A 144,179-nucleotide genomic window follows, 5' to 3' on the forward strand; every position below is an offset into this window, starting at 1 on the left:
CACTCCTATCTGTAGGTCCGTCCCACTGTGATTTATGCCCCCCACCCACCGCGCAGGGGTGGGGGCCGAGGGGGGGAGGACAGTAGGGCCCCCATTGTGATTTATGGCCCCCACCCACCGCGCAGTGTGTATCATGGGCTTTGAGGACAGGTGTCAATCCATACCTGCCAAGTGACCCTATGTAGGGGGAACAGTCCCTATTCTGCTCTGTGTCAGTGTGTATCAGGGGTTTTGAGGATAGGTGTCGATCCATATCTGCCAAGTGACCCTATGTAGGGGTAACAGTCTCTATTCTGCTCTGTGTCAGTGTGTATCATGGTCTCTGAGGACAGGTGTCAATCCATATCTGCCAAGTGACCCTATGTAGGGGTAACAGTCTCTATTCTGCTCTGTGTCAGTGTGTATCATGGTCTCTGTGGACGGTGAACAGTCTCTATTCTGCTCTGTGTCAGTGTGTTTCATGGTCTCTGTGGACGGGGAACAGTCTCTATTCTGCTCTGTGTCAGTGTGTATCATGGTCTCTGTGGACAGGGAACAGTCTCTATTCTGCTCTGTGTCAGTGTGTATCATGGGCTTTGAGGACAGGTGTCAATCCATACCTGCCAAGTGACCCTATGTAGGGAGAACAGTCCCTATTCTGCTCTGTGTCAGTGTGTATCATGGTCTCTGTGGACGGGGAACAGTCTCTATTCTGCTCTGTGTCAGTGTGTATCATGGTCTCTGTGGACGGTGAACAGTCTCTATTCTGCTCTGTGTCAGTGTATATCAGGGACTTTGAGGACAGGTGTCAATCCATACCTGCCAAGTGACCCTATGTAGGGAGAACAGTCCCTATTCTGCTCTGTGTCAGTGTGTATCATGGTCTCTGTGGACGGGGAACAGTCTCTATTCTGCTCTGTGTCAGTGTGTATCATGGTCTCTGTGGACGGTGCACAGTCTCTATTCTGCTCTGTGTCAGTGTGTATCATGGTCTCTGTGGACAGGGAACAGTCTCTATTCTGCTCTGTGTCAGTGTGTATCATGGGCTTTGAGGACAGGTGTCAATCCATACCTGCCAAGTGACCCTATGTAGGGAGAACAGTCCCTATTCTGCTCTGTGTCAGTGTGTATCATGGTCTCTGTGGACGGGGAACAGTCTCTATTCTGCTCTGTGTCAGTGTGTATCATGGTCTCTGTGGACGGTGAACAGTCTCTATTCTGCTCTGTGTCAGTGTGTATCATGGTCTCTGTGGACAGGGAACAGTCTCTATTCTGCTCTGTGTCAGTGTGTATCAGGGGCTTTGAGGACAGGTGTCAATCCATACCTGCCAAGTGACCCTATGTAGGGGGGACAGTCTCTATTCTGCTCTGTGTCAGTGTGTATCATGGTCTCTGTGGACGGGGAACAGTCTCTATTCTGCTCTGTGTCAGTGTGTATCATGGTCTCTGTGGACGGTGAACAGTCTCTATTCTGCTCTGTGTCAGTGTGTATCATGGTCTCTGTGGACTGGGAACAGTCTCTATTCTGCTCTGTGTCAGTGTGTATCAGGGGCTTTTAGGACAGGTGTCAATGCATACCTGCCAAGTGACCCTATGTAGGGGGGACAGTCTCTATTCTGCTCTGTGTCAGTGTGTATCATGGTCTCTGTGGACGGGGAAAAGTCTCTATTCTGCTCTGTGTCAGTGTGTATCATGGTCTCTGAGGACAGGTGTCAATCCATATCTGCCAAGTGACCCTATGTAGGGGGAACAGTCCTTATTCTGCTCTGTGTCAGTGTGTATCAGGGGTTTTGAGGACAGGTGTCAATCCATATCTGCCAAGTGACCCTATGTAGGGGGAACAGTCTCTATTCCGCTCTGTGTCAGTGTGTATCAGGGATTTGACTATCTTTATTCAGATTCAAAAATTACAATTCCAGGAAAAATTTAACAAACATTTACAAGAACATGTTATGCACATCATAGAAACAACGTGAACCTCTTTAAAGCCACAAACTTAAGACAAAAAGTATGTACACACAATGTGTAAGGGTTTGAAAGAATATTCTGAATCCTTACATGTTTACTTTATCGTTTGTTTGATTTTTGTGAACCATATATGAACTACAAGCAGCGTGAAAACTATAAAAACTCAAGTGGCCATGCTGATCAAATTAAATAGTATGCTTTACACAGCGTATAAGGGTGATGTCACAGCACAACGGGAATCTAACAGGGGAAGAGGTGAAAGTCATCCTCCCCCTCCCATGACCCCGCCATATCTGCCAAGTAACCCTATGTAGGGGTAACAGTCTCTATTCTGCTCTGTGTCAGTGTGTATCATGGTCTCTGAGGACGGGGAACAGTCTCTATTCTGCTCTGTGTCAGTGTGTATCAGGGGCTTTGAGGACAGGTGTCAATGTTAGGTGATTTCTGCCCTTTATGGATTAAAAGCAGACTCTGCATCAACTGTGTAATTTTCCATGGGAGTTTTGCCGTGGATCCCCCTCCGGCATGCCACAGTCCAGGTGTTAGTCCCCTTGAAACAACTTTTCCATCACTTTTGTGGCCAGAAAGAGTCCCTGTTGGTTTTAAAATTCGCCTGCCCATTGAAGTCAATGGCGGTTCGCGCGGTTCGCCGGTTCGCGAACATTTGAGGAAGTTCGCGTTCGCCGTTCGCGAACCGAAAATTTCGGGTTCGCGACAACACTAATCATGGAATTAATGGAGTGCTAAGCTCCACCGTAGCAGCCATCCGTTATCCCCGGCCACCTGATAATGGTGAGGACGGTAAATTCTCTACCGTAGAGATAGGGTGGGCGCCTTTTAAGCGCCTCCCCAAAGCAAGGCACACCTTTTTAACCCCTTAAGGACCAAACTTCTGGAATAAAAGGGAATCATGACATGTCACACATGTCATGTGTCATTAAGGGGTTAATGGCTGCACATCCTACTTCCCGGTCTATCAATTTTCGACTCTGGTAGACTCCCGGGTGCTGCTCTCCGTCCTCATTCACCTGGCTCAACACTGCTCGGAGTCCATACATGGAAGTGTCTGTATGGACTAAAAAACGCTTGTTAAAGTTTAGAGCAGCTAGAACAGTAGCTTTCCCCAGAGAAGCTTTCAGGGTGGAAAAAGCGAGCTGGCACTCGGGGGACCACAGGGCCATCAGGGTAGGGATTTCTTGTTCAGATCCATCACGGGCTTGGCAGTCTCACTATAGTGGGAAACGGATTTACTATCTGTTCCCAAAAAGGCTAATACCTGTTACTTAGTTTGGGGTACGGGCCAGCTGAGAATGGCCTCGATATCTTTGCTGACTCTGATCGCTGTTAACTACTCCCCACCCTGTGTCCTAACTATTGTACTTGGGCCATTCCTGTTTGGCATTTGTTGGGGCTTATTGTCATCCCTGCCTGTCAGATTCTACTCTGGATCATACTCAGGTGTTACAAGTGTTGTCCCCAAGAGCTGAAGATGACTATATCATCAAGGTAGGCACGTGCAAAATCCTGTAGTCATTCAAGTTGTTGGTCTACCAGTCTCGGGAAGGTAGCGGGGGCATTCTTCATCCTGTATGGCATGACCTTAAATTGGTACAAGCTGAATGGCTCAGGTTAAAGGAAGAGACCCAAGCATGCTAGAGAGTCAGTCGAGGAGCTCATCTACTCTGGGCATGGGGTAGGCATCGGTAGTGGTCTTCTCATTGAGCTGCCAGTAATCGACACAGAACCGGGTGCTTCCATCTTTTTTGGGTACTAACACTACGGGGGATGCCCAGGGGCTGTGGGAAAGATGTATAATGCTGGGGGCTTGCATTTCTTTGAGCTCTTGGTGGAAATGCCCTCTGACAGCCTCTGTCACCCTATGTCAGGGTACCTGAAGTCTCTACCTCCGAGAGAGGCAGAGACTTAGACGTCTATCCGTCCGGACGCCATGTTTCCTCTGTTCCTCGCGGTCCACCCGGTCACGTAAACGCCGGCCACGAGGGAGTTACTGTCTTTTGTAGCATGGTGTCCGGAAACCGACGTCATGACGCCAACCCGGAACGGCCTGTCACTCAGTCTGTTAGTGACAAATCAGGACTCGTCGGAGGCGTGTCTATCCCTCTTAGCCAGGGTATTTAAACGTGCCTCGTCCATTTGCTCATTGCCCTGTCGTGGTTCTAGCCTGTCTACTCACACAGTGCTCTGGTGTTTTCTGTTATTCCTTTGGTTCCGACCCGGCTTGTTTGACTTACTCTGTTTACCTCTGTTATCCTTGACCCGGCTTGTTCCTCGCTTACCTGTCCTCTCGTTCCCTCGACCTCGGCTTGTCTCTGACCATACTCTTTACTCTCTGTACGTTAGTCCGGCCATTCTAAGGTCCGGTATACGTACCCTCTACCTGTTTGTACTTTGCGTGTTGGATCCCTGTCCCGATCCTGACATTACGACAGGGCCAATGGATCCTGCAAGTACAAACAGTCAGGTTGCTTCCTCTGATTCCCGGTTTGACGCCATGGAACACAGAATGGATCAGATGGCTCTAGCACTACAGGCGTTATTATCTCGTGCTAATAACCCACCAGAGGAGACGCGTACTACTTCTATTTCCCCTGTAAGTTCAGGCCTAGAGGTAGCTACTGTAGGTGCTTCTTCCCGTATTACCCCACCAGTTCGTTATGGTGGTTCACCTGAGAAGTGTCGTGGTTTTTTAAACCAGATTAGTATCCACTTCGAACTACAACCCCGCTCCTATCCTACAGATAGGGCGAAAGTTGTATTTATTATTACCTTACTCATTGAGAAAGCTCTGAGATGGGCCAACCCACTATGGGAAAACAATAACCCGTTGGTATATAATTATAATGTTACTTGCGCTTTTTCCTTAATCCCTATGTATATTTAGACAAATGGAGGTCATTTAGTTGCTCCAATGGCCATTGGAGGGATGCCCGCCTGCCAACGTCAAGGCAGACCCCCCTAAGCGGGTCCTAACACTGACCCTTCAGCCTGCTTCCTTGAGCTTCTGGCAAAGATATCTCTAATGAGACAGAAAGGGGTATTTTTTATATACACCCCTTTACTTATTAACCCTTAATAGGGAACACATGGGATGGGTAGCAGCATTGTAACCAGGCTGTGTGATACAAAGTAAATACAAATACAAAAAGAGAAGTCCTGCGCTAAAGCAGCAAGGACTACAACACACATCAGCCCCAATATGTAGTAAAAACCAAAGAAAAGAAAATGTTACTTGCGCTTTTTCCTTAATCCCTATGTATATTTAGACAAATGGAGGTCATTTAGTTGCTCCAATGGCCATTGGAGGGATGCCCGCCTGCCAACGTCAAGGCAGACCCCCCTAAGCGGGTCCTAACACTGACCCTTCAGCCTGCTTCCTTGAGCTTCTGGCAAAGATATCTCTAATGAGACAGAAAGGGGTATTTTTTATATACACCCCTTTACTTATTAACCCTTAATAGGGAACACATGGGATGGGTAGCAGCATTGTAACCAGGCTGTGTGATACAAAGTAAATACAAATACAAAAAGAGAAGTCCTGCGCTAAAGCAGCAAGGACTACAACACACATCAGCCCCAATATGTAGTAAAAACCAAAGAAAAGAAAATGTTACTTGCGCTTTTTCCTTAATCCCTATGTATATTTAGACAAATGGAGGTCATTTAGTTGCTCCAATGGCCATTGGAGGGATGCCCGCCTGCCAACGTCAAGGCAGACCCCCCTACGCGGGTCCTAACACTGACCCTTCAGCCTGCTTCCTTGAGCTTCTGGCAAAGATATCTCTAATGTGACAGAAAGGGGTATTTTTTATATACACCCCTTTACTTATTAACCCTTAATAGGGAACACATGGGATGGGTAGCAGCATTGTAACCAGGCTGTGTGATACAAAGTAAATACAAATACAAAAAGAGAAGTCCTGCGCTAAAGCAGCAAGGACTACAACACACATCAGCCCCAATATGTAGTAAAAACCTAAGAAAAGAAAATGTTACTTGCGCTTTTTCCTTAATCCCTATGTATATTTAGACAAATGGAGGTCATTTAGTTGCTCCAATGGCCATTGGAGGGATGCCCGCCTGCCAACGTCAAGGCAGACCCCCCTAAGCGGGTCCTAACACTGACCCTTCAGCCTGCTTCCTTGAGCTTCTGGCAAAGATATCTCTAATGAGACAGAAAGGGGTATTTTTTATATACACCCCTTTACTTATTAACCCTTAATAGGGAACACATGGGATGGGTAGCAGCATTGTAACCAGGCTGTGTGATACAAAGTAAATACAAATACAAAAAGAGAAGTCCTGCGCTAAAGCAGCAAGGACTACAACACACATCAGCCCCAATATGTAGTAAAAACCAAAGAAAAGAAAATGTTACTTACCCATCCCATGTGTTCCCTATTAAGGGTTAATAAGTAATGGGGTGTATATAAAAAATACCCCTTTCTGTCTCATTAGAGATATCTTTGCCAGAAGCTCAAGGAAGCAGGCTGAAGGGTCAGTGTTAGGACCCGCTTAGGGGGGTCTGCCTTGACGTTGGCAGGCGGGCATCCCTCCAATGGCCATTGGAGCAACTAAATGACCTCCATTTGTCTAAATATACATAGGGATTAAGGAAAAAGCGCAAGTAACATTTTCTTTTCTTTGGTTTTTACTACATATTGGGGCTGATGTGTGTTGTAGTCCTTGCTGCTTTAGCGCAGGACTTCTCTTTTTGTATTTGTATTTACTTTGTATCACACAGCCTGGTTACAATGCTGCTACCCATCCCATGTGTTCCCTATTAAGGGTTAATAAGTAAAGGGGTGTATATAAAAAATACCCCTTTCTGTCTCATTAGAGATATCTTTGCCAGAAGCTCAAGGAAGCAGGCTGAAGGGTCAGTGTTAGGACCCGCTTAGGGGGGTCTGCCTTGACGTTGGCAGGCGGGCATCCCTCCAATGGCCATTGGAGCAACTAAATGACCTCCATTTGTCTAAATATACATAGGGATTAAGGAAAAAGCGCAAGTAACATTTTCTTTTCTTTGGTTTTTACTACATATTGGGGCTGATGTGTGTTGTAGTCCTTGCTGCTTTAGCGCAGGACTTCTCTTTTTGTATTTGTATTTACTTTGTATCACACAGCCTGGTTACAATGCTGCTACCCATCCCATGTGTTCCCTATTAAGGGTTAATAAGTAAAGGGGTGTATATAAAAAATACCCCTTTCTGTCTCATTAGAGATATCTTTGCCAGAAGCTCAAGGAAGCAGGCTGAAGGGTCAGTGTTAGGACCCGCTTAGGGGGGTCTGCCTTGACGTTGGCAGGCGGGCATCCCTCCAATGGCCATTGGAGCAACTAAATGACCTCCATTTGTCTAAATATACATAGGGATTAAGGAAAAAGCGCAAGTAACATTTTCTTTTCTTTGGTTTTTACTACATATTGGGGCTGATGTGTGTTGTAGTCCTTGCTGCTTTAGCGCAGGACTTCTCTTTTTGTATTTGTATTTACTTTTTATCACACAGCCTGGTTACAATGCTGCTACCCATCCCATGTGTTCCCTATTAAGGGTTAATAAGTAAAGGGGTGTATATAAAAAATACCCCTTTCTGTCTCATTAGAGATATCTTTGCCAGAAGCTCAAGGAAGCAGGCTGAAGGGTCAGTGTTAGGACCCGCTTAGGGGGGTCTGCCTTGACGTTGGCAGGCGGGCATCCCTCCAATGGCCATTGGAGCAACTAAATGACCTCCATTTGTCTAAATATACATAGGGATTAAGGAAAAAGCGCAAGTAACATTTTCTTTTCTTTGGTTTTTACTACATATTGGGGCTGATGTGTGTTGTAGTCCTTGCTGCTTTAGCGCAGGACTTCTCTTTTTGTATTTGTATTTACTTTGTATCACACAGCCTGGTTACAATGCTGCTACCCATCCCATGTGTTCCCTATTAAGGGTTAATAAGTAAAGGGGTGTATATAAAAAATACCCCTTTCTGTCTCATTAGAGATATCTTTGCCAGAAGCTCAAGGAAGCAGGCTGAAGGGTCAGTGTTAGGACCCGCTTAGGGGGGTCTGCCTTGACGTTGGCAGGCGGGCATCCCTCCAATGGCCATTGGAGCAACTAAATGACCTCCATTTGTCTAAATATACATAGGGATTAAGGAAAAAGCGCAAGTAACATTTTCTTTTCTTTGGTTTTTACTACATATTGGGGCTGATGTGTGTTGTAGTCCTTGCTGCTTTAGCGCAGGACTTCTCTTTTTGTATTTGTATTTACTTTGTATCACACAGCCTGGTTACAATGCTGCTACCCATCCCATGTGTTCCCTATTAAGGGTTAATAAGTAAAGGGGTGTATATAAAAAATACCCCTTTCTGTCTCATTAGAGATATCTTTGCCAGAAGCTCAAGGAAGCAGGCTGAAGGGTCAGTGTTAGGACCCGCTTAGGGGGGTCTGCCTTGACGTTGGCAGGCGGGCATCCCTCCAATGGCCATTGGAGCAACTAAATGACCTCCATTTGTCTAAATATACATAGGGATTAAGGAAAAAGCGCAAGTAACATTTTCTTTTCTTTGGTTTTTACTACATATTGGGGCTGATGTGTGTTGTAGTCCTTGCTGCTTTAGCGCAGGACTTCTCTTTTTGTATTTGTATTTACTTTTTATCACACAGCCTGGTTACAATGCTGCTACCCATCCCATGTGTTCCCTATTAAGGGTTAATAAGTAAAGGGGTGTATATAAAAAATACCCCTTTCTGTCTCATTAGAGATATCTTTGCCAGAAGCTCAAGGAAGCAGGCTGAAGGGTCAGTGTTAGGACCCGCTTAGGGGGGTCTGCCTTGACGTTGGCAGGCGGGCATCCCTCCAATGGCCATTGGAGCAACTAAATGACCTCCATTTGTCTAAATATACATAGGGATTAAGGAAAAAGCGCAAGTAACATTTTCTTTTCTTTGGTTTTTACTACATATTGGGGCTGATGTGTGTTGTAGTCCTTGCTGCTTTAGCGCAGGACTTCTCTTTTTGTATTTGTATTTACTTTGTATCACACAGCCTGGTTACAATGCTGCTACCCATCCCATGTGTTCCCTATTAAGGGTTAATAAGTAAAGGGGTGTATATAAAAAATACCCCTTTCTGTCTCATTAGAGATATCTTTGCCAGAAGCTCAAGGAAGCAGGCTGAAGGGTCAGTGTTAGGACCCGCTTAGGGGGGTCTGCCTTGACGTTGGCCATTGGAGCAACTAAATGACCTCCATTTGTCTAAATATACATAGGGATTAAGGAAAAAGCGCAAGTAACATTTTCTTTTCTTTGGTTTTTACTACATATTGGGGCTGATGTGTGTTGTAGTCCTTGCTGCTTTAGCGCAGGACTTCTCTTTTTGTATATAATTATAATGCCTTTGTAGCTGCCTTTAGAAGAACTTTTGACCCTCCTGGTAGGAAGGTCAATGCAGCCAGATTACTGTTGTGCCTGAGACAGGAGAACCGAACACTTGTGGATTATGCACTAGATTTCAGGTCTCTGGCGGCAGAAGTCAAATGGAATGAGCAGGCTTATATAGATGTATTTTTGAACGGACTATCAGATGTTATCCTTGATGAGGTTGCTACTAGAGAGCTCCCTGAGAATTTAGAGGATTTAATTTCGTTCATTTCTCGTATTGATGAGCGTTTAAGAGAGAGACAGAACACTCGAGAGAGGAACCCTAGATCTGCCTTTAAATTAGCCCCCGCATTTCAAAGCCCTGATTCCAATACCTCACTGTTTCCTGAACCTATGCAGATAGGCAATACTCGCCTCTCAGAAGAGGAGAGACAGTACAGGAGAAGGGAGGGATTATGTATGTATTGTGGAGTCAGGGGTCACTTGCGCCTGAATTGTCCTAATCGCTCGGGAAACGCTCGCACCTAAGTTTCTCTAGAGGACAGGCCTTGGGTGTTTCTATTTTGTCCTCTACTCATAATTATAAAGATCACAGGCTTCTGTTACCAGTTTTTTTAACGTGGGAGAAGGGAGTACTAAAGACCATGGCCTTGATAGACTCCGGTGCTGCTGAGAATTTTATCGACCAAGCCTTTGCTACTAAACACACTATCCCATCCCAGTTAAGGGATACACCCTTGGCCGTTGAGGCCATAGATGGTAGACCTTTACTTGAGCCTGTTATCTCTCGTGAGACTATACCTGTTAACTTAACTGTTGGTATCTTACACGAGGAAAATGTATCACTTATGCTCATTTCGTCTCCTTCTGTTCCCATAGTCCTGGGGTACCCATGGTTAAAGAGACATAACCCTATTATCGATTGGGAGTTAGGGGAGATACTCTCATGGGGCCAGGGTTGTCAGGAGAGGTGTTTACGCAGGGTATCCCCATTGGCTGTAATTAACACACCAGGTAGTTCTACCCAGTCTACGGGGATACAGATACCTTCTCTGTACCTGGACTTGAAAGCAGTGTTCGACAAGAAGAACGCTGATACCCTACCCCCACACAGGACTTTTGATTGTAAAATTAATCTATTGCCTGGCACCATGCCTCCCAGGGGCAATGTTTATCCTCTATCCACTAAAGAGAATTCTGTTTTAGAGGAATATATTCGGGAGAATTTAGACAAGGGATTCATTAGGAGATCTTCTTCCCCTGCCGGGGCTGGTTTTTTTTTTTGTTAAAAAGAAGGATGGTTCACTCAGACCTTGTATTGATTACCGAGGTTTGAATAAAATAACCATCAGAAATGCATATCCGATCCCCTTGATTACCGAGCTCTTTGATCGGCTAAAGGGTTCTAAGATTTTCACCAAATTAGACCTCAGAGGGGCATATAACTTGGTGAGAATTCAGCAAGGTCACGAGTGGAAGACAGCGTTTAATACACGTTATGGGCATTATGAATACACGGTCATGCCTTTTGGTCTTTGTAACGCACCGGCAGTATTCCAGGATTTGATTAATGAAGTTCTTAGGGAATTTCAGCATGATTGTGTTATTGTGTACCTGGATGACATACTCATACTCTCTAGAGAGATTGAGACTCACCATAGACAAGTCAGAAAGGTATTACACAAACTTCTGCAACATGGTTTATACTGTAAATTGGAGAAATGCAGTTTTGACCAGACCCAGATAGACTTTCTTGGATACGTGATTTCTGGGGAAGGCTTTAAGATGGATCCTGACAAACTCCAGTCTATTTTAGATTGGCCATTGCCTAAGGGACTCAAGGCTATTCAGAGGTTTATTGGTTTCTCCAATTATTATAGGCGCTTCATTTAGGGTTACTCTTCTATTATTGCGCCCATTACCAATATGACCAAACAGGGGGCTGATACTAAGACTTGGTCTACTGATGCTCTCGTTGCTTTCAAGAATCTCAAAGAACTTTTTGCTTCTGCTCCAATATTAGTCCATCCTGATACGACTCTGCCGTTCCTACTCGAGGTCGATGCCTCTGAGACAGGAGTAGGTGCTGTTCTGTCGCAAAGGTTAGGGGTGGATAAACCGTTACACCCTTGTGGTTTTTTTTCCAAGAAACTTTCTGGGCCTGAGAGCAGATATGACATCGGAGACAGGGAACTGTTAGCGGTCATTAAAGCCTTAAAAGAGTGGAGACATTTATTGGAGGGGACCTTACATCCGGTTACTATTTTGACGGACCACAAAAACTTGTCCTATATTGGAGAGGCTAAGCGTTTGTCCTCCAGGCAAGCTCGTTGGTCCTTATTCCTGACTCACTTCAATTATGTGCTTACTTACAGACTTGGTTCTAAGAACTCTAAAGCCGATGCTTTGTCTCGCCAATATGAACCTTCTACTATATCTGAACCGGTTCTTTCTTCTATAGTTCCGAAATGCAATATTGTTGCTAATACGTATCTCAGGACTCACTCCCCGTTACTGGCCGAGATCATTAAGCTGCAACATCTAGCACCTAAACAGACTCCTGGGGGCCGACATTTCGTTCCTCCTGCTCTTCAACTGGAGCTATTACAATGTTTCCACAACAGCAAGATGGCGGGACATCCTGGTATTCGCAAGACTTATGCCTTGATCTCTAAAGACTTCTGGTGGCCTGCTTTACGTAGGGATACTAAAGAGTTCATCGCTGCATGTGAGGTTTGTACCAAGACCAAACAACCTCATTGTCAGGGTACCTGTGGTCTCTACCTCCGAAAGAGGTAGAGACTTAGCTGTTCCTCCATGCAGACGGTCTGATGGCTCCCTTCCCCGCGGTCTATCCGGTCATGCTAGGCCGGCCGCGAGGGAGTGACTGCCTTTTACAGCATCTAGGCAGGAAGTAGTCATCAGGACACTCCCCCGGAACGACCTGTCAGTCAATTGCTGCAGGACCAATCAGGACGCCTCGGAGGCGTGGTTACTGCTCTGAACAGGGTATTTAACAGAGCTTCTTTCATTAGCTCATTGCCCTGTCGTGGTTCTAGCTTGTTCTAGTCACTCAGTGCTTGTGTATTCTATTATCCCTTTTGGTTTTGACCCGGCTTGTTTACCTTACTCTGCTTATCTCTGTTACCCTTGATTCGGCTTGTCTCTCGCTTACCTGTCTTCTGTTACCCTCGACCTCGGCTTGTCTTTGACCATTCTATACTGTACTACTTACGTTAGTCCGGCCATTCTAAGGTCCGGTATACGTATCTGGCTACTGTTTGTACTCTGCGTGTTGGATCCCTGTCCCGATCCTGACACTCATACGCTCCCATGTGGATTCCTGCATCCCTTAGAGGTTCCAGAGAAACCATGGTCCTGTTTGGCCATGGACTTTATTGTCAATCTACCTATCTCTAAGAAACAGACCGTTATCCTCACCGTGGTTGACAGATTCACCAAGATGGCTCATTTCGTTCCTCTGCCTAAACTTCCATCCTCCCCCGAATTGGCAGAGATATTCGCAAGGGAAATTTTTCGTCTACATGGGATACCCTCCCAAATTGTGTCTGACAGAGGCTCCCAATTTATTTCCCGTTTTTGGAGGTCCTTCTGCTCGCAACTAGGTATCAAATTGAACTTTTCTTCTGCCTATCATCCTCAGTCTAACGGAGCTGCTGAACGTACCAACCAAAAGATTGAACAGTATTTACGCTGCTTTGTTTCCGAACACCAGGACGATTGGATCGGTTTGATTCCTTGGGCGGAGTTTGCACACAACAATCTCGTTTGCGATTCTACTCATTCAAGCCCCTTCTTCATGAATTATGGTTTTCATCCATCCATTATTCCCTCGGTTTCCTCTTCCCAGGGAGTACCATCGGTTGATGTTCATGTTGCCAACTTGAGGAAGTTGTGGGATCAAACTCGACAAATTCTTATGCACAATTCTATGCTGGTTAAGAAACACGCTGATAAACGTAGAAGGGCGGCTCCGCTGTTTGTCCCAGGGGATAGAGTATGGTTGAGCACAAGAAACATCCGTTTAAAAGTACCTTCCATGAAGTTCGCTCCTCGTTATATTGGACCTTACAGGGTGCTGACTCGAATCAATCCAGTTGCGTATCGTCTAGCTCTTCCAACTGCCTTACGCATCCCTAACTCATTTCATGTTTCATTGCTGAAACCACTAGTATGTAACAGATTCTCCTCCACAACAGCCTCTCCTCGCTCTGTTCAGGTGGAGGGTCAGGAGGAGTATGAGGTCAACTCTATTATCGATTCTCGAATCTCCCGGGGGAGAGTACAATATCTGGTCGATTGGAAGGGATATGGTCCTGAGGAGAGGAGTTGGGTACCTCAAGAGGATGTTCATGCTCCTCGGCTCCGCAGGGCGTTTCACTCCCGCTTCCCATCTCGTCCCGGTTCCTTCCGCCCGGTGGGCGTATCTGAGAGGGGGGGTACTGTCAGACGTCTATCCGTCCGGACGCCATGTTTCCTCTGTTCCTCGCGGTCCACCCGGTCACGTAAACGCCGGTTTGCGAGGGAGTTACTGTCTTTTGTAGCATGGTGTCCGGAAACCGACGTCATGACGCCAACCCGGAACGACCTGTCACTCAGTCTGTTAGTGACAAATCAGGACTCGTCGGAGGCGTGTCTATCCCTCTTAGCCAGGGTATTTAAACGTGCCTCGTCCATTTGCTCATTGCCCTGTCGTGGTTCTAGCCTGTCTACTCACACAGTGCTCTGGTGTTTTCTGTTATTCCTTTGGTTCCGACCCGGCTTGTTTGACTTACTCTGTTTACCTCTGTTATCCTTGACCCGGCTTGTTCCTCGCTTACCTGTCCTCTCGTTCCCTCGACCTCGGCTTGTCTCTGACCATTCTCTTTACTCTCTGTACGTTAGTCCGGCCATTCTAAGGTCCGGTATACGTACCCTCTACCTGTTTGTACTTTGCGTGTTGGATCCCTGTCCCGATCCTGACACCCTATAGGCAGGTTGGCAGTGGGTTGCTTGACCAGGGGTCAAGCACCGGGCTGAGTGGAGAACAAGCTTGGTTGTTGCTGCATGACCACTCGGATTTGGGACTGCTCTTTGGGGCTAAGCTGAGCTCCTATTTGGACTTGCGTGAGTTCATTCCTATTCTGGGTTTTGGCTAGGAGGTCTGGGATTGCTCGGTCCCCTGTCTCTGTGCAAATCATAGCTACATCTGCCGTATTCTAAGTGCACCCTAAGCATGTTTATGTGGCATTTGCAATGGGTCTGCACCTGTGCTCCCTTACCTATCACATATGTGGTCTCCCACCTCTTGGGGTCCTTCCCAGGCAGCCTGTAACTTGTTCTGCCTAGTGGGTTGTAGCTAGAGTACCCACTGCCCTACCATGAAATTCCTGGGGCTTGGTGCATTGATCATAGTGGTTTATTTGTCGTGTTTCAGCTGCTCGGAGATTCACGTGGACTAGTCCCATTAATTGTTAAAGTTTTTCCCGGAGCTGCACTACATAAGTTATGGCGGGAGTCTCTTTGAGGTTGCATTTCCTTTCCCAGTACCCTCATAGGATATTAAGGGGTCCACAGACTCTGCATCCATACAGCAGTTCAAAGTGATTCTTGGGGTACTTCTCTTTAGGCGAATAGAAAGTGGTGCAGGTATTGTTCCCAGTCCATATGTTGAATGGTAAATTTTCAGAGCATTTGTTTGATTGTTTCATTTGTTTGAGGGTTCACAAGCCTGTTAGTCTGTGGGTAGGAATTTGACTCCGGAGAGGATCCAGACCTGGTTCACTAGCTCCGTGGTGATCGGTTAGAATTTCCTGGGGGAAGCTGTGACAAAAGTAACTTCGCCACTAGTTTTTGGAGGGGCCTAATTGCCAGCCACCTACCCTGTGACTATTGCCCCTGTGTTAAATCCTATTTGAAAACACCAATTGTGCCTCTTGGACTTATAACAGGCTCTGTTCATGCAATTGGGACTATATGGATCGTTTACCGAACAGCCGGATGAACCGGAGACCACCCTGGAGCTTGTTAAGCTTAATTGATACATGGTTGCAATTTCCACCACTGTGGTCTAAGTGTTCATCTGGGTGGCCGCAATTCCTATGGTCGACCACAAGGTGGCGGCCATCTTGTTCGCGAGGACGAAAACCGCAAATAGACTTCAGGGGGACTTAGTTGCGAATGCCCTGAAACTATTTTCGGCATGAAAAACTCACGGTTCCTGGTCGGCCCTTCAGCGGCACTTAACCGAGTATAAGAAACTATTTTCGACTATGGGACCATGCCTGCGGTCGGTAAAAACTCTGACTTCCATAAAATTTCTGAACCCCTGAACTGATCTGGGTGATTTGGGATATGCTGGTCACCCAGATCAGGGCTATCAGGGGGTGTTACATGTGTGGGGTATGTATTTTTAGGTACTTTTGGGGTGTTTTAAAAAAGTATGTTTTTTCTGTGCTTGGAGATAATTGGATTAAAATTAGTACAGTTACTAATCCAATTATCCCCCAAGCATGGAGGAGGGATTGTATGTTTGTGATGGGAATGTCGGGCATTTAATCACTGTTCTTATTGGTCTGTGTCTTTGTGTTGGAGTCCCCAACAAGGTCCCCAACAAGGTCCATGTGGGTGTACCCCTTGCATGGGGATTGTCAAAAAATGGCCAGCTGTGGCTTCCATTAAACAGAATGCTTTACCCTTTCTTGGCTCATTTTTGGGGGTTTGGAGAACAACATACACTCTGTGGATTGCTATATCACAATACTCCCCTGAGTTTAATCACTAGCTCTTCTAAGAGCTGTTCCTGCTATGTTCTCTGGACTAGGAGAGGCCTACCCACTGGAAGCTGGATCCTGGTTTTGGGTCCAGGGTGGGGGGAGAATGTCGAGTGGTTTGTGGGGTTTACGGTGGTTATGGTGTCCAGTGCGGTGCTTATGGTACTCAAGGATTACTAGGAAGCAGTGATTGACGGAGGTACATAGTCGGGGTGCAAGGCGGTCCGTCACAGAAGCCTACTTGGATAAATATCTTGAGTAAGGCATCTGATATAGTTTCTGCAGTGATATTAGACAGAACTACTGCCCTAGATTAGTTGGTTGCAAAATCCACTACCATTAGGATGTAGCATTTTCTTGTTCGGCTTGGCGAGGGGACCTACTAGGTCCATAGCGATCCACCTAAATGGCTCGTCCACAAAGGGTATGGGTTGTAGGGGAAAGTTCATGACATCTCAGCCATTGCCCATTCACTGACACACGTTGCGGGTGTGGCAAACCTAGCCACTTCTGGACTATAGTTACTAAAGGTTGTCCGTAGGCTGAATGTGTACTGTATATCTTAAACTGTGTATGTGATGTATTATGGCCGTTCGCATGCTGGCAGCCGTACGCTACCAGCATGCAAACCTTTCGTTCGACGAAACACGGCTATCCGGGCCGTTCGCCAGACGAATGCGGGCTCCCCAGGTAGACCACCCACTCACAAGTCGTGTGGCACCAATTAACCAATTGCAACAATGTTGCAATCGGTAATTAAAGGCTCTCCTAGGTGGCCGTCGTTCGGCTACCGACCATGCGGCGGTCGGCCATCTTGGATCCTTTGTCTCTGCAGCGGTGTTCGGTCGTCGAGAGCCTGGAACTGAAAACGGCTACTCAATGATCCGAACACCGCTGGACTTCCAGAGCGTTCGGGAGTTCCGCGTTCGGCACATTCTGTTCCCCATCGATGTTCGGTAGTTTCAAACCGAACTCGATGGTTTAATGTATTTTGTGCGGCGTTCGGTTAGTTTAGCTGGGATCTGAGCGGTATTCTCACTAAATGTGCCCGCCGACCCCAGCTATCTACCGAACGGTCATTCGTCTAAAAGCGAGTAAAATTGTATGAAATATGGATTTCTGTGTAAATTGCCAGTTTTGCTGCAATCCCCTGTAACATCTGTAAGGAAACCCCTTGCAAGGGGAACTGCATAAATATGGAAGTCTGTGAATAAAGCAAGTTAGTTGACTCCCAAACTGTGTTTCGTCCGGTTATTGGGAGGATTGGGGATATTGCCGTGCTTTCTAACTCTAAATGTGGATTACCTAAGATACCAACGGAGATCGTGGACTAATATACTGCATTCCGTTACAGCGGGTTTTTGATGTCTTTAGATAGGCTGGGCCAGAAGAAGGTGTCCAGCTAAGGGAACTTTGTGAGCAAGCTTAAGCAGGGCCTGGCAGTGTAGGCCTGGAACTACCAACTGTAGGATGGGAACAGCGGTTGTGCCTCAAGTATTTCCTGGGGTGGATGATGGAGTGGAGCTTGTTCCTTCACAGTATTTGATCGAGTTGGGACCTATCTCACCAAAGGCGGCTCGGTCTCTGTATTGGCTCAGGGTCGGGTCATTAAAGGTCAGGTACTAAAATTACTTGGGGAGGACCAGTCAATAGTTTTCATCAATGGGAGTGGGTCAGGGATAGCACTTACCTAGTTCCCGGATTTGAGTGCCCGCTTGGCTTTTGCTCAGGTGACGGCCTTATAAGTGGGTGGTGACTTTCTAAGTGTCCCAAATCGTTCCTGTCAGGATCGGGACAGGGATCCAACACGCAGGGTACAAACAGGAGCTAGGTACGTATACCGGACCTTAGAATGGCGGGACTAACGTAAGGAGTAAGCAAAGAATGGTCTAGAGACAAGCCGAGGTCGAGGGAACGAGAGAGCAGGTAAGCGAGAGACAAGCCGAGTCAAAAGGGTAATAGAGGTAAGCAGGGTAGAACAAAACAAGCCGGGTCAGAACCAAAGAGACAAATAGATAACAAGAGCACTGAGTGACTAGACAAGCTAGAACCACGACAGGGCAATGAACCAATGCACAAAACCCTACTTTATACCCTGGTTCTAGATAGGTAATCACGCCCCCGGCGAGTCCTGATTCGTGCTCGGGACTTGATTGACAGGTCGGAACGGATTGTGGTCATGACGTCGGCTACTGCGCGCCGCATCATAAAAGGAAGCGGATCCCTCGCGGCCGGCGTGTAAACGGCCGAGAGAACTGCGAGGAACGAGTGAGTCAACCCCTCTGGGAGGATGGACGTCTAAGTGTCTCACCTCCTCTGAGGTAGAGACAACAGGTACCCTGACAGTACCCCCCCTCTCAGAAACGCCCACCGGGCGGAAGGAACCGGGGCGAGATGGAAAACAAGAGTGAAAAGCCCTGTGGAGGCGAGGAGCATGCACATCCTCCTGAGGCACCCAAGACCTCTCCTCAGGACCATATCCTTTCCAGTCAACAAGATATTGTAACCTCCCCCGAGAGATTCGAGAATCGAGGATGATCTCATACTCCTCCTGACCCTCAACCTGAACAGAGCGAGGAGAGGATACAGTGGAGGAAAACTTGTTACAAACTAGAGGCTTCAACAAGGAAACATGAAAGGAGTTAGGAATGCGTAAGGCAGATGGAAGGGCAAGGCGATACGCAACTGGGTTAATTCGAGTCAGAACCTTGTAAGGACCAATGTAACGAGGGGCAAATTTCATAGAAGGAACCTTCAAGCGAATGTTTCTGGTACTCAACCATACCCTATCACCTGGAACAAAAACCGGAGCCGCCCTTCTACGCTTGTCAGCGTGTTGTTTGAACAACGTGGAATTATGCAGGAGAATTTGTCGAGTTTGATCCCACAACTTCCTCAAATTGGCAACATGAACATCAACCGACGGTACCCCTTGGGAAGGAATAACCGAGGGAAGAATGGAAGGATGAAAGCCATAATTCATGAAAAAGGGGCTAGAACGAGTAGAATCACAAACGAGATTGTTGTGTGCAAACTCCGCCCAAGGAATCAGACCGACCCAATCGTCCTGGTGTTCGGAAACAAAACAACGCAAATATTGTTCAATCTTTTGGTTGGTGCGTTCAGCAGCTCCGTTAGACTGGGGATGATAGGCAGAAGAGAAATTCAATTTGATGCCCAGTTGAGAACAGAAGGATTTCCAAAAACGGGAAACAAATTGAGAACCTCTATCAGAAACAATTTCGGAGGGTATACCATGTAAACGAAAAATCTCTCTCGCGAATATCTCAGCCAATTCGGGAGAAGATGGAAGTTTAGGTAAGGGCACGAAATGAGCCATCTTAGTAAACCTGTCAACCACCGTGAGAATAACAGTCTGTTTTTTAGAAACAGGCAAATCGACAATGAAGTCCATAGCCAAACAAGACCACGGTCTCTCGGGAATTTCCAAGGGGTGCAAAAACCCACATGGAAGCGTATGCGGTTGCTTAGTCTTCATACAGGTCTCACATGCTCCAACGAAATCCCTAATATCCTTACGTAATGAAGGCCACCAGAAATCTTTAGAAATCAAGGAACACGTCTTGCGAATGCCAGGGTGCCCAGCCACCTTACTGTTGTGAAAGCACTGCAACAGTTCCAGTTGGAGTACAGGAGGAACGAAATACCGTGCCCCAGGAACCTGTCTGGGAGCCAGATGCTGTACCTTCATGATCTCGGCAAGCAACGGAGAGTGTATCCTGAGACTCGTGTTGGCGATAATATTGCACTTGGGAACTATAGAAGACAAAACCGCATCAGATATAGTAGAAGGTTCATGTTGGCGAGACAAAGCATCGGCTTTAGAGTTCTTAGAACCAGGTCTATAAGTGAGCACGTAATTGAAATGAGTGAGGAACAAGGACCAACGAGCTTGCCTGGCGGACAAGCGCTTAGCCTCCCCAATATAGGACAAGTTCTTGTGATCTGTCAAAATAGTAACAGGATGCAAGGTCCCTTCCAATAAATGTCTCCACTCCTTTAGAGCCATAATAACCGCTAGTAGTTCCCTGTCACCAATGTCATATCTGCTTTCAGGCCCAGAAAATTTCTTGGAAAAAAAACCACATGGATGTAACGGTTTATCCACACCTAACCTTTGAGACAAGATAGCGCCTATACCTGTCTCCGAGGCGTCTACCTCGAGTAGAAAAGGCAGAGACGTATCAGGATGAACTAAAATCGGTGCAGATGCAAAAAGTTCCTTGAGCTTTTTGAAAGCAACGAGAGCTTCCGTAGACCAAGTCTTACTGTCAGCCCCCTGTCTAGTCATATTGGTAATAGGAGCAATAATAGAAGAGTATCCTTTAATGAAGCGCATATAATAATTGGAGAATCCAATAAACCTCTGAATGGCCTTGAGTCCCCTGGGTAGTGGCCAATCTAAAATAGACTGGAGTTTAACCGGGTCCATCTTAAACCCGTCTCCAGAAATAACGTAACCAAGAAAGTTTATCTGAGATTGGTCAAAACGACATTTCTCCAATTTGCAGTACAATCCATGTTGTAGAAGTTTGCGCAATACCCTTCTGACTTGTCTGTGGTGAGTCTCAATCTCTCTAGAGTGTATTAGTATATCATCCAGATATACAATAACGCAATCATGTTGAAATTCCCTAAGAACTTCATTGATCAAATCCTGAAATACTGCAGGTGCATTACAGAGCCCAAAAGGCATTACCGTGTACTCATAGTGCCCATAACGGGTATTGAAAGCTGTTTTCCACTCGTCTCCCTGTTGAATTCTTACCAAGTTATACGCCCCTCTGAGATCTAACTTGGTAAAAATCTTGGAGCCTTTAAGACGATCAAAGAGCTCAGTAATCAGAGGAATCGGGTAGGCATTTCTAATAGTTATTTTATTCAAGCCCCGATAATCAATGCAAGGCCTTAACGTACCATCTTTTTTGTTCACAAAAAAAAAACCGGCCCCGGCAGGGGAGGAGGATCTCCTAATGAATCCCTTGTCTAGGTTCTCACGAATATACTCCTCTAAGACTAAGTTCTCCTTAGTGGATAAAGGGTATACCGTACCCCTCGGAGGCATGGTACCAGGCAGGAGTCTGATCTTGCAGTCAAAGGGCCTGTGTGAAGGTAAAGTGTCAGCATTCTTTTTGTCAAAGACTGCCTTTAAATCCAGGTACAGGGGCGGTATCTGTAAGTCTGTAGACTGAGTAGAATTAACCGGTGCGTCAACTACGCAAACCGGTGAGACTTTCTGTAAACACCTGCTCTGACAATCCTGACCCCAAGAGACTATCTCCCCTAGTTCCCAATCGATAATAGGGTTATGTTTCTTTAACCACGGATACCCCAAGACTATTGGAACAGAAGGAGACGAAATAAGCATAAGAGATATACCTTCCTCATGTAAGATACCAACAGTTAAGTTAACAGGTATGGTCTCACGAAAAATAACAGGTTCAGATAATGGTCTACCATCTATGGCCTCAACGGCCAGGGGTGTATCCCTTAGCTGGGATGGGATAGAGTGGTTAGTAACAAAAACTTGGTCAATAAAACTCTCAGCAGCTCCGGAATCTATCAACGCCATAGTCTTTAGTACTCCCTTCTCCCAAGCTAAAGAAACAGGTAGCAGAAGCCTGTGATCTTTATAATTATGTATAGAGGACAAAATAGAAACACCCAAGGCCTGTCCTCTAGAGAAACTTAGGTGCGAGCGTTTCCCGGGCGATTAGGACAGTTTAGGCGTAGGTGACCTCTTACTCCACAATACATACACAACCCCTCCCTTCTCCTGTACTGTCTCTCCTCTTCTGAGAGGCGAGTATTGCTTATCTGCATAGGTTCTGGAAAAGCTGAGGTTGTAGATTCAGGACTTTGAAATGAGGGAGCTAGTCTAAAGGAAGGTCTACGGGTTCTATCTCGAGTGTTCTGCCTCTGTCTTAAACGTTCATCAATACGAGAAATAAAAGAAATTAAATCCTCCAAATTTTCAGGAAGCTCTCTTGTGGCAACCTCGTCTAGAATTTCGTCTGATAGTCTGTTTAGAAATACGTCCATATAAGCCTGTTCATTCCACTTAACTTCTGCCGCCAAGGACCTGAACTTTAGTGCATAATCCACAAGGGTTCGGTTATATTGGCCAAGGCGTAACAGTAATCTAGCTGCATTGACCTTTCTACCTGGAGGGTCAAAAGTTCTTCTAAAAGCAGCGACAAAGGCATTATAATTATAGACTAACGGGTTATCATTCTCCCACAAAGGATTGGCCCATCTCAGAGCTTTATCAATGAGTAGTGTGATAATGAATCCAACCTTCGCCCTATCTGTAGGGTAGGAGCGGGGTTGTAATTCGAAATGAATACCTATCTGGTTTAAAAAACCACGACACATATCCGGAGAGCCACCATAACGTACAGGGAGAGTAATATGGGAAGAAGCACCTACTGTGGCTACCTCTAGACCTGAACTTACAGGGGAGATGGACGCAGTATGCATCTCTTCTGATTGATTACTAGAACGAGATAATAAAGCTTGCAGCGCTAGAGCCATCTGGTCCATTCTATGATCCATGGCCTCAAATCTAGAGTCGGAAGAGCCAACCTGAGTGTTTGTACCTGCAGGATCCATTGGCCCTGTCGTAATGTCAGGATCGGGAAAGGGATCCAACACGCAGGGTACAAACAGGAGCTAGGTACGTATACCGGACCTTAGAATGGCCGGACTAACGTAAGGAGTAAGCAAAGAATGGTCTAGAGACAAGCCGAGGTCGAGGGAACGAGAGAGCAGGTAAGCGAGAGACAAGCCGAGTCAAAAGGGTAATAGAGGTAAGCAGGGTAGAACAAAACAAGCCGGGTCAGAACCAAAGAGACAAATAGATAACAAGAGCACTGAGTGGCTAGACAAGCTAGAACCACGACAGGGCAATGAACCAATGCACAAAACCCTACTTTATACCCTGGTTCTAGATAGGTAATCACGCCCCCGGCGAGTCCTGATTCGTGCTCGGGACTTGATTGACAGGTCGGAACGGATTGTCGTCATGACGTCGGCTACTGAGCGCCGCGTCATAAAAGGAAGCGGATCCCTCGCGGCCGGCGTGTAAACGGCCGAGAGAACTGCGAGGAACGAGTGAGTCAACCCCTCTGGGAGGATGGACGTCTAAGTGTCTCACCTCCTCTGAGGTAGAGACAACAGGTACCCTGACAGTTCCCTAGTAGAACATCAGTGGAAAGTCCCAGCATGACTCACACTTCTCTGCAACCTTCTCCGTTGCCCCAGTCTAGGTGTATTCATGCTAAGGGTAGCTTGTGGAACTGTCCTTCGGCTACCCTGACTTCAATTTGGCAATTAAGAGGTGGGGTGGATGCAAGGACTCTGGGTTGCACTAGTGTAAGGTTGGCAACAGAGTCACTAAGTCCTTGGGTTAATCGACTATGGTAGTGATGTTCTCTGTTATCCATTGCTGGTTGTTGAACTAAGGACACATCATTGTAGTGTCCATTGTCGACAGTTTTGTTCAGGGCGAGGTAATTCTGGGGCTGTTCGCCATAGCCAATGGTGTGAGGTTCTGTGGGAGTGTGGGAATTGTCATGGGGGTAGCTCACACAATGGTCCTGCCATGGAACATAGGGTAATAGAATACCGGGTTCCGGTTGTCATAGGTCAGGACAGGAGCATTGTAAAGTTCCACTCAAAATGTCCAGGTTGATTACACTGAAAGCATCAGCTTTGGGTAAAGTTATTCCGTAGCTGTGCTTGAGCTGGCCACTGTGGTTGTGGGACCAATGGGATGGTCCAGCAGGATGGTCCAGGGAGAATAGGCTGGGGATGCACAAATTGGTTTGCAAGTTGGGCAGCAGCTTCATGAACTCTTACCCAATCCAGTTCAACCTGGGCAGTATTCGCAAAAACATTGTTCTGATAATATTTGCTGTAGCCTGTCTTCCAGTGTAATTGCTTTGCATCCCTGGAGCCAATTTCATGCAACTCGGCTTATTCGGTGAGCCCATTCAGTAGGAGTGTCTCTCTGCCCCAACCTGGCTTCTCAGAACTTTCAGCGGTACGCATTGTGGTGGAATCTCGGTAAAAATAAATTTAGTAGGCCGAGATTACCACGTGGCATGTGTACGTGCACATACTGGTGTATCGGTCGGTTGGTTGCACGTAGCCAAGATACGATCAGTAGTGTACGGAGCATGTGCGAGAATACCGGATGTAGTATTCCCCTCCTCCATTGTGCTGGGCAAGCCATGCGGTCAAACAGGAAGTTAGTTCTTGTTCGATTGATTGGGTAAGAGTATGTGTGGGTGGAGCTTATTATGGGAGGAGTTACATGCCTATATAAGGAACCTACACTATTGTCCGGGGCTTAGATCTTGTTGTATTTTGGTGACATTAGTCCCTCTGAGTCCCGTTCGGTGAATCGAATAAAGAATCTCTTCCCTCCTGAAGAAACCTGTGTCCATCTCTCTGTGCTTGGCTTCCGTCAGTTTCTCCGGTATCAGTATCAGTGTACCGTGCCAGAAGTTGCTTCTTTACCTCCAGGTAATTTAGCCTTCATTCTTCAGGAATTGCCCGGTATGTCTCTGCCACTCTGCCGGTTAGTTTCCCTACTTGATCATCAAAGGTTTTAAAAGTCTGGTGGGTAACCTTGATGCTGCTGTTGGAACCTGAACTTCGGTGGGATCGCATATCTTCGAGTATACTGGCCGTAGATTTGACTCTGCTAATGGCCAGTTCCTCGCCACTTCCATGATTCAGTTCACCAACTTGTGAGGTGGGTTTGGGCTGTAGAAAGCAAATCATTCTCTTACCGTTCTGGAGAGCTCATTCAATGTCATCTGTAGTGTCGGGGAACTGGGTGGGTCGTTGCCTGGACTGGGTGATTCTTACTGATCCAAGTTTACCAGAGTCGCAATTTGCTTGGGTTTATTCAGCCCTGCTGGGTCTTGTCCCCTCTCCACCATTAGTTCCTGTAGGGCTGCTACAGTTAGTTGTCTGTAGTTTTCTGCCATCTTTGTCGCCATTTTCTTCTCACTGAACTGGACCCGCTTCAAACACCAGTGGCACAGGCTATTGTTGCAGTTCCATCAATCCTCCACTAGTCCAAGCTCTCTCGATCAGTGTAGAGTTTTCCCCAATATAATGGAAGCAACCAGTCAACATTACAACATAAAACACCCCAAAATACATATTAGACAGATCGGTATTATATCCCCGGATAGCAATCAGATCCATGTAATATAGCTGAATCGTCACCAGGATAAAGTTTTGACTGACCACACACAAAAATAGCTCCATAAGAAAAAAGGGTAGTGGCCGGTCAACTTTCGGGATTCCTAGACGAATGTAATCAAAGGCTCCCCCTGGCTCGTAGGGAGTGAATGGTCTCCCCATTCGGGAGGGTCTTTTCCCTGAAAAGCGCTCCCCAGGCTTGTCTGGGGATGAAGCAGGCAACGGTACGATTTTCCCGGGGTTCGCGAGGCAAGGTGTCAGAAGTATAGTTCCACACATTTGAAGATCAAGTACAGCTGCCTGCGTTCTGGAAACAAAATAGCCACAATTTCCTAGAGCACGTGTGTTCGGTTACATGAATGGCGGCCACCCAGAGAGAGCACTTAGGTAAGTGGTTTCTTTGAAGTTAATGAGCCAGGGGGGTGGTCTGTGTATAGTAGTACTGAACCAAAGGGGAAACAGGTGGGGTTCGGTAATTTAAGTAAATAGGGGAACATATAACAAGTCATGGCTTCCATGTTTAGAGTTAATTGAGTTATGGGGATATGTGGCATTTCAGGGTGTTTTCCAGACTTTGTAAAAATGTATGTTTTTCTGCTTAGAGTTCATTAAGTTAGCCCATTGTCTTATGTAAAGGATCTTATTAGCTCTGTAGTACCGATCCTTGCAGCTTCTCCCGAATTCCAGCAGAGTAGTAACGAAACAGTGATTATAACTCCCAATTCCTGCAAACATGAGTCGAGACTTCATGGAGGGGTAAACGATCTGCCTTATTGATGGCCAAACTCAGCCGTTTTATGATGGTCTCTCAGCAAGGGAACTCCCAAATGGGACCTTGTGGAAGACTGTGACAAAATATACAGAACCAATCAGTTTACAGTACAATTATTAAACACACCCACAGTAACAGTGCAACCCCTCCTCTCTATCCTGGAGATAATTAGCTTAAGTGGTTCAAGAGAACCTAATTATCTCCAGGTAAAGAAAAACATGTCCTTTTTATATTTTACAAAACTGTATTAAAATCCATAACTTGTATTTTGCCGAACGTATTCTCTATGTTCCACATACCCCCAGATAGCTTGGATCTGAGCACATAATAAAGACGAATAGCGCTCAGATCCCACGAACACAGTTCTCAATATCGTCGAGTAAAGTTTTTAATTCACCGGTGGTTCGGGAAATTGAATCCGAAAAGAGTTCCATAACTGCAGCTACCTGGGGTCGGTCTATCTTGTAGAGTAAGAAAGTCCCGAACGGTAAAGTGTTTAACGTGCTCGGGAGTTCTTAGCCGAATGAACGGGAACTTGGTACGCGTCAGCGGTGTGCGGCTGAATAAGTGTCCGAAAATAGTTCCCGGGGATCGACGCCCATCTACTGCTGAGCGTTCAACGACTTAAAATGGCGACAGCCACATGTTCGGCAAACAAACGCGGACCACCAAGACTTTCATCAACTACCTTGCGGTCAACTACCTTGCGGGAGGTCGGGTGATTTGGTAGTTTGTTCGGTTCTTTGAAACTGCACGAAATAGCCATACATACGAATAATTTGACAAAATGCTGTTTCTCTGAGGGATTTCGTTACATTTTTGTTAATTGTATCACAGGCAGAGGGGAGGGTTTGTGTACACTGTATGGAATGTCAACCTCTGTTTTTATTGGTTTGTATGTTTTGTATTCGGTGCCCAACTAGGTCCACCTGGGCAACACCTTTGCTGTAAAAACTGTATAAAAACTCAAGCTGTTCAATAAACCTTCAGACCCTCTTAGCCTCAACTCACAGCCTCCACTCATGTTGTAGGGTACTGCTATATCACTACCAGTGATTGCTATACTTGTTATACTCCCTTGGATAATCAATAGCTTTTGTAAGAGCTCTACAGATGACCCTGCTATAATCTCTGAAGGAATAGAGGTTTACCCACTGCAGCCTGGAGCCTTGTCGTAGGTCCATGGTGGGTAGGAGATGGCGAGACCCCAACCAAGCTGCGGCGGTTTGTGGGGTCTGAAGTGCTTATGGTGTCTGGTGAGATGCTGATGGTCCTTGGTAAGCACTAGGAGCATTGATTGATGGAGGGTCTGTCACATATATCTAACAAAAAATGCACTTATCTGTTTTAGGAATTAAAAAAAATATATTACATAAAACGTCTTTATTTTAATGAGGCATCAACTGCATAAGAGTCAACGTAACGGCACCCCCAGGCATAAAAGGGGTCAAACGCCATTTAGAGGATATTCCCCTTTCAGATACACAGGCAGCTACCAAAGACACCAATCTGCCGAACATGAAACCATATGAATGCCGTAAACAGCCTTACCAGAACCATATGAATGCTGTAAACATCCGAACAGGAAAAACCATACAAATAGGTTTACACTCCTAGCAGTCGAACTAGAACAGCACACAGTAAATCCCCCCAAGAGAAATACAATTTTTCCACATTATTCATAACTTTAAAAGTATACATCACATTCACATAAAACTTACATTTTCAGCATACTGCAAATACAAACATATGTCACAATCATCCAAATCGGTCTAATGGTTCAAAAGATAGATCAAAGTCCTTTGTGACCAAATGAAGCATGGCTTTTCTGCCCAAAACCAGTTCCACTGAGTCTTCTATCCTGGAGATAATTGGGAAGTAATCCAATTATCTCCAAGGACAGAGGCAAAACTCCATTGAACACATGGTAGCAAAAGACAATAAAATACATAAAAATGTATAACTGTGCAGCTATTGCATAAAACAGGTACATTCAACATATCCCCAGATAGCTTAGATCTGAGCGCACATTATTACTGAATGGTGCTCAGATCTCATACATACAGTTCAATTGCCATGGAGCCAAAGTCTTTCACATAGTCTTTCGTTATACGAATGGGCTCCATGGCATAGCTATCTGGGGTATCACTATTCAAATAGGGCAAGTACCGAATGCTCGGGCTTTCATGTCTTTGCAGGGGAAAACCAAGCGTTTCAACATGGGGCCATAGTCTAAAGGCAGCAGGCGGGCAACCAGGCTCCTCCAATGCACAGTGGCAAGATTGGTCTCGTCACAGTCAACATTTCATTCCCATTACCAGACAAGGCAAGGTAAGGAGGCTAAAACATTAATTGTTGTTCATATATTTTTAAAATAAAGCAATTACTTTGTTTATTTTGACTTCCCGTGGATACTCTTGTCAATGCCGAGCATTCTCAATTGTTTTTTTTAGCAGGATTTTATATATTGAAAAGAAAGAAGGTAGTGCCAAATATCTAGACAGTACTGGTATTACTAAGGAATACAGTTGTATGCAAGTAGTAGTAACTGTAATTTATAATCACAAAGAATGTCCTCATAAATCAATAAGAAAGACCTTGATAATCGTGGTAGTTGTAATAGGTAGTTCAATGTATTTTACCGATTAAGATTGGTTTCAAGATATGAAACAACAATAAATAACATAGAGAACGAACAATAGTGTGATATTGTTTGTAACCAGTGCAGAAGCAATAATGTTTAGAAACAAACACTCACCAACAAGGAGCCATCTGCTTCTGACAATATAATACTTGTCACAGGATATTAGGTGAAGAGTCACAACAAGGTAAATGTATTACTTTTTGACATGCGTTTTTCGGAATTATTTTTTTTGTTTGTTATTCTGTCTCTCACTGTTAAAATACACCTACCATTAAAACAAAATACTTCTCATTTCTTTGTCAGTGGACAAACGTTCAAAATCAGCACAGGATCAAATATTATTTTTCTCACTGTACTTATTGGGAGCATTGTGTTCAAATGCAGACTTTATTTTTACATTTTGTTGCCGTTTTATTTTGTAATACTTGTAATGCAATCAGTGTCCTTTATCTCTTTGTCACATTTAATATATATAAGAAACATTTTTACTTCCATACAAATATTTTCAGACCAACATTAGGTATACTATATACTGTTTAACACTTTTTATGCCCCCAATATTTCTACAAGGAATGAATGAATGAATGAAAAAATGAATTAAAACTAATTTTATTTTTTTAGTTTGTTTGTCTGAACAGAAATCTATAAATAAAACTACTGTTTTGTAATATGTTAATGTGCTAATTATTCACCCCATGTTTCAAATAATATAATATTTTGCAAACACAATGTGCTTGGTAGTGACGAAGCTTAAGCTGAATTTTATAGTTTCATGATTTGATCTTTTCCCAACATATGTATTTTAGTATTCATCTCAGGTTTTATCAGTAATATATAACTTTTTGGAAAAAATATACAGCCTAACAAGCCACCACTAGAAGTTAATATGGCAAAGATCTCTACAGACACCATGTCTTTCCCTTTTGTGCTCAGATAAGCCGGGATCATTGCAATCCACACACTACAGAACACCAGCATGCTGAAGGTGATATACTTGGCCTCATTAAAACTGTCTGGTAATGTCCTGGCAAAATAAGCAATAATAAAACTAACAGCTGCCAGAACCCCCATATAACCCAGAACAGAGTAAAAGGCAATAACTGAGCCTTCATTACACTGAATGATGATCCTTCCAGGGTAAGAGTGCATGTCCAGTTCTTGAAAAGGAGGGAAAATGCACAACCAAAGAACATTAATCAGAACCTGAACAGATGAGCAGATCAGAACTATAACATTAGACACTTTGACCCCAACCCACATTCTCCATGAGCTTCCTGGTTTAGTAGCCTTGAAAGCGATGTAAACCATGATAGTTTTGCCCAGTATAGAAGATACAGCTACTGAGAAGATGATCCCAAAAGAGGTTTGACGCAGCATGCAGGTTATATCCACAGGACGACCGAGGAACAGAAACACACAGAGGAAGCTCAGCATGAGAGAGACCAGGAGGAGGAAGCTGAGATTCCGGTTATTTGCTCTGACAATGGGAGTGTCCCAGAATAAAACAAATATTATCAAAATAAATACAGTTATAAGTGAAAATAAAACAGATATGGAAGAAAAAACTGTAGTCATAATATTGTTTTCATATGAAAGAAAGTCATAGGTTTTAGGAATACACTTTGTTTTTCTCTCATCTGGCCATTCATTGTCAGGACATTTCTGGCAGTTATCACTGTCTGTAATAGAAGAAAGAAATATAAAAATGATAAATCAGTATTATCAGTGTTGTTGTACTGCCAGACAAATTGATACTAACTCAGCTTAGTCATATGAGAAACATATGACTAGACAGCTTACTTTGAGAAGGATATGATCATGTGAAAATATACATAATATTGGAAACCAACGGAACATTCCAAGCACCCTACTGCTCACTAAAGTGAAAATATTTTCCAGGAGTACCATGATGACATAAGGTATCTGTAAAGTTTTGAGTATAATGAATGAATATTCAGAGCTTACTTAAAGGGCCACTCCAGGAAGCTAAACAAGTTAATCTTAAATTATAGCTAATAAACTCAAATGCCTATGGTAAGTTTTTATTTTCTTTCAATTCTGTGTAGTTTTCCTGCAGTGCTGTAAAGTGTGTTGCTGTTTTCAGCAATGTAAACCAGCCTCCTTAGCCACACCCTCACAAAATTGAAGACATTTTCAGGCTCATCAATTATGTGTCGATTTTCACGAATTCCTCATAATTCAGATGACAAATGATGCATGAAAAAGATAAAAAAAACAATATAGTACAGTGCTGCTATAAAATGAAAATCATCAGCTTTAATGGTTGCACTTACAGTGTAAAAGAGGTAAAAGAGCCCATCAATACAATTCTGTGTATCCAATCAGCATGGAGTAGAAAATTCTTCAAAGAGGTAGTAGGCAGAAGAATCAAATATATAAAACAACAAAAGTTAAAAAACAAACTCTACGCGTTTCGTCTGGTATATCTGACTTCATCAGGAGTAAAAAAATCAAATTGCATTCATATAAAGTGCTTCAATTCTTGTGAGGAGCGCAGCTATATTTAAAAGTCCCTACCGCCAGAATTCTGATCCGTTCTGCCAATCCGCTGCTTTCAATTAAATTCCCTGAAATTGCTTGTTCTCTTTATTCCTTTTATGGAGTTCAGGCAAACGTCCGTGGAACGAACGTGCATTCCACCAATCCGGGAGTGTTCTGGAGAAAAATGTAAGATCCAGAGAGGGGTCACCTGCTCCTCCACTAATGAGAAGGTGTCCCTTCTCATGTGTGGATATGGCCCACAGTATATGGGGAGGACAGGGCGAAAAGCAAAAATACGTTTTTTGGAGCATTTAAACAACATTAGAAAAGAGATCCAGAGATCCAGAGACATTGATCCAGAGTCAATGTCCAATATTTAGAAAACATAATCTGTCTTGGATAATTATTGAACAGGTTAACTTGGATGTAAGAGGGGGTGATGTCACCATGAAACTTAGACAAAGGGAGGGATTCTGGATACACAGAATAAAAACACTTCAATCATTAGGGTTGAATGTGGATTTTGATTTAATTTGTTTTTTATAATTTTTATTAATTCTTTAGATAATTTGTTTTTATTCTTTAGCATATAATTTTTATATAATTTTTATTTACATTCCTCTTTTTAAATTTTCCCTGTTTTTTATATTATTGTGCTTAACAGTCTGGTGTCTTCAAAATCCCTCCTTTACTTTTATTTCACTTTACTATCTTCCCTCCGCCAGCTTTATATCATACCACCATTCTTGCTATTTTAGATGACTATGAGAGTGATGCATGCTTTTTATTTTTCATTTTTTATATGTCTTCTGTGATTGTAACATAATACTTATAATACATAAGTGATTACACACATATATGGACGTTACAATAATAATGTTCTTAACTACCATATTCATTAAATCACTAACACACTGTAATATAATTTTGTTTCATGACCTCGGACTTTTTAATCGAAATGAGGACTTATCCCAACTACTGTGTAAAGACAAAGTGAAACACATATGCTTTCCAGCCGCACATCACTTCCGCACAGTCCGCCTGAACAAGAAGGGAGAACACTTCCGGATCAGTGGAACGCACGTTCGTTCCACGGACGATTGCAAGAAGAGAGAACATTTCCGGATCGGTGCACCACACGTGCGTTCCACAGACGTTTGCCAGAACTCCATAAAAGGAATAAGGAGAACGAGCAATTGAAAGGGAATTTAATTGAAAGCAGCAGATTGGCTAAACAGATCCGAATGCCGGCGGGAAGGAATAAATACAGGTCTTCACAAGAATTGAAGCACTTTATATGAATGCAATTTGATTTTTTCACTCCTGACAAATCACATAGAGTTTGTTTTTTTACTTTTGTTGTTTTATATATTTGATTCTTCTGCCTACTACCTCTTTGAAGAATATTCTACTCCATGCTGATTGGATACACAGAATTGTATTGATGGGCTCGTTTACCTCATTTACACTGTAAGTGCAACCAATAAAGATGATTATTTTTTAATTTATAGCAGCACTGTACTATGTTTTTTTTTATCTTTTTCATGCATCATTTGTCATCTGAATTATGAGGAATTTGTGGAAATCGACACATAATTGATGAGCCTGAAAATGTCTTCAATTTTGTGAGTGTGACATTGAAATAAGGGGCTATATGTGAATTAACGTTATCCCCCACATGATATTTTTTCTTTCTTTGTTTGTATGTTTAGGTATATCCTATTTTTCCATTTGTATTGAGGATTGAGAGGAATCCTTTGTTATACAAAATTAAAAAGGAAGTAATTATCTTTTTTATTCATCGTATATTTACTGCACCTGGATGGTCTAAGTTTGTATTTTTGTATTGCATATATTGTTTCCTCATGTAATAGACCACAAACATAACATGTTCTTTGAGCTTAAACAAAGTAGAGTGGATAAGTCCCAATCCCTCTTTTCAGAAACTTATGATAATCCTCAAAATACCAACCAAAGAATTCAAGTTTTTTTTTTTTAAAAACTAGAGAGATTATCTATAAAAGAGACCAAAAAGTGGTGGTAGATTTCTTTCTTAGAGGGTTATATTAAAGAAGGCCTCATCCCAAGAGGTTTAACCCCTTAAGGACCAAACTTCTGGAATAAAATGGAATCATGACATGTCAGATATGTCATGTGTCCTTAAGGGGTTAAGACCGTCTAAAAATCCCGCTAATGGATTAGAAACCTCCCGCCATGCCGATAGATGAAACAAAGCCTTAGAGACGTGTGCAATAGTACTGATGGAAATCATAGTGGATTATGTAAAGGAAAATCTATGTAATGTAACACAGGAGCTGGAAAACTTAGAAAAAAATAACACCTTTGATTAAAAAAAGTCCCGAATATATACAAAAAGAGAAAATTGTATATGATAGAGTCCAGAAAATGGACGAAACAATTGCAGAAACAAAGAATAGCAAATATAGAAGGGACAAAAAAGATAAAGAAGTCCAACTTTTTTCCATAAAAAACAAAAAGGACAGGCACAGTACTCAATCTTTTCACTTTGACTATAACAAGAGAAAGCTTGACAATAATCATAGAAATAGTTCCTTTCCTTCAAGAAGAGTAAATGAGAGTCGAAGGCCCCACTCCCCAAATGTAGGAGGGCAATATGTTTCTACATTTAACCAACCACAAAAATGGAGGTTGACCACACATAATACCACCAGAAGTGAAACCAGACATAATAAGGTTGATATCCATCCAGATAGAGATACCTTTCAAAACAGAGATTTTTTAGAGAGGGGGCAAGACCAAAAGGTAAAGAAATACAATATTTTGCTCCGAAATCACACAGGATAGATCTAACCAATCAGTTTGCCCTGTTAACAGATCGGACACCCTAATGAAGAGGAGGAGAATAAGCCCACAGAGGGAAGCAGAGATATCGAGCAACGTAGCAAAGAGGAATCTATGGGGATATTCAATATCTCCAAGGTACCTCTAACTGAACAAGAATGCCTAATATTGAAGAAAAGCCTTAAATACAACCCAGACTCATTCCAAGTCTATATAGACATGCAGAAATTTATTAGAAAACTCAGCATCGAAAGATTTTTTTATTAAGAAAGAGTTAGAAGACCCTTTGGGTCAGGAATCCACACTGAAGTATGAACCAAATTCCCATCAAAAATGTAAACCACAATCTACCTTTTGCCCTTATGATAAAGGAAGCCAAATTGAAGTCTTTAATATGATGGTAATGAAAGATCTAGAAAAAATAACTAGTAAAAAAGAATATTGCAACATTATGACCAAAAAAGAGATGCAAACCCTTAACCAACTAAAAAAAAAGAAGATATCGTTATCAAGAATTCAGACAAAGGGGGTGGCATAGTGGTCATGTCTGTAGACTTCTACTTGGGAGAGGCGCATAGATTACTGGGGGGTAACACTACATATATTAAACTCACTAATAATCCTAATGTACCCTTTAAGAGTGAACTGAAGGTTTTATTAAAGAAAGCTCTGGAAAACAATATAATTGATCCCAATATCTATCAGTTTCTTTTTCAAGAGCAACCCAGAATTCCGACCTTTTACTTTCTCCCGAAAGTACATCAATTCAAAGGGAACCCACCTGTAAGACCAATAATAAGTGGAATTGATTCCCTTACATCTAAACTGTCCCAATTTATATAATATAGTGAAATGATATATCACAGTATCCCAGTGAGTAATACCAATAGTAATAAATACTCTAACACCTTAGTGAGATTTCCCTTAAAACCTCACAGCAAACAACAATATACATACAATTTAAGGTGGAGTATTTTTCTTGTTTGTTTAAAAGTTTGAATGGTTCCTGGACCAATATGTTCTAGGAATAAAATATAAACAGACAGATAATAGTGCAATAGTAGTGCAAAATAGTGCACACCTCGGCCTGTGTTTTCTTGCAAAGGTGAGCATATATCTCTGCCTGCCGGACTCCCATCCCAGGTAAGCCCTGACATCAATTATGTGTAACATTGCGCGCATCCGCCCCTACTTAACGCCAGATGCGACTAAGGTGTTGGTCCATTCCACTGTACTTTCTCGCCTTGACTACTGTAATCCGCTTCTCAGTGGTCTTACGTGCTCCCAACTTGCGCCGTTACAGTCCATAATGAATGCGGCGGCGAGGCTCATCTTCTTGTCCACCCGCACCTCCCATGCCTCACCCTTCTGTCAGTCCCTACATTGGCTTCCTATAAAATATAGAGCTCAATTTAAAATTCTGGTTCTTGCTTTCAAATGTCTACATAATGCTGCTCCCACCTATCTATCTTCCCTTATACACAAGTATGTCCTGTCTAGGCCCTTACGATCTGCTGAAGACTTACATCTATCTTCTGTCCGTACTCCCACCTCTGATGCTCGCCTTCAAGACTTCTCGAGGGCTGCACCGTTCCTGTGGAACTCGCTTCCCTCCTCCGTTAGATGCTCACCCAGTCTCCACTCCTTCAAAAAATCATTAAAAACCCACTTCTTCATAAAAGCATATCAATTGAACTCTTAATAGCTCCCAACTGATTCCTCTTCTGCAACTGTCACTAGTCTAATACTATCCTTATCTTTTGTGTCATTTTACCCCACTCCCTCTAGCATGTAATCTCATTGAGCAGGGCCCTCAACCCCTCTGTTCCTGTGTGTCCAACTTGTCTGGTTACAACTACATGTCTGTTCGTCCACCCACTGTAAAGCGCTGCGGAATTTGACGGCGCTCTATAAATAATATAATATAATAATAATAATGTGTACATTTTCACAAATTCCTCATAATTCAGATGACAAATGATGCATGAAAAAGATAAAAAACAACATAGTACAGTGCTACAGTATTCCTTAGCTACACCCTCTTAAATTTCAATATGTTCCTGATTCCCAGTCTTTGAAATAAATGTACCTTTTGCAGCCAATGAGAATAGAGGCATGTCTTCTGTGTGTAATGAATGCTCACAGTACAGACTGTGCCACATAGACAAGACTAGAACCCATCTGTGCTCCTCTCCCTTCCTTCCTTTAATGCAAGTTATACATTCTTCTCCCGCCCCTATCAGCCAACCTCCCTACCCACTGCTAACCCATCAGTCCCATCAGGCAACCTCACTACCTACTGTTAACGCTTTACTGCCAGCCAATCTCACTATCCACTGTTAACCCCTTCCCTGTCACCCATTCTTGCTGCCCACTGTAAACCCTTTATTTGCCAGTTCCTGCCAGCCAACCCCACTACCCAATGTTAACCCCTTCCCTGCCAGTCTCATCATGCAACCTCATTACCCACTGTAAATCCATTTACTGCCAGCCAATCACACTACCCTCTGTAAACCCCCTGCTATCTAACCTAACCTAACCTAACCTAACTTAACAGTTAACCCACTGTTAACCCATTATTTGTCAGTCCCTGTCAGCCAACCTCACTACCCACTATTAACTCTTTCCCTGCTATCCAATCTCACTACCCACTGTTAACCCCTCCATTTCCATTCCCTGTCAGCCAACCTCTCTACCCACTGTTGACCTCTTTTTCCTCCAGTACCTGTTAATCAACCTCCCTACATATAGATATAGATATATATATATATAGATAGATAGATAGATAGATAGATAGATAGATAGATTTACAGACTGATATGTGTGTGTGTTGTTGTGTTTAGGTTCCAGTGTCTGACTGCTGTGTTTGTAGTGTAACTTAGGTTGAGTACTTCTTGGGCAGGCATTGTGAGCGTGTCATTACTATTTCTCATAGAGAATCACTGAAGCATTGCCATTGGTGAACAGTCTGGCTGAAATACAAAAAGCAGGAAGAAAGCAAAGGGGGTAATTACATGCAATCGCACGAGGGGCAGAAAATCAGAACAAAGTAAAGATTAAAACAGGTACTTCTAAAGCTAATTTTTACACTATTTGGGTTAAAAATGCATTTAGTGACAGTAGGTTTACTGTTGCAGGGTAAAAAAAAAGGATATGCAGTTTTTTTTTTTTTTTACCAATATAGTTCCTTTAATAATATTATATATTATTTAAACAAAAAATGCCATACAATTTAATGACATGCTGCATGTTATGAATCATGGCTTATGAATACACTCTGACAGTTAAAGAAACAACAGCAAACAATCAAATCCTTCCAACTGTCCACTGGTGTGTAGTGCCCACATATGTTCAAATACGAGTCACATAAAAAATGGATGATGCAAACGTGCAGTTCCATTCTTTTGACATTATGTATATGTGACAATTGCTTCAATGCCTTCATCGTGATGTCCCCTGGGTTTTTATCTGAGGCAATGAAAATAATGTTTATTTCTCCTTTCTCAAACATTTCCTTTACAATATATGTGATATTGATGTGTTTAGTTTTATTTTTCTCTATCCTGTTCTCAGAGTAATCTATAGCAGCTCCGTTTTCACAGTACATTTCGATACTCTGTGAAATTAAAATTTCAGATAAGTTTAATTCTTCTAATATCATGGATATATCATGGATAGATCATATTGACTTCTTTGCACCCTGAGCCAATGGATAGTGTTGTCGCGAACCCGGAATTTTCGGTTCGCGAACGGCGAACGCGAACTTCCGCAAATGTTCGCGAACCGGCGAACCGCGCGAACCGCCATTGACTTCAATGGGCAGGCGAATTTTAAAAACAACAGGGACTCTTTCTGGCCACAATAGTGATGGAAAAGTTGTTTCAAGGGGACTAACACCTGGACTGTGGCATGCCAGAGGGGGATCCATGGCAAAACGCCCATGGAAAATTGCACAGTTGATGCAGAGTCTGCTTTTAATCCATAAAGGGCAGAAATCACCTAACATTGACACCTGTCCTCAAAGCCCAGCCCTGATACACACTGACACAGAGCAGAATAGAGACTGTTCCCCCTACATAGGGTCACTTGGCAGATATGGATTGACACCTGTCCTCAAAACTCCTGATACACACTGACACAGAGCAGAATAGGGACTGTTCCCCCTACATAGGGTCACTTGGCAGATATGGATTCACACCTGTCCTCAAAACCCCTGATACACACTGACACAGAGCAGAATAGAGACTGTTCCCTGTCCACAGAGACCATGATACACACTGACACAGAGCAGAATAGAGACTGTTCACCGTCCACAGAGACCATGATACACACTGACACAGAGCAGAATAGAGACTGTTCCCCCTACATAGGGTCACTTGGCAGGTATGGATTGACACCTGTCCTCAAAGCCCCTGATACACACTGACACAGAGCAGAATAGAGACTGTTCCCTGTCCACAGAGACCATGATAAACACTGACACAGAGCAGAATAGAGACTGTTCCCCGTCCACAGAGACCATGATACACACTGACACAGAGCAGAATAGAGACTGTTCCCCCTACATAGGGTCACTTGGCAGATATGGATTGACACCTGTCCTCAAAACCCCTGATACACACTGACACAGAGCAGAATAGGGACTGTTCCCCCTACATAGGGTCACTTGGCAGATATGGATTGACACCTATCCTAATGATCCCTGATACACAGTGACACAGAGCAGAATAGGGACTGTTCCTCCTACATAGGGTCACTTGGCAGATATGGATTGACACCTATCCTAATGATCCCTGATACACACTGACACAGAGCAGAATAGAGACTGTTCCCCCTACATAGGGTCACTTGGCAGATATGGATTGACACCTGTCCTCAAAACCCCTGATACACACTGACACAGAGCAGAATAGGGACTGTTCCCCCTACATAGGGTCACTTGGCAGATATGGATTGACACCTATCCTAATGATCCCTGATACACAGTGACACAGAGCAGAATAGGGACTGTTCCTCCTACATAGGGTCACTTGGCAGATATGGATTGACACCTATCCTAATGATCCCTGATACACACTGACACAGAGCAGAATAGAGACTGTTCCCCCTACATAGGGTCACTTGGCAGATATGGATTGACAAATGACTGACAAACAGCTACCACATGCAAGGAAGGCAGCAGGGGCGCAAATGACCCACTCCCGACGCGGGAAGGTAGTGACGACAAATAACAATACAGGACTCTTTAGAGGTCCTGTAATTGTAATCAGTCCACTTGAAATCCTTTAACTTTGATCAATTGGAGGGAAGTCTGGTGCAGAGCCACTGACCCATGCGCAGGGCCAGCCTTAGGCCTTTGGGCGCCCTGTGCAAGAAATCTTCCCGAAGCGGGAAGGTAGTGACGACAAATAACAATACAGGACTCTTTAGAGGCCCTGTAATTGTAATCAGTCCACTTGAAATCCTTTGACTTTGATCAATTGGAGGGAAGTCTGGTGCAGAGCCACTGACCCATGCGCAGGGCCAGCCTTAGGCCTTTGGGCGCCCTGTGCAAGAAATCTTCACCCTGTCACACCCATGTGCAAGAAATCTTCACCCTGTCATAGGGTCACTTGGCAGATATGGATTGACAAATCCCTGACAAACAGCTACCACATGCAAGGAAGGCAGCAGGGGCGCAAATTACCCACTCCCGACGCGGGAAGGTAGTGACGACAAATAACAATACAGGACTCTTTAGAGGCCCTGTAATTGTAATCAGTCCACTTGAAATCCTTTAACTTTGATCAATTGGAGGGAAGTCTGGTGCAGAGCCACTGACCCATGCGCAGGGCCAGCCTTAGGCCTTTGGGCGCCCTGTGCAAGAAATCTTCCCGACGCGGGAAGGTAGTGATGACAAATAACAATACAGGACTCTTTAGAGGCCCTGTAATTGTAATCAGTCCACTTGAAATCCTTTAACTTTGATCAATTGGAGGGAAGTCTGGTGCAGAGCCACTGACCCATGCGCAGGGCCAGCCTTAGGCCTTTGGGCGCCCTGTGCAAGAAATCTTCCCGACGCGGGAAGGTAGTGACGACAAATAACAATACAGGACTCTTTAGAGGCCCTGTAATTGTAATCAGTCCACTTGAAATCCTTTAACTTTGATCAATTGGAGGGAAGTCTGGTGCAGAGCCACTGACCCATGCGCAGGGCCAGCCTTAGGCCTTTGGGCGCCCTGTGCAAGAAATTTTCACCCTGTCACACCCATGTGCAAGAAATCTTCACCCTGTCACACACACACACACAGGCAGACAGCCATACACACGCACACACACAACTGCGACTGACTAGGTTTGTCAACTCCTCAAAAGGACGCATGAGCCTACAGGCATTGCGCATGAGCATCCAGTAACGTGGCAAAAAAATTCCCAGCTCCCCAGAGGCTGTCCTAGCACCCCGGTCATACAAATATTCATTATCATTAACAGCTTTTTCTTGTTGGAGCAGGCGGTCGAACATTAGGAGTGTTGAATTCCAACGTGTAGGGCTGTCGCAAATCAAGCGCCTCACTGGCATGTTGTTTCGCCGCTGGATATCGGCAAAGTGAGCCATGGCCGTGTAGGAACGCCTGAAATGGCCACACACCTTCCTGGCCTGCTTCAGGACGTCCTGTAAGCCTGTGTACTTATACACAAAGCGTTGTACGATCAGATTACACACATGTGCCATGCACGGCACATGTGTCAACTTGCCCAACTTCAATGCCGCTATCAAATTTTTTCCGTTGTCACACACCACTTTGCCGATATCCAGTTGCTGCGGAGTCAGCCACTTTTCCACCTGTGCGTTCAGGGCGGACAGGAGTGCTTGTCCGGTGTGACTCTCTGCTTTCAAGCAAGTCAAACCCAAGACGGCGTGACACTGCCGTATCCGGGATGTGGAAAAGTACCTGGGGAGCTGGGGGGGTGACGTTGATGTGGAGCAAGAAGCAGCGGCACAAGAGGACTCAGCCGAGGAGGTTATGGAAGAGGATGGAGTAGGAGGAGTAGAGGAGGTGGCAGCAGGACTGCCTGCAATTCGTGGTGGTGTCACCAACTCCTCTGCAATGCCACGCATTTCTTGCTTGTCAGCCGTCAGCAGGTTTACCCAATGCGCAGTGTAGGTGATATACCTGCCCTGACCATGCTTTGCAGACCAGGTATCAGTGGTCAGATGGACCCTTGCTCCAACACTGTGTGCCAGACATGCCATGACTTCCTTTTGCACAATCGAGTACAAGTTGGGGATTGCCTTTTGTGAAAAGAAATTCCGTCCGGGTACCTTCCACTGCGGTGTCCCAATAGCTACAAATTTTTTGAACGCCTCAGACTCAACCAGATTGTATGGTAAAAGCTGGCAGGCTAATAGTTCGGACAAGCCAGCTGTCAGACGCTGGACAAGGGGGTGACTTGGTGACATTGGCTTCTTACGCTCAAACATGTCCTTGACAGAAACACATGACTGTGGGCAGATGAGCGGGAACTGCTCAAGGCGGGAGACGGAGTGGCGGATGGTTGAGAGGGGGCAAGAAGGACAGCAGTGGTTGACGTGGCTGAAGATGCTGGACCAGGAGGAGGATGGCGGCTTAGAGTAGGCATGCTGCTTGTACTCATGTGTTGATCCCATAGGCGTTTGTGATGTGAGATCATGTGCCTACGCAAAGCAGTTGTACCTAGGTGGGTGTTGGACCTCCCACGACTCAGTTTCCTTTGGCACAGGTTGCAAATGGCATCGCTGTTGTCAGAGGCAGACACACAAAAAAAATGCCACACTGCTGAGCTCTGCAATGACGGCATTCTGGTGGTGGACACAGCATGCGTTGATTGGCGTGCTGTCGGGCTGACCCCGGGTGCCGATGCATGCTGTCTGACTGTGCCACTAGCTCCTTGCGACGACCCCCCCCTGCTTCCAACTGGTCTCCTCCTCCTCCTCTCTGTCTCCCCATCTGAACTTTCGCCCTGTTCTTCTTCTCTTCTAGCGGGCACCCACGTGACATCCATGGACGCATCGTCATCATCAACCTCTTCGCTTGTATCTGACAACTCAGAAAAGGAAGCAGCAGCGGGTACAACATCATCATCATCACACCGTACCTGCATGTGTTTAATGCTGCCTGCCTGAGACATATCCCTGTTATCTACATCCTCTAGCAATAATGGTTGCGCATCACTCATTTTTTCAAACGGGTGTGTGAATAACTCCTCTGACATACCAAGTAAAGCGGCTGTGGTGCTAGTTTTGGTGGTGGCGGCAGGCGGGTGAGTGCTATCTTGAGAGGTGCCTGAAGCTAAGCTGGAGGAGGATGGTGCGTCAAGGTTCCGAGCGGAGGCTGTACAAGATTGGGTGTCCTGTGTTAGCCAGTCAACTAAGTCCTCAGAACTTTTCAAGTTCAGGGTACGTGGCTTCTGAAAACTGGGCATTATTCTAGGGCAAAAGGGAATCACAGCACCACGACCACGACGGCCCCTGCGGGGTGGCCTGCCTCTGCCTGTCATTTTTTGGGGGATTTGTGGTACTATGCGTGCAAGCTACTGTGAGACCAGATATGATTGGCAATGTGCACTGGAACAGTTCTGCAGAGCACACACTGTAGGCCTGAGACACCCGCTTGAAGACAAGTAACTGCTATTCAATCTATAACAGTGAAAAACAAATTTTGTTTTTAAAAGCACACTATAGAGACACCAGATATGATTGGCAATGTGCACTGGAACAGTTCTGCAGAGCACACACTGTAGGCCTGAGACACCCGCTTGAAGACAAGTAACTGCTATTCAATCTATAACAGTGAAAAACAAATTTTGGTTGTAAAAGCACGCTAAAGAGACACCAGATATGATTGGCAACTGTCAAAGCACGCTGGCACAGGTCTGCAGAGCACACGCTGAAGTAGGCCTGAAACACAGACGCTTGCAGACAACTAACTGCTCTTCTATTACAGTGAAAAAAAAATATTTATTTTAAATGTAAAGCTTAACCTATTGTTAAAACAGATATGAGTGGTGGCACTGGGCAAATAGGCACAGTATCCAATGTGAACCTCACACAGAAGCTGGCAGGCAGGCAACTGCTCTTCTATTACAGTGGAAACAAAATTTTGGTTGTAAAAGCACGCTAAAGAGACACCAGATATGATTGGCAACTGTCAAAGCACGCTGGCACAGGTCTGCAGAGCACACGCTGAAGTAGGCCTGAAACACAGACACTTGCAGACAACTAACTGCTCTTCTATTACAGTGAAAAAAAAATATTTATTTGAAATGTAAAGCTTAACCTATTGTTAAAACAGATATGAGTGGTGGCACTGGGCAAATAGGCACAGTATTAAAATGTGAACCTCACACAGAAGCTGGCAGGCAGGCAACTGCTCTTCTATTACAGTGGAAACAAAATTTTGGTTGTAAAAGCACGCTATAGAGACACCAGATATGATTGGCAACTGTCAAAGCACGCTGGCACAGGTCTGCAGAGCACACGCTGAAGTAGGCCTGAAGCACAGACGCTTGCAGACAACTAACTGCTCTTCTATTACAGTGAAAAAAAAATATTTATTTTAAATGTAAAGCTTAACCTATTGTTAAAACAGATATGAGTGGTGGCACTGGGCAAATAGGCACAGTATCCAATGTGAACCTCACACAGAAGCTGGCAGGCAGGCAACTGCTCTTCTATTACAGTGAAACAAAATTTTGGTTGTAAAAGCACGCTATAGAGACACCAGATATGATTGGCAACTGTCAAAGCACGCTGGCACAGGTCTGCAGAGCACACGCTGAAGTAGGCCTGAAACACAGACGCTTGCAGACAACTAACTGCTCTTCTATTACAGTGAAAAAAAATATTTATTTGAAATGTAAAGCTTAACCTATTGTTAAAACAGATATGAGTGGTGGCACTGGGCAAATAGGCACAGTATCCAATGTGAACCTCACACAGAAGCTGGCAGGCAGGCAACTGCTCTTCTATTACAGTGGAAACAAAATTTTGGTTGTAAAAGCACGCTATAGAGACACCAGATATGATTGGCAACTGTCAAAGCACGCTGGCACAGGTCTGCAGAGCACACGCTGAAGTAGGCCTGAAACACAGACGCTTGCAGACAACTAACTGCTCTTCTATTACAGTGAAAAAAAATATTTATTTTAAATGTAAAGCTTAACCTATTGTTAAAACAGATATGAGTGGTGGCACTGGGCAAATAGGCACAGTATCCAATGTGAACCTCACACAGAAGCTGGCAGGCAGGCAACTGCTCTTCTATTACAGTGGAAACAAAATTTTGGTTGTAAAAGCACGCTAAAGAGACACCAGATATGATTGGCAACTGTCAAAGCACGCTGGCACAGGTCTGCAGAGCACACGCTGAAGTAGGCCTGAAACACAGACGCTTGCAGACAACTAACTGCTCTTCTATTACAGTGAAAAAAAAATATTTATTTTAAATGTAAAGCTTAACCTATTGTTAAAACAGATATGAGTGGTGGCACTGGGCAAATAGGCACAGTATCCAATGTGAACCTCACACAGAAGCTGGCAGGCAGGCAACTGCTCTTCTATTACAGTGGAAACAAAATTTTGGTTGTAAAAGCACGCTATAGAGACACCAGATATGATTGGCAACTGTCAAAGCACGCTGGCACAGGTCTGCAGAGCACACGCTGAAGTAGGCCTGAAACACAGACGCTTGCAGACAACTAACTGCTCTTCTATTACAGTGAAAAAAAATATTTATTTTAAATGTAAAGCTTAACCTATTGTTAAAACAGATATGAGTGGTGGCACTGGGCAAATAGGCACAGTATCCAATGTGAACCTCACACAGAAGCTGGCAGGCAGGCAACTGCTCTTCTATTACAGTGGAAACAAAATTTTGGTTGTAAAAGCACGCTAAAGAGACACCAGATATGATTGGCAACTGTCAAAGCACGCTGGCACAGGTCTGCAGAGCACACGCTGAAGTAGGCCTGAAACACAGACGCTTGCAGACAACTAACTGCTCTTCTATTACAGTGAAAAAAAAATATTTATTTTAAATGTAAAGCTTAACCTGTTGTTAAAACAGATATGAGTGGTGGCACTGGGCAAATAGGCACAGTATCCAATGTGAACCTCACACAGAAGCTGGCAGGCAGGCAACTGCTCTTCTATTACAGTGGAAACAAAATTTTGGTTGTAAAAGCACGCTAAAGAGACACCAGATATGATTGGCAACTGTCAAAGCACGCTGGCACAGGTCTGCAGAGCACACACTGAAGTAGGCCTGAAACACAGACGCTTGCAGACAACTAACTGCTCTTCTATTACAGTGAAAAAAAAAATATTTCTTTTAAATCGAAAGCTTAACCAATTGTTAAAACAGATATGAGTGGTGGCACTGGGCAAATAGGCACAGTATCCAATGTGAACCTCACACAGAAGCTGGCAGGCAGGCAACTGCTCTTCTATTACAGTGGAAACAAAATTTTGGTTGTAAAAGCACGCTATAGAGACACCAGATATGATTGGCAACTGTCAAAGCACGCTGGCACAGGTCTGCAGAGCACACGCTGAAGTAGGCCTGAAACACAGACGCTTGCAGACAACTAACTGCTCTTCTATTACAGTGAAAAAAAAATATTTCTTTTAAATCTAAAGCTTAACCAATTGTTAAAACAGATATGAGTGGTGGCACTGGGCAAATAGGCACAGTATCCAATGTGAACCTCACACAGAAGCTGGCAGGCAGGCAACTGCTCTTCTATTACAGTGGAAACAAAATTTTGGTTGTAAAAGCACGCTAAAGAGACACCAGATATGATTGGCAACTGTCAAAGCACGCTGGCACAGGTCTGCAGAGCACACGCTGAAGTAGGCCTGAAACACAGACGCTTGCAGACAACTAACTGCTCTTCTATTACAGTGAAAAAAAATTATTTCTTTTAAATCGAAAGCTTAACCAATTGTTAAAACAGATATGAGTGGTGGCACTGGGCAAATAGGCACAGTATCCAATGTGAACCTCACACAGAAGCTGGCAGGCAGGCAACTGCTCTTCTATTACAGTGGAAACAAAATTTTGGTTGTAAAAGCACGCTAAAGAGACCCCAGATATGATTGGCAACTGTCAAAGCACGCTGGCACAGGTCTGAAGAGCAAACGCTGAAGTAGGCCTGAAACACAGACGCTTGCAGACAACTAACTGCTCTTCTATTACAGTGAAAAAAAAAATATTTATTTTAAATGTAAAGCTTAACCTATTGTTAAAACAGATATGAGTGGTGGCACTGGGCAAATAGGCACAGTATCCAATGTGAACCTCACACAGAAGCTGGCAGGCAGGCAACTGCTCCTCTATTACAGTGAAAAAAAATATTTATTTTAAATGTAAAGCTTAACCTATTGTTAAAACAGATATGAGTGGTGGCACTGGGCAAATAGGCACAGTATCCAATGTGAACCTCACACAGAAGCTGGCAGGCAGGCAACTGCTCTTCTATTACAGTGAAAAAAAAATATTTATTTTAAATGTAAAGCTTAACCTATTGTTAAAACAGATATGAGTGGTGGCACTGGGCAAATAGGCACAGTATCCAATGTGAACCTCACACAGAAGCTGGCAGGCAGGCAACTGCTCTTCTATTACAGTGAAAAAAATATATTTATTTTAAATGTAAAGCTTAACCTATTGTTAAAACAGATATGAGTGGTGGCACTGGGCAAATAGGCACAGTATCCAATGTGAACCTCACACAGAAGCTGGCAGGCAGGCACCTGCAATTACATTACACAGGAAAAAAAAAAAAAAAAAGCAGCCTGATGTTATAGCCCTAAAAAGGGCTTTTTGGGGTGCTGTCCTTACAGCAGAGATCAGATGAGTCCTTCAGGATTGTAGTGGACACTGAATACCCTAGCCTAGCTATTAATTTCCCTATGTAATCAGCAGCAGCTAAACTTTCCCTCCTCTCACTAAGCATGCATCTTCCGAATGAATCGAAAATGGATGCTGGGAGGGAGGTTGGAGGGTGTGGAAGGGAGGGAGTGCTGCTGATTGGCTGTAATGTGTCTGCTGACCGAGAGGCACAGGGTCAAAGTTTGCCCAATGATGACGAATAGGGGGCGGATCGAACTGCGCATGTGTCCGCCCGCCGCGGCGAACGCGAACACGCTAATTTCGCCGGGAACTGTTCGCCGGTGGACAGTTCGGTACATCACTACCAATGGAACATATTCCTCTTCCATTGTGAAGGTTGTATGTACAATTTTGCTTTGATAAAGGCCATTGCACAGTATTCTTCTGTACTTTTTTGATAATTCCTGAGTTGGAATGCCTGTCATCTGTATTGGCTGCCCAATATGTGTTGCAATATATTTTTAGTTCAGTTTTTTTATGTTTTTGTACGTTCAGGTAATGTAATACGTTTTGCTTCACTACAATATGCCACTTATGGGGTTGTATTGTACTGTGATAGTTTTGTTACTGCATATATTATGTCTGGTCTAGTTTGTATGCCACATACATTCATGCTCCTATTAGTTTCCTATAAGGTACTCTAGACATGTTTTCTTTCTTTTTCCTGTGATTTAGGACTATCTTATTCACGGTTCCAACTAAGTTGCAAATCCATGTCATTTGGTCATGGTCATTTTCTATGTATGCCTAATAAGTAAGAGCAATTTATATCTATGTGTTTTATATGTTAACAGAAATTTACCATTATTGCTAATATCAGTCTGATTATAAAGAAACTGACTACTGGTGAATAGTGATGTCGCAAACATAACATTTTCGGTTCGCGAACGGTGGACGCAAACTTCCTCAAATGTTCGCGAACTGGGCGAACCGCCATAGACTTCAATGGGCAGGCGAATTTTAAAACCCACAGGGACTCTGTCTGGCCACAATAATGATGGAAAAGTTGTTTCAAGGGGACTAACACCTGGACTGTGGCATGCCGGAAGGGGATCCATGGCAAAACTCCCATGGAAAATTACACAGTTGATGCAGAGTCTGGTTTTAATCTATAAAGGACATAAATCAAATAACATTCCTAAATCACAATGGATATGGATTGACACATGACATATGACATATTGACACCTTGACATATGGATTGACACCTGTCCTCAGAGACCCTGATCCACACTGACACAGAGCAGAATAGGGACTGTTCCCCCTACATAGGGTCACTTGGCAGATATGGATTGACACCTGTCCTCAGGGACCCTGATACACACTGACACAGATCAGACTAGGGACTGTTCCCCCTACATAGGGTCACTTGGCAGATATGTATTGACACCTGTCCTCAGAGACCCTGATACACACTGACACAGAGCAGAATAGGGACTGTTCCCCCTACATGGGGTCACTTGGCAGATATGGATTGACACCTGTCCTCAGGGACCCTGATACACACTGACACAGAGCAGAATAGGGACTGTTCCCCCTACATAGGGTCACTTGGCAGATATGGATTGACACCTGTCCTCAGGGACCCTGATACACACTGACACAGAACAGAATAGGGACTGTTCCTCCTACATAGGGACACTTGGCAGATTTTGATTGACACCTGTCCTCAGAGACCCTGATACACACTGACACAGAGTAGAATATGGAATATTCACTAAATGCCAAACATTGTTATACAGGGGAATATTCAGTAAATAAGGATAATGGGGGGGGGGCCTAATGTCCTCCCCCCCCCGGCCCCCACCCCTGCGCGGTGAGTGGGGGCCATAAATCACAATGGGGGGACCTACTGTCCTCCCCTCACCCCCTCCCGTGAGCAGTGGGTGGGGGCCATAAAAATAATGAGGGGGGGACCTACTGTATGATGTTGTATCGATCAGGTAGTGTAAGGGTTACGCCCGCTTCACAGTGACAGACCAAACTCCCCGTTTAACGCACCGCAAACAACCGCAAACAGTCCATTTTCACAACCGCAAACTCCCCATTTGCACAAGGTTGGATACCAAGCTAGCCATGTCCCGTTCCTTGTCCTCACTGATGTCATTGAAGGTCTCTTCCTCCACCCAGCCATGTACAACACCAAGGTTCCCCGAAAGGTGACAACAAGCCCCCTGGGACGCCTGCTGTGTTTGGTCTTCCACCTCCTCAAAGCCACCTTCCTCCTCTGACTCCTCTTCTTCAGTCTCCTCTCTCTGCATTGCCTCTCTCTGCGTTATTATAAGGTGTCTTAAGTAGTACTATTCTTATCAGTTTAATCCCTGTTACGAGTAGAGGACTATTTCCTTGTTTCGCCAAACACCTTCAAAGATGGAAAAAGCGGTATGAGTGGAAGAAACAAGGAAATGTGGTCAGGTGGTGGTGCCAGCCCCACCGAGGGTTTTTACCCAGGTATGCTAATAAACTGAAAAAAGAAAAAAATCTCCCAAGAAGGAGATCTAAAACTTGCATAGGAAAAGGTTAGACAACTATAATAAAGTGATACCTACAAATCCTAGTGAGCATAGGTGTATAATAGAGGGAGAAAGGGAAAGCAGAGTAATGCTTCCTAATACTGTGGTTTGCTATTTGCTATTTGTAACTGGCCCTTTAAATGAGAAATTGCCCTGCTTCCCTGGATTGTGGAGAAGCCTGTTTGCCAGCCTCCTTCCTCATGACTATGGCCCTGGGATATTGGGCCCTTTAAAAACAGTATTCGGCCCTAAAAGAGTGCATGTCACTCATTCTGGCCCTTTAAATACAGTGGGGTCATTCGGTACTTGCCCTGTGTGAGCGGTGATACCCCAGATAGCTATGCCATGGAGCCTATTCATATAATGAAAGACTATGGGAAAGACTTTAGCTCCATGGCAATTGAACTGTGTGAAAAGGATCTGCGCGCTATTCAGTAGTTTTGTGCGCTCAGAAATGTCTGTGTGTTATGTGTAAAAGGTGACTTTATGTATTTTAAAGTGTTTTACTGTCTTTGTGTCCCCATGTGCATAATGGAGTATTGTCTGTGTCCTGGGAGGTAATTGGATTACTTCTCCATTGTCTCCAGGAGAGAGGGCTCTGTAAAACCGGTCTGAGCTGGAAAGCCATGCTGGCAGGGGTTTCTAAAAGATACTTTACTAACTTTTGAACCCCTGGTCTGATTCATGCCATTTTTTAATATGTTGTTCCCTTGAATAGATTGATTGTGGATATGTATTTTTATGTGAACGTGATGTATGGTTTTAGAGTTATGAAAGTTGGGTAGAAAGTATGTTTTAACTGTATGTGTAATTGAGTTTCCTCTCAGGATAAGGGGAGGGAATATTTGGGATGTAACTGTGATGTGATTGGTTGTTTTATACCTCCCTGTGGGCGGACCTGTATTTGCAAAAGCTGTAATAAAAACTAGGCTGGGTGTGCCAGCACCTCAGATTCTGCTTGACCCTCAAAACGAAGTGTTGTCTCGTTATTGGGGGAATTGGATTGTATGCTGACTGCCAGGAGTGTAAGCAGATTGTATGCTTTTCCTGTTCAGCTATTCCAGGGTTCGTGTGTTTCCAGTTCGGGAGTTGGAAGATTCGTACAGTTTGCAGTTCGGGAGATTGGTGCTTGCAGTAGCTGCTTGTCTATCTGGAAGGGGATTATCGCCTAAACGGTTTTTATCCTCTTGTGGGCGAAACGGTCCGTTACACCTTTGTTAAAGTAAATTGAGTAATGGACAAAAGTCTTTATTGTATCATTTATAAATAACAAAGGGATACTATACTCATTCCCCTGTAGTGGCTAATTGTGTAATAATGGTAATACTATTACCTATTATATAATATTGCCAGGGGCCAGGAAATTCCCTCTAAATAGATGTGTATATGCCGAGAGTATGGAGTGATGCTGTCATAAAAAGTGTCAATGAGGTGATATAAAGTTAAATGTATCACAGACACACGGCCACCCTTTCTCTTAGCTAGTTTCCAGAAATGCTGGATAGGTAGAAGGGCTATAAAGACTCAGAGAGGTCTAAGAAGAATCCTCTAAACTAGCCCTAATCTCCTTAAACACCTTCAAGGGTGTTCTAAGCTAAAGCTCAATCTAAACGTTTAGATGACTGCCTGATTTCCCATCACAGATGCTGGCTAGGAATAACACTGTGCAAGACAAAGAGTGGGTCTAAGTGCCCATAGTGCAGTAAAGTGTCCCTAGTGAAGTGAAAAAGAGAATAAAGAGCTGGCACCCAAGAGAATAACGAGCTGGCGCCCTATCAGGGGACGTGTATATGGCATCGATTTTAGGAACCGAGAGATGGAAAAAGATTGGTCGGTCCTCCTACTTGAAATTTGGGGCACTGCACGTGCAATCTAATGTGCCACCAGATAGGAGTGGTATGTTAAGTAGTACTATTCCTATCAGTTTAATCCCTGTTATGTGCCTTTTTTTGGTTTGGTTTTTGAAGCCACAGTTCAGCACCAGAGGACCGAAAAATTAGGCATGTACACATGCCTGAAAAATTAGGTATTGTAGCAGCGGCCATAAAAATTGATGTTTGTTTCCCAGGCAGAAAGTGCCCTAAAACATTGCGGCTTGAACCCTAGTTGGTGGCGGCTAAGTCACGCAAGTCAACCGGCATTCAGAGCTAAAATACAGCAGCGTGTGGACCATTTTTAGCCCAAGGCAGCTCATCTCATCAGGCCTTTTTTAGTCGAATGTATCGCCCACTGTCAGTCCCTTCGGGATCCATCCCTCATTCATCTTAATAAAGGTGAGGTAATCTAGACTTTTTTGACCTAGGCGACTTCTCTTCTCAGTGACAATACCTCCTGCTGCACTGAAGGTCCTTTCTGACAGGACACTTGAAGCGGGGCAGGCCAGAAGTTCTATCGCAAATTGGGATAGCTCAGGCCACAGGTCAAGCCTGCACACCCAGTAGTGAAGGGGTTCATCGCTCCTCAGAGTGTTGATATCTGCAGTTAAGTGGAGGTAGTCTGCTACCTGTCGGTCGAGTCATTCTCTGAGGGTGGATCCCAAAGGGCTGTGGTGATGCGTAGGACTTAAAATGCTCCGCATGTCCTCCATGAACAACAAGTCTGTAAAGCATCCTGTCCTTGCCGGTGTGATCGTGGGAGGAGGAGGATTACTTTCACCTCTTCCCCTGTTAGATTCCCGTTGTGCTGTGACATCACCCTTATACACTGTGTAAAGCATACTTTTTAATTTATTTTGCAAAAGCTGCATCCTTTCTGACTTGTTGTAATTTGGTAATATTTCAGCAACTTTCTGCTTATACCGGGGGTCTAGTAGCGTGGACACCCAGTACCGTTCTCCTTCAGCCTTTTTATATGAGGGTACCTCAACAGGCACGACAGCATGAAAGACCCCATTTGCACAAGGTTGGATGCCGAGCTACTCATTTCCCGTTCCGCCTCCTCAGTGATCTCAATGAAGGTATGTTCTTCCCCCCAGCCACGTACAACACCACGGGTACCAGATAGGAGACAACGAGCACCCTGGGATGCCTGTTGTAGTTGGTCTTCCTCCTCCTCCTCTGACTCCTCTTCCTCACAATCCTCTTCCAGCGTTGCCGCAGGTCCAGCAAACAATGCTGATAAGGCTGTTTCTGGTGGTGATGGTGACCACAACTCTTCCTCTTCACGCTCATCTACGGCCTGATCCAGCACTCTTCGCAGGGCACGCTCCAGGAAGAAAGAAAATGGTATGATGTCGCTGATGGCTTTTTCTTGTTGGAGCAGGCGGTCGAACATTAGGAGTGTTGAATCCCAACGTGTCGGGCTCTCGCAAATCAAGCGCCTCACTGGCATGTTGTTTTGCCGCTGGATATCGGCAAAGTGCGCCATGGCCGTGTAGGAACACCTGAAATGGCCACACACCTTCCTGGTCTGCTTCAGGATGTCCTGTAAGCCTGTGTACTTATGCACAAAGCATTGTACGATCAGATTACACACATGTGCCATGCACGGCACATGTGTCAACTTTCCCAACTTCAATGCCGCCAACAAATTTGTTCCGTTGTCACAAACCACTTTGCCGATATCCAGTTGCTGCGGAGTCAGCCACTTTTCCACCTGTGCATTCAGGGCGGACAGGAGTGCTTGTCCGGTGTGACTTTCTGCTTTCAAGCAAATCAAACCCAAGACGGCGTGACACTGCCATATCCGGGATGTGGAATAGTACCTGGGGAGCTGGGGGGTGCAGCAGGCCTTCCTGCAAGTCGTGGCGGTTTCACCAACTCCTCTGCAGAGCCACGCATTCCATGCTTGGCAGCTGTCAGCAGGTTTACCCAACAGGTTATACCTGCACTAACCATGCTTTGCAGACCAGGCATCAGTGGTCAGATGGACCCTTCCCCAACACTGTGTGCCAGACATGCTATTACTTCCTTTTGCACAATCAAGTACAGGTTGGGGATTGCCTTTTGTAAAAGAAATTTCGTCCGGGTACCTTCCACTGCGGTGTCCCAATAGCTACAAATTTTTTGAACGCCTCAGACTCCACCAGCTTGTATGGTAAAAGCTGGCGGGCTAATAGTTCAGACAAGCCAGCTGTCAGACGCCGGGCAAGGGGGTGATTTTCTGACATTGGCTTCTTACGCTCAAACATGTCCTTGACAGACACCTGACTGTGGGCAGATGAGCGGGAACTGCTCAAGGCAAGAGACGGAGTGGCGGATGGTTGAGAGGGGGCAAGGAGGACAGCAGTGGTTGACGTGGCTGAAGATGCTGGACCAGGAGGAGGATGGCGGCTTTGACTTTGTGTGCTGCTTGTACTCATGTGTTGATCCCATAGGCGTTTGTGATGTGCGATCATGTGCCTACGCAAAGTAGTTGTACCTAGGTGGGTGTTGGACTTCCCACGACTCAGTTTCTTTTGGCACAGGTTGCAAATGGCATCGCTGTTGTCAGATGCAGACACACAAAAAAAATCCACACTGCTGAGCTCTGCAATGACGGCATTCTGGTGGTGGCATTAGCATGCGTTGATTGTCGTGCTGTCGGGCTGACCCCGGGTGCCGATGCATGCTGTCTATCTGTGCCACTAGCTCCTTGCGACGACCTCCCCCTGCTTCCAACTCGTCTCCTCCTCCTCTCTGTCTCCCCATCTGAACTTTCGCGCTGTTCTTCTTCTCGCCCAGCGGGCACCCACGTGACATCCATGGACGCATCGTCATCATCAACCGCTTCACTTGTATCTGACAACTCAGCAAAGGAAGCAGCAGCGGGTACAACATCATCATCATCACACCGTACGTCCATGTGTGTAATGCTGCCCGACTGAGACATATCCCTCTTATCTACATCCTCTGGCAATAATGGCTGCGCATCACTCATTTCTTCAAACGGATGTGTAAATAAATCCTCTGACAGATAAAGTGAAGCGGCTGTGGTGCTAGTGTTGGTGGTGGCGGCAGGCGGGTGAGTGGTAACTTGAGAGGTGCCCGAAGCTAAGCTGGAGGAGGATGGTGCGTCAAGGTTCCGAGCGGAAGCTGTAGAAGATCGGGTGTCCTGTGTTAGCCAGTCAACTATGTCCTCAGAAATTTTCAAGTTCAGGGTACGTGTGTAACGAAAATATACCCCAACTCGCAGGATTCAACTCAACAAAAGACAACACAGAGGAGAGATACGTCTACTGGACCGTAGAATGGCCGGACTCGACGTATATGAGAGGAGTACAGAGTCAGGAACGATCCGAGGTCAAGGGCACAAAGAGACAGCGTAAACTAGGACTAGCCGGGGTCTGGTACACAGAAAACAGTAAACCGGCAAACAGAACAGATAAGGATAAAGCCAAGATCAATACGAAGGAACACAACTGAACACAACAGGCGCTAAAGGGAACTGTAACAGAAACCACGAGGGCAAGGAAATAAGGGAAGAAGGTGAGTATATATACCTATGCATCTATTTTGATTGGCCCCTGTCATATCCACGCCCCCAAAAGGTAAGTGTATGGGGAGTGTGGCATGACAGGGGCCAATGGGAGACCTTTGCCAATTTAGGCTCCCACTGTCCCTTTAAGAGCGCGCCCCAGACCCGCGGCGCGCTCTTAGAGTCAGGAGGGACACGTGACCAATTCTCGCGGTCACTGCCTGCCTTCCTGATACAGTCGTCGGATGAGCAGCGCGCGGCTCGTGCAGCAGCAGGACCACGCGCGGCTCGAACAGAGGACCCCGACCGGCCCCTGGAAAGGGAAAGTACCGCTACAACATCACACTTGGCTGCTGGAGATGGAGGACGACACTCTCCTTTCCTTGGGTTGCACGCTGTTGAGAGGGACCGACTGTCCCTACTCCTAACATATCCATCTGTGGCTGATGATCTGGGCCGGTTGCCCAGTATCCTTATAGGGCCGGTTGAGAGATCTTGGTCTCCCTCCACCTGCCAGCTGAGGGTCTTCCAAGGACCAGTCGATAAGGTCTCTCATTTCTGGGGCTGGTTGGGGAGCAGGGGGTACAGAATCCAGGTCTCCTGTTGGCGGGCTTAGTTGCTGGGGAGGAGGGACGAAACTCAACACTCGCAATGGTGCACAGTCCATAAGGCCCATCATATCAGAGACCTGTGGTGTCACTGGATCAAATAGCGGAGCATAATCCTTTTCGAACTCCCACTGCTCTGGCGGTGCCTGCAGGGTATAGGGTGACTGACTGGAGCTGATCAGGTGCTGGTAATCCTGCTCCAGTTCCCATTCCTGGACGGCCAATTCAATCAGGTCTGGCCTTAGGTCTTCAGCCATATGGAGATCCAGCATGGCCTCTCTATAGTCAAGTATGTCCCAAAGCCGTGACTCTGCCGCACTCTCAAAATCCAGTTCCGCAAAGTCCCCCCATAATAAGCAAGGGCCATTGTAATCCTGCCCTCTGGTTTGTCAAACTTAGCCATTCCGGGAACACGCTGAACCGCGTACCAACGTTGTGCTTGGTACGCATCATTGAGACCCAGTTCCCTCCATGCCAGTGAATCAAGCTCTCAGCATAGGCATCCGTAGGGCCATTCGAGCTTGTAGTCACTGCTCCTTGCTGGGAAGACGCTCACCTCGCCAACGCTGGACACCCTCCAGAGTTTCTTCCCACATCTCTTGTCGGGCGTCCTCTCTGCATGCCAACCTGGTTGCCTCTGCTATCGGCTTATCCAGTGGGGCCAAGATGCTCTGTAACCTGGTTAAACTCATCTTCCATCTCAAGCGCTGTGCAGGGACTCGCTGGCTCTATACAACCCCATAATAACTCCGGTGGTTCCAGGGTGCTGTTCCTCTCCAACAGCATAGCAAGCACAATCAGCAATACAATCCAATAATATCCCATCACCTTTCCCAATAACTGGACGACACACAGTATCAGGAGCAGAACTGAACTGCGGTTTATTTTCACATTCCCTGATTTTATGCAATGCTAGTACATTCACCAATCGGATACATGTTACCTCCCACACATCTCCTCCCCTCTGCCTGTGATACAATTATACAATTATCTCAAGACAATAGACTAACTTAATTATCACAGGCAGAGAAATGTATATATTAATAACTTCCAAAATATACATGCCACAAACATATTCAAACTCAGCACACTTTAACTATAAACATAGTCAAAATTCAGCCAATTCTATCCAGGGGTTAAAAAGTTAGCTGGAGGTCCCTTTTTCACCGACCGCAAGCACATTTTCATGCCCAAAACAGTTCCATAGATTTGGGCTGTGCAGTCAGTCTATTTCAGGCTGAAAAAATGACTAAGTCCCATCGCCGAACGGGACTTAGTGTCTGGGGCTGCAAAATCATTGTGGGAGAAGGTAAGGGTCAGTGGTGCTCGCGGAACTGTGTAGCCGATTTCAGTTCCATGAATTTGGCTACATGCACCGCTGACCGCATTGAATGAAAAAAGATGGCCGCTGCCACGTGTTGATTTGCATGAACTGCGGCCACCCAGCGTTCGGCAACTTACCTACAGCAGGCTCCCAGCCTGGGAGGTAAATTGCCTGCACACTTCCAGTTCTGGGTGTGCAGTGAGTGGCTCAGTAAGCCCCAATTACCGAACCATAAGGGAAAAGGCCATTTAAAAGTTATTTCCAAAGTCTGGGGACACTGGGGACACTGTCTTAAAGGGGCAGTGTTCCAAACAAGTCTGGGGACACTGGGGACACAGTCTTGAAGGGGCCTTGTCCCAAATAGGTCTGGGGACACGGATTTAAAGGGGCATTGTCCCAAATTTTCACCATGCCCCAAAATGGTTCTTAAAGAGCTAGCAGCACCATCCAAATCCAATATGCCCAAATATTGAACTTAAAGGGCCACATCTTCCCGGGACCATAATCACTGGGTAGGAGGCGGGCCAGCAGCCCCCTCCAAGAATACATGGCAAACTCCGTTAAAGGGGCGAGTTTGCTACACTTTTATCCTACCTATTCCAAAAGTAGGAAAGGATTCTACAAAACTATCTAATTATAGACCTATATCATTGATTGATATAGATATGAAAATATACTCTGCCATCTTAGTGGCACGTCCAACAAATATTTGCCCAATACTAATAAAACAGGAACAGGCTGGATTTGTTAGAGAGAGACAGTCACATGATAATACCAGGAAAATCATTAGTCTAATAGAATGTATGCTTTAATAAAATACCATCTATATTTATCTTCTTAGATGCTGAAAAGGTCTTTGACCTAGTAAAATTTTGGATTTGGAGAGGTCTTTACTGGCTTTGTCAGGGCCCTATATAATAACCCAACTGCGAGAGTTATTGGGCAGGATTTGAGATCAGAATGGTTTAGTATACATAATGGAACCCGGCAGGGTTGTCCCCTTGCTCCAATGCTCTATATTCTAACATTAGAACCTTTTGCTGCAAGGATAAGACATAATCTACATATTAAAAGAATTAAGATAGGGGACATGGAAAGCAAACTTAGTATGTATGCTGATGATATCTTGCTATCTCTTTATGATCCTAAAATATCTATGACTTCATTGATATGTGAAATCAAAGAATATGGCCTAGTTTCCAATTATAAAATAAATATGAATGAATCTCAATTATTGGACTTCTTAATGTCAAATCTGGATAGAAACAGAATGAAGGCAAAATGTGATTTTCAGTGGGGAATTGATGAGATCACCTATTTGGGGATTAAGATTTCAAGAAATATACAAACAATAGTTGAAGTTAATTATTCAGCATTATTTGATGAAACTAATAAACACTTGTGTGAGTGGAAAGGACTGTTCATTTCATGGATGGGAAGGACAGACGTGATCAGATCATTTATAATTCCAAAATGGCTGTATTTAAATAATGAATTATCCCATTGAAGTTGCCTCTCTGGATTAAGACATTTCAGATTAAGGATAATGGATTTGTATGGGATGATAAGAAACCTAGAATGTAAAAAAAAAAAATATTTGCTCCAGTCGTAGAAAAGGGGGTCTAAATATGCCAAGATTAGAACGGTATGCAGAGGCGAGCATGCTATGTCATATATCTAAGCTTCAATGTAAACAAAATAAAGATACAAATTGGTATTATATAGAACAAGAACTTGCAGGAATGGCTAATTTAGAATGTGTATTATGGCTCCATCTTAAAAAATGTAATGCTTTAAATAAAAGTCAATGGTCAATGGTGTCAGGATTACAAGTTGATCCAGCACGCAGTACTGTGTCACACCTAGGACTAAAGAAAACAAATAAGCGGATCTTAGAATGGCCGGACTTAACGTCTCCAAGAATAGTCAAAATACAAGCCGAGGTCAGGGACACAGAATCAGACACAAAAATAAGAGAAGGCCAAAAGTCAAGGATATCAGAGAATTTAAAACAAAGCCAAAATCAAATACCAGAAAATCAAGATCAGGAACGCACTCTTGGATAACCATATGCATGAAACCACGACAGGGCAATGAGCAAGAGGAGAGCTGGGTTTAAATACCCCTCCTGTGGATCCGATTTCCTGTAACTGGCCTTTGACCCCAAAGGCAATTACCAAGTTTACATGTGCTTGATTGCTGCTCAGCACAAAACCCTCCTGTGGATTTGATTGGCCATGACCGGCCTTTGACCCCAAAAGTAATTACCAGGTTTCCATGAGCATGATTGCTGCTCGGCACAACTTTTCCTGTCAAGACCGTATTGTTGCTTGGCACAACTTTTCCTGTCAGGATAGTCAATGCCATTAACCACATTTTTATGTGCGGATGAATACTTGACAAATGGTGACTAAGAATTGTATTGAATTTTGGATAGTATTTAAAAAATCGGATAGGCATGAAAGATAAAGTATTGCCATCTGCCCCTTTGGAAATTTTTAAGAACAATATTACTCATCTAAAACTGGGCAAATGGGTGAGCCTTACACCCTATAAAATAAGAAATTGTATGTCCAAGGACAGTATTAAAACCCCAATACAGATCCTTAATGAATATGCACTTAAAGAGTCAGAATATTTTAACTCACTCAGATTGTGGCATTATTTAAGGTGTCATATATATAATAGCAATAGAAATAAAATGGCCCATAACATTCTAAATATTTTGAATAATGCGTTTGTGAAAAAAGAGATGGCAAGATGGTGTAGAATATTAGAAGATATGGATAAAACTTTAAATTTAAAACCTTATGAAGTTGGCAAAGGGAACTGGAATACCATTTAAATCTAGAAGAAGAGATCAATATCTTAGTCGAAGTTAATAAAATTACTCATTGTTTAAATATGGCTGAATTACATTATAAGATTATGATGCTATGGTACCTGGTTCCGGCAAGAATGGCTAAATTTAGTGCTGATGTGAATAAAATATGTTGGCGGATGTTTCAATGAGGTAGTAGGTACCTACCAAAATATATGGTGGAGTTGCAGTAAGGTTAAACAGGTATGGATTGATATTTTTGGTATTCTTTCTAGCGTAATCAATATCATAATTACACCTACGATTCAAAGGGCCCTATTGCATATGGAATTAGAAATTGTGGCGAAAATAACCTGGCCACTGGGGTTTTTTCAGTGGCCTGTTTGCCAGCCTTTTGCCCCAGGATTATGGGCCCTGCAAAAAGACAATGACTTCCATGGGAAAATGTGCCTTCCCCTCCCCCTTTTTCCTGTCCTATTGTTCTCCAGCAGGGCGTTGTCCCAGGGACACTGCCAGACCAGTTGAAACTGGCTGCTTTGTCCCTCCTCAATCTCCCATCAGCCCTTGCTATTGTTTAACCCCATGGAGATCCAACTGGATTTGTGAGATCTGAGCGCTTTTCGGACATATTGAGCGCTCAGATCCAAGATATCTGGGGATATGTTGGATATATAGGTTAAACATTGTATTATAAGACTTCCTGTTTTACCCTCAACATGGAGCCTCGTCTCATGTGTGGGGGAAAAGGCTGCATCCACATTGGGGATTGCTATACGCTGTATACTCCCCTGGCTATAATCACCAAGCTATTTTAAGAGCTTGTTCCTGCTTCGCTCTCTGAAGGAAGAGAGGTTCACCCACTGGAGCCTGGTCGTAGGTCCAGGGTGGGTAGGAGATGCCAAGACCCCAACCAAGCTGCGGCGGTTCGTGGGATTTGCAGTGCTTTTGGTTTTTCGAGTGGAGTGCTTGGAGCCCTCTAGGAGCATCCATCAATGGAGGTACCCAGTCTCGGTGCCAGGTGATCGGTTACAGAAATGTTATCAAGAAATGATAAGACTTTTTTTTACAGGGACTTTTAGCAGGAAAGATTGTCATAGCTATATATTGGTCTGAAAATTACATAATAAAGATTGATAATGTAATTAATCAAATTAAACACCTAGCCCAAATGGTAAGGGGATTTAACTCTGCACAACTTAATTATGGAAACTATTCCAAATGTGGAAAAGGTGGATTTTAAAATATCCAATATGACATCCTCTACCGTCTCTTTCTTTCTTTAAATATAAGAAGTAAATATCAAAGATAGTCCGCTAATTATGTTACGCATGCACGATTATGTTTGTTAGTGCACACTCTGTGCACATTGTATATTTGTTGTTAGTATGTGTAGTAGTTTATGCATTGATATTTATATTTTATGATGTGAAGGAACACCGTGGTAATACTGTTGAGTATACACAGATAAGAAAGTTCTAGGCTATGTTTGTGATACAATAGACATGTAAGTGTAATAGTTTGATTCAATGTATATGTTTGATTTATGTCTCTTTTTTATTAGAAATCTAAATAAAGAAATATCTTTCAGTTTTTAGCTGTTCGGTTGGTCATTCTCATAAATTCATGGTTCGCATGTTTGTTTAATTCAACTGTTCGGTTTAGCATTTGTTAATTGTCACTTAATTCTTGCAGGCATGTCTGTTCAGTTTTCCCTGCATGTATTAAGGGATTTAGTTCCTTAGACCTAGCTGGCTCTTCACGAATTTCCCCTCACTATCTCATCTGCACGTTTTAAATATTTGTTCACTTATTAGCACTTTTGATCATTTTAAATCCAATGCACGGTTTAATTCACAGATGCATTCATATGGTTTTACATGCACCATTTAAATGTAGTCTATTAAAACTTTTTTCCAGTTTGTCTGGGATACTGTTCACCAGATACTATTACTAAGTGTGATGAGACTAATCTCGCCACTGTGCATTGGAGCCTGGTTGCCCGCCTGCTGCCTTTAGACTATGGCCCCATGTTGAAACACTTGATTTTCCCCTGCAAAGACATGAAAGCCGGATCATTCGGTCTATTTGAACAGTGATACCCCAGATAGCTATGCCATGGAGCCCATTCGTATAATGAAAGACTATGTGAAAGACTTTGGCTCCATGGCAATTGAACTGTATGTTTGTAATCTGAGCGCCATTCAGTAATAATGTGCGCTCAGATCTAAGCTATCTGGGGATATGTTGAATGTACCTGTTTTATGCAATAGCTGCACAGTTACATATTTTATTGTATTTTATTGTCGTTTGCTACCATACTTCCCAATTATCTCCAGGATAGAAGACTCTGTGGAACTGGTTTTGGGCAGAAAAGCCATGCTTCATTTGGTCACAAAGGACTTCTATCTATCTTTTGAACCACTGGACCAATTTGGATGATTTTGAAATATGTTTGTATTTGGAGTATGCTGATTCTGAAAATGTAAGTATCACAGGCAGAGGGGAGGGTTTTGAGTGGGAGTGTCTGAGTGTATTGTACGTGTTTATTGGTTGTTTTACAAAACCCTGCAGGTGGTACTAATGTGTAAGAATGTGTATATAAGAACAATAAACCCACAGCTCTGTCTGTTCCTGCTTGACCCTCCCGAAATCCAAGCTGAAAAGAGTGAAGTAGTGATTATAGCTCCCAATTCCCCAAACATGAGTCGAGACTTCATGAAGGGGTAAAACGAATGTGTTTATTGATGGCCAAAATCAGCCCTTTTATGATGGTCTCCCAGCAAGGGAACTCCCACATGGGACCATGTGGAAGACTGTAACAAAATATACAGAACCAATCAGTATACAGTACAATTCTTATAAACACCCACAGGAAGAGTGTAACCCCTCCTCTGTATCCTGGAGATAATTAACGTACCCCTCCTCTCTATCCTGGAGATAATTAACTTAAGTGGTTGCAGAGAACCTAATTATCTCTGGGCAGAGAGAAACATGTGCTTTTTACCTTTTAACAAAACTGTATTAAAATCAATAACTCATGTTTCGCTGAACGAAGTCCCCATGTTCCACACACCCCCAGATAGCTTGGATCTGAGCGCATATTATCGGCGAATAGCGCTCAGATCCCACGAACACAGTTCTCAATAACGTCGAGTAAAGTTTAAGTTCACCAACTGTAATGGAAGTTAAACTGCAAGAACCCACATACAAGTGTAACAGGGGAAATGCACAATCCAAGCAAGTAAGGCGAACGATGTGATCCAGAGACAGAGGGCTCTGTCCCAATCGCCTTAAGACCCCATGACTTAACGGGCCAGCATCCCAGGGTAAGAGGCTAGCAATCCGGCTCCTCCAAGAGATAGGGGGGCAGGGCAGTTTGTCACATGCAGACCCAGTGACAAAAGCCATTTTGTCACACTAAGCTATAATCCAGTACTTCACTTGTCATAGGTTGTAACGGATCACCTGGCTTCCTGAGGACTCCAAGCACTCTGGCAGACACCACAATCACCGAATCTGAGAAGCATATGAATGCTCTCAAGCCTCTGAATGCTGTAGACAGTTGAATAGGAACCATACGAATAGGCTTGCACTCCTAGCAGTCAACTGGAACAGCATGCAATAAATCCTTCCCCCAATAATGAGACGACACTTCACTTTGAGGGTAAAACAGGAACTCTGGACTGGCTCATCCAGCCTGGCTTTTATTTCCATCTCACACATACAGGCCACACCCAGAGTGAGGCATAAAATAACCAATCCGAGATATGGTACAACCCACACATCCCCTCCCCTTAGCCTGAGAGATAATCCACTTTTTATACAGTTTAAAACATAACTTTTACACAATATCTGTAACTTCAAAACCATACATCACATTCACATAAAAATACATATCCACAATCAATCCATTCAGGGGAACAACATATAAAAAATGGCATGGATCAGACCAGGGGTTCAAAAGTTAGTAAAGTATCTTTTAAAACCCCTAGCTTTCCAGGTTTACAGGGCCTTCTCTGTGCTGGAGAAGTAATTAAATTATCTCCCAGCACAGAGACAGACTCCATTAAGCACATGGGGACACAAAGACAGTCAAACACTTTAAAATACATAAATTCACCTTTTACACATAACACACAGACATTTCACCTATCCCCAGATAGCTGGGATCTGCGCGCACAAAACTACCGAATAGCGCGCAGATCCTACTCACACAGTACAATTGCCATGGAGCTAAAGTCTTTCCCATAGTCTTTCATTATATGAATAGGCTAGTACAATATGCCCCAAATAACCCAGGGGCCATAGTCAGCAGGTAGGAGGCTAGCAAACAGGCTTCTCCAAGGCCCAGTGGCGAGGTTGGTTTCGCCACATAGGTTAATTGAAAAAGCTCCGTATTGAGGGTCAGCAGGAATCTGGTTTATTATGGGCTACCTGCCCGGTATTTAAGCAGGTATTCCACCAGGTGGACACTCCCCTAGTGGACCTGGTGGAAGACTGTGACAATGTGTGTACATTAGCCAATCACAAGGTTGAAGACATAAAACTTCTCTTTTGTTATATAGGAAGTAACCCAATTATCTCTGAAGACAGAGGCTTATCCCCATTTTATACAGAGTAACAAATATACATACAAATGCGTAATACAAAGACTACCGAACACAATAGATACGTTCAACACATCCCCAGATAGCTTAGATCTGAGTGCACATTATTACCGAATGGTACTCAGATTCTATACACATAGTTCAATTGCCATGGAGCCAAAGTCTTTCACATAGTCTTTCGTTATATGAATGGGCTCCATGGCACAGCTATCTGGGATAAGTCTTATTCGTGAAAAGAAACTACCGAACGGACTGGCGTTCGTATGCTGGAAAAATAGAAGAAGGAAGGTAGACGGCTTTCAGCTGTGTTCATGAGAAAGTGTCAGTTTTTAGTTCCATGACATCATCGACGAAAACCGCTGAGCATTCGTATGTCCAAGATGACCGCTGCCTCGTGGTCGGCATACGAACGACGACCACCCAGTTGGCATTTGACAATTAGGAAGTGTCTGCGGTTAACCACAACGTTCTAATGAGGCCAAGAGGTTAACCAGCAGCACACTTCCATGCTGGGTGGCCGGCCGTTCTCTGAATTGTTCGGTATAAAAGAAACAAGCGTGGGGGCCGTACGGACAGGAAAATAGCCGAACAAACAGACGAATGAGGGTACAATAAAAGTATTTCACAGGCAGTTGGTTCTATCACAGACTCCTTCTATATACAGAAACAAGGCACAGCCATGGGAACTAGGTTTGCCCCAATTATGCTAATCTTTTTATGGATGACTGGGAGTCCTTTGCTATCTGGGGAGGCAAATGTAGTTACCTATTTTTAGATATATAGGTGACCTTTTTTTTTATCTGGAATGGTTCTGAACATGCACTAAAATTATTTTTAAATCACCTTAATCTTAATAACAATGGCTTTATTTTAACCTCAGAATACAGTAAGGAAAATATTAACTTTTTAGACATCCACATTTTTACGAAAAATGGAACTGTAATTACCAAAACATTTTTTTTAAAAAGTATGTACCAATACAGTTATTGACAAATCTAGCTGCCACCATCAGCCATGGCTTGATGGAATCCCCAAAAGTAAATTTTTATGTCTCAGCAGGAAATGCTCACTTATGACAGACTTTGACGATCAATCCAATACCCTTTTATTTTAATGCAGTCATCTTAATGCAGTCGAACGCGGTCAGCGGTGACCTGTACTTTCCCCTACCCTTCGACACCACGGCTGGAGACTAAGTCCCGTTCGAACATTCGAACACCCCTTCGAATGGGACATGTCATCTTTTCTTGTGAAATAGACTGCCACTCGACTAATGACCACCGCGGAAGTTTAACCTCGTTTTACTTCGACACTTTGTCAGAAGTCGAAGTGCGTTCGACTATTCGAACGCCGCCTTCGGATGTGTCTTTGCCGATTTTCAAGGCAGAAATAGACCAACCACACAGCCTGAATCTGTGGAACTGTCTTGGGCATGCAAACAGGCGTGTGGTCGGTCCGAAGAGACTTTTCCAATATCTCTGGAACTACTGAACCGATTCATACAAATTTTTAATATGTTTGTCTCCAAGTTGGGTGGTTCATAAAAATATAAGTTTTATTGCTGTGTGATAAAAAATCATTAAGTTATAAAAATGTATAAAAATTTATAAGTTTTAGCTGGGGGATAATTGAGTAGATACAGTAAGAAATTCAATTATCTCCCATGCAGAGGGGAGGGAAACTGTGGGTTGTACTGTTATTTGATTGGTTACTTTATACCTCCCTGTGGGTGTGTTCTGTATGTGCAAGACTGTAATAAAAGCCAGGCTGGGTGTGCCAGCACTCTCAGTTCTGTTACACCGTTCATGAAGTCTAGGCTCATGTTTGGGGGATACTTTATTTGCTGGGGAGAATCGTCTTGGAAACTGCATTCATCTATTTCATTCCTATACTCCCTGCTGCAGCTATAATCACTTATGCTCAGCTATTGGGGAAAGGATAGAAGACCGCAGCACCCTAACCACTGCAGGTCTTAACAGTACTGTTTTCTATATATAACAGGAAATAAAATAATACATAGTATAGCCTGTATGGATATTTATAACTGGTCTATAAAAGGTCAGCACACTCACAATTTCACAAGGTCTAAAGTGAAGAAAAAAAAGTTTTTTTTATTCTGTACACACAGTACATAAAATAAATAAAATGCTTTTTTTTAAAAAATAACATTAAAACACAATGCGTTTCAACCCACAGCTGGGTCTTCCTCAGGTGCAAGTATATTTTAAAGTGCATTCAAAATCATTTATATAGCATATACAATTAATTTCAATATAAAACACATGAATACATAATTAGAGAGAGGATACTCTGGAAGTAAGATTAATTATTTGTAATAATGTAATTTTCTTTAATAATCTTAATCTTTTTTCATAATAATTGTACCATATGTCTGTCATTTTATATTGCCTATGTTTTTATCTTGAGATTCTACCTTTATATTTATTTAAATTTGTTATGCCTCTTACTATTTACTTATGTTATTGCATTTAATTGTTTTCGGCATTGTTTTCTTGTTTTCTTTGAATATAGGGTGTAAAAAAACATCACTAGGCCACGCCCCCGTATCCCATGGTAATTCATAATCTTAGTTCTCACTATTACAACATGCCCTCCCATCTAAGATTATTCTCATGCACCCTAGATGGGTTATGCCATTAAGTAATGCCTAATACACCCCCCTTGCCACTATGAAGAGAGCCATACTACAACCCACATAATGCCCGGCTAATATGGCCTTCGATCACGTGACCAGTTCTACCTCTACCTATCACCCTATCACTCACTCCCTACCTCTTATGACGCCCCATCTAAGCGTCCACTCCCACCTATTTCATCATAATGACTGGCCAAGCTGGTCATACTACAACCCCCAGTATGTCGCTGGCCATACTACAAACCCCACTTTATATTTTATTTTCTGCTTTGCTGATTTTAAATAGAGAACACTATTGCTGTTCCGTTTTATTTGATATGACCTTCCCTCAGACAAGACATCACCTCACGTATCCTATAAGTAGGAATTTTGCCACTGTACACACTTCATACTAGAGCTATTCCATTAGCTCTATAAAACGTGAGTAGGATCAAATGAGACTTTTACCAGAATAACACCTGATTGTTGAATATATACTGCACCATTAGTTGTCTCTTTTATTTCCACATACGGAGTGTAAGAACATCTACTACCTATCTACTACCTATCTACTACCCTCTACTTATTCACTAAACAAGTTCAAACGTACATAAACGGTCAAGTAAAAAGTGGCGCTACGATTCTATTAAAATAAAATATTAACCCTTTGAGAACCACTGATGGTTCAGGACCGTCATCTATGTTTCCCCTTGAGGACTGATGACGGTCCTGAACCATTATAATGGTAATAGTTACTCACCCGATCGCTGTTGTTCCCCCGCCGGCGATCAGCGTTGCTCCTGGTCTGGGGGGACTGCCTGACAGACCAAGCAGTCCCCTCTCAGCAAATTAGGCCCTTGCGGCCATGTGATCGCTCTGACCGAATGGCCACATGGCCGCAATAGGCGTCTGTGTATCTGCCTGCAGTGGGACTGCCTGAACTCACAGGCAGGCTCCCTGCTGCTGTAAAATAAAAATAAAAATTGTTAATTAAATCAAAATATAATTATATATGTGTGTGTGTATATTTGTGTTAGGTGCTCATAATAGTAGAGAGTAAATATCATAATGAACGTGGGATGGTATAAAAGAGCAAGTCGGTTGTGGTGTGCCGGAACAGACGATGAGGTAGGCCTGAGAAAGAAGAGGGCTTACCAAGGGAAAAGAAATGAAAAGGAAAATAATTATTATGATGTGGTGTGGTGGGAGGGTCATTCAACGCTGACTTCGAACAGTAAGGAGCAAGGTAAGGGGTGTTCCTTAAGTAGGCCAAGAGTGAATAACAAGCACCTCCCACAATTACAGGCCAAATTGCCTTAATACTTGTGTTAGGTGCTCATGATAGTACAGAGTAAAATATCATAATGAACTTAGCAGGTATAAAAGAGCAAGTCGGTTGTGGTGTGCCGGAACCGACGATGAGGTAGGCCTGAGAAAGAAAAGGGCAAAATTAAGTAATCAAATTTATTACAGACAACCAATACAAAATACAGATATCAACCAGACATGTTTCTGAATGCATTCCTTAATTCTTGTACTGGGTTTGTTATGTATCGTGAGTAAGCGGATGATTTCCAGCGCCCCAGTGTTTTTATAACATGAACTGGAATGTTAACACTGGAGGCTGTGGATGTTGTCCCTATGCGGAAGGAGTGCCCCGAGTAGTTAGCTGAGTTGAGGCTCAGCTGAGTGAGTAAAGACCTGACGTAGGTCATGAAGGTTGTAGTGGTGAGTACCGAACTTTGTAAAATGAATAATGGTTGTGATGGTAGTGAGTTATGATGATGTATGTATGTATGCATCAAGAATCTTGACGGGGCACCACCTGTTGTGCATAGGATAGTACGCTATTTTTACTTGTGCATGCTGACTGGTTTTGGAGTGAGGCAGAGTCAGGATGTAATGATCCATGTGTTTTGTTAAGTGGGAGTAGAGGAGAATAGGAGTAGATTGTGTGGTGTTGGTCGTGGTGAATTCTCTAGGTCTTAGGAATCCATAGAAAGCTATGTAGATTGCTGCTTTGATGACAGAATTTGTGTTGGTGTCAAAAGGTTTTAAATCAAGCAGGTTAGACAATGCTTTGAAAATATGGTTGTCTATGGGTAGCCTCTGTGATGAATGTGTGGGTTCAGATCTCTAAATGCCCCTGAGGATAGTCTTAATCTGGTGAGAGGCCATGAAACTTGTGTTGTTTGGTTGTAAGGTTAGCACATGGTGTTGAATGCCTGTTAGATAAAGTTTGATGGTGTTGTATGACATCTTAAGTTTAAGGTGGCAAAAAGAAGCGAACCCCAACAAAGACGTCATGACAAATGGTTGCATGATGTTATGTTCCAAAAGGAATCTTTTGAATAATGTAAAGGCCCTGTCGTATGTTTTGTGCATATTGTGTGACAGTGCCAATTGGGACAGTGCCCTGCTATGATGCATAATGGTGTCTAGTCCAGTACTAGTTGCTGAAATGTTGGAGTAGTTGTGGCTGTGAGCGCGGCTGACGGGAGTGCTTGATGAAATGCCTGAAATTTAAAACGAGACAAACTGTCAGCAGCTGGGTTACATACACCTAGAACATGGAAACAATACAGGAAGAAATTATGACAAGCAGCCAACCAAGTGAGTTTCCTCAGAAATCTCATGATTGTAAGGGATTTGGAACGACCTTTGTTGATGATGTGACATTTTGCCTTGTTATCTGAGTAGCAACGTACTGACAAGTTTTCCCATAAATGACCCCATGCTATGGCAGCCGCCATGATGGGATAGATCTCAAAGAGAGCTGAGGTAGCGGAAAAACCCTCCAAATCCTGAACTTCTGTAGGCCAGCTGCCCCAAAGCCATTCGTTCCCAAAATTGCTTCAAAACCTGTGGTAGATGCCGCATCTGACCAAATGGTAGGTGATGAGTCAGTCAATTGAGGGAGGAACATACTTTTATCATTCCAAGTGGTTAAAAATTTCTTCCACATACGTAAGTCTGCCGTAGCTTGAGTATCTAAGGACAACCTGTGTGTGTCATGTAGGAAGAGTGGAAATAGATACAAGAGTCGTGATATGAAGGAGCGGCCTTGATGTATTATACGCATGGCAAAATTTAGAGAACCCAACAGGGACAGTAGCTCTTTGCGGTTACAAGTACTGAGCTGAAGGTAGTGGTTGATGTAGGTAAGAATGTTTCCTATCTTGTCGTGTGGCAGGCTTGCTTGCATCGTGGTTGAGTCTAATTGAATACCCAGGAATGTGATAATCGTGTCTGGCCTCTCGGTTTTCTTTGGGGAGATTGGGACACCTAGCTGCTCGAATAGATTGATGGTAGCTTTGAGGCTACTGGGAGGGGAAGTGTTCTCTTCGACCAGTAAGAAATCATCCAGGTAATGTAATACAGTAGGGCATCTGGCTATGTTCAATAGTAACCAGCACAATGCTTCGGCAATTGTGTCGAAAATAGCTGGGCTACTTTTGGACCCGAAAGTTAAGCGGGAGAAAAAATAGTGGTTCCCGGACCACTTGATGCCATGCAGGTGCTACAGTGTAAGGTGAATTGGCAACAATTTAAAGGCGTGAGTAATATCGGTCTTACTAAGCCATGCTCCGACCCCTGCCTGTATGATAGCTGTAATGGCGTGATCTATGGTAGTGTATTGCATTGAGAATTCTTTGGAGGGTATGAGGGAATTGAGACTGGGGTTAGCCGATGAGTGTGGTGCAGACAGGTCAATAATGAGTTTTTTTTTTTGCAATTAGAATTTTATTTAATTTTTTTTTTTATATTCAAAAAAAAGGGTACAGAAAAAAAAGGGAAACAAAAGGGGTTGAATTAATATACATTCACTTTTTTAACATATTATGTAAATCATTTCTATATAGTGTTCAAATTAGAATAATGTCTTATGGATATTTATCTTAAGGTTTAACTTATCTTATATTCAATATATTTATATTTTTGAGCTAGTATCTAGTTCTAATATTGAATATATTTAAATCATAAATCCCTTTGGGTCCCAAGTAGGGAAAGGGGAAAATAAATAAATAGATACAGAGAGGGGAGAAGCAAGGAAAAGGGGAGGAATGAAGTAGGGGTAAGGGAAAGTAAAATCTCTGTGCCGATATACATTTGTTTTGTTAATTATTGGTTAGTTTGATTTTGATTCTGATCCAGTATCTTTTCACTTTTCACATTTAGTAATTAATAAGGAGGTTATTGAAAATAAGTCTGCCACTTATCAGCTACTTTAGGGGTTAGTTTTCCTATTTTTGTCTGATTCCACATGATAAGTTCATAGTCCACTGTAGTGGTCATTAATTTTTTTATTTCTTGTAAAGATGGCATGTTTGCAGATTTCCAATTTCTGGCTATTAGTGTTGTTGTTGTTGATAAGAGAAGAAATATCTATATTTCCTGGAAGGGCTTTAAGAAGTATCATCTTCGGTGTGTGTTCAATCTTATAAGATGTAACTTCCTGAGCTACTAATTCTATATCTTTCCAGAGAGTATTTACTTTCTCACATGACCACCACATGTGCAGCATGGTACCTTTATGTAAATGGCACCTCCAGCATATGTCTTCTATTTCGGGTTGGTACCATATACCATCTGTATAGTATCTTTCGGGATGTTTCAAAATGTGCAGCGCATGAAGAGAGTCCTTCATGTGCTATAAAAATTTTCCTCCATTCTTCATGCGATATTGTTTCTTGAATATACGTTTGCCAGTCTATCATAAATTTCCATGTAGTAATTTCTTGTAAATTATTAAGGTTATCATAACAAGTCGATAATATTTTCTTTGGTGGGGATATTGCTGCACACATTTGTTCGAATTTTGTAATAGAGGAGCATAAAGTTTGTTGTATTGTACTTGTCTTATTATTAATCATAAGTGCTTTTATTTGAAGGTATGAAAAAATAAACTGTGAAGGAAGTTTGAATTCCGCCTGAAGATCAGGGAAAAGCTTTAAGGCTTCTGTTTTGTATAGATAGAAGATATGTGTAATTCCTCTTCTGCTCCATTGTGCGTAAGGAAATGTGTTGTTGCAGTCATATAACATTTTGATAGGAGTCTCCAATGACCATGGGTGTGCCGAGCATAATTTTCCTCTATTTGTATCCCAGATACTGAGTAGAAGTCTGGTAGTGGGTAAGATATCCGGGGATATTTTTCGTCTTTGCTGAGGCATCCATATTAAAGAAGGTAGGTCAAAGGTTCCACTGTAGCTATTCTCTATAGCTACCCATTGAGGGGTGTTGTTGCTTGAAAATGCACTAACTATGTTAGATAAAATTGCTGAATTATAGTATAATTTCAGGTTTGGGAAACCCATCTTTTACTTGTCTAAGAATTAATTCTTTTGGAACTCGGGAATGTTTCCCGCCCCAGCTGAAGCGTACCAATATCGCCTGCAACGTTGATATATACACTTGTGGTATTTTAATTTGTAATTATCTAAATAAATATAAAATTTTTGGTATAATAGACATTTTGATTGCTGCTATTTTTTCTACCCAAGAGAGGAACATGTTTCCCCACGATTTCAATTGTTTTTCAATATCTTTAAGTAGTTTTGTGTAGTTTGAGAAAAATAATTCTTTCTTATTTTTAGTAAATCTGATTCCAAGGTACACCAAGTGGTCTTCTCTCCAATCAAACCTAAATTCAGATTTAAGTTTTTCTTCTGTTGGTTTAGGTAAATTAAAGCACATTGCTTGGGTTTTAATGATATTGAGCTTATAATAAGAGAGCTGACTATACTTATGTATTTCTTTATTGAGGCTTGGTATTGTAGTGTGTGGTTGTGTGAGTGTTAACAGGATATCGTCAGCGAAGATATTGAGTTTGTATTCCTCTGTCCCAATTTGAACTCCACGAATATCTTTGTTATGACGAATAGCTGTAGCTAGAGGTTCCAATGCCAGAACATACAGCAGAGGGGACAAAGGGCATCCCTGTCGTGTCCAGTTTGTAATATGAAAAGGTTTAGAACATAGGCCCATATTCATCACTGTAGCTATGGGATTGCTATATAAAGCTCTGACCACTGAAAGGATTTGAGATGGAAATCTATAGGCACTTAGAATTTCGTATAGGAACTGCCAATTCAGGCGGTCAAAAACCTTTTCGGCATCTAGAGATAGCATTATGCTTTCTTGTTTGGACAGATTCAAGATGTTGTAGATATTTAAAACCTTTCTTGTGTTGTCTGGCCCCTGTCTACCCATCACAAATCCAACTTGATCTGTATGGATAAGAGTAGGAAGAAGGGATTTAAGTCTTTCCGCATATATTTTTGCATACAGCTTAGCATCTATATTTAGTAATGAAATGGGCCTAAAGTTTTGGCACATAGTTGTTTTTTTTCCTGGTTTAGGGATGGTAATAATATTTGCTGATAAAAATTCGCTCGGAAATGTTTCTATTTTAGTTGCTTCATTGAAAAACTGAGTAAGAGCTTTGGCCAAGAGATGTTTAAAGGTGGTATAGTACAAGTTGGTAAATCCATCAGGGCCCGGGGCTTTTCCTTTAGGCATTCCCTCTATATGTTTTATTATTTCTTCTGTAGTAATAGGTGTTATGAGTTGCGTTATCTGATTTTCTTGTATGGTAGGCAGGTTTAATTTATTTAAGTATTGACGAATGGTGGTCAGAGCAGGTTGTGATATATGTTGTTGATCTCTCAAGTTATATAGTGTGCTATAAAATCTTGCGAATTCCTCACAGATCTGTTCAGGATGAATAATCTTTTGTCCGGATTGTGAGATCAAATATGGTATTCTTGATTGCGATTGATTTTTTCTTAATTTCTGTGCTAATATTTTCGTAGCTTTATTACTTAAAGAATATGATGTAGCTTTAAGTTTCTTCAACGCAAAGGTAGCTTGTCGTAAGTGAATTTTATTAATATCATTTTGTGTTTGTAGTATAGTGTTTTGCAGTAGTATGGATGACTTTATCTGATTTTGTTTGTGGAGATCATACATTTTTTTAAGCAAGTTGAGAAAAGTTACTTGGGTGGTTCTCTTAAGATATGATGCCCTACAAAAGTCCTCGGATTACGGGTTTATGTGCTAGCCATAGTGTTGTTGGGCTTATATCTCCAGTATTGTTCAGATCAAAATATTGCTGTAGTTCTCGTCGGATTTCTTCTGTAAATTCTAAGTTATTTAATAATTCTTCATTTAATCTCCACGGTCTTTTATTAGTGTAATTATATTTATCGCTTATAGTAAGTATTACAGGGTTATGGTCAGATTGCGTGGATGAAGTGATCTCACAAGTCTTGATCTGAGGTAGGTGTGAACTGTACGTTAAAAATCCATCTATACGAGAATATGTATTGTGGACTTGAGAGTAGTGTGTATATTCTCTAGTATTGGGATGAAAGGTCCTCCAAATATCATATAAGCCATAAGATGTTAGTATCTTGTTAAAAGTATTACACGCCTTGTGTAGGGAGGTTTTCCTTTTACGTGAATGAAGGGCAGTGGAATCTAAATTGGGATCCAAGATATGGTTAAAATCTCCACGAATGATAGTAATACCGGGTTGAAGCTTCAATACTTCGTTCATTAGAGTATGTATGTATTTTGTTTGGTTTTCATTAGGGAAATATGCGTTTACTCTAGTATACGTTACATTGTTCAGTATGCAAATTAAGATAAGGAATCCATCTACCTTGTGGATCTATATGTGCTGTTATTTGTTCAAAGACAAGGCGGTGACTTATTAAAATTGATACTCCTTTTGTTTTATTAGCGGATGTTGTATGGTATTGATGTGGAAAGTCTTTGAAATTAAGAGTCGGGTTAGAATTATGCTTAAAGTGAGTCTCTTGGAGACAAATAATATCTGCTCTAGAGATCCTTAGGTCTTTTAAAAGCGTATATCTCTTCTGTGGTACATTTAATCCTCTAATATTATGTGTATATATTTTCATGTTTGGTCTGTATGTTTAAATTAAAGTTAATAACTTCTTTAATCAAATCTATATCGAATCTAGGATACTATTAAATTGCGTATCACGGTACAGGGAAAAAAAAGAGGAGGGGGAGAGAGAAAAAAAAAAGAGAAGTTAAATGAGAAACAAAATTATAAGAATTGAATAACAAGTGCCAAGACTGGCACTTCTCGGTGGGGGCTAAAGTGGGCGGTTCGGGCCCTGGTGACAGCAACTTTGGCTCTGTTTTGGTTGGCTGTCCCTTCTTAACATAAATTCCTTTTATTTTAAAGACTTAATACATACCAGCCTCAAATAATTTAAATATATTAGTCTCTCTTATTATTTAGACTTTGGAGTTTTTTTTTTTTTTTTTTTTTTCTACTAACGTTTCTATTATTTACTTTACATCACTGGGACATTTTCCAAATCATTTGACACTTTATAATACATTTGTTCTATTACATCTATAGAATAATACATCGCATTATTATAATACTATTATTCTATTACATCTATAATCTATAATCTATAGCACCACTTAGCATCTTATTTATTAATTATTAAATCCCTTAAAGCTCCAAAAATTATTTAAGGAAGTTAAGTGTAAAAGCACATAAATATTTGAAATGTCGCTTCTCTATTTTAATTACAAAAAGGTTCAGGTTACCTTGTAGAATACTGAGAAATCTTGCCTATACTCAGCTATTTGCTGATACTTCCTAGTCACAATTTAATTAAAATCAAACAGGGTGTGTGGTCGGAAGCCGACCTTGATGGCTGCACACTAGGTGAGCTCCGGCAGCTCCAGGCTCTGAAGCACGGCTAAAACTGTTTTCTGAGAGCTTACCCTTGCACTATTAACTGGGAAAATAATTGGACAGTTAATCGATAAATGATTTGATTTGACTACTACCACTCTACAATAAGCAATAAGCAATAAGCCTATTTGTCTACAGCAAGACTATAAGCCTATAATGTCTGGACAGCGAGGAAAGAAGCTTGATAAATCTACCTTTTTTATGGCCAGAACAACTCAAATGAGACAAGCGGATTTTCAACCCCAAGATGGCGCCGATAAGTCAGATAACGCTGACAATACCGACAACGCTGACTTAAGCTCAGCTACAGATCAGCTTAAAGAAATTGGAAGAAATATTGAGGCAGATGCCCCTCTCACACAACGAGTCCTAGCATCCATGCTTCAAACTATGCTGGATACGGCAGTCTCTAGAATGCAGGCTACAGTTACAACTGCGGTAGCCGAAGTAAAAAAAGATATCCGGGAACTGGGTATTAGAACCATGGAAATGGAAAAAGAAGCAGAAAACCTACGTACTAAAGTAGAAGATTTGAGTGAACGAGTATGCAAGTTAGAGGAGCTGCTATCCTCACAAGATACCAAAATCATGGATATGGAGGACAGATTTCGACGTAATAATATTTGTTTGAGAGGGGTAACCGAAGAGGTGAGTGGAGCTTATATTACAGAATCATTCCAGGCACTACTTCCAGATACCCCTGCAGATAGATTTTTACTGGATCGAACACACAGAATCCCAAAACCTCAACACTTACCTGCCTCCTCACCAAGGGATATCCTTATGAGAGTACATTTCTTTCATGTTAAAGAGCTGATCCTGCGAGCCCATAGAAATAACAAAGAATTACCGAAGAAATTTGAAGGAGTTTTAATGTTTACAGACTTGTCGGCAGAAACATTAAGGCGCAGACGTCTTTATAAGAACATCACAGAACATCTGAGACAAAATAGTATCCCATATCGCTGGGGCTACCCAGCTAAGCTACTTATTACAAAAGAAGGAAAACTATCTACAGCAAAAACACCAGCAGAAGGAATGAAGTTGTTACAACAATGGAATACCCCTTTAAATCTCATACAGAATATACAGGAAATACAAGAAACTTTAATCAACAAGAAGACCCAGGAAGAGGGACGACTTCTTAGATCAAAAAAATCTCTCCCGAAAGAAATTTAACAAGACGTATATAAGAACGCAAGTTATTACCCTGATACATTTAATGTTTAATTTTAAGACTATATAGAGAATATGTTATATTGAAGTATTATTCAAGAGAGAATATAAAATAGAATAATTTAGAAGGTAAAAGAAATACAAAAGCAATGTATAATCCTTACGCAAACGGCTCAGATATAAATAGCAACATTAAGAGCACTAGGTTTAAAAACTTAGCTTTAAAGGCTCTGATACTGTTAAAGGAAAAGATGACAGCTCTAGAACTGGCTCTGAGATAATATCAGCCATGCATAACTTTATATAAACCGATGGTAGCTCATGACGCTTAGATATATTGACTATTCATTTCCTATTGAAAAGGAGTAGAACCACTCGAAAGCACATATATCAGATGCAGTTATTGCATAGCACACCTTTTATTCACCCTGTCTTTTCCTTTTTCTTTTCTATGATTGTAATTTAGAGAGAGGAAAGGAAAAGAGAAAATGGAAAGGATAGGCTGTTTGAGACAGGGTGGGTTATATGCTCACTTCTCCCCACCCACTACCCAGAGGTTTATAATGCCACATTCTGTTCCATCGTAGGCTGGAGTTTTACTGCAGCTGGGCTTCTGAGATGTACTCTGAATTTGAGGTATATGTTCTCCAGCAGATATTCAGCAAACATTCAGCAGATATTCAGCAGCCAGACAATCAGGAGTTATAGCTGTATCAGCATGTTCTAGTGAGTGACAGCATGTATAATCAGGCTATTTAGCCATTGGACACAATGTTACACTACTCACATGTGATACAGACTATTAATTTACTTGCTACTTTACCAATGTTACGATGAGCAGAGACACAATTACCTTTTTAGTATCCCTTTGAATGTATTCAGAGTGCATTATTGAATAGATACATTGCAGGAAGCAAGGCTACTAAACGATAATTCTATGTAGCAGACTGGGATTTGGTGAACGTTTAGAAGCCCCTGTAGCCTGATCTGAGTTGTTTCAGAGCTACTCTTTAGAGGTATAAGAACCATAGTATGACTCAGTGTCCTTTTTCTTTTTCCTTTTATGTTATATCTCGAGCTATAGATTTTTTTTATACAGCAGAAGCCCTTGCAATCTTTGGCAGATTTTGGAGAAAACTAGTTGGGCATACCTTAAATTCATTAGATTGGTCCTTTGTGCCTCTCCAGCTTGTCTTACCGTATTATTATTTATAAAAATGAAAAATACTTTTTTTTTCTCTTCCTTTTTCCCTCTTTAAATGGTGTATTTGTCTTCTATAAGCTTCATATTTTTGTCTTTTTAATGAATTAATAAACATTATATCTTAGCATTTATTATATCAGGACCTTCAGCTTTCAGGTTTTTTTTTATTTTTTTTGCTTTGCTTATCGCACACAAGTAAGGGTTATTCCCTTTAGGGTCACCCTAGACATACAAGCTACTAGTTCCCTTATGTGTTACTAGTTTATAAAATAAATTAAAACTAATTATGTTCAAACCACATGATGCTATTACTACAGTATATTAAGCTTAATTTAAGAGATAATCATCCAGACATAGAATGGATTAAAGTAATGAGTCTCTGTTTAAGGGAAGATTTCCCTGTGACAATACCAATGGGGTTAGTGCGCCATTCTTTGAACCGAGGAGACTGGAAAGGCCCCAATAAGAAACCCTCAGCAACTTCCTGGGCTATGAGAGTGTCAACAGCTGTGGGGTTGTGCTGTGCGGATTGTAGATTAGGGCATTCCAGAATCCCAGATGGTACGTGTAGAATACCCGTGTGGAAGCCTTCTGTTAAACCAGAGATAAGAAAATCTACCAAGTGTCTAGACGGGTGATGTGACAGAAATGCTGTAAATACCGAAATGTTAAACACCAGAGGAACTAGCTCCTTGCGTGGAAGCATGTTCGTCCGCCGAGTTGGGACAGAAATTTGTTGTATGCACCGTAGAGGAGCAGTATGCACAAGCCGGTGTTCTTAGACCTGCAAAGTGTCTGCAAAAATTACGGTATCAATCCTACCCCAGTTGGATCTTGTTCCATACTGGGAGAAGGCCCCAGACACTTTTCCAGAAAAAGACCTGTAGTAGTCACAGAAGGCTGATAACTTTTTTTTTGTTTTGTTTTTTCTGTGTAATGTAATTGCAGTTGCCTGCCTGCCAGCTTCTGTGTCAGGCTCACAGCGGATACTGTGCCCACTTGCCCAGTGCCCCGACTCATATCTGGTGTCACAATAGCTTAAGCTTGACATTTAAAAATAACATTTTTGTATTCACTGTAAGAGATTGAATAGCAGTTAGTTGTCTGCCAGCTTCTGACTCAGGCTCACAGTGGATACTGTGCCCACTTGCCCAGTGCCACGACTCATATCTGGTATCACAATAGGTTAAGCTTGACATTTAAAAAGAAAACATTTTTTTTCACTGTAATAAATTGAATAGCAGTTAGTTGTCTGCAAGCGTCTGGGTGTCAGGCCTTCAGCGTTTAATCTGCCAACCTCTGCCAGTGTACTTTGCCACTAATATCTGCTGTCTCTATAGCGTGCCTTTACAAAGAAAAAACTTTTTTCACTGTTATAGATTGAATAGCAGTTAGTTGTCTTCAAGCGGGTGTGGCAGGCCTACAGCGTGTACTCTGCAGACCTCTGCCATTGCACATTGCCACTCATATCTGGTGTCACAATAGCTTGCATTTAAAACCAAAATCTTTTTTCACTGTTATTGATTGAATAGCAGTTAGTTGTCTTCAAGCGGGTGTGTCAGGCCTACAGCGTGTACTCTGCAGACCTCTGCCAGTGCAAATTGCCACTCATATCTGGTGTCACAATAGCGTGCATTTAAAACCCAAAAACTTTTTTCACTGTTATAGATTGAATAGCAGTTAGATGTCTTCAAGCGGGTGTGTCAGGCCTACAGCGTGAACTCTGTAGACATCTGCCATTGCACATTGCCACTCATATCTGGTGTCACAATAGCTTGCATTTAAAACCAAAAACGTTTGTTCACTGTTATCGATTGAATAGCAGTTAGTTGTCTTCAAGCGGGTGTGTCAGGCCTACAGCGTGTACTCTGCAGACCTCTGCCATTGCACATTGCCACTCATATCTGGTGTCACAATAGTGTGCATTTAAAACCCAAAAACTTTTTTCACTGTTATCGATTGAGTAGCAGTTAGTTGTCTTCAAGCGGGTGTGTCAGGCCTACAGCATGTACTCTGCAGACCTCTGCCAGTGCACATTGCCACTCATATCTGGTTTCACAATAGCGTGCATTTAAAACCAAAAAACTTTTTTAACTGTTATAGATTAAATAGCAGTTAGTTGTCTTCAAGCGGGTGTGTCAGGCCTACAGCGTGTACTCTGCAGACCTCTGCCATTGCACATTGCCACTCATATCTGGTGTCACAATAGCGTGCATTTAAAACCAAAAAACTTTATTCACTGTTATAGATTGAATTGCAGTTAGTTGTCTTCAAGCGGGTGTGTCAGGCCTACAGCATGTACTCTGCAGACCTCTGCCATTGCACATTGCCACTCATATCTGGTTTCACAATAGCGTGCATTTAAAACCAAAAAACTTTTTTCACTGTTATAGATTGAATAGCAGTTAGTTGTCTTCAAGCGGGTGTGTCAGGACTACAGCGTGTACTCTGCAGACCTCTGCCATTGCACGTTGCCACTCATATCTGGTGTAACAATAGCGTGCATTTAAAACCCAAAAACTTTTTTCACTGTTATAGATTGAATAGCAGTAAGTTGTCTTCAAGCGGGTGTGTCAGACCTACAGCGTGTACTCTGCAGAACTCTGCCATTGCACATTGCCACTCATATCTGGTGTCACAATAGCGTGCATTTAAAACCAAAAAACATTTTTCACTGTTATAGATTGAATAGCAGTTAGTTGTCTTCAAGCGGGTGTGTCAGGCCTACAGCGTGTACTCTGCAGACGTCTGCCAGTGCACATTGCCACGCATATCTGGTGTCACAATAGCGTGCATTTAAAACCAAAAAACTTTTTTCACTGTTATCGATTGAGTAGCAGTTAGTTGTCTTCAAGCGGGTGTGTCAGGCCTACAGCGTGTACTCTGCAGACCTCTGCCAGTGCACATTGCCACTCATATCTGGTGTCACAATAGCGTGCATTTAAAACCCCAAAACTTTTTTCACTGTTATAGATTGAATAGCAGTTAGTTGTCTTCAAGCGGGTGTGTCAGGCCTACAGCGTGTACTCTGCAGACCTCTGCCATTGCACATTGCCACTCATATCTGGTGTCACAATAGCGTGCATTTAAAACCAAAAAACTTTTTTCACTGTTATAGATTGAATAGCAGTTAGTTGTCTTCAAGCGGGTGTGTCAGGCCTACAGCGCTTACACTGCAGACCTCTGCCATTGCACATTGCCACTCATATCTGGTGTCACAATAGCGCGCATTTAAAACCAAAAAACTTTTTTCACTGTTATAGATTGAATAGCAGTTAGTTGTCTTCAAGCGGGTGTGTCAGGCCTACAGCGTGTACTCTGCAGACCTCTGCCAGTGCACATTGCCACTCATATCTGGTGTCACAATAGCGTGCATTTAAAACCCAAAAACTTTTTTCACTGTTATAGATTGAATAGCAGTTAGTTGTCTTCAAGCGGGTGTGTCAGGCCTACAGCGTGTACTCTGCAGACCTCTGCCAGTGCACATTGCCACGCATATCTGGTGTCACAATAGCGTGCATTTAAAACCAAAAAACTTTTGTTCACTGTTATCGATTACATAGCAGTTAGTTGTCTTCAAGCGGGTTTGTCAGGCCTACAGCGTGTACTCTGCAGACCTCTGCCAGTGCACATTGCCACTCATATCTGGTGTCACAATAGCGTGCATTTAAAACCCAAAAACTTTTTTCACTGTTATAGATTGAATAGCAGTTAGTTGTCTTCAAGCGGGTGTGTCAGGCCTACAGCGTGTACTCTGCAGACCTCTGCCATTGCACGTTGCCACTCATATCTGGTGTCACAATAGCGTGCATTTAAAACCCCAAAAACTTTTTTCACTGTTATAGATTGAATAGCAGTTAGTTGTCTTCAAGCGGGTGTGTCAGACCTACAGCGTGTACTCTGCAGACCTCTGCCATTGCACATTGCCACTCATATCTGGTGTCACAATAGCGTGCATTTAAAACCAAAAAACTTTTATTCACTGTTATCGATTACATAGCAGTTAGTTGTCTTCAAGCGGGTTTGTCAGGCCTACAGCGTGTACTCTGCAGACCTCTGCCATTGCACATTGCCACTCATATCTGGTGTCACAATAGCGTGCATTTAAAACCAAAAAACTGTTTTCACTGTTATAGATTAAATAGCAGTTAGTTGTCTTCAAGCGGGTGTGTCAGGCCTACAGCGTGTACTCTGCAGACCTCTGCCATTGCACATTGCCACTCATATCTGGTGTCACAATAGCGTGCATTTAAAACCAAAAAACTTTATTCACTGTTATAGATTGAATTGCAGTTAGTTGTCTTCAAGCGGGTGTGTCAGGCCTACAGCATGTACTCTGCAGACCTCTGCCATTGCACATTGCCACTCATATCTGGTTTCACAATAGCGTGCATTTAAAACCCAAAAACTTTTTTCACTGTTATAGATTGAATAGCAGTTAGTTGTCTTCAAGCGGGTGTGTCAGGACTACAGCGTGTACTCTGCAGACCTCTGCCATTGCACGTTGCCACTCATATCTGGTGTAACAATAGCGTGCATTTAAAACCCAAAAACTTTTATTCACTGTTATCGATTACATAGCAGTTAGTTGTCTTCAAGCGGGTTTGTCAGGCCTACAGCGTGTACTCTGCAGACCTCTGCCATTGCACATTGCCACTCATATCTGGTGTCACAATAGCGTGCATTTAAAACCAAAAAACTGTTTTCACTGTTATAGATTAAATAGCAGTTAGTTGTCTTCAAGCGGGTGTGTCAGGCCTACAGCGTGTACTCTGCAGACCTCTGCCATTGCACATTGCCACTCATATCTGGTGTCACAATAGCGTGCATTTAAAACCAAAAAACTTTATTCACTGTTATAGATTGAATTGCAGTTAGTTGTCTTCAAGCGGGTGTGTCAGGCCTACAGCATGTACTCTGCAGACCTCTGCCATTGCACATTGCCACTCATATCTGGTTTCACAATAGCGTGCATTTAAAACCAAAAAACTTTTTTCACTGTTATAGATTGAATAGCAGTTAGTTGTCTTCAAGCGGGTGTGTCAGGACTACAGCGTGTACTCTGCAGACCTCTGCCATTGCACGTTGCCACTCATATCTGGTGTAACAATAGCGTGCATTTAAAACCCAAAAACTTTTTTCACTGTTATAGATTGAATAGCAGTAAGTTGTCTTCAAGCGGGTGTGTCAGACCTACAGCGTGTACTCTGCAGAACTCTGCCATTGCACATTGCCACTCATATCTGGTGTCACAATAGCGTGCATTTAAAACCAAAAAACTGTTTTCACTGTTATAGATTGAATAGCAGTTAGTTGTCTTCAAGCGGGTGTGTCAGGCCTACAGCGTGTACTCTGTAGACCTCTGCCAGTGCACATTGCCACTCATATCTGGTGTCACAATAGCATGCATTTAAAACCAAAAAACATTTTTCACTGTTATAGATTGAATAGCAGTTAGTTGTCTTCAAGCGGGTGTGTCAGGCCTACAGCGTGTACTCTGCAGACCTCTGCCAGTGCACATTGCCACGCATATCTGGTGTCACAATAGCGTGCATTTAAAACCAAAAAACTTTTTTCACTGTTATCGATTGAGTAGCAGTTAGTTGTCTTCAAGCGGGTGTGTCAGGCCTACAGCGTGTACTCTGCAGACCTCTGCCAGTGCACATTGCCACTCATATCTGGTGTCACAATAGCGTGCATTTAAAACCCAAAAACTTTTTTCACTGTTATAGATTGAATAGCAGTTAGTTGTCTTCAAGCGGGTGTGTCAGGCCTACAGCGTGTACTCTGCAGACCTCTGCCAGTGCACATTGCCACGCATATCTGGTGTCACAATAGCGTGCATTTAAAACCAAAAAACTTTTTTCACTGTTATAGATTGAATAGCAGTTAGTTGTCTTCAAGCGGGTGTGTAAGGCCAACAGCGTGTACTCTGCCAACCTCTGCCACTGCACAGTGCCACTCATATCTGGTCTATGTCTCAGGCAGGCAGCATTACACACATGGACGATCGGTGTGATGATGAAGATGTTGTACCCGCTGCTGCTTCCTTTGCTGCGTTGTCAGATACAAGTGAAGCGGTTGATGATGACGATGCGTCCATGGATGTCACGTGGGTGCCCGCTAGAAGAGAAGAAGAACAGCGCGAACGTTCAGATGGGTAGACAGAGAGGAGGAGGAGACGAGTTGGAAGCAGGGGGAGGTCGTCGGAAGGAGCTAGTGGCATAGTCAGACAGCATGCATCGGCACCAGGGGTGAGCCCGACAGCACGCCAATCAAGGCATGCTGTGTCCACCACCAGAATGCCGTCATTGCAGAGCTCAGCAGTGTGGCATTTTTTTTGTGTGTCTGCCTGTTACAACAGCGATGCCATTTGCAACCTGTGCCAAAAGAATGTGAGTCATGGGAAGTCCAACACCCACCTAGGTACAACTGCTTTGCGTACGCACATGATCGCACATCACAAACGCCTATGGGATCAACACATGAGTACAAGCAGCACGCAAACTCAAAGCCGCCATCCTCCTCCTGGTCCAGCATCTTCAGCCACGTCAACCACCGCTGTCCTCCTTGCCCCCTCTCAACCATTCGCCACTCCGTCTCTCGCCTTGAGCAGTTCCAGCTCATCTGCCCACAGTCAGGTGTCTGTCATGGACATGTTTGAGCTTAAGAAGCCAATGTCACAAAGTCTGACAGTTGGCTTGTCCGAACTATTAGCCCGCCAGCATTTTTCACTGATATGCATTTTTATTTCTTCTTAGATAACAAAAAATTCTGAGACGACATTGGCAGGGCTATTCACTTGTGTGATCTGTCATGAATTGTAATTTGAATGTTAAGTTGGTCTGTGGGGCACAAGAACTTGAATAGAAAACATCTTTAAGCCAACTATGTTTTCACTAAGCTTTGTGAATAACTAACATTAACGAGTCGGATTAAACGCACTCTGCACTCGAGGTATGATCTGTTTAAATAACCCCACTCTGGGCCCTAAATGGTAAAACGTTTGACATGGGCATACGAAAGGTACACATGGCAATTAAAATCAGAAAATATGTATAATTTTTAGATATACTGGAAATTAGTACACCAATACGATACTGTTCTGTGTCATACTTAATTTTGGTGCAGGAGTTTGCTTGAATTCCTTGAGGTTACACACTGCTTTCATCTTTTAGTTTAGTTCTGAGTAGACCTGAAATGATAACTGCTTGTAAAATGGAATGCTTTTGCCACTAACCTTATAAGCAACTTGCATCTCAACTATGTAAAACTAAAGGCTAGTGAATATACTACTGATAGATATGCAAGTCTATAATGATCACAAATAATTTTACAGCACATAGTTTTTCCCATCTTATAGAGTTGCACTGTTTATTTATTCAGTTAAAGTCTTAAATAACAGTCAGACCTGACCAGACGGCAATCACCTCTCATATTAATGTGATCTTGGTCAATCAGAAGCATTGTCTAATTTGCTGTGGCAGTGTGCAGCCTTGTATGTAATGGGGTGTTTAGTCTACAGCTGTTGGCCATTGGGTGCCCCCACTTGTTTTGTTTGCTCTTCCTCTAACAATACAGTTTGCTAAGCGAGTTAAAATGACTAGATATGTACGAACTCTCATTCTCTCACTGCATAGGCAAAAAGCGAGATTTCACACTAATAACTCATTTGTTAAAATGCTCTTGTATGTACGTTCTCTGCACGAGCCATGTTTTTCCTCTTTTGTCCCTCTCCTACCTATTCCTGCATGGCATGTGCATTATGCTAACATCCTGAAACTAAGCGTCAACCTAAACTATCGTAATACTATAATAACCATAAAATGTGCATGTATAACGTATGCCATGACTTGTACTACTTATGTTTACCTATTTTACTGGATGTCGCTGTTGTGGCGCTTACCGGCTTCCTGTTTATTCTATGCACACCCAAAATAAAGAATTAAAAAAAAAAAAAAAAAGAAATAAGCTATCTACCAAATGTGAAAACTATTATTTAGCTTTTCTGGCAACTAAAAGTAACATACTACAGAGTTTACTATATTCAGTGCAATATCTAAAGGAAGTACTGGCTAAAAAATCAATGAAAAACTAGCAAAGTTGTAAAAAACTGTATTAAGTCAGTTGTTTTCTTTTTATCTGGTGAATAAAATGTTTCTACATTATATCACACAGCTATTTGTCGTCTTCAAAAAATTCTTCTTGTGGTTTTGTCTTTCTGTACTTTCAGGATTCATGTTTGCACGTTTTTTTTCCGAATTTGCCAGGAATCTATTTTTGAAGTTGTTCCCCTCCTCTTGACACGATCAGTGACCTGAGAGTCTCCGTAAGCAGGGTTGACCTGTTAGTCCCGTTTTCCATTCAAGTTGCACATTATGTACCGGCTAGGTTTCTAGGGACAAATGTTGAAGCCTCGGAGTTGCCCCAATATGGAGGGAGCGTGGAGTTTGTTGGAGGCTTCGATGTGAGTAGCGAGTCCGGGGGTGACCCAGTTGCCCCAGGATTCCCTCTGCCTCCTGCATGTTGCGTACGGTATGCCTGGCGTACGCATGGCGACTTCTCGCTTCAGTAGTTAGGACACGCCCCCCTAGCCTGCCAGCTTTTACCATACAAGCTTGTGGAGTCTGAGGCGTTCAAAAAATTTGTAGCTATTGGGACACCGCAGTGGAAGGTACCCGGACAAAATTTCTTTTCACAAAAGGCAACCCCCAACCGGTACTCGATTGTGCAAAAGGAAGTAATGGCATGTCTGGCACACAGTGTTGGGGCAAGGGTCCATCTGACCACTGATACCTGGTCTGCAAAGCATGGTCAGGGCAGGTATATCACCTACACTGCGCATTGGGTAAACCTGCTGAAGGCTGCCAAGCATGGAATGTGTGGCTCTGCAGAGGAGTTGGTGACACTGCCACGACTTGCAGGCAGGCCTGCTGACACCTCCTCTACTCCTCCTACTCCATCCTCTTCCATGACCTCCTCGGCTGAGTCCACTTCTGCTGATGGGTCTTGCTCCACATCAACGGCACCCCCCCCCAGCTCCCCAAGAACTATTCCACATCCCTATTCTGCTCTGTGTCAGTGTGTATCAGGGGCTCTGAGGACAGGTGTCAATCCATATCTGCCAAGTGACCCTATGTAGGGGGAACAGTCTCTATTCTGCTCTGTGTCAGTGTGTATCATGGTCTCTGAGGACACGTGTCAATCCATACCTGCCAAGTGACCCTATGTAGGGGGAACAGTCTCTATTCTGCTCTTTGTCAGTGTGTATCAGGGGCTTTGAGGACAGGTGTCAATCCATATCTGCCAAGTGTCCCTATGTAGGGGGAACAGTCTCTATTCTGCTCTGTGTCAGTGTGTATCAGGGATCCTTAGGATAGGTGTCAATCCATATCTGCCAAGTGACCCTATGTATGGGGAACAGTCCCTATTCTGCTCTGTGTCAGTGTGTATCAGGGATCCTTAGGATAGGTGTCAATCCATATCTGCCAAGTGACCCTATGTAGGAGGAACAGTCCCTATTCTGCTCTGTGTCAGTGTGTATCAGGGTCCCTGAGGACAGGTGTCAATCCATATCTGCTAAGTGTCCCTATGTAGGGGGAACAGTCTCTATTCTGCTCTTTGTCAGTGTGTATCAGAGGCTTTGAGGACAGGTGTCAATCCATATCTGCCAAGTGACCCTATGTAGGGGTAACAGTCTCTATTCTGCTCTGTGTCAGTGTGTATCATGGTCTCTGAGGACAGGTGTCAATCCATACCTGCCAAGTGACCCTATGTAGGGGGAACAGTCTCTATTCTGCTCTGTGTCAGTGTGTATCAGGGACTTTAAGGACAGGTGTCAATCCATATCTGCCAAGTGATCCTATGTAGGGGGAACAGTCTATATTCTGCTCTGTGTCACTGTGTATCAGGGATCCTTAGGATAGGTGTCAATCCATATCTGCCAAGTGACCCTATGTAGGAGGAACAGTCCCTATTCTGCTCTGTGTCACTGTGTATCAGGGATCCTTAGGATAGGTGTCAATCCATATCTGCCAAGTGACCCTATGTAGGGGGAACAGTCCCTATTCTGCTCTGTGTGAGGAGGAGGAATGGGAAATGAGTAGCTCGGCATCCAACCTTGTGCATATGGGGTCTTTCATGCAGTCGTGCCTGTTGAGTGACCCTAGTATAAAAAGGCTGAAGGAGAACGACCTGTACTGGGTGTCCACACTACTAGACCCCGGTATAAGCAGACAATGGCGGAAATGTTACCGAATTGTAAGTCGGAAAGGATGCAGCATTTGCAAAATAAATTAAAAAGTATGCTTTACACAGCGTATAAGGGTGATGTCACAGCACAACGTGAATCTAACAGGGAAAGAGGTGAAAGTCATCCTCCTCCTCCCACGACCATGCCATATCTGCCACGTGACCCTATGTAGGGGGAACAGTCTCTATTTTGCTCTGTGTAAGTGTGTATCATGGTCTCTGAGGACATGTGTCAATCCATACTTTCCAAGTGACCCTATGTAGGGGGAACAGTCTCTATTCTGCTCTTTGTCAGTGTGTATCAGGGGCTTTCAAGGACAGGTGTCAATCCATATCTGCCAAGTGTCCCTATGTAGGGGGAACAGTCTCTATTCTGCTCTGTGTCAGTGTGTATCAGGGATCCTTAGGATAGGTGTCAATCCATATCTGCCAAGTGACCCTATGTATGGGGAACAGTCCCTATTCTGCTCTGTGTCAGTGTGTATCAGGGATCCTTAGGATAGGTGTCAATCCATATCTGCCAAGTGACCCTATGTAGGAGGAACAGTCCCTATTCTGCTCTGTGTCAGTGTGTATCAGGGATCCTTAGGATAGGTGTCAATCCATATCTGCCAAGTGACCCTATGTATGGGGAACAGTCCCTATTCTGCTCTGTGTCAGTGTGTATCAGGGATCCTTAGGATAGGTGTCAATCCATATCTGCCAAGTAACCCTATGTAGGGGTAACAGTCTCTATTCTGCTCTGTGTCAGTGTGTATCATGGTCTCTGAGGACAGGTGTCAATCCATACCTGCCAAGTGACCCTATGTAGGGGGAACAGTCTCTATTCTGCTCTTTGTCAGTGTGTATCAGGGGCTTTGAGGACAGGTGTCAATCCATATCTGCCAAGTGACCCTATGTAGGGGGAACAGTCTATATTCTGCTCTGTGTCAGTGTGTATCAGGGATCCTTAGGATAGGTGTCAATCCATATCTGCCAAGTGACCCTATGTAGGGGGTACAGTCCCTATTGTGCTCTGTGTGAGGAGGAGGAACGGGAAATGAGTAGCTCGGCATCCAACCTTGTGCAAATGGGGTCTTTCATGCTGTCGTGCCTGTTGAGGGACCCTCACATAAAAAGGCTGAAGGAGAACGACCTGTGCTGGATGACCACGCTACTAGACCCCCGGTATAAGCAGAGAGTGGCGGAAATGTTACAAGTCGGAAGGGATGCAGCATTTGCAAAATAAATTAAAAAGTATGCTTTACACAGCGTATAAGGGTGATGTCACAGCACAACGGGAATCTAACAGGGGAAGAGGTGAAAGTCATCCTCCTCCTCCCACGACCACGCCATATCTGCCAAGTGACCCTATGTAGGGGGAACAGTCTCTATTCTGCTCTGTGTCAGTGTGTATCATGGACTCTGAGGACAGGTGTCAATCCATATCTGCCAAGTGAGCCTTTGTAGGGGGAACAGTCCCTATTCTGCTCTGTGTCAGTGTGTATCACGGTCCCTGAGGACAGGTGTCAATCCATATCTGCCAAATGACCCTATGTAGGGGGAACAGTCTCTATTTTGTTCTTTGTCAGTGTGTATCAGGGGCTTTGAGGACAAGTGTCAATCCATATCTGCCAAGTGACCCTATGTAGGGTTAACAGTCTCTATTCTGCTCTGTGTCAGTGTGTGTTATGGTCTCTGAGGACAGGTGTCAATCCATACCTGCCAAGTGTCCCTATGTAGGGGGAACAGTCTCTATTCTGTTCTTTGTCAGTGTGTATCATGGTCTCTGAGGACAGGTGTCAATCCATACCTGCCAAGTGACCCTATGTAGGGGGAACAGTCTCTATTCTATTCTTTGTCAGTGTGTATCAGGGGCTTTGAGGACAGGTGTCAATCCATATCTGCCAAGTGACCCTATGTAGGGTTAACAGTCTCTATTCTGCTCTGTGTCAGTGTGTATTATGGTCTCTGAGGACAGGTGTCAATCCATACCTGCCAAGTGACCCTATGTAGGGGGAACAGTCTCTACTCTGCACTTTGTCAGTGTGTATCATGGTCTCTGAGGACAGGTGTCAATCCATACCTGCCAAGTGACCCTATGTAGGGGGAACAGTCTCTATTCTGCTCTTTGTCAGTGTGTATCAGGGGCTTTGAGGACAGGTGTCAATCCATATCTGCCAAGTGACCCTATGTAGGGGGAAAAGTCCCTATTCTGCTCTGTGTGAGGAGGAGGGACGGGAAATGAGTAGCTCGGCATCCAACCTTGTGCAAATGGGGTCTTTCATGCTGTCGTGCCTGTTGAGGGACCCTCGTATAAAAAGGCTGAAGGAGAACGACCTGTGCTGGGTGTCCACACTACTAGACCCCCGGGATAAGCAGACAGTGGCGGAAATGTTACCGAATTACAAGTCGGAAAGGATGCAGCATTTGCAAAATAAATTAAAAAGTATGCTTTACACAGCGTATAAGGGTGATGTCACAGCATCAACAACAACGGGAATCTAACAGGGGAAGAGGTGAAAGTCATCCTCCTCCTCCCACGACCACGCCATATCTGCCAAGTGACCCTATGTAGGGGGAACAGTCCCTATTCTGCTCTGTGTCAGTGTGTATCAGGGTCTCTGATGACACGTGTCAATCCATATGTCAAGGTGTCAATCCATATGTCAAGGTGTCAATATGTCATATGTCAGGTGTCAATCCATATCCATTGTGATTTAGGAATGTTAGGTGATTTCTGCCCTTTATGTATTAAAACCAGACTCTGCATTAACTGTGTAATTTTCCATGGGAGTTTTGCCATGGATCCCCCTCCGGCATGCCACAGTCCAGGTGTTAGTCCCCTTGAAACAACTTTTCCATCACTTTTGTGGCCAGAAACAGTCCCTGTGGGTTTTAAAATTCGCCTGCCCATTGAAGACAATGGCGGTTCGCCCGGTTCCCCGATTCGCGAACGTTTGTGGAAGTTCCCGTTCGCGAACCGAAAATTTCGTTTTCGCGACATCACTATCTATATCCAGTAAGCAAAAACAAATCGTTTAACCGAATGGTAGAGGCATGACATGATGTATGTAATCCACGAAAAGGATTTATGCAAATACATTAGCAAGAAAATTACCGAAATCCTATGGTAAGGGAAAACAGAACTGAAACAAACAGTTTACACGTATGAAAACCTATGCGAACAGGCAAGCGTGCTTAAGCATATCATGAACAAGTGCCGAAAGGCGAAATAACCGAAAGGATAGCTTATTTCGCCGAAAACACGGAACAGATTTAGGTGAAATGACAACCCTTAACTAACACAATGAAATAGCCAAAAATTGCATGAAATGATTCCGAGAACAGATTGTCCAATTTGCAACATGACAGGGAAAACCGTAAAGTGAGGACCCGTGCTGTACCGGACGCCGTGGGAACCGATCCTGGCATGACAGGTAGGTCTAACATACGGTTGAGTCCATGGGACGCGATCTACAACGATGACTGGGGTCAGGAGAGGCTGGACGGACGGAATGCCGTGCAACGGAATTCTTGGCACAGCTTGCCGCAAAAAAAAACTCGTGGATACTGAAAAACCAAGATGGCGTCTGAGAGAACCCGGAAGTGGATCCTCATTCAACGCTGACCTCAAACGGTAAGGAGCAAGGTAAGGGGTGTTCCTTAAGTAGGCCAGGAGTGAATAACAAGCACCTCCCACAAGTACAGGCCAAATTGCCTTAATACATATCAGATATATAGACATATTATATCTATATAATCAGGACAATGATGTCCTGATGAAAGTTTGCTGATGTAAACTGAAACGTTGAAGTTCTATGGATTAAAACCCTTTTCGTTTTTTTCCAAGTCCTTGAGTGCTGGCTTCATTTGGCAGATTATATATATATATATATATATATATATATATATATATATATATATATATATAATATATATAAGTATAAGTAGAAAGGTAGCACTCACGGTCTTCAGGTTAAAAATCTTCTTTTATTATACAAGTTTAAAACATGATGCCAGGATATATATATATATATATTTGTGGTCGGTTAATATCGAAACCGTGAAATACCTTGTGATTGGAATTAAGTCGGTGTGGTGTGCCGGAACCGACGTAGGGGTAGGTCTGAAAAAGAGGGCAAAAAGGAAATGCAAGTAAACACACTTATTGCAATCCATAAGATTCATTTGCCTTACCTTATAGCTGATTCCAGTGAACTTAAATTTATTATGTCTACCGGCGTACTGTTTCTGGATACGGTATTTCAATTGAATGGATGTCCTAATAGGGGTCTGGATCCCAACCTAACCTAATACCAGGAGTATGAATGTAGAACCGCATTTGGAAGCAATTAGGGGATTATTTAGTAGAGCAAATGTCTTAATTGTCTGGTTTGAATGTTGGTGTGACATGAGGTAGTACCTTCTTAAATCTTCCTTGAGGAGACGTGATTTGCTGGTCTGATTAGCTGTGATCACGAAGTTGTAAGGCTCCGGAACCCTTGGAAGGCTGAGGCACAGAGATTTAAGACCGGGTTTGTGTGTATGGATGCTGTCAAGGGAGTCTGATACTGTCCGGAATTCCCATTCATGTATGTATGTCATGGTGGAGTGATGAACCAATTAGTTGTACCTTGATATCCTAAGGAAAGCATTTAATGAGACGGTGTATTGTTTGAAAAGCTTGTTAGAACGTGTTGTTGTATGTTTGATTGGTATAGTGTGATGGTGTTGTATGAAGGTTTGAATGAAAAGGTGGCAAAAAGTGGCATAATGGACTACAGTTTGAATGGAATGCTTGTGGATGTTGTGTTCCACTGAGTCCTGGAAGAATGCCACGTCTCTGGTGTATGTATTCTTAGTGAAAGCGAATAAGGCTATAGGTGATAACTTGTCGAGTCCCAATTGCCGGGTGGCCGGATGAGGACGTTGAAATGGGGATTATGCTCGGGTGTTTGTCACTTGGGTGAGGTATGAGACTGGGTGCCTCTTGGTCAGTAATCCCTAATAGTTATGTAAAAGCTGTAACCCAGGATAGTGGTTTCATCTGCACAAAAGGTTGGGAGTTGATCGGAACCATGCGGGATGAACACAGAAACCCAATGTAGCGGAGAGCCGATCTTGCACAGCTATTCTCCACTAGAGATCCCAGTGATGATCAGTCCACAGGCAAGGTTTCCAGCAGGTAGAGTAATACAGCAATATCCCCATCACATTCCCAATAACTGGACGACACACAGTTTCAGGAGTAGAACTACCAAGCTTTATTTCACAGTTCCTTATAAAGCCCTCTCCCATGCAAGGGAGGAGGTTCTATTACTTAAGACATTATCCAATCTACAAGCAGTAACCTCCCACAGATCTCCTCCCCTCCTCTAGCATCATAATCCCCTTAGCATGTACATAGTTTCCCCCGAGTTTTGGATGTACCCTAAATACTTGGGGTACATCCACAAATCTAATATCCCCAGATAGCTCTATTCTGGGGGACCAACATACTTTAAAATCAGCCCATTCGGATAAAGCGTTCGGGAGTTATGGGACTTTGAAGTTTGGACCGACCGCAGAGGTAAAGTATCCGAAAACAGTTCCATGCATTTTGGCCCTGCGGTCGGTCACAAACAGGCGAATACAAATGGGTGAAATAGTACTGTTAAGTGGCCTGATGGGGAGTCGGATGAATCCCCTAGTTCGTGGGGTTCTTCCTACCGAACGGCGGGCCGTTCGGTAGTTTCCCCACGAAGTATTAGGAGTCTGGAGGTCTCAGCGGTGGTTGCCTAGTCAAGTGTCCGATTTCGGTTCCAGACACTCGACGGCAAAACACCGCTGTTCGGCAGTTTAAGATGGCCGCCGCCACGTGTTCGTATCCCGAATGGCGGCCACCCAGAGGACAAAGACCACACTGCACGAATAGGTAATTACCCGTTTGCAACATTGTTGCAAACGGTAATTGAAGGCACACTTTACACAGGGTGGTCTGGTTGTTCGGTAGTTTCATTCCCTGGTTTTATATGAATGATTCTACCGAACAACTAGAGGAATACAGTTCTTTACATACATTCAACTGTCCATATAACCGGATACCATGGTTTTCTATACCTGTTCACACACATTAAACCAGCAATATGACCAAATACAATTATTCTCATACATGTCGTGGTACAGCCCGGTACCAATCCGCTACACTGCTCCCCCTTGCCCACAAGCCGGCATACACAGTCTGATCCAACACGGATCGGCTTGGGGATGTCCGGGGGCTCACGGATCATTTCTCTAAGTCAGTTTGTCTTGACAACCCGTCAGCATTTCCATTCTGCTTACCCGGCCGGTACTGGATATTAAAGTCAAAAGGCTGTAGCGCCAAACTCCAGCGCAGCAGCCTGGCGTTGTCCCCAGCCACCCGGTTCAGCCAGACTAACGGGTTGTGATCCGTGAGCAAGGAAAAGGGCTGTCCATATAAATAGGGCTGCAGTTTCTTTAGGGCCCACACCACAGCCAGGCACTCCTTTTCGATGGCGGCGTAGCTTACTTCTCGAGGTAACAGTTTGCGACTGATGTAAGCCACGGGATGTTCTCCGCCATCGGCCCCGACTTGACTCAGTACTGCCCCCAATCCAAACATAGAAGCGTCTGTGTGAACAAGAAAACGTTTAGTTGGATTGGGAGCTGCCAAGACAGGGGCATTTATCAGTGCATTTTTCAATTGTTGGAATGCCTGTTCACACTCCGGGGTCCAGTTTACTTGGCGGGGAAGGTTCTTACGGGTCAGGTCAGTGAGGGGTTTGGCCAGGGCGCTATAATTGGGAACAAACTTCCTGTAATACCCCGCTGTCCCTAGAAACGCTAAAACTTGGGTCTTAGTCCTAGGGGTGGGCCACTGGGCTACAGCCTCTACTTTAGCGGGCTCGGGTTTCTGTTTACCGCACCCTACTCTATGTCCCAGGTACTGTACCTCAGCCATTCCGATACTACACTTGGCCGGCTTCAAGGTCAAACCTGCTTCCCTTATCCTATCTAGCACAGCTCCTATGTGAGCTAAATGTTCCTGCCACGTATTGCTAAAAATGGCAATATCGTCCAGGTATGCACAGGTATAGTCCTGCAATCCATCCAGGAGTCGATCCACCATCCTTTGGAAGGTGGCTGGGGCGTTTTTCATCCCAAATGGCATGACTTTAAACTGGTACAAGCCAAATGGGGTGACAAAGGCCACCTTCGGGATGGCGTCTGGGGCCAGGGGGATTTGCCAATAACCTTTACACAAGTCAATAGTGGTGAGGTATTGGCCCCTGGCCATTCTGTCCAGTAACTCGTCTATCCGGGGCATCGGATACGCGTCGGATACAGTCTTCTCGTTCAATCTCCTATAGTCCACGCAGAAGCGGGTCGTACCGTCTCGCTTTGGTACGAGGACTACAGGAGATGCCCAAGGACTGTCTGAGGGTTCAATCACCCCCAGTTGGAGCATCTCGTCGATCTCCTTACGCATGTTTGCCCGTACCGCTTCTGGGATGCGGTAGGGCGTCTGGCGCATGGGTAGTTGCCCTGGGGTCTCGACCCGGTGAGTTGCCAGAGGCGTGTATCCAGGTACATTAGAGAACGTGTCGCGTTTCTCTTCTAATAGTTGCTGTACCTCGATCCGCTCCTGTGGGCTCAGCCGATCTCCCAGCGTGACCTCCCCTAAATCTCCGGACAACTGCCCATCCCCCAGCAAATCGGGAAGGGGTAAGCTGTCAAACTCTTCCGTGTTAGGGGCACAGATGGCGGTTACCTCCTCAGTACGCTCGTGGTAGGGCTTCAGCATGTTCACATGGAGCATGCGTCGCCCCCCAGTCCCTGTGCAGGGGCCGATAATATAGGTGGTATCACATCTTTGCTCCACCACCTTATATGGGCCCTGCCAGGCGGCCTGTAACTTATCATGTCGGACAGGTTTTAAAATTAGTACTTTCTGCCCGACCTGAAAGCTACGGTCCCTGGCTCCCCGATCATACCATGTGCGCTGGCGTGTCTGGGCCTCCTGAAGGTTTTCCCTCACCGTCTTGGTCAGTGCTTCTAGGCGGTCCCGAAAGGCCAACACATATGGTATGATGGGAGTGCCATCTGTGCTCCGGTCTCCCTCCCAGTGCTCTCTAATAAGATCTAATGGGCCTCGGACCCTCCTCCCAAACAATAATTCAAACGGGGAGAACCCTGTGGATTCCTGCGGCACCTCCCGGTATGCGAATAGGAGGTGCGGCAGGAATCGTTCCCAGTCCTTGTGGGTCTCTGCGAAGGTTCGGAGCATCTGCTTCAAGGTACCATTGAATCGTTCGCAGAGCCCGTTCGTCTGGGGGTGGTAAGGGGCACTGATAATAGGCTTAATGCCACAGATCCTCCAGAGGTGTTGGGTGAATTCTGCGGTAAACTGGGTACCCTGATCCGAGATAATTTCCCTGGGTAATCCCATCCGGGAGAATATCCGCATGAGGGCATCCGCGACCGTTTCAGCGTGGATGTTGGTCAGAGCCACTGCCTCTGGATACCTGGTGGCATAATCTACTACCGTTAAAATATACCGTTTTCCTGACGGGCTAGCTTTATTGAGGGGGCCTATCAGATCCACCGCTATTCGGCTAAAAGGTTCCTCTATTATGGGTAAGGGGTGAAGTTTAGCCTTCCTGCGATCCCCCCTTTTTCCCACTCTCTGGCAGGTATCGCAAGTCGTGCAATATCTGCGTACTTCCTGGCTAATCCCTGGCCAGAAGAAACTCTGGGTTAGTCTGTACCTGGTGCGACTAACCCCTAGATGTCCGGATAGCGGAATATCATGCGCTATCCGGAGTAATTCAGCCCGGTACCGCTGTGGTACCACTAATTGTCTCCTCGCTATCGGGTCTAACCCCGTAATCTGTTTGCTTGTTTCCCTGTACAAAAGTTGTTTATCCCAGATAAACCTCTCTCCCTCCGCCCCGGGGGAACCCGTGACAACCTTGTCCCTATACACCTGAAGCGTGGGGTCTGTTGCGACTTCAGCTACAAATTCATTAGGTGGAGCCCAGGGGACACATTCTAGAGGGGGGGTAGGGTTGCTTACCTGGACCTCCGGCAGTGTGTTGTGGTCCTGGGTGCGGGCCTGTTGTCGGGTGACTACAGGGTTGACCTCCCCTGTGGTGGGCGACTGGGGCTCAAAAGCAGAAGTGAGCCTCCCCAGATCGCTCCCCAATAAAACCTCCGCCGGTAAATGCGGCATCAATCCCACCTCCACTTCCCCTGCCCCCGCTCCCCAATGTAAATGTACCCTGGCTGTAGGTAGCCGGTACACTGCTCCCCCAGCTACCCGGACGGCAACAGTTTTGTTCAGTTTTGCCTGATCTGAAATCAGGTGGCTCTGTACCAAAGTGATGGTGGCTCCCGAATCTCGTAATCCCCGGACTGCTGTACCATTCAGATATACCGTCTGTCGATGGTGCCGTATGTAACGGAATGCAGTGTAACAGCATACGATATCCGTTGGTCCATCTAGGAAATCCACAGTCAGAGTAGAAAGCAAGGCAATGTTCCCAATCCCCCCAATAACCGGACGAAACACAGTTTGGGAGTCAACTAACTCGGTTTATTCACAGGCAGCATATTTATACAGTTCCCCATGCAAGGGGTTTCCAGACAGTAATTCCAGGGGATTTCTCCCAACATGCGCTGTGACTTTCCCAACAGGCCTTGCTGCACGAGAAAGATACTCCCACTAAAATGGACGCTTAAGTGGATTATCTCCTCGTGCAGCAAAACCGACAATTGACATTAAAATACACAATTCACACAATATTCGGTACTTTATAATAATTGAACATTCGGTAGATAGCTGGGGTCGGAGCGCACACTTTGGGAGAATACCGCTCTGATCCCAGCTGAATTGACCGAACGCCGCACATAATACAGTAAAACATTAAAGAGGGTTTAAAAGTACCGAATAAGTACGGGACATATAATGTACCGAACGCGGGACTCCCGAACGCTCTGGAAGTCCAGCGGTGTTCAAATCATTGAGTAGCCGTTTTCCATTCCAGGCGCTCGACGACCGAACACCGCTGCAGAGACAAGGGATCCAAGATGGCCGACCGCCGCATGGTCGGTAGTCGAATGACGGCCACCTAGGAAAGCCCTTAATTACCGATTGCAACAATGTTGCAATCGGTTAATTGGTGCCACACGACCTGTGAATGTGTGGTCTACCTGGGGAGTCCACATTCGTACGGCGAACGGCCAGGATAGCCGTGTTTCGTCGTATGAATGCTTTGTATGCTGGCAGCATACGGCTGCCAGCATGCGAACGGCCATAGAGCAATACACATACATTTAACGTTATACATTATATTTTCAGCCTACGGACAACCGGTACTGTAGGTAATTCAGAAGTGGCTAGTTTTGCCACAATGCTCCCCCAGAACCAAGCCGGCATACACAGTCTGATCCCAACGGATCGGCTTGGGGATGTCCGGGAGAGTACTCACAGATCACTTCTCGAGTTCAGTTTGTCTGGATAACCCGTCAGCGTTACCGTTTTGTTTTCCTGGCCGGTAATGGATAGTAAAGTCAAAGGGCTGCAGCGCCAAGCTCCAGCGCAGCAGCCTGGCATTGTCTCCAGACACACGGTTTAGCCACACTAACGGGTTGTGATCTGTGAGTAAGGAAAAAGGTTGTCCGTACAAATATGGCTGTAACTTTTTAAGGGCCCACACCACGGCCAGGCATTCTTTCTCGATGGCGGCGTAGCTCACTTCACGAGGCAGCAACTTGCGGCTTAAATAGGCTACGGGGTGTTCTCCGCCATCGGCTCCCACTTGGCTCAGTACTGCCCCCAATCCAAACATTGAAGCGTCTGTGTGAACAAGAAATCTTTTAGTTGGATCAGGAGCAGTTAACACCGGAGCATTAGTGAGAGCAGTCTTGAGTTGTTGGAATGCCTGCTCACACTCTGGGGCCCAGACAACCAGTCGGGGAAGGTTCTTCTTCGTCAGGTCGGTTAGGGGTTTGGCCAGGGGACCTACGATATCCACTGCTACTCGGCTGAAGGGTTCTGCTATGATGGGCAGGGGGCATAGCCTGGCTTTGTGGCGATCCCCTCGTTTACCTACACGCTGGCAGACGTCGCAGGAGGTGCAATATTGGCGCACATCCTGAGAGATCCCGGGCCAGAAGAAGGCATGGGTCAAACGGTATCGGGTACGGGTCATCCCTAGGTGTCCTGACAAGGGGATGTCATGAGAAATTCGCAGCAGCTCCTGTCTATACTTCTGGGGTACCACTAGCTGTTTATTAGTTAAGGTGACAGACCCCCCCACATCTTTTGCCGTGACACGGTATAGCAACTCTCTTTCCCAGATGAACCGCTCCCCCTCTAACCCTGCTTGGTCGGTTTGTGCCCGGTCCCTATATACTTGGAGAGTGGGATCGGTCTGGACTTCGGTCGCAAAGGTAGTCGGGGTATCCCAGGACATGGGGGTCAGTTGGGGAACATGGTCTCTTACCTGAGCCTCAGAGTGCATCGGTGTAGCCGTGGTGCGAGCCTGTTGCCGGGTGGTTACGGGAAGGGCTTCCTGGTACGGAGCCTGGGGAATAAAAGCGGAAGTCATTTGGCCCAAGTCATTCCCCAGTACAACATCGGCAGGTAAATTCTGCATCAGCCCCACTTCTACGGTCCCCTCTCCCACACCCCAATCCAAATGAACTTTGGCAGTAGGTAGCCGGTATACTGCTCCCCCGGCCACCCGTACTGCCACGGAGCCGCCAGTGTGGGTTGCGCCTGGTACCAAATGGGGTGCAACCAAAGTTAAAGTGGCTCCCGAATCCCGGAGCCCTTGCACCTCCTTCCCCTCCAGGGTCACTAGCTGCCGATGATGTTGTCGGTTGTCGGTGGCTCGGACTGACATTACTTCGTGCAGCACCCCAAGAGGCTCCTCAATTTGAGCGCTCAGCAATTCTTGGGTGGCGGGTGCTACCTGGTAATGGTGCGCAGCAGCCCTGGGTGCCAAATTTTGTCGCACCTGGTTCCAAGCTTGTCGGCTCCGGTTTTGGGTGCACTCTCGAGAAATGTGCCCCCACTGCTTGCAGGTGTGACACTGAATGTTAGCCCGGCCGTTGTATCGGGAGGGGGTTGGTGGAGTATTCAGTGCCGGCCTGTGCAGGGGTGCGGTGGGGCTGGTAGGGATAAAATTATTGGGTGGCCCGGTAATCCGAGGGAGAGTCTTATTTTGGGCACCGTGATGCCTCCTGGCATCAAAATGCTGATCCGACAATTTAGCGGCTTCGGGTAGGGTGAGTGGTTTCCGGTCTCTCACCCATTCTTGTGCTTCTGGGGACAAACCATTAAAAAACTGTTCCAGCAGCATTAACTGCCTCAACTCCTCCATGTTACTAGCGTTGCTGACCTGTATCCAGCCTAGTGATGCTTGGTCCAGCTTGTGCGCCCATTCTGCATGAGAATCTTTCTCAGGCTTGCGCAGGCCCCGGAATTTCCGCCGGTATGCCTCTGGGGTAATAGCATACCTCTCTAAGATCGCCCTCTTTACTTTAGGGTAATCCTTACTGTCCTCTCGGGGTACGGCACGGTAGGCTTCAGCCGCCCTACCCGATAATTTGCCTGCCAGCAGCGGCACCCATGTTGCGGGTTCCAAATCGTGCAAATCGCACAGCCGCTCAAAGTCCTGCAAATACCCATCGATTTCGTCCTTTTCTTCACAAAACGCTTTAAATGCGTGATGTGGGACTTTGGGCTTTACCTGTCCGTAGGTGGAGGCAGTAACAGACTCTGCCCTAGGCGGGGTCGCTGGTGTGCTGGTCGCCATCAGATAATCCTGTACATCCGATACCATCACGGTCAGTATTTCCAGCGGTACTGGTTGCGGTAAGAACTCCAACCTGGTTCGTAGCTCTTTTTGGAATGGGGTCTCTTCCTTGGCTGGTGGGGGTGTAGCGCTGCGGGCTCTGTCTCCCTCCATTAGTTCAGCGATCAGCACAGCCTTAGATTTGTTGCTGGCTATTTTACCCCTGGCTTCCAGTAGCTCTTTTAAAGTCTGTCGTTTTAGTATGGTATAATCAATCTCCATACGAATTGCCCTTGCTTTCCTTGTTCGGTAGTTCCAGTTTACACGAACGCTGCTTTTTCGGCTGTAAGGTTCGGATCCCGTCGCTTGCCACCAATTGTAACGGAATGCAGTGTAACAGCATACGATATCCGTTGGTCCATCTAGGAAATCCACAGTCAGAGTAGAAAGCAAGGCAATGTTCCCAATCCCCCCAATAACCGGACGAAACACAGTTTGGGAGTCAACTAACTCGGTTTATTCACAGGCAGCATATGTATGCAGTTCCCCATGCAAGGGGTTTCCAGACAGTAATTCCAGGGGATTTCTCCCAACATGCACTGTGACTTTCCCAACAGGCCTTGCTGCACGAGAAAGATACTCCCACTAAAATGGACGCTTAAGTGGATTATCTCCTCGTGCAGCAAAACCGACAATTGACATTAAAATACACAATTCACACAATATTCGGTACTTTATAATAATTGAACGTTCGGTAGATAGCTGGGGTCGGAGCGCACACTTTGGGAGAATACCGCTCTGATCCCAGCTGAATTGACCGAACGCCGCACATAATACAGTAAAACATTAAAGAGGGTTTAAAAGTACCGAATAAGTACGGGACATATAATGTACCGAACGCGGGACTCCCGAACGCTCTGGAAGTCCAGCGGTGTTCAAATCATTGAGTAGCCGTTTTCCATTCCAGGCGCTCGACGACCGAACACCGCTGCAGAGACAAGGGATCCAAGATGGCCGACCGCCGCATGGTCGGTAGTCGAACGACGGCCACCTAGGAAAGCCCTTAATTACCGATTGCAACAATGTTGCAATCGGTTAATTGGTGCCACACGACCTGTGAATGTGTGGTCTACCTGGGGAGTCCACATTCGTACGGCGAACGGCCAGGATAGCCGTGTTTCGTCGTATGAATGCTTTGTATGCTGGCAGCATACGGCTGCCAGCATGCGAACGGCCATAGAGCAATACACATACATTTAACGTTATACATTATATTTTCAGCCTACGGACAACCGGTACTGTAGGTAATTCAGAAGTGGCTAGTTTTGCCACACCGTAGATTATCCACATTGGCCTGGACAGGATCTGCCTCGTGCAGTACCTCCCATTGTTCCACAGTGGTAATGGGGACTGCGGAACCATACGGGGTGGTAACTAGGTCCTGGTAGTGGTGGGCTGCGGCAGCCCTGGGTGGAGGTGGGCCTGGACGAATCCAGGTGGAACGGTCCCGTAGCTGTGGGCATTCCCTTTTATAATGTCCCCACTTCTGGCAGTGATGACAGGGGCCAGCGGTGGGTTGTCGGAACCGGGGCTGTGCAGCGGGTGGTGGTGGTGGTGGTAGTGGTCTCGGTGGAGCTGGGGTGTAGGTGGTTCCCCCGAATGTTTTAAAGGTTGCTTTTGGAGCTGCAGGTTTTTGTGACCTGCGTGCATCCAGGTAGTCATCCGCTTTTCTAGCAGCCTCGGTGAGGGAAGTAGGGTTTCTGTCCCTTACCCATTCCTGGACCTCACTGGTTACTCCCTCATAGAACTGCTCGATCAGCAACATCTGTATTACATCCTCCATAGAACGTGCCTTGCTAGCTTGCACCCACCCGAGTGCTGCCCCCTGTAATCGGCATGCCCACTCTGCGTGCGAGTCCTTCTCTGCTTTCTTTAGATCCCGGAACCTCCGCCGGTATGCCTCGGGTGTTATAGCATACCTGGCGAGTATAATTTCTTTTACTTTACTGTAATTCCTTATTTCGTCATTAGGTACAGTCCGATATGCCTCTGCTGCCCTCCCGGTTAACCTTCCGGCCAAAATAGGTACCCAGTCCTCTGCGTTAATTTTATGCAGTGCACACAGTCTCTCAAAGTCTTGCAGGAAAGCGTCTATATCTTCCTCTGCCTCCACATATGTTTTAAAAGCCTGGTACGGTATTTTAGGCTTACCTTCCTGTGGCACATTAATTGCAGAGCTTTGTTCTGGTGCCTGTGTCCTTAGAATGAATTCTTGTACCTCGGCCATTGTCCTGGTAACAATTTCTGCTGGGGGGTTTTCCCCATAAAGGGATAGCCTGAACTGAACCTGCCTCTGGAATTCCGATCCTTGTGGTGTTCCTCCCGGCTCCCTCTGTGCCGGAACTGAATCGCCCTCCATTCTGTACTCTGCCATGAGTTCTGTAACAAGTACTGCTTTCTTCTTATTGCTGGCTTGTATACCCCTTGCCTCTAGGAGGTCCTTTAGCGTGGAGCGTTTTAGCGCAGAAAAATCAATCTCCATCCGTACTCCATTTACGCTTGTTCCTCTGTGAGTTTGGATCCCAGCGCTGCCAACCAATGTAGCGGAGAGCCGATCTTGCACAGCTATTCTCCACTAGAGATCCCAGTGAGGCTCAGGAACAAGGTGATGATCAGTCCACAGGCAAGGTTTCCAGCAGGTAGAGTAATACAGCAATATCCCCATCACATTCCCAATAACTGGACGACACACAGTTTCAGGAGTAGAACTACCAAGCTTTATTTCACAGTTCCTTATAAAGCCCTCTCCCATGCAAGGGAGGAGGTTCTATTACTTAAGACATTATCCAATCTACAAGCAGTAACCTCCCACAGATCTCCTCCCCTCCTCTAGCATCATAATCCCCTTAGCATGTACATAGTTTCCCCCGAGTTTTGGATGTACCCTAAATACTTGGGGTACATCCACAAATCTAATATCCCCAGATAGCTCTATTCTGGGGGACCAACATACTTTAAAATCAGCCCATTCGGATAAAGCGTTCGGGAGTTATGGGACTTTGAAGTTTGGACCGACCGCAGAGGTAAAGTATCCGAAAACAGTTCCATGCATTTTGGCCCTGCGGTCGGTCACAAACAGGCGAATACAAATGGGTGAAATATTGCTGTTAAGTGGCCTGATGGGGAGTCGGATGAATCCCCTAGTTCGTGGGGTTCTTCCTACCGAACGGCGGGCCGTTCGGTAGTTTCCCCACGAAGTATTAGGAGTCTGGAGGTCTCAGCGGTGGTTGCCTAGTCAAGTGTCCGATTTCGGTTCCAGACACTCGACGGCAAAACACCGCTGTTCGGCAGTTTAAGATGGCCGCCGCCACGTGTTCGTATCCCGAATGGCGGCCACCCAGAGGACAAAGACCACACTGCACGAATAGGTAATTACCCATTTGCAACATTGTTGCAAACGGTAATTGAAGGCACACTTTACACAGGGTGGTCTGGTTGTTCGGTAGTTTCATTCCCTGGTTTTATATGAATGATTCTACCGAACAACTAGAGGAATACAGTTCTTTACATACATTCAACTATCCATATAACCGGATACCATGGTTTTCTATACCTGTTCACACACATTAAACCAGCAATATGACCAAATACAATTATTCTCATACATGTCGTGGTACAGCCCGGTACCAATCCGCTACACCCAATTCTGAGCTCTAATGGCTCCCCCCTACCTGAACAGGGCTGCCTCACCAGAGGATCTAATAACACTATCTCCATCAGGCAGACCTGATAGTGAGCGCGTCAGTAAATGAACAAACTACCCAACAGATAGTGCACGTAGTGACGTACCAGAACCCTGCAATGATTGCAGGTCTTCCAATTTCAAGTTCCCTGCTAAAGGGACTTGTCGTCTTCCCGACTGCACATGATCTTATTCTCTGGATATTTGACTGTATGGTATCGTAATTGGTATAAACCTATGACATGAAGACTGTGAGAGAATTAGGGGGATGATATGAGGGAGTTAAGGCAAAGGCTGCCACTAAATGAGGAGCAGGCAGATTAATGATGAGATGTTTATTAGAGTATTGCTGGAAGTTACAGTATATGATACATAGTTAGATAGCTGAAAAGAGACTTGCGTCCATCAAGTTCAGCCTTCCTCACATTTGTTTTTTGCTGTTGATCCAAAAGGCAAAAAAAAAAAAACCCAGTTTGAAGCACAATTTTGCAACAAGCTAGGACAAAAAATTCCTTCTTGACCTCAGAATGGCAGTCAGATTTATCCTTGAATCAAGCAGTTATTACCCTACATTGAAAGATTATATCCTTGAATATTCTGTCTTTGCAAGTATGCATCTAGTAGCTGTTTGAACATCTGTATGGACTCTGATAAAACCACTTCTTCAGTGTCTTTGTCGGGGAGAATGGAACACTTAGTGTACATACTGGGAGTTACCCCAACCCAATGTGAACCCATGTATAATGATTAAATCACCAAGTGCGGGGACGGATGTGTAGCGGTACTTACCCTTTCCAGGGGCCGGCTGGTGTCCTCTGTACGAGCCGCGAGCGGCTCATCCGACGGCTCTAACAGGAAGGCGGGCAGTGACCGCGAGAAGCGGTCACGTGTCCTGCCTGACTCTAAGAGCGCGCCGCAGGTCTCGGGCACGCTCTTAAAGGAACAGTGGGAGCCGAAATTGGCAAAGGTCTCCCATTGGCCCCTGTCGTGCCACACTCCCACTTTTTGGGGGAGTGGATACGACAGGAGCCAATCAAATTAATTGCTAAGGTACTTATACTCACCTTTTTCCCTTAGTATCTTGCCCTATCGTGGTTTCTGTTACAGTTCCCTTTAGCGCTTGTTGTGTTCAGTTGTGTTCCTTCGTTTTGACTTTGGCTTTGTTTCTGACTACGTTATCTCTTTATCCTTATCTGTTCTGTTTGCTGGCTTGCTGTTTACTGTGTACCAGACCCCGGCTAGTCCTAGTTTACGCTGTCTCTTTGTGCCCCTGACCTCGGATCGTTCCTGACTCTGTCTCCTCTCTTATACGTTGAGTCCGGCCATTCTAAGGTCCGGTAGACGTATCTCTCCTCTGTCTTGTCCTCTGTTGAATTGAATCCTGCGTGTTGGGGTATATTACCGATACAGGATGTGACTCATGCATAACGTCAAGCTTACTTCCTTCTGTACTCATGACCTTTGATATGATATATACGGGCTTTGACATGAGCCCCGAGGCCTATGGCGCATTCGTGAAGCAATTCACAGTTGATAAAACTACATATGCCTGTGTTGAAAGCAATGCAAATTATGGGTGAGTACTCAGAAAGTGAGTGGGGGGGTGAAAGGGGATGCAGGGCGCCAACCCTGCACGTTGGTGGGAGCAATTGAATGAATGGGCCCTACGGGAGGAGGGCCTGTCTGAACCAGGCTGGTGCTCTCTAAGTTAGACAGTCTATTATTGAAGGACTGAAACATAGCCAGAATGGAGTTTAGGTCTCTTATAATGTCTGATATTTCTCCTTGTGAGTCGGGCCCTGTAACGAATCGATGGGCATCCCGACTTGGTACCTCCATTGAAGGATGGTCCTAGTGCTTCCTGAGGACTCCAAGCACTGCAGCAGACACCACAACCACCGAACCAGAGAAGCATACGAATGCTCTCAAGCATATGAATGCTGTAAACAGCTGAACAGGAAAAGCATACAATCAGCTTACACTCCTGGCAATCAGCATACAATCCAATTCCCCCAATAACTAGACGACACTTCGTTTTGAGGTCAAGCAGAACTGACTGTACTGGCACATACAGCCTTTTTTAATTACAATCCACAAAACATAGTACTGCCCACAGGGTTTTGCAGAACAACCAATAAAACACATTAAAACACATACAATGCAAGTACAGCAGCCAATCAGACACAATGGGACAATAGAAACACACCCAGCATATTCCTCCACTCTGCTTAGGAGATAATTGAGTCAATTACTGTATCTACTCAATTCTCTCCAAGCTAAAAAGTTATACTTTTTATACTTTTTTATAACTTTGTGAGTTAACATGGTACATACATAAAACTTGTATTATTTTAACCTGTATAACTTGGGGACAAACATATCCAAAATTCACTTGAATAGGTACTGGGTTTAACAGTTAGGTCAAAGTCCTTTGTTTTCACTTGCAAGCATGGCTTTTCCTGCCCAAACCAGTTCCCACTGGTCTGGCAGTGTCCCTGGGACAACATCCTGCTGGAGAACAATGGATCCGGGGGAGGGGAAGAGAAAGTGTCCAAAAAGTTTCAGTATGTCCATACACTGTTTTTAAAAGGCCAGCACAGTACAATAAAAGTCCATTCACTGTGCTTAAAGGGCCAGTAGCCGCACAATAAAATACAATATGCCCAAATACTGTTAAAGGGCCAAATCTCCCAGGGGCCATAGTCAGCAGGCAGGAGGCGGGCAAACAGGCTTCTCCAATGCCCAGTGGCGAGGTTGGTTTCGCCACAGTCCCCAACACAGAATTCTCCGTGTCTGGCTCAGTAGCAGTGCTAGGGAGGGATGGTTCTTGTCCGATGTTGCCTTCTTGGGACATACTGAAAAAGAATATCACAACAACAATGAACTGATTAATAACAATACGGTTGAGAAATGTAGAACTGGCTGGCTAACAAGTGCTGAAGTGAAAAGTTCTTAACCCCGTGACAAGTGAGGCCCTGCTGGTTGCAAAGTGGCTGGTGAGAGGCTCTACCTATGATTTGGGTGTGGGGTTCGAGCCACTACCGTGGTGGCGGGGTGTCGGCCTCTCGGTGACAGTAAAAGATCCAAAAAAAGGGGGGCCGTGTCAGGTGAGGCCCTAACTATACTATAGTACAGCTAAGGCCAGCTCCTAACCCTATATAGCCAGTTCTCTGACCCTAGACGGTACTAGGCAACCTCCATATAACTTGTGTACTTACATACCCATAATTAATTACCAGAATAGTACATTAATAGAATGGACAATGTTGTTAAAGATTCACTCAACCTAGCCGGATGGAACAGTAAATCCATGATACGATAGATTGGATGGAATACTGGAAAGGAACTAGGTATAGCAGGTGTGACGAGTGTATGTTTGTTTAGCATTAGTAATTCCCCTATATGGTGATCCTTATAAAATATTGTGCTTAAAGCATGATAATATTGATGGAGGGAAAATGGTGAATGAATGAAAGGTGTTAAAGGAGTTCAGGACGTTTATTGCGAAATAGAGAGTTGATGATAATGTATGACAAGTAGTCGAGTGAAGCCATGGCCTGACGAGGCGAGAAAATCAAGACCCCGTTTGTTAATAACCCCTTCATGGTGTTGCTGGCCTTGTAGAGGCAGTAAATAGTGATGTGAATTAAGATTAATTAGGTACAGCTAGTGTACCTGCCTGAACAGGTACTAACGACTGATGTACCATGTATGAAAGAAACCAATGACAAAGGTAATGACCTGAATTCTGAAAGGACATAATGCCAAAAATAGCATAATTTGGTATACATAGGAAAATTCTAATTAATTGACCATATTTATGTATTGGCCCACATTAGGACTACTTGATACTCTCTATGTGATTAGCCAACGCCACAATACTTTAAAACGTAATTAACAGACTTCATACGTAATTAAACATATAATGCCATAAATACATACCCTGCTTGCACCGGTGTAAATCACCTATAATAACAGTTGTTTAACAGTCAGGCTTTATAGGCTTTATGCAGTTTTCAATTTTGACAGTAGATGGCAGTACGAATTACTGTGTTGAGTGAATGAGACTGTGTTCGTGCCTATTGATTCGTGAGTTATATGTTTATATGCGTGTGCAGAGTGCTTGGTGTTGACGGAAAGGGCTATGGAGTGCCGATGGACAGAGAAAGTTATTTAGGTACTGATGGTGTAATGGAATGAGGGGGTTCAGTGGGAAAAGAAGGGTTCTGTAGGGGGGTGTGTGGAAAGGGAGGAGCAGAAGAAGAGAATGGGAGAAGAAAACCGGGGTGCAGTTCTGGCTGCAGAGGAGATTAACATGGCCTAGAAGTAGTTAATTGGTGAAGTGATGAGTCTCGCTCCTGCCCGGGTCATGGCTGCGGGTGAGTGCAGAGTTATGTGAATATTGTTAAAGGTTTACATAAGAATTCCATTATGGGGAGAAGACAGACAGCAGGGAATGTAGCGCAGAGGAACAGACTGCAGGTATGCATATTCTTGATTTGGAAGCATGGATGTCATATTAATAAGAGAGTGTAAACATAGAAGCAGTAAGTTAAAATAAGACACACAGGATACGTTAAATATATACTAGGGAATTGCATAGCTCTTATTGTAATGGACAAGTTTTCCCAGACCTGACAACCCGATATCTGCATAGAAGACAACATCAAGTTAAAGAGACAATTATTTCACTTTAATTTGTCCGTATGACTTTACACCGCAAAAAGAGTTGCAATAACTACTCCTGCATTTATGGCTCAACCAATAAGTGAGACTTAAACAGGAACAAGGTTCTTCAATTCCTTCACTGTTCTCCCCTGTATTTGGGTTATTCTTACAATCCTGAGCAGAACTTGTACACTAACAGTGGAGATAAGCTAAGGACAATTAAAGAGTAAACCCAAGATATATCTCGAGGTAGGCACAGTGGACAAATAATGGACACAAAATTAATAATCTTTATTCTGGATAAGGAACTTCATGCATATTTCAAGTAATGTGGACCTTATATACAAGTTGGGTAAATGATAATAACAACCAGATTACTCTGGTTTCCAAGTACATCCTGGGGATGTTACTATTACCCAATTTAATGGCACTCATTTTATCTACCTCAGAAGGGTGAAGAAGCTGAGTCAACCCTGCCGGGAATCGAACCCTCATCCCACAAGGGTTGAGCAGATTCTACTGATGATGCATTAGCCCACTGAACTATCTGTACAAAAGAAAACAACAATAATGTATAAAACATTATAAACGCATGTCTACCTGTTACATTAGACATTTCCCCCTCTGAACATGGGACACATTCATAGCAGCATTTGTGATAGGTTCCTCCAGGGGTTTTTCTGTATCCATGAGGACAAAAGTCTTTGCACCGAGCATTTGGGATCTAGACAAAGAAACATAATGCACTGTATACACTGCTCAAAAAATAAAGGGAACACAAAAATAACACATCCTAGATGTGAATGAATTAAATATTCTCCTGAAATACTTTGTTCTTTACATAGTTGAATGTGCTGACAACAAAATCACACAAAAATTGAAAATGGAAATTAAATTTTTCAACCCATGGAGGTCTGGATTTGGAGTCACACTCAAAATTAAAGTGGAAAAACACACAGCAGGCTGATCCAACTTTGATGTAATGTCCTTAAAACAAGTAAAAATGAGGCTCAGTAGTGTGTGTGGCCTCCACGTGCCTGTATGACCTCCCTACAATGCCTGTGCATGCTCCTGATGAGATGGCGAATGGTCTCCTGAGGGATCTCCTCCCAGACCTGGACTAAAGCATCTGCCAACTCCTGGACAGTCTGTGGTGCAACGTGACGTTGGTGGATGGAGCGAGACATGATGTCCCAGATGTGCTCAATTGGATTCAGGTGTGGGGAACGGGCGGGCCAGTCCATAGCATCAATGCCTTTGTCTTGCAGGAACTGCTGACACACTCCAGCCACATGAGGTCTAGCATTGTCTTGCATTAAGAGGAACCCAGGGCCAACCGCACCAGCATATGGTCTCACAAGGGGTCTGAGGATCTCATCTTGGGACCTAGTGGCAGTCAGGCTACCTCTGGCGAGCACATGGAGGGCTGTGTGGCCCCCTAAAGAAATGCCACCCCACACCATTACTGACCCACTGCCAAACCGGTCATGCTGGAGGATGTTGCAGGCAGCAGAACATTCTCCATGGCGTCTCCAGACTCTGTCACGTCTGTCACATGTGCTCAGTGTGAACCTGCTTTCATCTGTGAAGAGCACAGGGCGCCAGTGGCGAATTTGCCAATCTTGGTGTTCTCTGGCAATTGCCAAACGTTCTGCACTGTGTTGGGCTGTGGAGGTCGGACCCTCATACCACCCTCATGGAGTCTGTTTCTGACCATTTGAGCAGACACATGCACATTTGTGGCCTGCTGGAGGTCATTTTGCAGGGCTCTGGCAGTGCTCCTCCTGTTCCTCCTTGCACAAAGGCGGAGGTAGCGGTCCTGCTGCTGGGTTGTTGCCCTTCTACAACCTCCTCCACATCTCCTGATGTACTGGCCTGTCTCCTGCTAGCGCCTCCATGCTCTGGACACTACGCTGACAGACACAGAAAACCTTCTTGCCACAACTCGTATTGATGTGCCATCCTGGATGAGCTGCACTACATGAGCCACTTGTGTGGGTTATAGACTCCGTCTCATGACACCACTAGAATGAAAGCCCCACCAGCATTCAAAAGTGACCAAAACATCAGCCAGGAAGCATAGGAACTGAGAAGTGGTCTGTGGTCACCACCTGCAGAACCACTCCTTTATTGGGGGTGTCTTGCTAATTGCCTATAATTTCCCCCTGTTGTCTATCCCATTTGCACAACAGCATGTGAAATTGATTGTAACTCAGTGTTGCTTCCTAAGTGGACAGTTTGATTTCACAGAAGTGTGATTGACTTGGAGTTACATTGTGTTGTTTAAGTAAGTAAGACCAAGAATAGTAGTGAGAGCACTCAATAAATAAAAATAAAAGTTTTCACCAGTATTGTCACAGACATATACCTAAAAATTAAAACATATTAAAAACCACAAAATTACTGGTCAGACTCACATGCTTCTGAGTCACTTAAAAAAGCTGACTGAGACTATAGGTGTAAAGTGGAGATAGATTTCAGTGGTAATGGACTTCTACAGAGGTCAGGATAAATCTTTTTCGTCTCCCAGACTGTCAGCTCCAATAATCCAGGATGCAGGATCAAAGTAAAAGACTTCTTTATTGAGACATGAAGTAAAACAAATAACAAGTAAAATAGTCCATTAGCATCAACCACTGACGCGTTTTGGTGAGAAAGCCTTTTTCAAAGTGGTATTGTCCGTATATCTCCATTATTCCAATTTATAAACACAGATCTTGGTGCCATTTTTGGTGACTTCCGGGTTTCAAATTCCGCCTTCATCTTTACCTTGCGTCCGACGTCATCACAGTGATGTCCACCGGAAGTATTTTGGATGCCATTTCTAAAAGTCCGATTGATAGTGGAGTAATAGTGTAGATAGACGGACAATACCACTTTCATTAAGGATTATGAGTTTTATCTCTCTGGATTAATAAAGTTGTGGAAGATTGATGGTCTCTGGCTGCTGATATCTTCGTTATGACTGGTCCACCCTAGAAATCCTAGCAGTATGCTGGTGGAGAAGTGCCTGTACAGCCTGATCAGACTTACCTGCTCTCTTTTTGTGAGTGCAACAATTGCCACTTTTTATGTATGTATTGTTAGATTTAGTGTTATTTGAGTTATTGCACAAGGTAGGTGCTGCTTTTATCTCAGTATAAAGTTATATAAATACGGTTTTAGTGTCATATTTTACTTGTTTTTTGTGTATAAATATGTATCACTTACCTTACCATGTTTCCACTTTATTTCTTTTTCAATAGTAAGCTGCTGATCCTCTAATAGTTTTGTATCGAACGAACCGACATTAACATATGCAAAACTGTTATTATTGTATTTGTTGTATTTATTCTCCTCATATGACAGGTTATATCTATACATTACTTCTCTTCTGGCATTAAAATTATTCAAAATGTTCATATATTGGTGGACCTTAGGGAAGTAAAAAAGTTAAATATATGGAAAATTAAAAGATGCTATATTATCAAGACCTCACACAAAAAAAAAACTGTTAAAATATATATTATCACTAACTAAATTGTGAACCTTTAATACAAGCTTTAAAATAAATAATAAGAGCTTTAAAATAATTAATGAGCCATAAATAGCTTTCTTTAAAAAAAACAAATGATCTGGTCATTACACAGATTATAATGATTGATATGCATCACTTTAAGTCACTATATAGTGAGTGTCTATACACCAAAAACTCTCAAAGGTGATATATAGCAACCGTGAAAAAAATCTGAATATATAGAAGAATATAGTTTTTAATTCACAATATCCTGATATGCACATCTATCGGCCAATACCACTGTACAAAACTAGCTGTAAACACACATTTAAATATATACAATGCATTACTCGTCTGTAGCCCTGACAAATGAAATTCACAAATATTAACTGGACAAACACTACTGCCAATCAGGAACAATACCAACAGACATGCAAATTGTATAGATTGGCTAATTCAAGAGGGACCAAGAGGGGTACTTCAAATTGTTTTTTTTGCTTTCTTCTGGATCAACAGCAAAAATCTATTTGGCCGTTGGTTTGAGGGTGGAAGGCTGAGGATAAACAGCATTGAATCCTTAGGTGACATAAAAAATGGGACCAGAAATGGGAGGTGATGTCAATCATAACAACTAATGTTTTCGAGTGTCTAAAAATACCCCTCCATGGCCAGCCGAGAGGGTGTCATGGAACTGGCTGACCTCGGACTGGAGTGAGGTTGGTACATACAGCTGTTCGTCATGGTACCACAGTCTTTGTTTCTGAATTAGGGGAGGCGTTGTCTTGGGTGGTTGGACCGCTAGATTCGGTATGCGGTCTGGGAGTGAGACTTGTATAGCTAGAAACTGATGTGGAGACAGAATAGTGTCTTGGATTGGGTTTGTTGAATACGTCTTTTCGTATATATGTGATAGGGCGTCAGCTTTTTTATTTTTTGATCCAGTGCAGTAGGTAATTTGTAGATTGAATCTGGAGAATAATAAGGCCCAGCGGGCTTGGCGGGGACGTAATCTTTTGGCAGCATGAAGATATTCTAGGTTACGATGGTCTGTATATACTGTGATGGGTAGAGGGGCTCCCTCAAGTAGGTAGCGCCATTCTTCTAAAGTACTCTTGACAGCAAGAAGTTCTCGCTCACCTACATCGTAGTTTTGTTCTGCGGGCAATAGTTTACAAGAGTAAAAGGCCAAGGGATGTAGTCGGTCGTCTTTCTTGTTTCTTTGGGATAGGACTCCCCCAATAGCAATATCGGAGGCATCAACCTCAAGGTAAAAAGCCTTTGTAGTATTGGGTTGTATGAGGATAGGAGCTTCTTTTATTTTTTTAAAAACGCCTCTTGGGCTTGAGTGGTCAAGGTAAACCATTCCTCTTTTTTAGTTAACGCTGTTATGGGAGCACATACCTGGGAAAAAACGCTAATGAAACGCCAATAAAAGTTGGCGAATCCCATGAATCGCTGTAAGGATTTCTTGTCTTTGGGTATTGGCCATTTCCAATACAGCAGTGATCTTGCGAGGATCTATTTGAATCTGCCCAGGGGTAATTACGTGTAACGGACCGTTTCAGCAGACAAGGTGTTAAAATCCGTTTAGGCGATAATTCCCTTTCTGAGACAGGCACAGCTACTGCAGAACACAAAACTCCTGAACTGGATACAAAATAGCACTCCAAACTCCCGAACTGGAACCTCACGAATAACTGCTAGCAGATGAACAGGAAAAGCATACAATCAGCTTACACTCCTGGCAATCAGTCTCTAACAGCATACAGTGAATCCCCCCAATAACAAGACAAGGCTCCGTGTTGAGGGTCAAGCAGTGGTCTGAGGTGCTGGCACACCCAGACAATACTGTTTTTAAAGGGCCCAATCTCCCAGGGCCATAGTCCAAAGGCAGCAGGCGGGCAACCAGGCTTCTCCAATGCAATGTGGCGAGATTGCTCTCGTCACATCTCTCCCCTTTTCCAAACAGACTAACAGGGTATCTGACCTCCTGCCGGTCAGTGCCCTTGTAAGTCCAGCAGCCCACCCACAAAACAGAAACAGCAGTACAGCCCACCCACAATAACTGGTTACTAAACCTGAGTAAGGGAGAATCTTGTCCATGTCCAGGTGCCTTACCACGACTGGTAGGCTGGTAGGCTGCCTTGGTGGGTTGCTGAGTGGGCAGAGACCAGCGGTACTCTGCCCTGGTGCCAGTACTACCACAGGAGTAGTCTGGTTGAAGCCTGGTTGCTGGAGACCGACTGTCTCTCCTTTAGCTGCACAGCTCTGCTGCTGGAGACCGACTGTCTCCCCTTTAGCTGTACAGCTCCGCTGCTGGAGACCGACTGTCTCCCCTTTAGAGGCACAGCTCTGCTGCCGGAGGGGGAGACTGACTGTCTCCCCTTTGGATACTCTAAGCTGTCGCAGGGGAGAGGGGGTAACAGGCTCCTCTCCCGATAGAACACTCTGCCGCTGGGGAATGGAGACTGGGCTCCCAATTCCCTGCTGTATCTGCCGCTGGGAAATTGAGACTCGGCTCCCAATTCCCGGCATATCACACTGCCGCTGGGGAATAGAGACTGGGCTCCCAATTCCCAAGAAATAACGCTGCTGCTGGGGAGGGAGGATGCTGCTTTCCTCTCCCTGAATTTCACACTGCCTTCCCGGCATATCACTCTGCTGCTGGGGGCAGGAACAACTACCTCTGCCCCCTGTAACTCAGCTTGCCACTGGGGAATGGAGACTGGGCTCCCAATTCCCTGCAATTCACACTGCCGCTGGGGAATGGAGACTGGGCTCCCAATTCCCTGCAATTCACACTGCCGCTGGGGAATGGAGACTGGGCTCCCAATTCCCTGCAGTACCTGCCGCTGGAGTTCCTCCCAACGTGCCAACTGACCTTCTCTTTCTCCCCGGTGTTGCAGCCTCTCGAACACTAAGTTCCTCACAAACCGTACCGATCTCTCCAGTGGATTGGGTCCGAAGAAGCTTTAGGTGGAACCACACCATACGGTCGTACTCTCTAATAGAGTAGCTGTACTGCACTGCTGGTTCCATGCTGGTGCTGTCAGGGTCGCTGTACTGGGACATGCATTGCCAGAAATCCTGTAGCTGTCCTTCTGGCTGTAGGAACGATCCCGCCGCTTGCCACCAATTGTAACGGACCGTTTCAGCAGACAAGGGGTTAAAATCAATTTAGGCGATAATTCCCTTTCTGAGACAGGCACAGCTACTGCAGAACACAAAACTCCTGAACTGGATACAAAATAGCACCCCAAACTCCCGAACTGGAACCTCACGAATAACTGCTAGCAGACGAACAGGAAAAGCATACAATCAGCTTACACTCCTGGCAATCAGTCTCTAACAGCATACAGTGAATCCCCCCAATAACGAGACAAGGCTCCGTGTTGAGGGTCAAGCAGTGGTCTGAGGTGCTGGCACACCCAGCCTAGTTTTTATTACAGTCTTTTCAAATACAGGATCGCCCACAGGGAGGTATAAAACAACCAATAACATCACAGTTACATCCCACAGATTCCGTCCCCTTATCCTGAGAGGTAACCCAACGTTCATAACTCTAACACCATACATCCAATCTCCATAAAAAATACATATTCAAACTCAGCATACTTTAAACATAAACACTCTAAAAAATCATACCAATCCCTGCAGTGGATAAAAAGATAGACGGAAGTCCTTTATGACCGAGCGCAAGCACATTTTCCTGCCCAAAACAGTTCCATAGATTTGGGCTGTGAGGTCGGTCAATTTCATGCAGAAAAACGACTAAGTCCCATTCGAACGTGCGTTCGAATCTTCGAACGGGTCTTAGCCTCTGCAGCTGAACGTTCAGTGTGGGAGAAGGTAAGGGTCAGCAGTGTTCGCGGAATTGTGTAGCCGATTTTAGTTCCATGAATTTGGCTACACACACCGCTGACCGCGTTTAAAATGGCCACCGCCACGTGTTCCTTTCTCGAATGGCGGCCACTTTGACGACTTCGACAACTTTGACGACTTCGACTGTGTCCGACGTGCCATATAAAAAGTACCAATCCTTCCCCACCGTATTTAAAGGGCCATAATGAGTGACATACACTCTGGTATGGCCGAATACTGTTTTTAAAGGGCCCAATCTCCCAGGGCCATAGTCCAAAGGCAGCAGGCGGGCAACCAGGCTTCTCCAATGCAATGTGGCGAGATTGCTCTCGTCACATTACATATCCCAGGAATTCTACGGATTCAGTATCAAAGATACATTTCTCTAATTTGGCGTATAGCCCGTGTTCACGGAGGCGGAGAAGTACCCTCCTCATATGTTCATTATGTTCAGCAGGAGAAGAGGAGAAGACCAGGATGTCATCTAGATAGATTACGATGAAGGAATCCAGTATATCACGGAAGACATCATTCAAAACAAAGAGCCCGAAACGCATGACGAGGTATTCAAAGTGCCCGTACTGTGGACTGAAGGCTGTTTTACACTCATCGTTCTTACGGATACAGACCAGGTTATATGCATCTCATAGATCCAATTTTGAGAATATTCTTGCTTTCCTCAGTCTGTCTAAGAGTTCGGGTATCAGAGGTAGGGGATATCGGTTCTTGATTGTGATGTTATTTAGGGCACGATAATTGACACAAGGACGCAGGCCCCCGTCTGTCTTGCCAACAAAGAATATGCCTGCTCCTTCAGATGTTTGAGCTCAGCTTCTGAGAGAGGAAATATGTGTCCATAGGGGATGGGAGCGTCTGGGAGTAGTTAAATTGGACATTCATATGGCCCTCTTGGGGGCAATTGTTCTGCATTCTTTTTGCTGAAGACGTCTTGGAATTCTTTATATTTATCTGGCAGAGTGACTGGAGGATCAGAGGTCATAGTGAGCAGATGCATGTGCGACTTATCCAAGCAAGAGGTGGTGCAAGAGGTGGAAGAAAAGCTACATGTGTCTTTGAACCAATCTATCACCGGGTTGTGGGTGCGGAGCCAGGTAAGACCAAGAATAAGTGGAAACACTGGTGAGAGTAGTATATCGAGTTTTATAGTCTTTGTGTTGGCCAAAGAGGAGGCAAATGGAACCGGTTTCATATAGTACAGGACCGGTCTTGATTGGAGTACCATCCACTACGTATAGTGATAAGGGATGAGATTTTCATTGCATGGGCAGATGATGAGCTTGTACCAACGTTTGGTCAATGAAACAGCCACTGGCTCCTGAGTCGATGATGGCTGTAGCTTGATGGTCTCTATTTCCCCACTGGAGAGAGAGAAGAACAGAGAGGTAAGAGGAGGTTGGTGGGACTGTAGAAGTCCAAGAAGAAGGAGCTATGACATTCTTACCAGGTGAGGTGCTGGGTCAAACTAGGCAGGACTGCAGTTTGTGACCAGCTTTTCCACAGTAGAGACAGTCCTTGAGAGTGGGGTCTCTTGCGTTCTTCTTCAGTGGACGACAAACTATGCCTATTTGCATGGGTTCTTCAGAGGAGGAAGATGGAGAAGAGACCATAGAACTAGATAAATCCAGAGGTCGGAAATTGGCTGGGTGTTTGTCTCTCACTTCTACGTTCATGGAAGCATTGGTCTAATTGGGTGACCAGCTCATCCAAAGACGTGGGTACCCAGACTCTGGCTAATTTGACTTCAATTGTTCAATTAGTCCGGTCTCATAACCTGTGTCAGCAGATAGCTCCCGGAAGTCTGTGGTATAGTCTACCACAGGTATTTTCCCTTGCCTGAGGGCACAGAGGGCACTATGGGCAGCAGAAGGTCTCAAAGGATCATCATATAATAAGCGCATATTTTCAGCAAACAAATCCCAATAAAGCGATGGTAGTACAAACCTTCACAAAGTCATTAGGGTAGGTACGTGGCTTCAGGGTGAAGAGTAATTCACAAGCTGTAATGAATGAACGCAGTTCTGTTTTTTTTCCATGAATTTGTCAGGCATGGGAACGTTTGGTTCGAGAGACATAGGCGGCATAGGGGCAACAGAGGGGGATGATTCTGGAAGAGGTACAGGCTGAGCCCTTCTCTGTTCAAGCTGGAGTAGTGCAGTATTGCTGGCTTGCAAATCCTGAACGGCTTGGGCTTAAGCCTACATTTGTTGAGTCAATGCGGTAATAGCTTCAGCTTTTCCTGTGGGTTCCAAGTTTTAAATGGCTTGGTTATTATGTCACACCCATCTAGGGTTTTTCAGAGATGATGGAAACCAGCTGCAGCTGAACAGCACTCCCTTACAATCACGACTCTCAGGAGCACCTGGAAGTGGAGACAGGGTCCCGAAGGGTGTATTGGTGCATAGAGGCTTTTAATGGGAAGAAGCAAAATGAAGAATCCAAGGAAACAGGAGCAGGGGACGTGGAAAGAAAACAGCAGTCAGGCAGCAGACAGAAGAAGCCGATCAACCCGGAGTCAGGTCAGGAAGCAGATAGGAATAATCAAACAGAGAATCAAGGATCAGGAACCAGGAACATAAGCTGAAAATCAGGGCAATAGGCAGGTATATAGAGCCAAGCAAAATAACCAAGCACTGACTGTAAGGTGTGTTGGGTTTAAATAGGTAGCCAGGATCACCTGACCGGCCACCTCTTACCAGTAGGTGGAGCACACAGGGTGCTATAAAGGGAGGTCAGTGACTCTGCGCCATCTTGTTTTGTAATATGGTCCCTCACCTGTCCCTCCCTTATGGATCCGCAGATCCCTTCCTCCTCCCTGTGAAGAATGCATGGTGGCCGCCATATTGCCTCGGCGGTGAAAGGAAGGGATGTAACCACCACAGACCTGGGAGAGGGGTCTCCGTGAGCGGCAAGTACCTTGACTCTGCTGCAATGGCGTCGCGGGCGCCGAGGAGTGGGTGAATACACGGCAGTGCCATGACAGTTTGAGAGTTGTTTTTTGGAGTTTGCTGGGGATAGCAGCGATGTAGCAGTACAGGGGCACAGGCAGCCTACCTAATTTTTTCTAAGGGTGCAAGTACGTGCTCTAGGCCCATATTTTTATCCTGGGACATGAAGTTTGATTTATCCAGAGCAGCAGAAAGGTTTATCTCCATTTCATCTAAGATCCTGGGACGTTAAGTATAAAATATGTTTATTACATGTCACATTTTTTATACTTGTGTTTAGATTTAACTGCTTGGATAGCCTTTGATATATATATTTTTTTTTGTATTCTTTATTTTTGACAGTGCAGTAGTGAGTACATCCTTTGGCAATGGTATGGATAAGCATAGGTACATCGGTAATAGACATAAGACAATGTTGGGTAGTATAAAAATTCAAAGCATACTGCACTGTTATTTTTTGTTTAAAGTAGCGTAACAACATATATGAACAGAGCAATTATATATTTTAGTCTGCATGTCCCAACTACATATGGTACTGACGTTTACATGTGATATTTGAGCAGGATGGGGGTCAGTGAGGCACATGTCTGGGACATAAAGGCAGAAAAACAAAAGATGAGATAACTGTAAATAAACATACTGGGCAGTCCTATCTAACATTAGAAACATGCTGCCCAGGCAGGTTAGGCTTAAAACAGAGCAGGCATAAGGTTCAGGGTCACTAGTGGCTAGCTGATTCCTAAGATGGTATGCTAGGACATGCGCCCAGAACTTGCTGAGGTAATAGGCTGCCCATTCGATTAAGTTGACAGGGTGCTTAAAATATACATATCGGCAGCAAGAAGCATAGCTTCCAGGTAGGTTGGTGGTCTGGGATATCTGCCTGGATATTACATGAAATAATAGTTGAGGGCATTAGTAAAGCATAACAGTAAGCATAAAAATCATATTAAAAATTCAACTTGGAGGCAATAGCCACGGGTTGTGCATTCGGGCAGTGTGTCATGACACTGTGAGTAGTGTGAGTCCCCGTGGCTGTGCACGTCTCTCAGCCGATGCCCACCCTGGAGGCCTGATATAACAGCCTGATATGGGGGGGTAACTTCAGTAGAGTGTGCAGCTTTGCGGCTCCCCGGTTTGCGGCTGTGACTTGGAGGCATGGAGACAAGCTGTGCTGAGCGCTCGTTCCCGGGTCGGGTGAGAAGCTTGTGTGGAAGCCTGGTTTGGTAATTTCGGTCTCATGAGTGTGGGGGCAAGTGCGTTCACCCGAGTAGCATGGTGTCGTTTCCCGCCCATTGGATCGGCGGTATTTGCATAGCCTAGCGGCCGTCCTGGATGCTCGTGGTGGAGGTCTGTAGTGGCGACGGCGGGTTACTGGACGAATCCATGTAGCCACTAGCTTCACTGCCAGGTGGTAATCCATTCCTCTGTCGCACAGCATGGTCCAGAGGCACGCGCAGAGCCGGTCGAGATCCCCCGGGAGGTGCGTGGTAGGTTGGGTGTGTGTGCTCCGTTTTTTGGGCCTTCGCTGGGCTGCCATCTTGGCTGCGTCCCAGTGTCTCGGCCCCTCTCAGCAGGATACTCAAGAATGTGCAGTTGCCGTGATGTCCCTCAACGGCGGGGGGGGGGAAGCAGGGGCCCCTTCCACCTGTGTGTCCCAGCAGTGTAGACCGCCGAGAGACCGGCCGTATCTTCTCGGCTGCGTCCACGAGTAGGCCCAAAGATGTGTCAGGATGTGACCTCCGGTTGATTAGGGAGATACCTTAAAAGGGTGTCTCTCGTGAGTGTAGAGTGGCTCCGGCAGGGTCGTTGCTTGTTTTCTCGAGTGAAAATTAGTTATTTTTGTGGTTTTGGTGAGTCTTGTCAGGAGCCATCTCTATGTGCGACTTGTCTGCATGGCGGTCAGGCCCCGCCCCCCCAGCCTTTGATATTTTTTTAATTGCAATCATGCAAAATATATGATTAGTACTGCAAAAGACGATTGTCTATTTGTTATTACAATTGTTTAGGTATAATATGTTTATTAATATGTGTTACATTTTCTCTAATATCTTGGTTTTAAACATGATCTATTGCTGCACTCTGAGTGATTGTCATTTGGTCTTTACCTGTTAGAATATAATACGTTATGCAGCTAATAATCTAAATTTATAGCTGTACAAAATTAAAGGATTGGTATTGAATGCTTGCAAATATACAGTATCTCACAAAAGGGAATACACCCATCACATTTTTGTAAATATTTTATTATATCTTTTCATGTGACAACACTGAAGAAATGACACTCTGCTACAATGTAAAGTAGTAAGTGTACAGCCTGGGCATGGAGTTCACCAGAGCTTCACAGGTTGCCACTGGAGTCCTCTTCCACTCTTCCATGACAACATCTGTTTGAGAATGCCCCAAAGATGCTCAATAGGCTTTAGGTGTGGAGACATGCTTGGCCAGTTCATCACCTTTACTTTCAGCTTCTTTAGCAAGGCAGTTGTCATCTTGGAGGTGTGTTTGTGGTCGTTATCATGTTGGAATACTGCCCTGCGGCCCAGTCTTCTAAGGGAAGGGATCATGCTCTGCTTCGGTATGTCACACTACATACAGTAAAATACTTTACATTGTAGCAGAGTTTCATTTCTTCAGTGTTCTCACATGAAAAGATATAATACAACAATATAAAAAAATATAAGGGGTGTACTCGCTTTTGTGAATGTAGCTGTACCCCCTAGTAGTAGAAGGGTTTCACTGCCAGAGACGTCATTTTCCCAATGGTGAGAGGTGCTATAGTAATCCCAGAGTCATCCGTGAGAGAAGCAGAAACAGCTCTTACAAGAGCTAGTGATTTGTGATATAGCGATTCCCTACAATAAGAGACAGAACTCAGTATTGAGGGTGAAGAAGTCTGCAGGTTTATTGGTACAGGTTGGCTTTATATACAATTCCTCAGGCCAGAGTAACACCCTCTGGACCTGATGGGGCACCGAATTACAAAATGTACAGACCAATAAAAACAATGTAACAATGCCTGACTCTCCCACATCCAGCACACAATCCCTCCCCTCTGCCTGTGATATAATTAAGGTAGATAATGTATTAACATAATTATTATTGATTTATAAAGTAATAAGGGGGTCAACAGGGTTAACAAGGGCCACACTCCTCATATGGGTGGTCGGTTGTTCGGTAGTTCTTTTGGTAAACGACCGGACCACCTTGCTGAAGGGAATGGAAGGAGTTTATGCGAACAAACAGACAAACAAGATGATAGATATTTGTAGCGTTACTTACCAGGGGCCGGCCAGGGTCCTCTGTTCGAGCCGCGTGCGGTCCTGCTGCTGCACGAGCCGCGCGCGGCTCATCCGACGGCTGTTACAGGAAGGTGGGCAGTGACCGCGAGAAACGGTCACGTGTCCCGCCTGACTCTAAGAGCGCGCCGCAGGTCTCGGGCGTGCTCTTAAAGGAACAGTGGGAGCCTAAATTGGCAAAGGTCTCCCATTGGCCCCTGTCATGCCACTCTCCCCATACACTTACCTTTTGGGGGCGTGGATATGACAGGAGCCAATCAAATTAATTGCTAAGGTACTTATACTCACCTTTTTCCCTTAGTGCCTTGCCCTATCGTGGTTTCTGTTGCAATTCCCTTTAGCGCTTGTTGTGTTCAGTTGTGTTCCTTCGTATTGACCTTGGCTTTGTTTCTGACTACGTTTTCTCTTGTTCCTTATCTGTTCTGTTTGCCGGCTTACTGTTTTCTGTGTACCAGACCCCGGCTAGTCCTAGTTTATGCTGTCTCTTTGTGCCCTTGACCTCGGATCATTCCTGACTCTGTACTCCTCTCATATACGTCGAGTCTGGCCACTCTAAGGTCCGGTAGACGTATCTCTCCTTTGTGTTGTCTTTTGTTGAGTTGAATCCTGCGAGTTGGGGTATATTTTCGTTACAATATTATAACCCAGAGACAGGGGATCTGTCACAGTGAGTTACTGTATATATGAATTAAATAGATGTTTTTGTTGCCACACCCGTCCCTTTGCCATTAATCCTTTTTGTTTCAGTCTAGTCCTGCAAGCAGTGATCTCATTGCCTCTGCTCCTTTCTTAGCAGGTAAGTATTGTGTATGTTTTATTGTTGTTTATTTGGTCATGCATATCTAGGCAGTTAGGACCCACCATAATTGGAGTTCTTTGGCGCAGTGGTGGGCTGCATACATCTTGGTCATTTATATATGTCTAAATCTCCAATGTTTTACATGTATAGTACTTAGTTATGCCTTGTATCTCTTGTCTTGTTTTATTTTTTCTTCCCAGTTCATGTATAGTCCTGTCCCATCCACGCCTTGTTCTGGTTTCCCTCATGTCTTGTGTACATGTTCTGGACTCTGCTTTCTGTCCTGCTCCAGTTCTGGGTTTGTCTAGTCTAGTCTTGTCTTGTCTTATCTTGTTTGGTGCCTGTTCTAGTCTTGCCTTGTTTTTAGTACTGGATACATATCTGCTGCAGAGCCTCCCTATCCAGATCCAGGGAAGTCTACATATTTTCTCCTAGTTCCTGGCATCCGCAGAAGCTGCGTCAGGGCCCTGGTATGTGGCCACACAAACCCTGGTGCTCAACACCAGGGGGTGTGTGGTTACCCTGCACCAGGCCTTAATTGTTAATTTCTACGAAGTTGGCTCCTATCATCATCAGGCACACAGGGGTCCCGGTCTCCGTACCACCCCCGTGACAACTTGTTTTTCTTTTTATTTAAATTCCATAACATAGTGGCTAGATCTTTACACTCTGCATTTTTCATTTCCAACAGGTACCAGTCCTCATTATTGAAGGCTAGATTAACCATCTTATTAACATGATACAGAGTCCCTGCATCATGCTATTGTTGAATAATAGGGAAACCTTAACCACCCATTTAATTGTTTTTGACAATATAACATTACTGATAAATGGTATTTTTCCTTTCCACACAAAATTCATAAAGCTAGGTAGAATTAATTGTAGCCATGAAGTTGGGAAGCTAAGTGGTATACTTCTGAACACATAAACCCACTTGGGTAAAATATACGTGTGACAGATCCCTCTGTCTTAGAACTATAGTGCTTTCCCGGTGGATGTGTGTAATTGCCTGTCCGTACTTCCCTGTTCGTTTGTTTGATAATCTACCAAACAAACTGCCGAACGGCCGGTCACCCAGAAGAGGAGAACGCTGCTGGTTAACCTATTGGCCCCAATTCTAACGTTGTGGTTAACCGCAGACACCTCCTAATTGAAACCGTATGCTAGGTGGTCGTCGTTCGTATGCCGACCATGAGGCGGCAGCCATCTTAGATGCACGAATACACAGTGGTGTTCGTCGACAAACTTATGGAACTCAAAACTGACACTATTTCTCCCGAACACCGCTGAAAACCGCCGACCTCCATTCTTTGTCATCGGGACTTATTATTTCACGAATGGACTTAACCCAGATAGCCATCCCATGGAGCCCTTTGTATACCGAAAGAACAGTGTGAAAGACTTTGGCTCCATGGTGATTGAACTGTGTGTATTAGATCTGAGCACCATTCGGTAATAATGTGCGCTCAGATCTAGGCTATCTGGGGATACCTTATATGGGGAATTTTATGTATTTTTACTGTATTATTTAAAATGGCGTTTTGCCTGTATCCATGGAGATAATTGGATTTCTTCCCAATTATCTCCAGGATAGAGAGGAGGGGTTGCTTGTATAAAGGTTGTGAATGGCTAATGTATCATACTTTTCCCAGTCTTCCATCTGGTCCCCTAGGGAAGTGTCCACCATGTGGGAGACCTGCATAAATACCGGGCAGGTAGCCCTCATTAAAGCAGATTCCTGTTTTACCCTCAAGACGGAGCTTGGTCTTGTGTTTGGGGGGGGATTGCTACTTTGGAGTATTCTTTCGCCTGTTCCAGGAGAGAAGGAGTTCGCATGATTCTCTGTTTGGGAGTTTGGAGCATTCCCTTATATTCTGTTCGGGAGTTTGGCGGTCTACAGCAACGGTGCCTGTGTCTCTAAAGGGGGAAGATCTACTACACGGCGGTTTCACTCATTTATGCCGGGAGTGTCTTAACAATACGCCTTTATAATATTAATTCTACCGTACCATAAAATGTCCTTATTTCTCCATTCTTTTAATTTTACATTTATAGTTCTAAAGTTATCCAAAAAATTGCATTCAACCTTTTTTTGTTATATCAGTTGGAATGATTATACCATTTGGTATTCATTTGGATCCGTTAAAAAAACAAAAACATCATCCGCATATAAACATAATTTTGACTGTTGATTTTTGACTGGATACCCCTTATTGCTCTATTCTCTCTTATTCTTGTAGCAAGTGGTTCTATTGACAAGATATACAAAATGGGAGATAGTGAGAAACCTTGTCTTGTTCCATTTTTGAAATCAAACCACTCTGAACATAGGTTCATGCCCACCACATTGGCTGTTGGAACTGTATATAGGGATTTTATTGCTCTGAGCATCCAATCATTCAAGCCATAGTGTTGTATTGTAGCAAACATGTACTCCCATCCCACCTTGTCGAACGCTTTCTTTGCGTCTAACGACAGGGTAAGGAGGGGAGTGTAACAGACTGCCTGGCACCCTGACTAGGTACCTCTGTCGATGGATGCTCCTAGTACTCACAGAGGGCTCCAAGCACTCCACCAGACAACGTAAGCACCGCAGACCCCACAACCGAGGCAGCTTGCTTGGGGTCTCGCCTTCTCCTACCCACCCTTGACCTACGACAAGGCTCCAGGTTCCAGTGGGTGAACCTCACTTTTCCCAGAGAGCGAAGCAGGAACAAGAACAAGCTCTTACAAGAGCTTAGTGAAGCTAAGGGAGTATGAAGAGCATAGCAATCCCTGTAGTGATTATAGCTGTCTCCTCCAAACACGAGTCAAGGCTGCGAGTTGAGGGTCAAGTAGAACTGGTTTAATGAGCACACAGGACTTTCTCATATACACATTTTCCCACAAGGTTACCACCCACGTGGACTTGTGGTACACAGGACACAAAGTTACAACAGTCAATCAACACAGTACAGTACAGTCAGGCACTCCCAGCTAAGGCACACAAATCCTCCCCTCTGCCAGTGATACAATTACTGAACACAATAGGCTAACTGAATTATCACAGGCAGAAAATATAAAGTTTTTACCCAAAACACAAAACAACAACATATCCCCATAAATCATACATAGCTCTGATCTGGGTGAACAACATATCCAAAAATCGCCCAGATCAGAGCAGGGGCTCAAAAGTTTTATGGAAGTCACATTTGACGGACTGCAAGCATGGCTTTCATGCCCAAAACAGTTCTGCAGATTTAGGCTGTGCAGCCGGTCTATCTTCTCCTCTATCCTGGAGATAATTGGCTTAAGTGACTGTGGTAAGCCAATTATCTCCAGTAACAGGATATATCTCTGAGTCGAAAAACTGTTATGAAAACCACATAAAAATACATAGAAACATAGAATGTGAAGGCAGATAAGAACCATTCGGCCCATCTTGTCTGCCCAACATACTTTTAATTAGTCCCTGGCCTTATCTTGAGTCTAGGATAGCCTTATTCCTATCCCACGCATGCTTAAACTCCCTCACTGTGTTAACCTCTACCACTTCAGCTGGAAGGCTATTCCATGCATCCACTACCCTCTCAGTAAAGTAATACTTCCTGATATTATTTTTAAACCTTTGCCCCTCTAATTTAAGACTATATCCTCTTGTTGTGGCAGTTCTCCTTATTTTAAATATAGTCTCCTCCTTTACTGTGTTGATTCCCTTTATGTATTTAAATGTTTCTATCATATAACCCCTGTCTCGTCTTTCCTCCAAGCTATACATGTTAAGATCCTTTAACCTTTCCTTGTAAGTTTTATCCTGCAGTCCAGGAACCAGTTTAGTTGCCCTTCTCTGGACTCTCTCTAAAGTATCAATATCCTTCTGAAGATACGGTCTCCAGTACTGCGTACAATACTCCAAGTGAGGTCTCACCAGTGTTCTGTACAATGGCATGAGCACTTCTCTCTTTCTACTGCTAAAACCTCTCCCTAGACAACCATGCATTCTGCTAGCATTTCCAGCTGCTCTATTACATTGTCTTCCTACCTTTAAGTCATCTGAAATAATAACTCCTAAATCCCTTTCCTCAGATGTTGAGGTTAGTAGGGTATCAAATACCCTATAGTCTGCCCTTGGGTTTCAATAGACTTTGTGGCAAACCTAGCCACTTCTGGACTCTACACATCAAAAGGTTGTCTGTATTGTATGCTGTACTCTGTATGTATGTTACTATGTCCTATATGGCCAATGTGATTCGTGTGCTAACAGCCATAAGCAGCTAGCACTTAGGTACTTCGTTTCACGAACAGCGACTACCTGGGCTGTTCGTGAACCGAATACGGGCCCCCCTGATAGACCACACATTCAGGGATGTGTGGCGCTTGTTAAAGGTAATTAAAGGCTCTCCCCGGTGGCCGCCGCTCGACTACCGACCATGCGGCGGTCGGCCATCTTGGATCCTTTGTCTGTTCAGCGGTGTTTGGTCGTCGAGTGCCTGCAACTGAAAACGGCTACTCGATGACACGAACACCGCTGGACTTCCAGAGCATTCGGGAGTTCCGCTCGCATCTCATTGTGTTCCCCATCGGTGTTCGGTAGTTTTAAACCGAACTCGATGGATAAGTGTATTTTGTGAGGCGTTCGGTTGGTTTAGCTGGGATCTGAGCGGTATTCCCACGAAATGTACCCCCAGACCCCAGCTGTTCATATGAAAGAGATGAAAATTGTACAAATTACAGATTTTAATGTGAATTGTCAGTTTTGCTGCACGAGGGGATAATCCACTTAACCATCCATTTTAGTGGGAGTATCCCTCTCGTGCAGCAATGCCTGCTGGGAGAAATACAATGCCTGATGGGAAAAATCCCCTGAAACATCTGTAAGGAAACCCCTTGCATGGGGAACTGTATAAATATGGAAGCTTGTGAATAAAGCCACTTAGTTGACTCCCATACTGTGTTTCGTCCGGTTATTGGGAGGATTTGGGACACTGCCTTACTTTTCAGCGCTGACTGTGGATTTACCTGTGTTACCAGCGGAGATCGTGGATTATAATACTGCCCTCCGCTACAGACTTCAATGGGCAGGCGAATTTTAAAAACCACAGGGACTCTTTCTGGCCACAATAGTGATGGAAAAGTTGTTTCAAGGGGACTAACACCTGGACTGTGGCATGAAGGAGGGGGATCCATGGCAAAACTCCCATGGAAAATTACACAGTTGATGCAGAGTCTGGTTTTAATCCATAAAGGGCATAAATCACCTAACATTCCTAAATAACAATGGATATAGATTGACACCTGACATATGACATATTGACACCTTGACATATGGATTGACACCTGTCTTTAGAGACCCTGATACACACTGACACAGAGCAGAATAGGGACTGTTCCCCTTACATATGGTCACTTGGCAGATATGTATTGACACCTGTCCTCAGGGACCCTGATACACACTGACACAGAGCAGAATAGGGACTGTTCCCCCTACATAGGGTCACTTGGCAAATATGTATTAACACCTGACCTCAGAGACCCTGATACACACTGACACAGATGAGAATAGGGACTGTTCCCCCTACATAGGGTCACTTGGCAGATATGTATTGACACCTGTCCTCAGGGACCCTGATACACACTGACACAGAGCAGAATAGGGACTGTTCCCCCTACATATGGTCACTTGGCAGATATGTATTGACACCTGTCCTCAGGGACCCTGATACACACTGACATAGAGCAGAATAGGGGCTGTTCCCCCTACATAGGGTTACTTGGCAGATATGTATTGACACCTGTCCTCAGAGACCCTTATACACACTGACACAGAGCAGAATAGGGACTGTTCCCCCTACATAGGGTCACTTGGCAGATATGGATTGACACCTGTCCTCAGGGACCCTGATACACACTGACACAGAGCAGAATAGGGACTGTTCATCCTACATAGGGTCACTTAGCAGATATGGATTGACACCTGTCCTCAGAGACCCTGATACACACTGACACAGAGCAGAATAGGGACTGTTCCCCCTACATAGGGTCACTTGGCAGATATGGATTGACACCTGTCCTCAGGGACCCTGATACACACTGACACAGAGCAGAATAGGGACTGTTCCTCCTACATAGGGTAACTTGGCAGATATGGATTGACACCTGTCCTCAGAGACCCTGATACACTCTGACACAGAGCAGAATAGGGAATATTCACTAAATGCCAAACATTGTTATACAGGGCAATATTCAGTAAATAAGGATAAGGGGGGGGGGGACCTACTGTCCTCCCCCCGGCCTCCAACCCTGCGCGGTGGGTGGGGGCCATAAATCACAATGGGGAAGGACCTACTGTCCTCCCACTCGCCTCCACCCGTGAGCGGTGGGTGGGGGCAATAAAAATAATGAGGGGGGGGACCTACTGTATGATGTTGTATCGATCAGGTAGTGTAAGGGTTATGCCCGCTTCACAGTTACAGACCAAACTCCCCGTTTAACGTACCGCAAACAACCGCAAACAGTCCATTTGCACAACCGCAAACTCCCCATTTGCACAAGGTTGGATACCAAGCTAGCCATGTCCCGTTCCTTGTCCTCACTGATGTCATTGAAGGTCTCTACCTCCACCCAGCCACGTACAACACCAAGGTTCCTCGAAAGGTGACAACAAGCCCCCTGGGACGCCTGCTGTGTTTGGTCTTCCACCTCCTCAAGCCACCTTCCTCCTCTGACTCCTCTTCTTCAGACTCCTCTCTCTGCATTGTCTCGCTCTGCGTTATTATAAGGTGTGTTAAGTAGTACTATTCTTATCAGTTTAATACCTGTAACGAGGAGAGGAATATTTCCTTGTTTCGCCAAACCCCTTCAAAGATGGAAAAAGCGGTATGAGTGGAAGAAATGAAGAAATGTGGTCAGGTGGTGATGCCAGCCCCACCGAGGGCTTGTACCCAGGTATGCTAATAAACTGAAGAAAAAATCCCCCAAGAAGGAGATCTAAAACTGGCATAGGAAAAGGTTAGACAACTATAATAAAGTGATACCTACAAATCCTAGTGAGCATAGGTGTATAATAGAGGGAGAAAGGGAAAGCAGAGTAATGCTTCCTAATACCGTGGTTAGTACCCTTTGTTAAAGTAAATTGAGTAATGAACAAAAGTCTTTATTGTATCATATATAAATAACAAACGGATACTATACTCATTCCCCTATAGTGGCTAATTGTGTAATAATGGTGTGACGAAGTGCCCTTCGCCACTTTGTCCTGTTGAGGCCTGCTTGCCTGCCTCCTCCCCTGCGAATATGGCCCTGGAAGATTGGGCCCTTTAAAAACAGTATTCGGCCATACCAGAGTGTAAGTCACTCATTCTGGCCCTTTAAATACAGTGGGGTCATTCGGTACTTGACCTGTGTGAGCGGTGAAACCCCAGATAACTATGCCATGGAGCCCATTCATATAATGAAAGACTATGGGAAAGAATTTTAGCTACATTGCAATTGAACTGTGTGAATAGGATCTGAGCACTGTTTGGTAGCTTTGTGTGCTCAGATCCCAGCTATCTGGGGATATGTGAAATGTCTGTGTGTTATGTGTAAAATGGGACTTTATGTATTTTAAAGTGTTTTGTGTCTTTTTGCAACCATGTGCTCAATGGAGTCTGTCTCTGCCCTGGGAGGTAATTGGATTACTTCTCCAGGAGAGAGGGCTCTGTAAAACCGGTCTAAGCTGGAAAGACATGCTTCATTTACTCACAAAGGACTTTCCCTTAACTTTAGAACCCCTGGTCTGATTCGTGCCATTTTTTAATATGTTGTTCCCCTGAATGGATTGACTGTAAAAATGTAAGTTTTATTCGTGTACTATGTAAAATCATAAAGTTATAAAAATGTATAAAAATGTGTAAGTTTTAGCTTGGAGATAATTGAGTAGATATAGTAGGAAACTCAATTATCTCCCAAGCAGAGGGGAGGGAAACTGTGGGCTGTACTATTATGTTATTGGTTGTTTTATACCTCCCCCTGGGTGTGTTCTGTTTGTACCTGACTGTAATAAAAACCAGGCTGGGTGTGCCAGCACCTCAGTTCTTCTTGACCCTTCAAAATGTAGCCTCGTCTCGTTATTGGAGGGAATTGCTGTATCACACTGGGGATTGCTATGCTCTGCATATTCCCCTGAGCTTTAATCACTTAGCTCTTTTAAGAGCTTGTTCCGGATACGCTCTCCTGGAGGAGAGGTCTTCCCCACACGGTCCTGGAGGACAGAAACTGATCCAGGGTGGAAGGAAGACGGCGCGGCTCCAGTTAAGCTATGGCGGTTGTGGAGTGTGCGGTGGTTGTGGTGTCCAGTGCGGTGCTTGTGGTCCTCGGCGCAAGGTAGGAAGCGTCCATCAACGGAGGGTACTCGGTCGGATTACACGGAGCTCCGTTACAAATGGTAATACTATTACCTGTTATATAATATTCCCTCTAAATAGATGGGTATAGGCAGAAAGTATGGAGACCGGAGTGATGCTGTCATAAAAAATGTCAATAAGGTGATATAAAGTTAAATGTATCACAGATACACAGCCACCCTTTCTCTTAGCTGGATAGGTAGAAGGGCTATAAAGACTCAGAGAGGTCTAAGAAGAATCCTCTAAACTAGCCCTAATCTCCTTAAACACCTTCAAGGGTGTTCTAAACTAAAGCTCAATCTAAACGTTTAGATGACTGCCTGATTTCCCATCACAGATGCTGGCTAGGAATAACACTGTGCAAGGCAAAGAGTGGGTCTAAGTGTCCATAGTGCAGTAAAGTGTCCCTAGTGAAGTGAAAAAGAGAATAACGAGCTGGAGCCCAAGAGAATAACGAGCTGGCGCCCTATCAGGGGACGTGTATATGGCATCGATTTTAGGAACTGGGAGATGGAAAAAGATGCTTGGTCGGTCCTCCTACTTCAAATTTGGGGCACTGCACGTGCAATCTAATGTGCCACCAGATAGGAGGGGTGTGTTAAGTAGTACTATTCCTATCAGTTTAATCCCTGTTATGTGCCTTTTTTTTAGTTTGGTTTTTGAAGCCACAGTGCAGCACCAGAGGCCATAAAAATTAGGCATGTACACATGCCTGAAACATTAGGTATTGTTGCAGCCGCTGCTGTAGCAGCGGCAAGAAAAATTGATGTTTGTTTCCCAGGCAGAAAGTGCCCTAAAACATTGCGGCTTGAACCCTAGTTGGTGGCGGATAAGTCACGCAAGTCAACCGGCATTCAGAGATAACATACAGCAGCGTGTGGACCATTTTTAGCCCAAGGCAGCTCATCTCATCAGGCCTTTCTTAGTCGAATGTATCGCCCACTGTCAGTCCCTTCGGGATCCATCCCTCATTCATCTTAATAAAGGTGAGGTAATCTAGACTTTTTTGACCTAGGAGACTTCTCTTCTCAGTGACAATACCTCCAGCTGCACTGAAGGTCCTTTCTGAAAGGACACTTGAAGCGGGGCAGGCCAGAAGTTCTATCACAAATTGGGAAAGCTCAGGCCACAGGTCAAGCCTGCACACCCAGTAGTGAAGGGGTTCATCGCTCCTCAGAGTGTCGATATCTGCAGTTAAGGCGAGGTAGTCTGCTACCTGTCGGTCGAGTCGTTCTCTGAGGGTGGATCCCGAAGGGCAGTAGCGATGCGTAGGACTTAAAAAGCTCTGCATGTCCTCCATCAACAACACGTCTGTAAAGCATCCTGTCCTTGCCGGCATGGTCGTGGGAGGAGGAGGATTACTTTCACCTCTTCCCCTGTTAGATTCCCGTTGTGCTGTGACATCACTCTTATACACGGTGTAAAGCATACTTTTTAATTTATTTTGCAAAAGCTGCATCCTTTCCGACTTGTTGTAATTTGTTAACATTTCAGCCACTTTCTGCTTATACCGGGCGTCTAGTAGCGTGGACACCCAGTACAGGTCGTTCTCCTTCAGCCTTTTTATACGAGGGTCCCTCAACAGGCACGACAGCATGAAAGACCCCATTTGCACAAGGTTGGATGCCGAGCTACTCATTTCCCGTTCCTCCTCCTCAGTGATCTCAATGAAGGTATGTTCTTCCCCCCAGCCACATACAACACCACGGGTACCAGATAGGTGACAACGAGCACCCTGGGATGTATGTTGTGGTTGGTCTTCCTCCTCCTCCTCAAAGCCACATTCCTCCTCTGACTCCTCTTCCTCACAATCCTCTTCCAGCGTTGCCACAGGTCCAGCAAGCGATGCTGATAAGGCTGTTTCTGGTGGTGATGGTGACCACAACTCTTCCTCTTCCTCTTCACGCTCATCTACGGCCTGATCCAGCACTCTTCGCAGGGCACGCTCTGCATGAGCCTACAGGCATTGCGCATGAGCGTCCAGTAACGTGGCAAAAAAATTCCCAGCTCCCCAGAGGCTGTCCTAGCACCCCGGTCATACAAATATTCATTAACAGCTTTTTCTTGTTTTAGCAGGCGGTCGAATATTAGGAGTGTTGAATTCCAAAGTGTCGGGCTGTCGCAAATCAAGCGCCTCACTGGCATGTTGTTTCGCCGCTGGATATCTGCAAAGTGCGCCATGGCCGTGTAGGAACGCCTGAAATGGCCACACACCTTCCTGGCCTGCTTCAGGACGTCCTGTAAGCCTGTGTACTTATGAACAAAGCGTTGTACGATCAGATTACACACGTGCCATGCACGGCACATGTGTCAACTTGCCCAACTTCAATGCCGCCAACAAATTTGTTCCGTTGTCACAAACCTCTTTGCCGATCTCCAGTTGCTGCGGATTTAGCCACTTTTCCACCTGTGTGTTCAGGGCAGACAGGAGTGCTGGTCCGGTTTGACTCTCTGCTTATAAGCAAGTCAAACCCAAGACGGGTACCTTCCACTGCGGTGTCCCAATAGCTACAAATTTTTTGAATGCCTCAGACTCCACCAGCTTGTATGGTAAAAGCTGGCGGGCTAATAGTTCAGATAAGCCAGCTGTCAGACGCCGGGCAAGGGGGTGACTTTATTACATTGGCTTCTTACGCTTAAACATGTCCTTGACAGACACCTGGCTGTGGGCAGATGAGCGGGAACTGCTCAAGGCGAGAGAGACGGAGTGGCGGATGGTTGAGAGGGGGCAAGGAGGACAGCAGTGGTTGACGTGGCTGAAGATGCTGGACCAGGAAGAGGATGGCAGCTTTGAGTTTGTGTGCTGCTTGTACTCATGTGTTGATCCCATAGGTGTTTGTGATGTGCGATCATGTGCCTATGCAAAGCAGTTGTACCAAGGTGGGTGTTGGACTTCCCACGACTCAGTTTCTTTTGGCACAGGTTGCAAATGGCATCGCTGTTGTCAGAGGCAGACACACAAAAAAAAAATCCACACTGCTGAGCTCTGCAATGACGGCATTCTGGTGGTGGCAACAGCATGCATTTATTGGCGTGCTGTCGGGCTGACCCCGGGTGCCGATGCATGCTGTCTGACTGTGCCACTAGCTCCTTGCGATGACATCCCCCTGCTTCCAACTAGTCTCCTCCTCCTCTCTGTTTCTTCATCTGGACCGAGCGGGCACCCACATGACATCCACGGACGCATCGTCATCATCAACCGCTTCACTTGTATCTGACAACTCAGCAAAGGAAGCAGCAGCAGGTACAACATCATCATCATCACACCGTACGTCCATGTGTGTAATGCTGCCTGCCTGAGACATATCCCTGTTATCCACATCCTCTGGCAATAATGGTTGCGCATCACTCATTTCTTCAAACGGATGTGTAAATAACTCCTCTGACAGATAAAGTGAAGCGGCTGTGGTGCTAGTGTTGGTGGTTGCGACAGGCGGGTGAGTGGTAACTTGAGAGGTGCCCGAAGGTAAGCTGGAGGAGGATGGTGCGTCAAGGTTCCGAGCGGAAGCTGTAGAAGATTGGGTGTCCTGTGTTAGCCAGTCAACTTTTCAAGTTCAGGGTACGTGGCCTCTGAAAACTGGGCATTATTCTAGGGCAAAAGGGAATCACAGCATCACGACCACAAAGGCCCCTGCGGGGTGGCCTGCCTCTACCTGTCATTTTTTTTTTTGCATTAGTGGTACTATGCATGCAAGCTACTGTGACACCAGATATGAGTTGGCACAGTACATGCAGAGGTTGGCAGAGTACACGCTGAAGGACACTGACTGCTATTAGCTTACAGTGAAAAACTTTTTTTCTTTTTAAAGGCACGCTATAGTGACACCAGATATAAGTGGCAATGTGCACTTGCAGAGGTTGTCAGAGTACACGCTGAAGGCCTGACACCCGCTTTAAGGACACTGACTGCTATTAGCTTACAGTGAAAACTGTCTCAGTTCCCTTTATGTTCAGCTATAAGCCCCAAATCATCACCCGTCCCTGTAACAGGGCCCTTTATTTTTGAACACTGCAACTGTAAAGGACTGAGATTGAAAAGACATCCAACCAGATTTCTTTAATTTTGTTACTAGATTATCACTTTACTATAATGATGCTACCATTGTTACATATAGTTTATTACTGTAATATTTTGTACTTTATGTTACATGCAGTTATTAATAATCTGGCTATTAGAATTTAGGTTGGCAAATAACAAAGGGCTAGCCTACTCTGTACCTCCCCACCACCCACTTGCCACTCCCTTGTATGTAACTGTTTCATCTCTCTTCCTTATCATCATCATCCATCCCTGCAACAAGGCCCTTTAATTTTACTTGGCTCTAGCCACCCTCCCCTCCTCCCACCCAGCGTGGGAGATATATCAATCTTGCTGATTTATTTAATTGCCATTTTTTTTATTTGGCATGTCAGTTAAACATGATTATACCTTCTGCTATAATTTACACTGTCTGACAGTAAGAGCAATAAGGATATGGAATTCATTGCCGGAAGAGGTGGTTTTGTCAGAGTCTATACAGATGTTTAAATTGCAATTGGATAAATACTTGCAAAAACATAACATACAGGGATACAATTTCTAATTAGTGGGCTAATAGCTGCTTGATCCAAGGAGACATCTGACTGCTATTTTGGGGTCAAGAAGGAATTTTTTCCTAGTTTGTTGCAAAATTGGAAGCGCTTCAGACTGGGTTTTTTGCCTTCTTTTGGATCAACAGCAAAAGCATATGTGAGGAAGGCTGAACTTGACGGACACAAGTCTCTTTTCAGCTATGTAACTATGTAACTATATATATATGTAACCTGTGGAATTTCTCATAAATTGTAAGTAAATTCATTTTTTGGTATTACTATTTATTATTTGGGATTTGGTTATGTCTTGATAAATGCTCAAATCTACAATTTTTATTTTCGTCTTCGGACCTGGTGTCACACAATTAATAAGATTCAGGTAAAATAAAAGGGGAGATACCACCTTATGCTATAAAGTAAATTTAAGGCAATTATTTACCTTGTGTTTATATTTAGATTTCTCTGCATTCTTTTTGGGATAACCGGCATGCATTATGTGCAAGGCAGCTGCCATGGCATACACAGCATAACACACAGGATAAAGCTGTGGATCAAAATTAAAGCTCATTATATCATTTAAACCTTCATTTCCTGTGCAGTTCTTCAGTCTAACTCCATACAAAAGGTCATGTAATCGTCTCTTCTTATGGTTTGGAAAGTTACATTCATATGCAAATATCACTATTTCTTCTAGTAATGGATCATTTTGGTGATTCAGTAGATTAACATTATTTATATATGACTCAATCTCTGGTATGGGATGTACAGAGGGAAAGAAATGCAAACTGCCTTCAACTAGTGGTCTGAACTCCTCAAAAATAAAAGAGTAATGCCATGTCATTTTAATCAATAGAGTTATATTTTGTAAAATTGATAATGACTTTGTTAATATCTTAGCACAATAGAAAGCACATGATCCACATGTTATTAGAACCTGAGAGGTTGATTTTTCAATAATATTCATGCCTGTGAATATCCCTTTATCAGGTTTATCAGGCATTGTTATAGCATACTCAATGCAGATCCCGTGACTGGTGAGCGCTTGGCTGAGCTCTCGGAGTTCCTTCTCTCCACTTTCATTATCTGATGTGATTATTCCAACCCAGTTCCACCCAAAATGTTTAATCAATTTCACAATAGCTGCATGATGAGTCCGATCATCCTGAACCGTCCGGAAGAAGTATGGATAAAGTGATCTGTCACTAAGCTGCGTGTCAGTCGCTCCATAGCTGATCTAGATGAATAATAATAAAATCATATCTTATTCAACAAACTGTTTATAACAAATAAAAAAGCTACATTAACATGAAAACAATGTTTTGTGTTTTCTATTTAGAATCAAATTATATATTCTATAAAGGTAATATCCTAGTATGTGCAAACAATAACATATACAATACACGAACAATGACAATGTTACCTTGACAGATTTGTTTCTATTTTTGTGTAGCGAGATAGATGTCTTGTTGCTTATCTAACAGACCCTCTGTCTAGGATCTGTAATCTGTGAACAGCCATTCGTTTGAACCATTCGTTTTAAATTGCATGAGCCCTCTGTTATGTTAAGGGCCGTTCGAAACACAAATTTTCTACTGAACGCCCGACCACCCAGAACAGGAGTGTGGCACTCATTAACCTCCCTGACTCATGTAACACCTCTAAAAACCATGAACACTTTATCATTCTAATTGCTATACAGAGTGGTCGGCGTTCGTCTGCACGAACATGTGGCAGCAGCCATTTTTGTTTAGTCGAATGCACTCAGCGGTGTTTGGTCGTCAAACGCGTGGAACTATTTTCGGCTACCTTTTCCACGAACTCCGCTGAAACTTCTACTTCCCATGCATTCGGCTAATCTCATGCGAACAGAAGGAAAGATAGACCGACCGCACATCCTGAATCTGTGGAACTGTTTTGGGTATGCAAACAGGCGTGCGGTCGGTCAAAAGACACTTTGACCTATCTCCCGAACCCCTGAACCAATCCATGTGATTTTCGAATATGTTTGTCCTCTGGTTATGCTGGTTATAAAAATATAAGTTTTATTAACTTATAAAAAATTATAAAACGTATGACTTTTGGTTTGGACATAATTAAGTTGATACAGTAATTAACTCAATTATCTCTGAAGCAGAGGGGAGGAATTCACTGTACTAAGTGGGAGTGATTATGTTCCTGTACTCTATTGGTTGTAAAGTTTGCAGTTTCAGTGCCCCACAAGGTCCACGTGGGTGGTGACCTTGTGGGGAAATGTGTATAAAAGCAGCAATAAAGCCTCAGTGCACTGAAATCTTCTTCACCCTCAATCTAGAGTTTTGTCTCTTATTGGTAGTAACTGCTATACAGCTATCACACTAGCTCTGTTAAGAACTTCTTCATTTGGATGACTACTGGATGCTGAGAATACCCCTCACTCATCGGGAGAATGTCACCCTCCAGCGGTAGAAACCCCTCTACTCACCGGGGTAACCGCTACAGCTTATGACATGGAAAAAACATATGTGAATATCCCTTGTATATCATAGATTTCACTGGTTTAGTCTCCCTCATAAAAGAGAGGTGAACTAACTCATACATGCACTTCTATATTAAATGCGGTTGGCCCAAGTCAATCTGCAGCAATCACCCAGATCCATTTGATCTGCGGATGAAAATCAGTGCTTTCTCATACAAATCATACACAAAGTACTGTTTTGAATAATATTTGTAAATTAATGCATACATAGTCTGCTACATTAGGCTCAGCAACTGTGTGATTATATATGATTTATGACATTTGCACCATGATCTTTTTTTTTTTTTTTTTTTTTTAGGAGTACTGCTTACAATAAAAGTACGGTCATGTCATATTGATTTATTTGGAGTTGCTGTGCAGTCTCACCAATTTACATGATTTGGGGATTACACTGTATGTTTTGGATGGAGTGACTTAACACTTGGTGATTGAAGCAGTACTACATATACACTTTTTTTAGTCGGCGACACTTTATCTATATTTATTAATACAATGATAGGGGGTAGATATCTGTATGTCCCTCCTACACCCCCCTGTGGTAAGCATGTTGGGCAGTGGCATCTAGGGCTGAGCCCCGCAGTCTCAGAGTCCCCGCTGGTCGCCTGGATGTTCCATGCCAACCAATGGGAGAAAGTGCTTCCCTTCAAACTGGGTTTGCTCCATTCTCATGATTGGTCGACACGAGGGAGCGCTGATTGGTCGTCTGTGCTTCCGCATCCTTTCGTCTGATTGGATGGCAAAACCCCTCTCCTCCCCGAGTGCCGATTGGTGCAACTGAGTTTCACGCCCTTTCTTTGGATTGGGCGGCAAAACTTCTCTCCTCCCTGAGTGCTGATTGGCGCAATTTCATGCCCTTTCAGCTGATTGGTTATTGCTTGGTTTAGGCACGAAGTTTAAATTCACTGGACTAAACCAAGCAACTCCCTGGAACTAATTTCGGGGATGTACAGAGCCTTGAGCCCCAGACTTTAGATGATGATTTATTGGGCTCTGTACATTCGATAGCCGGGCAATTTGCAGGGATTCCAGAGGGGACCCGGGGCTTTCCAGTGATATGTGTCCTATATGTGTGACCCCTTTCCTTCCTGGGGCATGGAGCCCCTAAGTGTCCCCCCTGAATATACGTTTTAATGTGTGTAACTATTGTCCAATTGGTATCTCCCAGAGCGGGAGATGGTTATCTGCTGTAAGCCATCCTCAACCAGCCTGGGACTGAGGAATTTGTATTGAATTAATGGGAACCCCCAGCAGGGACCTGTGCATAAAAGAAGCCTGTTTTCAATACATTTGTCAAAGTTGTACCTCCAGAACTGGATCTCGCCCAGTTACTGGGAGGAAATGGGTCTATTTGTATTTGAAATGGTTCCTGATCAGTTGAAGGAAGGGAATTGCCCTTCCCAGCCTAACAGAGCCAGCGTTACTGAACCAAATAAACTCATCGACTTCATTTCTCTAAAGAGGCTAACATTACAAGAGTTGGTAGTGGCCCGTGGACAATCAGCTGGCAATCGCACCAAGGCTGAGCTGATGCCGCCCACATGTAGCAGCTGATAGGATTAGGATAGGATTAGGGTGGCCGTATTAACCCTAAAAGTGCAAGTGCAACCTAGGGTTGGCAGAAGTACAGTACCTGGGACACCGGTGTGGGAAGCAAAAGCATGAGCCAGCCAAGGTTGAAGCAGTAACTAGTTGGCCCTGTCCCCGCACACACACTTTCCTAGGGACCGCTGGCTATTATAGAAAGTTTGTCCCCAATTACAGCGCCCTGGCCAAGCCCCTCACAGACTTGACCCCCCCAAAAAACTTGCCCAGACAGGTAGCCTGGACACCAGAGTGTGAGTAGGTGTTCTTAGCCCTTAAGGACACCTTGGTAAATGCCCCTGTCCTGGCTGCTCCTAATCCCAAAAAAACACTTTCTCATTCACACAGATGTCTCCATGTTTAGATTAGGAGTGGTGCTGAGCCAGGTCAGGGGAAATGGCGGGGAACATCCAGTAGCTTACATCAGCAGGAAGTTATTGCCCCGGGAGGTGGGCTACGCCTAGCAGTGGATTGGGCACTCAAGAAGCTACAGCCCTACCTCTATGGACAGCAATTCACGCTGCTCATGGATCACAACTTGTTGGTGTGGCTTAATCGGGTCTCGGGAGACAATGCCAGCTGCTACGGTGGAGCCTAGCCCTGCAGCCCTATGACTATCCATTACAGACCCAGAAAGCAAAACTCGAATGCTGACGGGTTGTCCAGACAGACTACCATAGAGAAGTGTTCTGTGAGCACTGCCCCGGACATCCCCAAGCCGATCCGTTGGGATCAGACTGTGTATGCAAGGCTTGTGATTAAGGGGGGGCTTTGTGGCAGGACCGCTGGCTGTCCATGGATTGCCCTCTGCTATATAGATTCCCTTTTATAAAATGTGTGTTTCTCCATATCATTTTATTTTAACTGTGTATTATGCCTTTTGACCGCGTGGGTGGCGCTCCGGCACATGGAGCCTGTGCGTCTCCCGAATGAGGACTACTCCGGTGCCCCATTATAACATTCCCACCAATTAATCAGACAATTTGCACTTGTAACATAGGTGTGAAACCGCAAGGGAAGTAATAAATGAGCATTCCCCTGGGTCACCACCAGGGGGAGCCTTAGGATCCCAAATAAGGACGCTACTCTGGCGGGGGCTTCGCACCAGGACTCCAGGGATGTGTCCCTGATGTTGTTGGGAATATCTCCTAGGGTACTGGTGGTCCTACTCCTAAAGGAGCCATAATCACTGTTCCCCTACCTGGGGGCTGTGAGGCCAGGCTAAAAGATAAGAATAGTCAAAGACAGGCCTAGTCAGAGGGAACCAGAAGTACCAAATATGAAAAACCAGAGCAGAGTCAAGCGATACCAGAAGTCAGAGAATAAGCCAAGTCAATATAAAAATCACAGAACCATAATATAACGCACTCTTGGGACACTAGCGAACTAGGAACCACAACAGGGCACTGAACCTTGCTACCGCTGCTGATTGGCGGACCGCCAGGGTAACACTATCATCCCTTTCAGAACCGCCCACAGGGTGGGAACCACCGTGACAAAGAGGAAACCTGGCAAACGGGGATCATGAATATCAGAAACAACAACCCAGGAACGTTCCTCCGGACCATAACCTCCAATATACAAGATACTGTAGAGAATCACTGGAGAAACGAGAATCAATAATGGACCTAATCTCATACTCCTCAACAACAGGAGGAGGAGACAGGACCCGCCTTGTGAACCTATTACAAACCAAAGGCTTCAACAACGAAACGTGGAAGGAATTGGGTATTCTCAAAGCAGGAGGTAATTGTAGCATATATGAAACAGGATTCAAACGTCTCAAAATCTTGTAAGGGCCAATGAACCGGGGGGCAAATTTCATGGACAGTACCTTAAGACAAATGTGCCTTATCACAGTTATGATAAGAGGGTGCTGCACTTCTATGCCTATCAGCGTATTTCTTCTGAATGGAAGAATGATGAGCCAGGATTTGCTAGATTCGTCCCCATCTCTCATGTAGGTTCACCAAATAATCCTCCACAGCTGGCATATCAGAAAAAGGAAATGCAGCAGGAAGAACAGTATGTTCGAATCCATAATTAAAAAAATAAAGGACTGTGTCCAGTAGAGTCACTTCAGTTACAGTTGTGAGCATATTCAGTCCAGGGAATTAAAGCCGCCCAATTGTCTTGATTATTAGAGACAAAACATCTTAAATACTGTTCCAATTATTGATTGGTTCATTCTGCAGCCCCATTAGAATGAGGGTGATAAACAGATGAGAGATACAATTGAATCACAAGACAGGGAGTAAATTCCTTCCGGAAACGAGATATAAATTGAGGATTTCTGTCAGATATAATTTCCTGTGGAATACCATACATTCCAAAGACCTCATTAGCAAACATATCTGCTAATTCAATGGAAGAAGGCAGTTTATGTAAAGGTAGGAAATGTGCCAATTTAGTAAATCTGTCAATAATTGTGAGAACGACAGTGGGATCATATGAAATGGGAAGATCCACAATAAAATCAATAGAAAGACTAGACCATGGTTTCTTGGGTATTTCTAACAGGAGTAGTTGTTACGGTTGCTCCAGGCTAGCTGAGGGTTGGACCGTAGAAAGAATGCTCATAGCGCTCACCAAAGGACCATCAGCACCGCAGACACCATAAGTACCGCAGACCCCACGAACCGCCGCTGCTGGATTGGGGTATCGCCATCTCCTACCCACCCTGGACCTTTGACAAGGCTCCAGGCTCCAGTGGGTGAACCGCTCTTCCTTCCAGAGAGTGAAGCAGGCTCAGGAACAAGCTCTTACACAATCTTAAGTGAAGCTAAGGGAATATGCAGAGCATAGCAATCCCTGTAGTGATTATAGCTGTCCCCCCCAAACATGAGTCGAGGCTGCGCGTTGAAGGGTCAAGTAGAACTGGTTTAATGAGCACACAGGACATTCTTATATACACATTTTCCCACAAGGTTACTCCCCACGTGGACCTTGTGGTACACAGGACACAAAGTTACAACAGCCAATCAACACAGTACAGTACAGTCAGACACTCCCAGCTAATGCACACAAATGCTCCCCTCTGCCTGTGATATAATTAACAAACACAATGGACTAACTTAATTACCACAGGAAGAAAATATACAGTTTTCCTGAAAACACAGAAACACCCCAAAACAACAACATACCCCCATAAATTAAACATCCCTTGATAGCCCTGATCTCGGTGTCCAACATATCCAAAAACCACCCAGATCAGAGCAGGGGTTCAAAAGTTTTATGGAAGTCACATTT

General features: G+C 44.3%; 1 protein-coding gene across 1 annotated transcript; it reads right to left on the reverse strand.

The window, feature by feature from the left end:
- Positions 1-29,527: 29,527 nt before the first annotated feature.
- Positions 29,528-115,965, reverse strand: LOC134566007 (vomeronasal type-2 receptor 26-like). Its single transcript, XM_063425722.1, has 5 exons — positions 115,821-115,965; positions 114,032-114,129; positions 112,689-112,892; positions 110,079-110,202; positions 29,528-30,444 (listed from the first exon to the last, which is right to left on the reverse strand). The coding sequence occupies exons 1-5, from the start codon at positions 115,963-115,965 to the stop codon at positions 29,528-29,530; spliced, it is 1,488 nt and encodes a 495-aa protein (XP_063281792.1).
- Between the last annotated feature and the right edge of the window lie 28,214 nt (positions 115,966-144,179).

This window comes from Pelobates fuscus, chromosome 6, assembly GCF_036172605.1.
Source record: "Pelobates fuscus isolate aPelFus1 chromosome 6, aPelFus1.pri, whole genome shotgun sequence".
NCBI classification, from domain to species: domain Eukaryota; kingdom Metazoa; phylum Chordata; class Amphibia; order Anura; family Pelobatidae; genus Pelobates; species Pelobates fuscus.

What these genes read in the sequence shown, in the direction of transcription:
- LOC134566007 (XM_063425722.1), bottom strand. Translation starts at nt 115,965, where the DNA reads ATGGTGTGGTTCCACCTAAAGCTTCTTCGGACCCAATCCACTGGAGAG. An exon ending in GAGCCCCTCTACCCATCACA is followed by an intron (nt 112,893 to 114,031) that starts GTATATACAGAC and finishes TACTTCCCTAAG; the next exon opens with GTCCACCAATATATGAACAT. An exon ending in TAAAGTGGAAACATGGTAAG is followed by an intron (nt 110,203 to 112,688) that starts GTAAGTGATACA and finishes TTCTTTGTCTAG; the next exon opens with ATCCCAAATGCTCGGTGCAA.